General features: G+C 42.3%; 3 protein-coding genes, 1 non-coding gene and 1 pseudogene across 10 annotated transcripts; 1 reads left to right on the plus strand and 4 right to left on the minus strand.

Moving 5' to 3' along the window:
• Positions 1–27,241: 27,241 nt before the first annotated feature.
• Positions 27,242–109,304, minus strand: FYCO1 (FYVE and coiled-coil domain autophagy adaptor 1). Of its 5 annotated transcripts, none has more exons than XR_010922319.1 (21): positions 109,206–109,295; positions 108,253–108,342; positions 105,586–106,126; positions 97,060–97,243; positions 91,636–91,742; positions 90,170–90,295; positions 88,073–88,179; positions 86,537–86,680; positions 85,883–85,976; positions 81,772–84,402; positions 79,913–80,005; positions 79,023–79,141; positions 76,476–76,643; positions 72,370–72,519; positions 70,283–70,488; positions 69,757–69,901; positions 43,346–43,441; positions 41,199–41,409; positions 36,321–36,430; positions 30,656–32,390; positions 27,242–30,083 (listed from the first exon to the last, which is right to left on the minus strand). XR_010922319.1 is itself a non-coding variant. In XM_067561743.1 (21 exons), exons 4-20 carry the CDS (start codon positions 97,112–97,114, stop codon positions 32,475–32,477), a joined length of 4,617 nt encoding a protein of 1,538 aa, XP_067417844.1. In that variant the 5' UTR covers positions 97,115–97,243; positions 105,586–106,126; positions 108,253–108,342; positions 109,206–109,296; the 3' UTR covers positions 32,326–32,390. The 5 variants fall into 5 exon arrangements, 4 of the variants coding, with proteins under 4 accessions (XP_067417845.1, XP_067417843.1, XP_067417846.1 ...); XM_067561743.1 differs by lacking the exon at positions 27,242–30,083 and adding an exon at positions 32,475–32,529 and having other exon boundaries at positions 32,326–32,390; positions 109,206–109,296; XM_067561744.1 differs by having other exon boundaries at positions 27,242–32,390; positions 69,757–69,847; positions 109,206–109,304.
• Positions 54,748–61,562, plus strand: CXCR6 (C-X-C motif chemokine receptor 6). 3 transcript variants are annotated; one of them, XM_067561746.1, is made up of 3 exons: positions 54,748–54,790; positions 58,135–58,210; positions 60,056–61,562. In XM_067561746.1, the coding sequence occupies exon 3, from the start codon at positions 60,079–60,081 to the stop codon at positions 61,108–61,110; it is 1,032 nt and encodes a 343-aa protein (XP_067417847.1). In that variant the 5' UTR covers positions 54,748–54,790; positions 58,135–58,210; positions 60,056–60,078; the 3' UTR covers positions 61,111–61,562. The 3 variants fall into 3 exon arrangements, with proteins under 3 accessions (XP_067417847.1, XP_067417849.1, XP_067417848.1); XM_067561748.1 differs by having other exon boundaries at positions 54,751–54,790; positions 58,135–58,169; XM_067561747.1 differs by lacking the exon at positions 54,748–54,790 and adding an exon at positions 54,921–54,953.
• A 5,925-nt stretch (positions 109,305–115,229) lies between the features above and the next one.
• Positions 115,230–116,629, minus strand: XCR1 (X-C motif chemokine receptor 1). Its single transcript, XM_067561607.1, has one exon. It carries the CDS (start codon positions 116,614–116,616, stop codon positions 115,591–115,593), a length of 1,026 nt encoding a protein of 341 aa, XP_067417708.1. The 5' UTR covers positions 116,617–116,629; the 3' UTR covers positions 115,230–115,590.
• Positions 116,630–121,517: 4,888 nt separating this feature from the next.
• LOC137162040 (TCF3 fusion partner pseudogene) lies at positions 121,518–122,280 on the minus strand (annotated as a pseudogene).
• Positions 122,281–128,459: 6,179 nt separating this feature from the next.
• TRNAS-GCU (transfer RNA serine (anticodon GCU)) lies at positions 128,460–128,534 on the minus strand. Its single transcript has one exon. It is a non-coding gene; the product is annotated as a tRNA-Ser (tRNA).
• Between the last annotated feature and the right edge of the window lie 15,645 nt (positions 128,535–144,179).

Genomic DNA, 144,179 nt, shown 5'->3' on the forward strand with positions numbered 1-144,179 from the left:
ATTATCTGTCAGTACTTTGTTTACTTCAACTATAAAGAAAACTTCAGGCCTGATCCCTTTTATCTCAGGTCTGCTTAAACTTTGCCAGGGAAAGTCTAAGCCTCAAGATTGAGGTCTCCATGTTTACTCTGGATTTACCCTGGAATTCTCAAGGAAGAATTTGAACAAACTCTGCGCCTGGACTGCCTATTGGACTATAACCTTTTAAATTGATTCCAGAAAGACTTTTTTTAAAACAAATGAACAGCCTCACCATCTCTGCTATGAAACTGACCTAAGGACTTTATACACATTTGTATGTATACAGATCTCTTAACAATATATAGCTTATTCTTTTCTCTTATATAAATAAATCTTAGATTTAGTTAATAAGGATTGGCTGTAAGCTTGTATTTGGATGAGATCTGAAATATTCATTGACCTGGTGGGCAACCGTCTTTGGGATTGGTAGACCTTTAAGTATGGTTGTAAAGGATCCCCTGTTGTGGGCAGCGCTGGTGGCTCTCCCTCGCTGTCTATCTCCAAGGGAGGCCACACCTCCCGGCGCCTGTGCCGTGCAGGGAGTCCAAAATCAAGGGCCTTGGTTTCAGGTCCCACCCCTGTGGGGGGCAGGGCAAACCTTGGTGTCGGACGGACGGACAAGTCAGACAAATGGGTTAGTAGTCTCTAGCCCTTTAATAGGGCGAGCACACAGTTCAGGGCTCTGACCCTTAGGCAGGGCTGGCCAGTAAAGGGGAACAGTCTCGAGCCCTGCGTAGGGTGAGTAGACAGTTATGATGCCCTGGCCCTGAGGCAGGGCGGGGCGGGCATCACCACGGGAACAGTCTCCAGCCCTCACAGGGCAAGCAAACAGTCTATGACCTGACCCTCAGCAGGACGGGCAAGCAGTGGGAAATAGCCTTCAGCAGGGCGAGGCAATAGTCTCAGGCCTAGCCCTGGCAGGGCAGGCTAGCAATGGGGGGGGGGAGGAAAACAGTCTCTAGCCCCCAGAGGAGCGAGGAAATAGTCTCAGGCTTAGCTCTCCGGCAGGGCAAGCTGGCAGCAGGGAACAGGCTCTGGCCCTCAGCGGGCAATCACTCCTAGGTCAGAGTAGGAAGCGGGGAGGGGGATGCAGGCCCATCATCTCCACTGCGTCCCAGCCTAGGGCCCTGTCAGTGATGGGGTGTCCTGTCACTGAGTCAGTGGGGCTCCAGCCGAAACACACTGCCTCAGAGCAAGCGCAAGCTCAGCTGGACTGTAGTTGGCTCCCCACGCTACTTCCTCCCACCCTTTCCCTAGAGTACCTGGTCTCCTGGGCTGTACCCTGCTTCCTTGGGGTGCTCTGCCCAAGGGAAGTTCCAGAAACCCTTGGCCTTGTCGCTAGATGGCAGGTCCGGGAACTGTTTGGAGTCATCTGCAGAGGGCAGCACCTCTAGGTCACAGGGTCCTGGGGTCCCCTCTGACTCTCCGGAGGTCAGCAGCTTGGGTAACTCCTCCAGGTCCTCAGGACCCCAGGCAGTAGGCAGCTCTGGCAGCCTCTTTTCCAGGTCGTACAATCCAGGGGTCTCCTCTGGCTAATCAGGTTCAGGTAGCTCCTCCAGACCTCTGGGCCCCACGCTGTGAGTAGCTCTGGCAGCCTCTCCTTCATGGAGCAGTTGGGTGTTGCCGTAGGCTCCGGCACCAAGGAAGAGACATCCTTCTCCCTTAGCCGCCTTCCTCTGACTGAGCAGGCAGGCCTGGCTTTTATACTTCTAGCCCCGCCTACCTGCTTCCAGTCAGGTGGTGTGCTCCTGGGCTCCAATCCCCAGAGGAGGTTTGGCTCTCCCTCACTGTCTATCTCCGAGGAAGGCCACACCTCCCAGCTACAATGGTGAATGAAGTTTTCAGGACCCCTCACTATATTAGACTTGGCTGTCTGGGTGGGAGACAAAGGCTGGTTTGCCTAAAGGTGAGCGTATCTGACATCTGGTTAACTAGTGTGGTATTACAGAAGTTATTTTGTTACTGGTTTGGTGAATCTAGTTATAGAATAAATCACCAGTCTTGGGGATTGTCTATCCTAAATCTTGCAGTCTGCCCTAAGTTGGCATTCTCAGCATGGCCTATCCAGGCACCACGGTCACACCAGTATTCCAATTTATTGCCTTCAAGACAAAGTTATATCTATGAGTTAAAACACCCCAGGATGCTCACTCTCAGAAATACCATTTATATTTAATTCCTGAGTAAAAAAAAAAAAAAAAAAAAAAAGCATCAAGAAACATTCCGGTACAAAAAAGCATCAAGAAACATTCAAGTTTAAATGTACAGACTTCAATATTCCAGAAAGCTTTATTCCTCTGTGAAAGTTGAGTTGAAGTGGCTGCAAATCCACTGTGCAATTTTTTGGCAGTTATAACCAAAAGATGTTTCTGAACAAGTTACAGTAGGTTTGATTGAGGATTATTAAATTCCTAGTGTAATTTCAATTTTGAAACAAAATGGAGTAAACCCATGTATTGAAGTTCTATCTTCGAGTGATTGCTCATATCCATTCCATTATAGGTGTGTGCGCGCCCCGTGCACAGATTCCCGGAACTTTTTTCCCCTTAGCAGGCACCATAGGGTCGGCTCAGGCGCCCCCTGGAGTACCGCGCTCATGCCGTGGTACATAGGGTGCTGCCGACCCCGCGGGCCCTCAGTTCCTTCTTTCCGCCCGTTGACGGTTGCTGGAACATTGCCTCTTGCTTTGCAAGTCGCAGCCCCTTAGTACTTAGTTTGTTTAACAAAGCTTCAATAGTTAGATAGTTAGGAAACCCTCAGGGGTTTTTTTCCTCGTGTTGGGCCATGCCTGGCTCAACGGGTTTCAAGCCCTGCACCGAGTGTGCTAAGCCTGTCCCTGTGAGTGATCCTCACTCTCGCTGCCTCCGATGCCTCGGAGAGCAGCACTGCAGGGACAAATGTAAAATCTGTAGAGCCTTCAAGCCACGCACCCAAAAGGAGAGAGAAGCGTGGCTGAAGGCTATCGTGATGGAGTCCGCCCTCCGTCCGGACTCCGAACTGGCGCAATCACCTGTGGCACCGAGCGTCTCCTTGGTGCGGAGCGTTCCACCGGTACCGGCATCGTTGACCAAGGGCCCGGCACTGAAGCGCTGCAAGTACTCCGTGCACCGAGACGCCCCAGCACCGACCCGACCCCGGGGGAGTCAGGAGATGCCCCAGCCACGTGCCGTCGAGATTACTCCGGCACCGGCATCTCCACGCGGGGAGCCTTCCCTGACTCCGCGGAGTGGGGCAGAGCCCTTGCAAGGACCATCGACGCCGGAGGTATTCGCCGCGGCACGCGCCCTCATGGGCCTGCCCACACCTCCGTCCCCCCCTCGGCCGAGGGCTAGTGGACCTGCGTCTCGGGGTAAACTCGCGCTGGGTGGCCCCAGTGGGTGGTTGAGACAGGAGTCCAAGTCTCCCCACGGACGGCCAAGGAGGGTGGAGAGTACGGGCTCCCTTCCCAGCTCCGGTAGCGAGTCCAGCTCCTCAACACCGCGGCACCGAGGGAGGTTGAGGAGTTCACGAAGGACTACCTCTCAGTCCTCCGTGGAGAGCCCAGCTCGGCACCGCAGCACACGGCACCTGTCCCAATCCCCGGCACCCAGCCCGGCGTGGATCCCGGGGCCCTACATGGCGGCACCACCACTGGCACCGCCATCGGCTCCGGCACCCACACCGGTACCAACACTGCTGCCTCTGGCACAGCAGCCTCCGGCACTGACGCCACCGGCACCGATGCCACCGGCACCAGAACGCACGCCATCCTATGGTCGGTCCCACTTGTCGCGGTCCCGCTCTTCTGGTTGGCGCCGATCATCGCGGTCCCGATCCTCCCACCGGCACCGACGGCACCGCTCCCGATCTCCGGGGGGCAAACGCCGATGCAAGTCATCGAGAGGGAGGAGACGCTCGGGCTCCAGCAGCTCCTCTCCGCGCCGGCACCGCTCCCGACGGCACCGACGCTCACCGTCGACCTCGTCCTCCAGGAGCCACTCTCCCAAAAAAGGGAGTAAGCGGAGATCCAGCAGCTCTGGCTCCAGATCTCGGCACCGGGTTTCCCAGTCGGCACCGGTACCAGCCCCAGCATGGCCTCAAGGGCCTTGGCAGTGGCCATATTGGGGCCCCTGGGGTACACAGGTGGGCCAGGCTACCGCCTCGCTCCTCTCTTCTGCGGCCCCACCACCACCTCCTCCTGTAATCCAGCAGGATAAGGAGCATCCCTCCGTCGGTTCACACCTTTACGTCCCACTACGCCATTGTACAACAGGCGAGAGAAGACGCGGGGTTCAGCAGAGCCGTCCTGGCAAGGGTGGCGCAACGCTAACTCCTACCCACCTCCAAGGTATGGCTTTTTAATCACCTATAATGGAACGGATATGAGCAATCACTCGAAGATAGAAAACAGGGTTACTTACCAGTAACTGTTGTTCTTCGAGATGTGCTGCTCATATCCATTCCAAACCCACCCTCCGTCCCCACTGTCGGAGTCGGCAGAAAGAAGGGACTGAGGGCCCGCGGAGTCAGCAGCACCCTATGTACCACGGCATGGGTGCGGTACTCCAGGGGGTGCCTGAGCCGACCCTACGGGGCCTGCTAAGGGGAAAAGAGTTCCAGGAATCTGTGCACGGGGCGCGCACACGCCTATAATGGAATGGATATGAGCAACACATCTCGAAGAACAACAGTTACTGGTAAGTAACCCTGTTTTTCACAACTTCATCATTTTACAAAGCTGTAAATTCTTATGCAATGTCAGCAAGTTTTCATCAACCAATTTTCAGTAACATTTTTAGAAATTTAAAGGGACACCATCAAGTTTTGAAGAAAAAAAAAAAAAGAAAAACTATTTTAATTCCATCCCATGCGTACCTTCTTTGTAACAAAAAGTACCACTCACTTTTAATTTAATTTCATTACAGATTAAAACATGTCTTTTCTCTTATTTCCATTGCTGCTGATGGTCAGTTCTTAAAGGACCAATGTCAGCAAAGCACTTGAGCATGTGCTTAACTTTAAATACATGAGCTATCCCATTAAATTAAATGGAATTACTCATGTGCTTGAAGTTAAGCAGGTGCATAAGTACTTTGTTGACACTTGAATGACACTTGAATGATGGCTGCTCCTGTAACATCCTTCTCGACTATTTGTTTTGTGTTTGCTCTATTTTCCATTATGGGCTGCTTTGCCTCCATTTGTTAATGTACAAATGGAAAACCAGTTAGGTTAGCAGGTTATCACTATCCTCTGCACAGCACTATGGCCTGATATGTACCAACACTCCAGTCTTTTGGATTACATAGTTGGATTCCTGTTCAGTTTAAACTGCACCATAAACATTAATAAGGAATAATTCATTACACTTTAACAGCATACATCTCCTTTTTCTAAATAACTTATTTGTAAAACCCTCTATTGGCTTGAAAATAACTTTTTTTAAAATAATGGACCTGAGCCCCCTTTTTTAGCCTCTCTGCAATACTCCAGAGATCAAAAGGGCTACAAAGCTGCCCTAATGGAGCAGCTGGGGATTGCCCAAGTGGTTGTTGTAGAGCTGCCACCGCCACTTACACATCTCCATTTGACATAGGAGGGGTGGTGTACGCTGGTGATATGGCCCAGTAGGGCCGTCGCGACCCTTCCTCAGGCCCAGGCTCTGAGGAAGGCCACAGTGCCTTGCTCTATGGGAAAAGCTAGCGGGTTATGAGTCTTTAGCCCCGGTCCCCCAGACAGGGCCAGCTGTCAATGCGGTCTGTAGCCCCCAGCCGGGTGGGGCAGGCAAAGTAGTCTGTAGCCCCTGGCCTTCGAGTGGGTGGGGCAGGTAAAGTCTGTAACCCCTGGGCCCAAGCAGGGTGGGTTGGCAAAATAGTCTATAGCCCCTGGCGTTTGGGCAGGCAGGGCTGTTAACACTCGGTATCCTCTGGCAGGCAGGTTCAGAGGAGCCCAGCACTCCCAGGGTGGCTAGGGAAGAGGGGAGAGGGACGCAGGCCCACCCAACTCCACTGCATCCCAGCCAAGGACCCTATCAGCAGCAAAGATGTTTGCCACGGAGTCAGCAGGGCTCCAGCCGCAACACGCTGACTGGTTCAACCACAGACTCAGCCAAACTATAGTTGGCTGCCCCGGGGCTACTTCCTCCCACCCTGAACCCAGGTACCTGGAGCCAGGGATCTTCCTCCAAGTCACTGGGGTAGACAGCTAGTGGGAGTACCATTCATCCCTCACTGTCAGCCGGCGGCAGGTGCAGGATCTCCTCGGGGTTGTCAGTGGATGGCAGCTCCTCCAGGCAGGTCCTGGTGGGTCCTCCGGCACACAGGGATCAGCCAGCTCCAGTGGGTCCCCAGCTCCTCTAAGCCAGGGCCAGCCTCGGGGACTTTCTCCCAATCAGCGATCTCTGGTAGCTCTTCCCAGCTGCTAGGGCCTGGCGGCCCTATCCTGTCGCTAGGGCCTAGCAGCCTGGGCAGGCCTTGGAGGCTCCGATCAGTGGGGTGTTTGCTCTGCACAGCTGCAGGGCCTGGGTCAAGCCAAGACCGCAGCCTCAGGGAAGACACGTCCTTCTCCAGCAGCAGCTTCCCCCTGATTGAGCTGCTAGGCTGGCCTTTTGTACTTCCCCTTACTACAGGTGGTCGGAGCACAGGGCATAACCCAATGATCCCCAGTCAGCATAAATGGTTACAAGCTAAAGTAATTTAGAAGAGCCCAGAGTCTATTCTAAATTATACCAAGGGGCGAACCAGCCCCTGGTAGCATGGAGCACTGGTGCAGCTGAAGCTCTGGGATATTGGCTTTTTTCAGTTGGAAAACACTTTTTAAAAAAAACCAAACCCAACACCCTGCATTTCTGATGTAGTCCAATTGCTACATTTATTACCTCATTTGTGTACCAGCGGTATTGATAACAAAACTGACCACATCAGCACAGCTCTGATAATAAGAGTTCTGTTATTAAACTTACACTTTTGATGCTGGAAGTGTTGCCAGCATTGCAGTTTTTAGTGTTTTTTTAAAGCCCCAGTTGCTGGAGTCATGGTTTTACAAGAGATCTCAGCTTTCCTGTTTTTTTAAAAACCAAGTTTCTACCCATCATGCTTGCAGAGAAAAGTGTGAAAAGATGAATTAAGTGCATCCTAAAGGCCGAAAAGCGAAAAGGTACATAAAAAGCTCAACATTTCTTTTTCTTTTCTTTCTTTTTTTTTTTAAACTCATGATTTCTAAGTCAACCTCATGATTTTGAGGTGGGCAGCTTCATGGTTTTGAATGTTTGAGGATAGCAACACTGGTTATTGCAGCGGCAGAGCTAGTTGAGGCCCTACATAATCAGCACGTTTTAAAAATATTTTGCAACAGAGTGGTAGATTTAAAAAAAGAGACAAAAAAAGAGAAAATCCAGAGGCCACCCTCTATCACATTATTCGTAACATATTATAGATCATAATTCGGCCTAACATTTGACAGTGTCCTGTCGCTTTAATTTAGGTTTGGCATTTTAAGAAAAATATTTTAATAAAATTAGTGTTCTAGCTAAATAGTAGCAAAATTCTTTTAAAATCACACCTAAAATTTTAAGGAAAACTGCAGTACACTTCAGTTAAACATCCATTATATTGCATAGTTTAAGGTACATAGTATTCCACTTTTAAATATTAAATAAACTCTTGTTGCCTAAATAAGAATAAAACATAAGCTCTGCACTGAAAAATATACACACCCATTTGAACCTCAATCCTTCCCCCAAACTGAACTGAACCTTTGATAAAGAGCCCTCCTAACCCACATCCGATGCTCTTTTGTACTCAAATTTGTCTACCCCATATCCTCTCCCCAAGTACCAGAAAACTTGTAAAAAAATTATTTTTTTCCCATTGAAAAACAGTTTTGATTGAAAACTTTTAACTAGCCCTGCTCACAAGTGCATGAAATTTTAATAGAGGAGCCACCCTGGGCCCAGCAGACTGAAAGCCACTGGTGTCTGCTGGGGAGATGAAGTTGGGGGTGAAGAGATGAAGAAAGTGAAGTATGAGGGCTGGGTAGACAACAGCGAAGGGTAATATGAGTCACCAGGTTTGGCCAGGAAATGGGGAGGAAACAATCTGTACTTGGAGGGAAGGAGCAGGGGAGCAGGTAGGCTGAAGTTGAGGAAGCGGGGATAAGGGGAAGGACAAAGGAAAGTGATCTGACTGAGTTGGGAACCAGGAGAGAGAAGGATAGGAGAACAGGGGAGAAGAGCGAGACCCTCACTAGGTTTGGATATGCATCTAGTTTTGGGTGGACTTATCTAGAGTGGCTCAAACCTTATGAGGCTCACCGACTGCTACCTTCACTCAGTCTATAAAAAGGAATCATTCTCATTATTTAATCCTTAGAGTTTTTATTTTTGTATGAATGCTCTGGTTTAAAAGGAGCCAAAGCAGAAAAAAGAAACATGCCAGTTTTCTCTTCTTTAGTGTCACACACTAGAACCACTGATTTATTCTGCCAATTATACACCTTGAAAGATACCTGACTGCAAGAATTCCCATTGATTTTAATGGATCTACTTAAAGAAAGGAGAGATCAAGAGTGGAAGAAATAATTCTTCATTTTATAGCTGTAGCAGTATTTTTTTGTAATTGGCATTGAATGTCAGAGCATTTTTTAAAACCTAGTTAGACATTTTAAACCTAAACAGAATACCTAAAAAGTATATTTGTTGCTTATAAATCTTAAAAAAAGATAAGAATGATCCTTTAGCAAGACATAGCTGTAATGTCTGGAGTATTGCATAGTTTCATTTCCTTATAAATATGAGCTGGTCAGAAAATGTGTTTTTCTCTGCTGAAAATTTGGAGTTTTTATTTTCATTTTTATGGGAAAAAATCTAGACTTTTCAACAACAAGAAGAAAATCATTTCAGTTTTCAGCCAATTCAATTTTTGGGTTTTTTTGTTTTTTTTTAACAAAAACATCAGATTTTAATTTTGTCAAAACCCCAATTTTCACTGAAAAAAAAAATTGATGGAAAGTTTTTGACCAGTCCTATAGAACAACATGGCGTTTGAGCAATCTCTGTGCGGTACTGAACCATTAGTATTCCTGTGAATGGTTTCTTTCCAGTCTTTATAAAGTACTGTAAGTACTTAGTTTTATAACTATCGCATAGCTTTAATGGGTGTTCAAAAATGGTATTTTTAGTGCTTTCATATACATATGAATAATAGTGTTTCTTTACATTATAATTAAAAAATTTCAGCATATATTCAAAGCTATGGAAAAACACTTCTATCATAGATCACAGGTCATTCAACAATCAAGTGATAAAATACTCTTTTTGCTAGAGACCTGTACAAAAATAAATAAACAACAGAAGATCATGTTAGTCTAACTCAGCTAAAAGTCAGACCATAATAGTTGGTCAAATCCTGAAATCTTTACTCAAGCAAAACATCTATTGGATTTTGGGAAGGTTTGCCTGAGTTAGGACTGCAGGACTGGATGAAGTAGATGCATTAACTCCAAGAAGACAATCCTGTTTGAATTGGCTGAAAATAATCATGCAGTAAATTCTGTTGTTTACTATCTCAATCAGAGCATCAACGGATGGAATGATATTACAGAATCACAGAAAACTATTATTAACAAAATCTGAAACTCAGGCCATTGAACCAATTTGAACCCCGTTTGTCTTAATAGCCAGTCTAACAAAGTCTACAAGTGATGAAAGACTGCTTATTTCAATCTCTACATTCAAACTCTACCTACCTAAAGAAGATGTCAGTATGCAGATACCACAGTTTCTGACTTTCTCCTGCCTTCTGATAGTTTCCTCATGAGAGTTGCAGCAGGTCATAGGAATAAGTACCTGGATTGAAAAATCAAAACAGAACTTGATTTCAAAGCTCTAGCTCTACTCTACCTTTGGAAGACATATTTGCACGTTTTTGTATTTCAAACTAGTTACTGTTGTACTTCAATCATCGGAGAATTTTAACTCTCCTAGCAGGAAACCATTGAGATGTTCCAATTATCCCTCTCACCATGTAATGGAAGATGGATTTGTACTTATAACTGATTTTTGAAAATTCTGGTGTGAGAACATTTCATGTATAAGCTGAATGATAGTTTAAATCTGTAGATTTCTTACACCACCAACTGTGAAGTAACGCCTAGAACAAGCTTTATGGCCCGATTCAGCAATGCACTTAAGCACATGTTTAACTTCAATGACATTCAGCATGTGCTTCAGTGTTTTGCTGAATGGTGCCTACATTTTTTCATCACTGACGTATCCTTATCCCCAGCTGTGTATTAAACAAAAAGAATGCACAAATAATCTTAGGAAAAAAGCAAGCTTCACTGGCTGTCCCTCAGACACCACAGCTTATGCTCTGAAAAGAAAGTCCGGGATATGCACCTTAGCACACTCAAAACCACCTTCACCAAACAAGGATGCTCTGCCTGAGAAACAGATCACATCATGGAATGGGCCACCCAAATACCCTGAGAGAACCTGCTTCAATACAGAAATAAAACCTGCTCAGACCACACACCTTAGTTATCACCTCACACTGGAATCCGAACGGAGTATCATCAAAAAACTACAACCCATACTAAAGGGGGACCCAATCCTGAAAGAAATCTTTCCCAAACCCCTTCTTCTGGCCTTCAAACAAACCCCTAACCTCTCCAAGCCCATCAAGAAAAGCAGCTCCCCACAAATCAGAACACACTAATTCAAAGCAACACCAGACTCTGCCAGAACAACAGATGCGAACCTGCAGACATATTTCCACTGCTACAAAGAGCAACACCCCCCAGAACACACCTTTCAAGATCCCTGCGTCCTACACGTCTATCACATCACGTGGTGTACCTCACCCATTGCACTAAAAGCCCCAGCAACAACTGTATAGGTGAAACAAACCAATCACTACACTCTTGTATGAACTCACACAGGAAAATGATAAAAGACAAAAACACCCTTTTCACAGTCATCAGTCTATAACTGACCTTCCAGTCCCCATCCTCAAAGGAAACCTGCACCACATTTTCAAAAGAGAAGCCTGGGAACTTAAATTTGTAACTTTGCTAGACATTGCAAATCATGGTCTTAATACAGAAACTGTATTTTATAGTTTATTACAACAATCTGTAACCCACTTAACTCCCCTTTTTGTTCTATGACTACAGGGGTGTTAATGAGCCTTGAATGGTCCCTTAGCATATGTGCTAATTATTTATGCTAAACAATCTGTTCCATTTTCTATTTAGCTGCGAGACACTTTTAGGACCTTTCCCAGACCTGAAGAAGAGCTCTGTGTAAGCTTGAAAGCATGTCTCTCTCACCAGCAGAAGTTGGTCCAGTAAAAAATATCTCACCCACCTTATCACTTAAGTTACTTTTTACCATACTAACATCATTCATGCTGAGCAATGGATTTTTAGGAAAAAGGATTTATAGAGCTAGTGAACATGAGCAGTTGTTCTACTAAATGTTACATTGTGCTCTGTCCTGAAGCTTATGTTGAGTTCATATAACCAAGATGAACATTTGGCATTAATTCTTTAAACCAGGTAGTAATTAAACTGTTCTGCTTACATCAGTTCTCCTGACTTCAGCAAACATATCTCAGCATTGTGGGCCACTTGCTATTCTTCTGTGTCCTCAAAGGTCAAAGAATCACATGTGCTGTGTCTATGGCAAGGAGGAAGAAAACTGTTATTAAATATTCTTTGAACAGCACAGAACAGAGACAAGTAATCACAGTCATACCCCTTGCACTCTTGCCTCCCACAGTAGATTAATTTCAGTTACTGTGGGCCAAACTTGAATATCTTTGCTATTTGTAACACACTACAACCTAGAGGCCCTGACCAAGACTGCAGCCCCATTGTGCTGGCCATTGTACATACATACAGTAAGGGACAGTTCCCACCCCAAAGAGCTTGCAGTGCAAATAGGGAAGATAGGCAAAAGATAGGAGAAAGGAATCATTACTATCTCCATTTTTACAGATGAGGCACAGATAAATTTAAGTGGTTTGCCAGGAAGTCTGGACAGATCCAGGAATCAATCTCAGATCTCTGTCCCAATCCAATGCCTTACTTCCAAGACCTACTTTCCCTAAGTAAAAGTGAGGAAATTCACAGTAAGGGTAAAATAAGGAACTGTATTGTAGGGATCAGATTCTTCTCTGAATGGTGGTAACGTGTAATCAAGTTCAGGTTGGGTGACAAGAGAATCCAGCCCATTGTCTGCAAACCCCTAGACAAGTCTGAGCACAACAACAAAGTGGATAAGGTCTCTAGGATACATAGATATTTAGTGGAGGACATAGCATTTCCCAGTAGACAGGTAAGTCTATACTGATACCCACTTCACTCACCTGGATGTTCCTACACCACAGCTCTTCTCTCCTCTCCCTACTAAGCACATGGACATGAAAACATTCTAATGTCCAGTTCAATTTCACATACTGGCGTAGCCTATAAAATATAGAGTTGGGGGCTGCAGAGAGGCAGGGGGAAAAGAGTCTGAAAAACAGCCTGGCTGCAGCATGTTCCCTATTGAAAGTCATGGAACACACATGGACAGTTCCCATGTAAATTAATGCTACTCTAACCTGTATTTACATTGCCTACGTACTCCAATGCCTCCATCAGAAGTGTTACAGGAGCCAAAAGTAATGTGCCAACTGAGCCAGTTATGCTGCCAGTCTTATGGGAGAGTCCTATAGATTTTAATTTGTATGAAGCTGACAGGGTTCTGTAGAAATTTCTGCAAATACCTAAAAAATTAAATAGGGCACGATTTTCTATACCACCCTACAGAATTGTATAGCCAGGATATCATTCTCTAATATAGACCAGTTCCAAACAGCTACAGAAAAGTTCATTTTCTATTCAATTCTATAGAGCCTTACTATACGTGGGATGGTGGGGTTAAAAGGCTAGCAGCAATGCAGAGAAAGCAGCTACGTGCAACAACTCCCACCACGTCATCAGCAGGGTTTAAACAGATCACCTTCAGCAACGCACAAACATCCACCACTTTCAAAAGAGGTACCTCCATTAGTGGGAAGCAGTTGTAGGCTGTTACCCTTGCTGTAGATTAAACATTAGAGCAGCAACACTGTGAGGAAACTCAGCTGGCACTGGGCATGGTCACCTAGCAAACCAGTGGGCTTGGATGGGCTTAATGAACCCTCACCAAGTGGCTGTGCTCCCTGATTGGACAGAGGAGCCAACAGATCCCTATTTAAGCTTGGTAGTAGCTGCACAGTGGCTGCTCAGTGTGTTCTATGCCTGCAGCCATGCCAGACTTGCTTCCTGTACCAGCCCTTGCTCCAATCCCTGCCTGTTCCTGCCTAGTCCCTGCCTTCCTCAGATCTCCTGGCTCCAAGCACTGGCTAGTCAGACCATGACACTAGCTTTGCCCTTTGGTTCTGTTTTGGCTCCTGACTCCTATCTCCAGCCATTGGCTTGTTCCCTGACCACACCTCTGTTTCTGCCTTTTGATTCTGCTCTGACCACTAGGCCAGACACTTGTTCTGAATACTAGTTTTCACTGCCTACACCTCAGTGTATGACATTTTGACCAGCCCAGTAGAAGACCGGAGGGGCCTTTGCCCCATGTCATGGAGCTCTCCTACAGATGGGCCTCAGCAGGAGTCCAACACACCTTCTCAGATGTTGTTGGGGTCCTGCAGGAACTGTGCATTAAGTGACCAGAATGTGGCCCTCCAGGCCCCGGTACAAGACAGGGCATCTTCTTTTGTCCCTGAAACTCTCACATCCATTTTTCTCAAAGACCAAGTTGCCCCAACCCGATAAGTTCAACAGCTATTGTGCCAAGCTTCACAGGTTCCTCAACTAATGTCATCCCCAGTTCTGGTAAAAGGACACCCATGGGCCAGAGTGCTTCTGTCTCCTGGGGCCCTCAGTGTCCCTCCAGCCTCTGAACCGATGCAAGTCGACCTGCCTCGCCCCACCTCTCTGCCAATGAGAAGAATCATTGCCAGGCATTGGGGTTGTGCCTATATTGAGGGGTGACCCAGTCACGTTGCAGCAAGGTGCCTAGCTAAAGACCGGCCCACTTCCGGATCAGGAAAAGACTGAGCCAAGCCCAAGTAAGGGGTCTAGGGTTGGGTTGGCACTCCACTCCTTGCCATAGTGAATTGCACTGCTGCCTGTCCACCAGAATCTTGGCATCCCCTAACCGGACATACAAGTCAAGTGGGCTGGCAGAAGGAAGACATTGCAACAGCTTGGACTCCCTCAAGACCCTGACTCAGCTAACCTCCCCGCCTGGCCTTTAGTCTGTACAGTAGATCTCCCATGGAAGGACAAAACAGGGCCTCCCTCAGAGGAGGCAGTATGTGCTCCCATGTACTCCAACCCAGCTGAGTAGAGAGGTCAGGACTATAGCTGCAACTTCTCTCCCTTTGCTTGGGTTCAGTTGTTCTCACCAATGCACTAGAAGAGCACAATCATGGCCCTGGGCATTTCTGGTTCACCCTGCATTAGCTTCGTTGTGGGAAGACTAGATACTAACAGTCAGATAGACATTTAAACAGGCTCCAACTGCATGGGATCCAACTACTCACTGCAGGGCGGGGGGACGACGGGACTCAGAAAGTCGTTGTGCAGCATGAAAAAAACAATCTGGGTGTGGCTTACAAGAAGTCCAGGTTAGGAGAGGGTTGGTTTACCTCATTTGTCAAGTTGCACCCAACCCAACCACAGATAAAGCTGCCGCAGATTCACTTAAATCTAAATCCTGGAGTGACCCGCCCTCCAAAAGCCTCACTTAACACCAAACACTTTCCATGAATTGTTAAATGCCCTAGGAGCCACACGTTCACCTGGGGCCACCAATGCAGTGAGTGACAGACTGACTCAATAAGGAGCTACAGCCACTGGTAAGTGCCCAGTTCTCCCCTATCCTCTCCCTGCCATTAGAGTTAAGTTTTGCTGTTTATTTTCCACATGCTGCTGCAGTGGTGACAAATCTCTGTTACACACCACCTTTTCTTGGGAGCAGTATGTTCAGCATTTAACTCATCCTTTTATGATGACTTTTTACTGTTTACTTTAAAAATTTACTGTTAGAAGTAATTGTTGGGGTGCCTAAGGTTGCTGCAGTCATCCCAGCCAAGATACTTCTGTGCGTCCCAAAGGCATTTACAGTAACATTTTGGAAATCGGTAACAAGGCAATCACTAGCTAAATGACTCCACTGTGATGGCTGCATTTTTCTCACAATTATTTCTGGTGCAAATCACTTCCAGTGTGATTACTAGTACGAATCATCCCCAGTGTGACTGAAGTTAGAACTTGGCCTTCAGAAAATAATTTTGTCAGTTATAGCTCACTGGGGAGATTCCCACTTGCTTAGAAGATTTTGAACACAGAAAACGCAGCAGGGAGAGCCCACATTGTTTAATTTTGATTCAGGTAATGACAAATAGTAACTGAAAAGGGTCAGATCACACTTTTGATTGACAGGCTTCTCACTACTTGTATTTTCCTTCAAACTGCATCATTGCAGAAAAGCATCCGAAAGGGGATCAAATTGATTATGATGAATTATTTGGCTCTGGTTGGCTTAATTGTCATCCTGCTACTTGTCACCTCTCAGGCTCGGGATTTGCTTCAGGAAAATGAGTCAGTATCTTCTTCAATATCTAAAGTATCTTTAAACATTTGAAATGAAATAGTAAAATACAAAAAAACGTGGGAACGATGTTGTGTCTAAAGTTATACACACTCAGTTCAGGATGTTTTCGTGAAGCCGTTTTGTGCTTCTCAATTATGCCAGCATAAATCCAGATAATTTGACTGGAGCCAATAGAGTTATCAGAATTTAGAATGGTGCATCCCACAACTGTAAAATAGCATTCCATTCACGCTTACTACTTTTATATGACATGCTCTCATGTTAATATTTATGCCTTAGCATTTAGATGTAGTCTAACTGATTTATGATTTTTGTGGGGACGGGGACTTTCAATCTGCCTGCTTTTACTAGTGTAAAATTCCCATCCACATGATGGCATTAATGTAGTTTAGGCATTTATTTCCATATTTTTATTAATAAAAAAAAGAAAAAGTTAATGTATACAATGTGAGCCTCGCCTATGTGCGGGACCACAAATTCAACTAAATATACCACAGCATATATATAATCATAAAAAATAATCTACTGAAGGTATTTCAATGTATAGAATTCCAGGGAACTTCATAATGCTGAATGCCTCTGTCGCTACGTTTAAAAATGAATAGAGAACATATTTTTCATTACTTTTAATTTTGTTATTTTTAATCGATTTTTTTCACCTGATCTTGTCAAAACTCATGCCTGGTATTGAGAAGGATATACATGCAAAGACTCCATTTTACAAACCTTATTTAAGACGTAACAAATACTCACATAAGTAGCCCCATGATGACAAAAGATGGTCGGATTAGTCCCGAAGTCAGCACTTTTAGAACAAAATCATTTTCATTTGGGTGAAAAAAGTATCCAAATAATGCATGAAAGAAATGTTGCTTTTTGACCCATGGCTAAAGACAAAATGGCTAAGTAGATTTTTCTTCAAATCTCCACTTTTGAGTTGAGGGTACGAATAAGACATTTTTAGACCAAAGGTAATGGAAATATATATAAAAGAATGAGATTGTCGTCTCAATTAGTACAGTACATGGACCGAATGATGGATTACCACCCACAACTAATAAGATCAGAAGAGGTTTTATTAGTCAGCACACATGAGAAACATGAGGGGTTTTTTCTTTATTTTTTGTGGGAAATAAGCATTTGAACGTTGGTTACTTCCCCTTGGGAAAAGCACTACTTAATATAACTTTGCTGTTGTGGTAATTGGTTTTACTCGTCAGTTCTGGCTACACAGTGAAATCTGTTTCTAGTGTGACCTATTTTCAAAGATGTGGGAACAAGTGAACCTCTGAACGTCCTGAGCTATTTCCACTGAACTCCAGACATTTAGTTGTACAGATCCAGTGAGTGTGCTGTAACTTGCTTAGTTGGCTAATAATATTGATGGGAAAAACTGTAGGTCTTTTCAACTGATGTATCGCTGCACTGCTGCAAACCTCAACTGTAGGCAAAGAAAGCCATGATTTGCACTAGCTTATTTTACCCCTGTTTGAATGTAGAATTGCTCAATTGGTGCAAATCACAGGTTTCCTTGGGCCCGTTCCTGTGCACCCTTGAGTTTTACATGGTTCCTGCCCATCGATGGCTGAAATTGAAACTAATTCCAAGTAGAGACTGATAGAAAAAGACACATCATGGAGGGAACAAAAAGTGTCTGATAATCAGTCATTGCAGAAAATGGAGGTGTTATTAAACTACAGGCTGGTAGTGAAAGCAGGTGGATTTCCTTGTTAATTTCTACGCATAATTTGAGATATATTTTTTCCACTTTCAGGAGCTTTTGGATAGCCAGAATAGTTTCAGTTTCTCTTCTTAAAAAAGTATGATCCCAGGGACTGTACAGATTATTAAAAATGAAATAGAAGCCATCCTAGCCAGTAATTAAGTTTAACCTGCATAGAGCAATTGAAGAACTGCAGACAGTATGCTGTTAAAGGCAAATCATAATGTGTTATCAAAATGAATCTGTAAACATAAGTCAAAATTACAAGGCCAAATCCTGCTCATCTTACTCACCCACACAACCCCCTTGACTTCAAAGGGATGACTCATGTGAGGAAGGTGAGTAGGACCTGGCTCATAGGCTCATTTAGGAAGGTGTTCTGTGAATATTCCTGGACTTTTCCGCTCATCTCAGTCCTATCTCAAGTCTTGGTTTTTTTATGTTAACTCAGCTACCGCATTCTCTCTCAAGTTCATAGTGTTTTTCCTAAGACTGAAGAAAGATCTCCCTGCAGACGGTGTTTACAAGCATGGTGAGTATAAATCTAGTACTGCCGTGTAATCTCTCGCTCTTCCCCACCCTTTCAGTTTCCGGCCTGGGCAATAACATCATTCCCTGAACGTATTATAGAATGGTGTCCCGCAACATAACAAGCTAGCAATTGATGTCTCTTCAGTCATGGCTGCCCCCACTCTACCAAACAACTGTGCTCATGCAAACTTGTAGTCTGGTTCTGCCAAAAGATGCTGAGTTTGCCTACTGAGCTGAGAATGTAGCTGTACTTTGCACTCCCATGGGATCTTCCAACTGAGGATCTAAAAGCACTTTACCATGAAACACCTTTGTGAGCTAAGTATTATTTGCTGTAGTTTATAGCTGGGGACCCACATCTGCAGCAGATGTAAATGGGCAGATATGTTAATTTCCTCCTGCTGAGGTTGCTGCCTGGAGAGTTAGAAGCCTAGATAACTTCACTGATTTGCCTAAATACACACACAGCAAGAGCTGGGAATAGACCTGAGATACCCAACTCCCATAACTATAATTTAACTGCAGGATAATGCCTTTGCCCCACAGATGGGCAAGCACCAGAAGATTCAGGTTCTCACTGAAATAACCTGTTCTTGCAAGACTTCTAGATACCCTGGTTTTTTATTTTTAGAGATTAAATGATTATATACATAATATGTAAGAAAGAGATGGCCTGATTCTGATGACAAACCTGTTTACACAGATATGACTCCACTCTCCGCTGGGCCAGAGTCTGATCTCTGTCACACTGGTGTAAACCTGCAGTAGCTCCACTGCTGCAACACCAGTCCCAGTGAAGTTAGAAAATGGCTCATAGATTCCAGTGCAGTTATTCTATATTTACACACTTTGAGCAAGAGGAGTCTCAGGCCCAGCGTTTCCTCTTTTGTGTAAAAGTTCTAATACAGCAAGAAGGTCACAAGTGTGAGGCGTCTGCCATGAAATTTTAGCCTTGTGTCTGTTTTCCATGCAATCCATTGGTGTGGTTCTTTGTTGTTCTCATTTTCCTCTGGGCACAGCACAGAGAGGGAAGCCACAAAGTTGTCTGATAGAGGTGCCTGATTATGGGGCTGGTTCTACCCTGGGCCCATCCCTGTCCGCTGTAAGCTACACTGGCTGGCTATGGGATCATCTGTATTGCCAGGCTGCAATGCACGCCAGCTATAGCCCTTCCTTGCACCTCCACACCCGGGCACACCAGCTACGCTGGGGGACTGTGGGGAGAAGACATACTGGCTCTACATCCTTGGGGGAAGCCCCAGTCGGACTGTTTTTGACAGGCAGAAATCTGTCATTCTAAATTGAAGGTGAAAACATTTCTTGTGGGTGAAAGGTAGATGTCTGAATCTGGATTCCAGGCAGTGAGTTAAGGAAGTAGCACAGCTCAGGGCATTCATTACCAAGGGTCTGAGCCAATACCCATTGACATCAGTGGAAAGGCTCCCACAGGTGCTGGAACAAGCCCTAGCTGAGAATTCCGCAATGGTAATAAAGGGGCACCAGCCTTATTTACTTCGTTGTGTTAATGGCATTATGCCTCTAAATCCTATGTGGGACAAATCCGCTGCTGGTGTAAATGGACACAACTCTGGTGAAGTCAGTAGAGCTGTACTCATTTACACCAGAAGGAAATTTGGGTCTGTTCCCCCTCAGCGACAGAGTAAGATTGGGTTTCTGCTTCTGTGTGGTTTCCTGATGGTGAAATGTTTAGACTTTGAGCATAGGCACATTTCAACAATTTAGATACTAAAGACTCCACAGTTTCACAGGTGGCCCTTGCTCTTCGCTGTCTGAACTCAAATGTATTTGGGTTATTGGGCAACACTCTGAGTGACAGCCAATGGAGGGTATGAAATTCCCAATTTCCAGTGGTGGAAAATTTGCCCAGGTCATTTGAAAAAAACTCCCGAAACCCCACCTTTGCTGTTTCTTATGTAATGATTTTGTCAGCGTAAAACTAACCTGATGTTCCACTACAGGCCACCCAGAATGACTTGGCTAACCTGGATTATTATATGGATTCTAGTTCCGTGTTGCCTCCGTACAACGACTCGTTTAACCACACAGAGATCATCTGTGGAAGCAGTTACATCCGGCAATTTGCTAAAAATTACCTGCCAGCATTTTTTTGGACTGTGTTCTCCGTGGGCACAGTGGGTAATACCTTAGTCATCCTCGTCTACTGGAAATACAGATACATGAAGAGCATCACTGACAGATATCTGCTGCACCTGGCCATTGCTGATCTGCTCCTCCTTTTCACTCTCCCTTTCTGGGCAAAAGCAGCTTCAGATGGCTGGATCTTTAAGAATGTCATGTGTAAAATTGTCAATAGCATGTATAAGATCAACTTCTACAGCTGTATGTTGTTTCTAATGTGCATTAGTTTTGACAGGTACATTACAATTGTCCAGGCAATGAAAGCAAAGAACTCTAAACGAAAAAGACTTTTGCGCAGTAAACTATTTTGCTTCGGTGTTTGGCTGATTGCGCTAGCGTTGTGCATTCCAGAAATAGTGTACAGTGAATCTAAGCGAGCTCGTGATATATTTACTTGCAAAATGGTATACCCTGCCACAGTTACCCGAACCATCAAAGCTGTTGTCCTGTCTTTGAAAATCATAATAGGATTCCTCCTTCCTCTCTTGGTCATGGTTATTTGTTATGCTTTTATAATCCATACCCTTCTTCAAGCCAAACGATCCCAAAAGCACAAATCATTAAAGATCATCATCACCATCATCACAGCTTTCCTCCTCTCCCAGTTGCCCTACAATAGCATTTTGCTGGTCAAAACCACCGTCACCTACACCATGGTCAGGTATGACTGCCAAACCTCTGACCTCATTGACATGGGATTCCAGATAACTCAGCTCATCGCCTTCCTTCATAGCTGCCTGAACCCCTTCCTCTATGTGTTTGCTGGGGAAAGATTCCGTAAAACCCTCCTTGGAATTTTGAAAGATGCCATTCACTGCACTGGTAATGGCCAAGAACCGGGCTCTTCCATGTACGATAGCCAAGAAGGGAGCTCAAAGGTGTCCTCTGCATTGCTTGGGCGTCCAAAAATCAGGGGCCCTCTCATTTTGAGCACTCACCCCAGTTCCTCAATCACACCCAACAGCTGCCAAGCGACTGTTGAAATTAATGGGAGTGTGGCCGGAGCTAGGAGTACTGAATCTGTAAGTGCTCTGTAAGTGATTCTTCCACTATGAGAGAAAAAGAAAGATCCTGCTCAACCAAGTGACTTAGCATCCTCATGAATGGCTCAGTCCTGCAAAGCGCTGAGCAGCCTCAACTTCTGCTAAAGTCAGCGATTATGATGGTTTCTTGTCAGTCTTTTTATTGCAAAGGGGGTCCTTATGGAAATGGATTGATTTATATTCTTTTTTTAGAGTCTGATTTTTAAGTTGAAATTGTGCATGGTTTGTACCACACCACATGTAATGCTTTGATATTAGACACTTGCGCTATATATCCGTAAATAAACTTTACATCGTACAGCATGATTTTAGAGGTCACATTTGTATTTTCTATCAATATGGGATTTGCCTTTCAACTTGTATAGCTTTGGTAAAGCTGGACATGGCAAACAAGCTGATGCTTGAAAGAACCATGAGTTATAAACTGATCTATATGCTGAGCATAATAAACTGGTTCAGAAAAAGTATCCAGCCTGAGGCCTGTAAGGCGGAAAGAGTGGAACCTAAGGGTCAGGAACGTTTTAGAGACTTTCCCACTCTGATCACTGGAAATGGGACTGTCTCACCTGTTATGCTATTATTATATCCTGCACTTCTGTAGCTGCTCAGCCATGTCAAAACACCTCACAGGCATGAATGAATTTAGCCTCTTAACATCTAAATTGCACATGACTGCGGCAGAGTCAGAAAGAGAATCCAGGTCAAGGTCTCCTGTCACACCATTCTGTGCCATAAACACAAAATCATCCTCCTGACTGACAAGGTCTGGGCATAAGAGGTCCACAGCTCTGTTGTCTGCTCTCTCCTGCTTTCTAACATGCACTAGACTGTATGGCCCGTGGCAGCTATTTTAGTTTCAGCAAGCACCCGTGGAAGGAGCTCTTTCAGTGTGAGAATGGCTCCAGGCAGAGTGCAAAAGGCACACAGAGGGTTGGGATTAAAGACCGTGTTCCTATCCAGCCTACATTCTGAGCAAAATTTTCACACCAACCCATCTGCATATACAAAGCCTAATAAGGCAGTTAGACATACAATGACCCAAGCTGCAAATGGCAAATGGACATGCACTGGTAGTTTTGAGAGTGCAAGTTTTGAGAATGCTTTGGAAAACGTGGTCCTAAAAAGATAACACTTTTAAAGGAAATGGGAAATAAAAGCCCTAACGGGAAAGCTTAGGCTGGGCTTAGGCATAGAAGACTTCAATAGCAAAGCCCCAAATTGCAAGTAGAAGCAACAAAATTGCCATTTGTCTAAACAACATAGGATCTATTATCTATTGAGGGCTTGGCCTTACAAGGCGCTGAGCATTCATAGGAGAGTCTGAGTGCCCTCAACTATCACAGACTTCAGTGTGCGTTGATGGTGCTCAGCACCACGCAGGAGTGCTCAGCGTTTCGCAGGATGGCGCTCCAGCAGGGGGAGAAACAGCATGAAAAGAACATTAATAACCTGATTGCTTTTAGTACATGAGAGAGCAAAGCGTGTTATGGAAAATAAAGCCTGAGCTCCTGTCTGTTTGAGAGATGATTTCTGCATTAGGGCAGAGAATAAAACCAATAGACACATTTATGAACCATACAGCACTTTGTGAAGCTTTATATATTAAAGTAGTTCTATATCATATCATTCTAATCAAAGTTTTACTTCCCCTGCAAGCTGCCTACTTAATCCTTAGCCCTGAATAGTAAATGAGCAAACCTTAGCCACTGATGCAGTCCCAGACAAATGGCCTTCTCTGACATGGATTCCAGCTCCAACTCCAGCCAGCAGCTCATAGGACTCACTTTGTGAGCAGAGTACTGCTTGCCCTGCCTTTTTAGTTCATCTGTGAGAACCACACTGAGTTCAGGCTTTGGTTAAAACAGGGGAATCATTACATATGAATAGTCAGACAGTGCACACACATCTCAAACAGCAACAAAACCACATCAACATCTGGCAATAGAAAAAATCTTCACCAGCAGAAGAAACTATGTAGATAATTATCCATTAGGCATAGATTATCTCTTTACCACTGTTCTTCATATATCCCTCTGGCTTCTTTACTGTGTGGTGTTTGGTGAACCATGTGACACGCTGGCTGGATCAGGGGGACCTTTATGATACTATTTAACATCAATATTTCAAAATTACAATATTCATATGAGACATGCCATGTCAGGTACCGTTAAAAAGTCTATAATTTGCTAAGTATGATGATATTGATTATGCGCATGTGTCATATTTGTATTGGAAGTTATGGCTATGTTCGTATCTGTATTTCAACTTGTGCTGTTTCTGGGCGACACTCCAGACAGGATGACTGCAGCACTAGCCTGCTTAATGGCCATTAAGGAAACACAGGTACAATGGGCCCAGGGGGAGAAGCCAGGGATACACCTGATGAGTCACCAGGACTTATTCATGTGACCTTGGACTCCATCTTATTCCTGTAAATTTCCACAAGCAGCATGGCAAAGGCCAAGAGACATAAAAGGCAGTTGCTGCACCACTTCACATCCATTTTGTCTTCAGTCCTCAGTTGTCATCAGTCTTCACCTACCTCTGGATCCACTCATCTACAGCTGTAGTTTCCACTTCATGCATCTGACGAAGTGGGTTTCTGCCCACGAAAGCTTATGCCCAAATAAATTTGTTAGTTTTGAAGGTGCCACAGGACTCTTGCTGTTCGTCTACAACTGAAGCTGTGAATCAAAGGACTAAGACCCATCCAGGTACTGGATGTACACCAGAGGGACTATACAAGCCTGCAAACTAACAATTCTACTGGAAACCTGATATATATGGACTTTCCATCATTTGTATGTGTGTGATTGCTGTAATCCTTTAACATTTCTCTTACAGTTTGTTTCTTTCCTTTTATAATTAACCTTTAGTTTTAGTTACTAAAGGATTGGCTGGCAGCATGGTATTTTGGGTAAGATCCAAATTTATATTGATCTAGTATGTGGCTGACCCTTTGAGGTCAGGAGAACCCCTTTTTGGTAAATAGCATAGAGTTTTAAATAACTGATCTCTTTACTGGACCTAGTGGCTGACTGGGAGCCAGAGACTGAAATGCCGTAAAGGGGGCTGTGTATATTTTTATTTTGGCTTCTTGATAACCAGTGTGGGGAATCAGAAGCATTGTTTGTGGCTGGTTGGGAAATCTGACTTCAGTGTCACCCACTGGGAGAATCTGCTCTCCTTTTACAGCCTGCCCTGATCTTGGCGTTTTCAGGTGGTCTACTGCAGGCACAGACGGGTCACACCATGAGTTAATTGATACTTGAAGCTTTTTGAGTGTTCTGAAACTAATCTGAATTTTCTCCTGGTTTCTCATTCAGAGAGGTTGCGACCTGGTCAGGCTACTTTGCCTATGAGTCACTTATTGAATCTCTTTGTTTTGTCATCAGAAGATTTTTGAAACTATGATGGTTTAATGTGCTATACAGAAATAGAACAACTAGATTCCAGAGTATGTCGTTTTGCCATAATTTAGACACAAAGGCTTAGAAAAACTTCCCTGCTTTGGAACCTATCCAGCACATTTTATAACTGTGCCATATGTCCAAGTCTTACTCAGCCGGACTTCTTAATTGATTTTATTGGGATTTTTGCCTGAATAAAGACTGGTAAGAACAATGAGCTAGATTCTTTCAGTTACAGCAAAATAAATCTGGTGTATAATATACACTAGTATATTACACTAGTGTAATGCAGCAGAACAAAACTGAATAGGATTTTGTGCACTGAATTTTGAGGAAACAGACTGGGAAAGAGAATAAAAAAAGCTATAGGAAATGAGCTGCTTAAAAATTGGTGTTAGAGAAAGAAACATTTCCATCTGATGGGCCAAATACAGCACCATTCACACGGTGCCCAGTGAGTTGTGTACACATATCTGAGGGCAGAATTTAGCCAATATCATGGATACACTTGGTGTTATAGTCTCAGCTCTTTGCATCATGACTGTTGTTTGCTTCTCTCAGGAGCTTCACTGGGCTTCACCCAACATCTAGGCTACTTCCTGTGTAGTTTTAGTAGGTGCTCGATTCTAAAGGACTGACACAGCACAGAAAAAATTAAAAGAACAAGTGGCCTAATGGTTTGAAATGGTCTGAAGTAAATATTGAATTTCATCCTAAGGACAAATGCAAAGTACTCCACTTACAAAGGAACAATCAATTGCACACATACAAAATGAGAAATGACTCCCTAGGAAAGAATCGCAGAAAGTAATCTGGAGGTCATAGTGGATCACAATCTAAATATGAGTCAACAATGTAACACTGTGGCAAGAAAAGCAAACATCATTCTGGGATGTATTAGCAGGAATGTTGTAAGCAAGACACAAGAAGTAATTCTTCCATTCTACTCCACGCTGATTAGGCTTCAACTGGAGTATTGTGTCCAGCTCTGGGTGCCACATTTCAGGAAAGATGAGGACAGATTGGAGAAAGTCCAGAGAAAAGCAACAAAAAATGACTAAAGGTCTAGAAAACATGAGCTATGAGGGAAGATTGAAAGAACTGTATTTGTTTAGTTTGGAGAAGAGAAGACTGAAGAGGGAACATGATAACAGTTTTCAAGTACATAAAAGATTGTTACAAGGAGAAGGAAGAAAAATTGTTCTCAAACTCTGATAGGTCAAGACGCAATGGTCTTAAATTACAGCAAGGGCTGTTTAGGTTGGACATTAGGAAAAACTATGTCTCAGGGTAGTTAAGCACTGGAATAAATTGCCTAAGGACATTGTGGACATGTGCCTAAGGACATTCTCCATCATTGGAGATTTTTAAGAACAGGTTAAACAAACACCTGTCAAGGATGGTCTAGATAATGACTGGTCTTGCCATAAATTCAGGGGACTGGATTAAATGACCTCATTAGGTCCCTTCCAGTCCTACCATTCTATAATAATTTGGCACAGACTGACCTATCACAGACAGGTTTGCTGGCTCACTCTCCTGTAACACCAGTCCCACAAGATTCCTTAGAGGAAGTGGGAGAATCTCTGAGGATCTCCCCAGTTGTTTTCCATCCCATATATAGTCCTTCAGTCATGTACTGCTATCTGTGGTGATGCTATTCTCTCTCACCCATTTGAACACAGACTTGTGCCATGCAAATTGATGCCCCTCCCCCCCATACCATAGTCATCCCCTCCATTATTTCACTGTAGGAGAAAGCCAAAATTGTCAACTTTGGGTGCCTGAAGTTAGGCTCCTACTGGCACCTATATATGTGGCCTGATTTTCAAAAGCTTCTGTGAAAGCTGCTGGGTGCACAGCACTTTTGAAATTAATACACTTAATGTAGGTGCCTAAATGTGCTTTTAAGGGTACGTCTACACAGTCAGCAGCAGGGAGCCTCTAAACCTGGGTCAACAGACTTGGGCTCACATTCAATAGCTGTGTAGCAGCACTTTGAAGTTGTGGCCTTCAGAGTCTGAGCTCCTGCCCAAACTACCATGTCTACATTGCTATTTTTAGCACAGTGGCATGAGCCCTGCAAGCCCGTCTGTCAACCGAGGCTCAGAGGTTCATTTCCACGGGCTGTGTAGACTTACCCTAAGAGGCTAACTTTAGGCACCCAGGTTTCAAAATCATGGCCTATGGCACTTTTCTCTTACTTCTGATCACCAAAGACAAAAGGGTAAATTAAAAACAATGGGTCAAAATACTTAACTCAATGGAGAAATACCAGAGAGGAACTTGGTTCAGTGGGCCAGATTCTGATTTCGATTACACCTATGTGTTTTCCATTGACTAGGTTTGTCCAGGTGTCAATGAATGCTGATTATAGCCCAGGGGCTTTTAGTCTATTCATTGATCTAACAAAGAAAAGTAAAACCCCAATAATTTGCTCATGACAAATTTGACTTCCGTTTTCTTACTGTAATTACTCTGAATTCAATGCAACTCATTATGGGTGAAATTCACCCAGTGCAAAGAGCCAGCACAACATCTATGCACCACTTAAGCATCCGCACAGGGGGTGAATATCACCCAGTTACTTTATTGGCATAATATAAGCACACCTTCAGATTTTTTCTTGCTTAAAAACAGATTGCGCAGTGTTCCAATTTCTCATCTTCAAGACAATGTAATATCTATGAGATAAAAAACCAAGGACGCTTACTCTAAATGATATAGAATTTTATTTATTGAATTCCTGAGTAAAAATAAAAGCATCAAGAAACATTCCAATACAAAGCTGTCTACATCCCATAAATATACAGACTTCAATATTCAAAAAAGCTTTATTCCTCTGTGAGAGTTAAGTTGAAATTGGTGCAAATTCATTGTGCAATTCTTTGGCATTTGTGTTACAGTAGATTTGATTGAGGATTATTAAAATTTTAGTGCAATTTCAGTTTTAAAACAAAACGGAGCCAAGTCATGCATTGCAGCTTTACAACTTCATCATTTTACAAAGCTGTAAGCTCTTTATGCAATACATGTCAGCAAGTTTTCTTTAACCAATTATCAGTAACACTTACAGAAATTTAAAGGAACACTGTCAAGCTATGAAAAAACAAAAACAAACAAAAAACAATAACATTCTACTCTATGCAGAGTAAACTCTGATTGGAGAGAATCATTAACCTCTTCCTCAGACTCCCAGCAAACACAACTGATTGCACATTACTATTACTGCTACCTAAATATGTATAAATCTTTATTCCTAGTAACCTCCATTATGTTGTTAAGTAACTGACTTACGCTGTGCTATACTATATACCCTCTTTGTAACAAAAGTAACACACACCTTTTAATTTAATTTCATTACAGTTTAAAATGTGTTTTTTCTCCTATTTCCATTGCTGTTGATGGTCAGTTCTTAAAAGACCAACTTCAGCAAAGCACATTAGCATGTTCTTCACTTTAAGTATAGGAGTCATCCCAATAACTTCGAAGTTAAGCATGTGCGTAAGTATTTTGTTGAATTGCAGCTTATGACACTCGAATGATGGCTGTTCCTGTAACGTCCTTCTCAAATATTTGTTTTGTGTTTGCTGTATTTTCCATTATGGGCTGCTTTGCCTCCATTTATTAGTGTACGCATGGAAAACCAGCTAGGTTAACAGGTTATCCGTCTGCAAAGCACTATGACCTGATATGTACCAACACTCCAGTCTTTTGGATTACATAGCTGGATTCCTGTTCAGTTTAAACCGCACCATAAACATTAATAAAGAATTCCAGAGGGGTAGCCGTATTAGTCTGTTTTCAGCAAAACAATGAGAGTCCTGTGGCACCTTAAAGACTAACAAATTTATTTGGGCATAAGCTTTCATGGGCAGAAACCCACTTGCATCTGACAAAGTGGATTTCTGCCCACGATAGCTTATGCCCAAATAAATCTGTTAGTCTTTAAGGTACCACAGAACTCTCATTGTTTTATTAATAAAGAATATTTCATTACACTTTAACAGCATAAATCTCCTTTTTCTAAATAAAACTTATTTGTAAAACTGTCTATTGGCTTGAAAATAACTTTTTTTAAAACAATGGACCTGAGCCCCCTTTTTTGCATCTCTGCAATACTCCAAAGATCAAAGAGGCTACAAAGCCGCCCTAATGGAGCAGCTGGGGATTGCCCAGGTGGTTGTTGTGGAGCTGCCACCCCCACTTCTCCATTTGATGTAAGGAGTGTGGTCAGAGCACAGAGCACCTGTTCAACATAAACCGCCCACTAAGGGCTGTCAAAAACCAAGAGTAATTTATATATGCCAGAGGTTATTTTAAATTATATTAGGGGCCAAACCAGTCTCTGGTAGCATGGAGTGCTGGTGCAGCTGAGTCTCTGGGTTTTTTCAGTGGAAAACACTTTTTAAAAAAAAATCCCTGCATTGCTGACGTAGTCCAATTGCTACATTTATGACTTCATTTGTGCATCAGCTGTATTGATAACGTAACTGACCACATCAGAACAGCTCTGATAATAAGAGTTCTGTTAATAATCTCGTGCTTTTGATGCTGGAGGGCTGTTTCTCAGTGTTGGCAACACTTGCAATTTTTAGTATTTCTCTTACAGCCCCAGCTGCTGGAATCATGGTTTTGCAGGAGAATCTCAGTGTTTTTTCGTAATAAATTAGTTTGAAATTTGAAGCAAACGCACCCTAAATATAAATAAATAAAGGTAAATAAAAAACCTAACATTTATTATTTTTTAAAAAGCCTCATGATTTCTAAGTCAATCTCATGATTTTGGTGGGGGGATTCATATTTTTGAATATTTGAGGCTAGCAATACTGTTTTTTGCAGTAACTGAGCTATTCTAGGCCCTATATTTAAAAAAACTTTGCAACGGAGTGATAGATTTAAAAAAGAGACAGAGAGAAAAAGTAAATCCAGAGGCCACTCTCTACCAGATTATTTATAATATATTATAGATCACAGTTTGGCCTAAAATTTGACAGTGTCCCTTTAACTCATGTTTGGCATTTAAGAAAAATATCTTAGTGAAATCAGTATTCTAGCTAAACAGTAGCAAAATACTTTTAAAATCACACCTGAAAGTTTAAGGAAAATTGCAGCAGACTTTAGTTAAACATCCATTATATTGCATAGTTTATGATACATAGTATTTCATTTTTAAACATTAAATAAACTCTCGTTGCCTAAATAAGAATAAAACTTAACCTCAGCACTAAAATAATACGCTCGTAAATTATGAAATTGCCAGTGCATAATTTGTTTATTGCTTGTGTGCTACTCACTTTAATCTCATTTCCATCTTGATAAGAATCTTTTAAATGTAATCGTATTTTCAGCAGCACAGAGCTCAGCTGTGACAGTCTTTGATCTCTCTGTTCCTACAAAGAAAAGGAGTTTGCATCTTTCTTCGATGCATCTTTCAATGGCATTTTACACTTAGCACCGATCTGGTAGAAAAGAATAACTGGATTGTAAACTGAATGGAATGTTGCGAGATGAGTCAGGAACCTAGCAGGCTAATGCAGGGCCCAGTTGAAAACCTGTTGAAATCAATGAAAGGACTCCCATTTATTTCAGTAGTCTTTGGATTGGGGCCGTAGAGAGGGAATTTGTCGTCTAAAAATACCCTGTATAAACCAATTAAAAAATGCATTGCCATAAACAACAATCCATCCTTCCTTCCCTTTCATTTCAGTTTACAATAGCAATAATGGCCTCAGCAATAGGGATTACCAGCCTGTAGCTGTACATTCGGCCATGGATTCCTCTCCTTTTATATGGGGAACTGGAGCAGAAAAATATACACACCCATTTGAACCCTCAATCCTTCTCCCAAACTGAACTGAACCTTTGATAAAGAGCCCTCCCATCTCGTATCCAATGCTTTTTTGTCTATCCCTCTCCTCCCTCCAAGTACTTTACAGCCAACCAGCCAGATCCTTCAGCCTAGACTTGAAACTCCACTGTTTTCTGTTCCCTCCCCCAGGTTTCTTTTCCCTCCTCTAACTCACAACAGGGTCTCCTGAATCAGCTGCTATTCCCACCAGGCAGCTGCAAGATTCCTGGCAGGCTCTGCTGGGCTTCCACCAATTGCTGCATTCAAATCTCTTACCTTCCTAGGCCTCCCTGGGTGAGAAATATCCAGTCCATTCAGAGATGCCTCCGACCCATGAGGAGATCTGGCTGGAAAATGTCCATTCCCTCCACCTCCCCTGCAAAATTCAACTTTTTGTTGCTAAACTGAGAACTTTTCAACTGGAAACTAAAAATCTTTTAATTTTTTCAGTTTTGTCAAAAACAAAACAAAACCCAACCTGAAATTTTCTGCAGAAAGCAGACACTTTCTATGGAGATTTTTGTTTAATCAGAAAACCAATTTTCCATCAAAAACCAGTTTCGACTGAAAACTTCTAACAAGCCCTGCCCTGAGTGCATGAGATTTGAATAGAGGAGTCACCCTGGGCCCAGCAGAGACTGAAAGCCACAAGTGTGTACTAAGGAGATGAATTTGGGGGTGAAAAGATGGAGAAAGAAGTGAAGCATGAGGGCGGGGTGGACAATGGAGAACAATAATAGGTGTCACCAGATCTGGCCAGGAAATGGGGAGGAAATCATCTGTACTTGGAGGGAAGGAACATGGAAGCAGGCAGGCTGAGTTTGAGGAAGCAGGGATAAGGAGAAGGACAAAGGAAAGTGATCTGACTGAGTTAGTAATCAGAAGAAAGACAGGATGGGAGAAATGCAAGAACCTTACTAGGTTTGGATATGCATCCAGGTTTGGGTGGACTTATCTAGACTGACTCAAATCTTATGAGGCTCACCGACTGCTACCTTCACTCAGTCTATAGAAAAGAATAATTTTTGTCATTTAAAACCTTAGAGTTTTTATTTTCATGTGAACACTGTGATTTAAAAGAAGCCAAAGCAGAAAAAAGAAACATGCCAGTTTCCTTTTCTTTAGTGTCACACACTAAAACTGTGATTTATTCTGCCAATTATATACCTGATTCTGTCACTGTAAGTTACTTTGAGATACCTGACTCTGCAAGAATTCCCATTGATTTCAGTGGATCTATTTAAAGAGAAGAGCTATCAAGAATGGAAGAAATAATTCTTCATTTTACAACTGTTGCAGCCTTATTTTGTAATTGGCATTAAATGTCCAAGCATTTTTTAAAACCCAGTTAGACATTTTAAACTTAAACTGAATATGTAAAAAGCATATTTGTTGCTTATAAGTCTTAAAAAAAGATAAGAATGATCCTTTAATGATGCATATCTAACGTCTGGAGTACTGCATAGTTATAATTTTTTATAATTATGAGCTGGTCAGAAACTGTTTTTCCCTCAACTGAAAATTTTGATGATTTTTTATTTCCATTTTTATCAAAATTTCCAAGGAAAAGAAATATAAGCTTTTCAACAACAATATTTTTGTTTTCATCCAATTAATTTTTGGTTTTTTGACAAAAACATCAAAAATATTAATGTTGGCAAAACCCCAATTTTCATTTAAAAAATGTTGATGGAAAGTTTTTGACCAGTCCTATAGAACAATATGGCTTTTGAGCAATCTCTGTGCAGTACTGAACCATTAGTGTTCCTGTGAAGGGTTTCTTTCTTTTGTGTAAACACACTTTAAGTGCTTCGTTTTGCAACTACTGCATAGCTTTAGCAGGTATTCAAACTGTGATATTTTTAGTGCTTACATATATATAAATAATAGTGTTCCTTAAAAATATAATTTAAAAATAACACCATATATTCAAGGCTATGGAAAATCACTTCCATCATAGATCACAGGGTGTCCCACAGTCAAGTGATAAAATACTCTTTTCGAGATAAACCTGTACAAAAGAAACAGAAGATCATATTAGTCTAATTCAGGTAAAGTCAGACCATAATAGCTGGTCAAATCCTGCAGTCCTTACTCAGGCAAAACATCCACTGGACTTTGAGAAGACGACAATCCAGACTCTGAATTGGCTGAAAATAATCATGAAATAAGTTACTGTTGTTTACCGTCTCAGAGATCAAGAGAATCAAAGGATGGAATGCTGTTTCAGAATCACAGGAAACTATCATTAACAAAATCTGAAACTCAGGCCACTGAAAAAACGGTTACCTACCTTTTTGTAACTATTGTTCGAGATGTGTCGCTCCTGTCCATTCCAAGTAGGTACGTGCATGCCGCATGCACAGTTGTCGGAAGGTTTCTTCCCTAGCGGTACCTGTCGTGTTGGCTCAGGTGCCCTCTGGAGGCACATCACTATGGCGTCATACATAGGATCCTGCCAACCCGCTGCCTCTTTGGTTCCTTCTTGCCAGCTAGCTCCGACAGAGGGGGAAGGCGAGTGGGTCTTGGTAAGGACATGAGCAACACATCCTGAAGAACAACAGTTATGAAAAGGTAGGTAACCGTTTTTTCTTCTTCAAGTGCTTGCTCATGTTGATTCCAAGTCGTGACTCCTAAGCTGATCATAGGAGAGGGGTCGGAGCTCACGGAATCACTGACTGAAGCACTGCTCTGCCAAATGCTGGTAAGAACTTTGCCTGGTAAGAACTTGGGGGGCTGCTGACAGCCTGAAAGGGAGGACTGTAAATTGATAAGTGATGTGGCCTACCATGAATCTGAGGAATCTTCTATGGGATGGGATTATTGATATATGAAAGTAAACGTCCTTCAGGTCGAAGGTGGCATACCAGTCCCTTGGATCCAGGGAAGGAACGAAGGCAGACAAGAATACCATGCAAGATTTCAGTTTCTTCATGAAACTGTTGAGGTTTTGCAGCTCAAGAATAGGTCTGAGGCCCCCTCTGGCCTTTGGGGTTAGGAAATAACGGGAGTAGATCCCCTTTCCACTTAACTCCTGAGGAACCACCTTTACAGCTCCTGCCCTTAGGAACACTTGTACATACTGTATAAGAAGTTGTTCGTGAGAGGGGTCGCTGAAGAGGGACGGAGACAGGGGATGGGAGGAAGGGGAGGGAACAGAACTGGAGAGAATATCCCAGTTCTACCGTGCACAGCATCCATTGGTCTGAGGTTATCTGGGCCCACACCTGATAGAAATGGGATAGATGGTTCAAGAAACAAGAGTAAGGATCCAGAATCTGGCCTGGTGTGTCGCCCTCAGGCGCACCCTCAAAATGGTTGCTTGGGTCTGGAGGACTACCTCACCAAACCATGGCCCTGGTTGGAAGGGGGCTGAGGTATCCTACACCTGTTATTCTTCTCCTGCTTCCTGGAGTAGTCCTGTCTAGGCTGCATAGGGTAAAACCGTTGGGGAGGCTGGGCCTTAAAGTGCTTCTTTGAGAGGCTGGCATACGCAGGCCCAAGGACTTCAACTAGAATCTTTGAGGCTGTGGAGCTTGAAGTCCATCTACTCTGAAAATAACCCTGAGCCCTCAAAAGGCAAGTCTTGTATTGTTTTTTGGACCTCTGAGGGAAGGCCCGACACCTGCAGCCATGAACTCCTCTTCTTGGCAATTGCAGAGGACATTGTCTGAGTGACTGAGCCTGCCGCATCCAGGGTGGCCTGCAGCGAGGTCCTTGCCACTGCCTTGTCCTCTTCTATGACCGCTGCGAGCTCCCAGCTAGTCAGCTGAGAGTAGCTCCTTGAACTACGACATGGTGTCCCATGAGTTGAAGTTATAGCAGCTCATGATCGCTTGCTGGTTCGCAATCTGAAGCTGGATCCCCCCGGTAGAATAGACCTTCCTGTCGAAGAGGTCCAGCTTCTTTGAGTACTTGGATTTAGGTGAAGGACCCTGCTGCCCCTGCCTCTCTTTCTCATTTGCGGCCGCCACCACCAGCAAACCCAGATGCGGATGAGTGAGGAAGTGCACTTGACCTTTTGAGAGAGCAAAGTATTTTCTTTCTATCCCCTTATCTGTAGGGGGGATAAAGGCAGGTGTCTACCACAGAGTTTTGGTAGTTACTTGGATGGTCCTTATGAAAGGCAACACCACTCATGAGGGGCCTTATGGTGTCAAAATGTCCACCATGGGGTCTACCAACTCCATCACCTCCTCCACTGGGAGCCCTAGGTTCTGGGCCACCTTCTGTAACAACTCCTGGTGGATCCTGTTGTCCATTGGGGATGGAGCGAATGAAGTTCCTGCCAGCCACTGCCTTGTTGGGAGACAATGACGAGGACGCTCTGGGCAGGCCAGGCCCTCCTGATCCACAGTGTCGCGAGGGGTTTTCCTGCATCAAGATCTTGTGTTTGGCACCAGGGTTGTCCCCAGTGCTGATCCCCGCATCCCTCTCTGTGCCTGCCTCGGTGCTGCCCTCGGTGCCTGCTTTGGTGCTGCGTGGTGACAAATGGTCTCCGGGAGATGGTGGAACCCGGCCTTCTGAGGTGAGTGACTGGGGGCCTCAAGAGTAGGACCCCTGGGCCTGGTGGTGTACCCATGGGGTCCAAAAGGGCCACTGCACAGGCATTTTCCACTGTGCTGGCCACAGGCCCATGAAAGGGACTTGTCCTGCCTCCTCTCTATACTGGCACCGCTTTGGCCAGTGACGGACACATCAGGAGATGTACGACTCCGCCTCTGGGTCTGATGACTGCAACTCCGAACACGGGGACCACAGTGGTGCCAAGTGAGACAGTGCCAGCGAGTGGTGCCATGGAGAAGGTGACCGGTGCCACATCCTGGCCAGTTTGCCTTGCTGTGGTGCCGGAGGTCTTACATGCAGTGCTCTCTCTGGCCTGGCGGGAGACTGGTATGCCATCATGGCTAGCAGGTCTCCAGCTACCTCAAACGTGTCCAGAGTGCAAGGGAGATCCAATTCTTCCCCCTGGCTCTCCATTACTGGGGAGCCCACTGGCACCACCCTCGATGGATCCCTCTGTGGCCCTAGAGTCGATGGTGCCACGTCTGATTGCACTGGAGTGTGCACCGTTACTCTCTCTCCCTGCTGTTCTCACCATGGGTGAGCGCTCTCTGTCAGTTTTCTTGTGTCTCTTGCGTGGCATTGGTGAGTGGGAGGGGTGCTGGGCTGGCTTTGGTGCCAATGAGAGACAGTGCCTAGAGTCCCTGGGTGCCGAGTCCTTCCTCAGTGCTGCAGGCTCCCTAACTGAGACCAGCAAACTCCGCACTGAGGTGCCCAGGTCCAACTGGCCTGGTGGTTGGGGATGAAGAGGAGGTGTTTCAGCCTGACCTTCCTTTCTTGGTCCATGCACGGAATTCCTTGCAAATCCTACAACAATCTGTCTGGTGGGATTCACCCAGGCACTTCAAGCAGGATTCCTAGGGCTTTTCCTTTGGCATAGGCTTATGGCAAATCTCACATGGGTTAAAACCTTGGGATTGAAGCATGCACCGATTCACTGGTGGGGGGGGGGACCTATTGAGCGGGGAGGGGAACCCCCAAACAGAAGCTTAACTAAGAACTAACAACTAAAACTAATCTAACTATTTTACAGGTTTCAATGTTTGAGACCACTAGGGAAATGCTTGCCAAATCAAGAGAGAGACAGGTAGCTCCAACGACCATCACGGGCTGAAGAGGTGGCAGGTCAGCAGGGCCCTATATACGACACCATAGTGGCGTGACTACAGTGGGCACCTGAGCCGACCTGACAAGTACCGCTAGAGGAAAAGCCTTCCAATGACTGTGCACGCGGCACACACACACCTAATTGGAATCGATATGAGGAAGCACTCGAAGAAGAATTAATTTTAACCCCTTTTTCTTAATAGCCAGCCTAATAAAGTCTACAAGTGATAAAAATTGCTTATGTCAATCTCTACACTCAGACTCTACCTACCTAGAGAAGGTGTTGTCAAATATCAGTATGTAGATACCACAGTTTCTGACTTTCACTTGCCCTCTGATCGTTTCCTTATGAGAGTTGCAGCGGGTCATAGGAATAAGTACCTGGAATTGAAAAAAATCAAAACAGAACTTGGTTTCAAAGCTCTATCTTTGGAAAAGATATTTAGACTTACACTTTCCTGGGAGCAACAAGAGTGCCGCTTTGTGGGTAGGTATTTCTCTTGGCTTGCATTATCTATTCATGTGAGTGGATGTCGGGTCATACTTAACCTGTCTCCCTGTGACAACCTTCTTCTAAGATCTACATTTGGAGTACGTCTACACTGCACACCAGTGATGGTGGTGGCGTGTAGGGCATGTGTAGCTATACACTGCAGTGAAAAGCAGGCTGTGTCCATGCTACAGTGTACACGCAGCAGTGAAAGGCTCTGGTAGTGGGGAAGCAGTGGGACACTTCACTGCTTAAAACTGCAGTGTACACAAGGGAGGCATGTAGAGAGCCGTGTAGGGTATATGCCCAAAGGTTCTGGAGTGTCTGTACTCTACTTATCTAAGTAGTTCCTCAAAATATACACTAGTGTTTATATCCGTGCTAGGAGGGCATGCAGTGTATGTACTCTACACACCTTTGTAAGGAGTGTGCAGTGTAGACATACCCTTGGTCATAAGCTTCCAATGATCAAATCCTGATGTCACTTATGCTGGTGCAAATCCAGAGTGACTCCACCAAGTTATTCTGACTTAATTACTGTGAAACTGAGAGCAGAACTTTATACACCCTTTCATACTAACTATGTATTGTAACTGAGCTTTCCTAGTGAATCTTAATTTATGATTATATGGTATGTAACTCAACAGAGTTTTATTTTAGGTAATGAGAAGTGCTTCTAGTTAATATTCGAGTAAAAATATACACTGCTTGCCAAAGGTCATGGCTTCTGGTGGTCTGAGCACAGGACTGGGTGCTAGTTCTAGAACCACTTTATGGCAATTCATATAACCTCTGCCTCAGCTTCCTCATGGTGGTACATGAAACTGGGGTAACAGTCCTTAAATTACCAATCATACCAGAGTATTTTTATGGATGAATTCATATTTCTAAAACACTTCAAAGACACATAAGTGCTATTAATTAATATTACTGTAATTTAAAAACAAAACACATAAAAAAACAGTCAAGCCATATAAACAGCTGTGGCCTGATTCTCCTTTCCCATACAACAGGTTTACACTGATATAGTCCCATTGATTTCCATGCTCCCAATCTGCACTGGTGAGAGGAGAAGAAACTGGGGGTTACAGTGGATAAGAAACTGGATATGAGTCAACTGTGTTCCCTTATTGCCAAGAAGGCTAACAGTATATTGGGCTGAATTAGTAGAAGCATTGCCAGCAGATTGAGGGAAGTGATGATTCCCCTCTATTCGGCATTGGTGAGGCCCCATTTGGAGTACTGTGTCCAGTTTTGGGCCCCCCACTACAGGAAGGATGTGGACAAATTGGAAAGAGTCCAGAGGAGGGCAACAAAAATGATTAGGGGGCTGGAGCACATGACCTATGAGGAGAGGCTGAGGGAACTAGGCTCATTTAGTCTACTGAAGGGAAGAATGAGGGGGGATCTGATAGCAGCCTTTAACTATCTGAATGGGGGTTCCAAGAAGGATGGAGCTAGGCTGTTCTCAGTGGTAGTAGATGACAGAACTAGGACCAATGGTCTCAAGTTGCAGTGCGGGAGGTCTAGGTTGGATATTAGGAAAATCTTTTTCACTAGGAGGGTGGTGAAGCACTGGAATGGGTTACCTATAGAGGTGGTGGAATCTCCATCTTTAGAGGTTTTTAAGGCCCAGCTTGACAAAGCTCTCGTTGGAATGATTTAGTTGGGGTTGGTTCTGCTTTGAGCAGGGGGTTGGACTAGATGTCCTCCCGAGCTACCTTTCAACCCTAATCTTCTATGATTCTGTGTCTGTGGAAAAGAGTTAGACATTTGTTCCCATTCAGCAAAACACAGATAGGGCTGACCGGACCTTTCCCTCCTGTATTCAAAGCTCCTATGCGTGGATTGGTGAAATCAAGATTGTAAGGGGCACTAAATTAGTCCCAACAATGTCTTGTTTAGTTTGGCCTTTTAAATTACTACACATTTAATGCGGCATTAGCTGAATGTTTTATTTGTATTTCATCAAAAAATTTGCCCATTTTTGTTCAGTGGAACATACTGAATAGGGGGAAAAAAAAAAAACCAAAACCCAAAACAAAGCACCCCCCCATAAAAATATATTTAAAATTGAAGGTTTTCCTTACGAAAAGTTGGCATTTCTGAGCCTTTGCTGGGTTTGCCATGCTACTGAAAAGGGAGAACATTTCTGTAGACAATACTCTGGGAAGCCTAATACGTCAAACTAGCCAAGCTTGATCATTAGGAGAACTTTAACTCTCCAAGCAAGAAAATGCTGAGATGTTCCATTTACATCTCTCACCACATAATGGAAGATGACACATAATGGCCTGATTCAGCAATGCACTTAAGCACGTTTAATGTCAGTGGAATTTCAATGACATTGAAACATGTGCGTCAGTATTTTGCTGAATGGTGCCTACGTTTTTTCACCACTGCCATATCCTTATCCCCAGTTGTGTATTAAAAAAAAAGAATGATCCAAATTAACTTAAGAACAAAGCAAGCTTCACTGCCTGGCTCAGGAAATTGGTAATACACTACAGATCCTTTCAGCTGAACAATAGCTCTCTAGATTAGTTCTGTTATGATTATTGCTAGCCTGTTTGATGGTCTTCATGAAATGCATTGTTGGTCTCAGATCACTTCCTAATGGCTAGTTCTCAACATCATAAAAGCCATTGTTACAAACAAGCGCCCTTTTTCAGCCATCGTAAGCATGGACTACACTACAAACTTATGGAAAACCCAAACCCCTGAGCAATGCAGTTATACTGACCGAATTCCCAATGCAGACAGCACTATGTCAATGGAAGGATTTCTCTGTCAACATAGCTACCGTCTTTAGGGAACGTGGAGTATGTACGCTGATGGGAGAAGCTCTCCTGTAAGTGTAGACAAGCCCTTAATGAAGAGGCCTTGCCTGGAAGAGCAAGGAGACCAGCTATCTTTCCTATCACCCTCCACAGCAGGGAGGCATAACAGCAGTTTATAAAGTAATTTTTTTTTTCCTCACTCTTTCTTCTCTTCATGTTTGTGCTCTGTTTATCTGGTAAGGGAGAGTATACAAGTAATGTAAGAAGTACAAAATAGGGCTCTGGCCCTGCAACTACTACCTGTGCTAGCGACCCCTTTGAAGGCAATGGGACAATTAGTGGACATGTCTTAGCTAGAAAAAAGGCGTATTTTAACCTGTGTTAAAATCCTCAAGACAAGACAGTTGTAGTTTTAATCAGTTTTAGCTGGTCATGGGAAATCCCTAGCTCTCTCCATTAACATGGGTTAAAACTACCACTGTTTTGTCTTCCCTACAATATTAACATAAGTTAGTTAACATAGGTTAGCTTAACAAGGGTTAACACCACACCTTTTTTCCTAGTGAAGACACAGGCAGTGTGAATCAGGAATGGAGTGTGGGCTCTTTGTGCTGATCCTGCAAGATGTTGAGCACTTGGGGTCCTATCCAGCAAAGCACTGAAGCATGTGCTTCATTTTAAGTCTGTGAATAGCCCCATTGACTACTTGATCTTTCAACAGATGGTTTGTGTTTAAGAACCTTGCAGGATTGAGCCCTATGTTATTTACAAATAATTTTAATACAAAAGACAAATATTTAAGGAAAAAAATTAAACAAAACAGAGATTTTGCAGGTTTGAGCTGAAGGAGCTGATTGTTTAGCTTAGTGACAGTGATTTAACTTTAAATACAAACACCAGAAGCTAAAGTGCCATTCAGTACGTCACCCTATTTCCCCAGGCAACACTAAATAATTAAAGGTGCACTTCTTCATAGAATCATAGAAGAGTAGGGTTGGAAGACTGTTAGAAGTCTTTGGAGTCTCATAAGATCATACTATAGCAATAGAATGTACCAGGGTGGAATACTTTAAAATTACTGTGGTGGTTCTTTGCAGATAAAACACACATCTCTCAATAAACTGAGTTTAGACATGAAATCCATACAAAAATATCCATGCTTTGAAAAACTGCACAATAAAATCCTAACAGCAAGCAATACGCTAGAAATGGACACAATTCTGTCCATCTGTTATCATTGGTCTGATACCTGGAATGCAAACTCTTCAGGGCAGGGACCATCTCTTTGTTACATGTTTGTGCAGTGCCACGTACAATAGGATCCTGCCTTTAAAATGCCACTACAATAAAAATTGTAAATAATAATACCCACCATCATCATCTTTGGTGCATGGCACAAATAGAAGAATTGATTTAGAATAATAGCATCATAGAAGATTAGGGATGGAAGGGACCCCAGGAGGTCACCTAGACCAACCCCCTGCTCAAGGCAGGACCAACCCCAACTAAAACATCCCAGCCAGGGATTTGTCAAGCCTAACCTTACAGAACTCTAAGGATGGAGATTCCACCACCTCCCTGGGTAACCCATTCCAGTGCTTCATCACCCTCTTAGTGAAAAACTTTTTCCTAATGTCCAATCTAAACCTCCCCCACTGCAACTTGAGACCCTTGCTCTTAGTTCTCTTCTCTTGCTAAGACATTTTGACACTTTTATATTTGTTACTATAGTGATGCAATTTCAAGTGACATTTGTTGGGGCAATGATAAGTAAGTTTGCTGGTTCCTCAAGTCAAACTACTTCACCTCATGTGGTGAAAACAATTCCTGAGGTAGCTCAGTGAGGGAAAAAAATCCCATCCTGAAATAATTGCCTTACTTTGCACTGATCCAGTGTCGCTTCTTCTGATTCTTGGTAGACAACGCTGAATGCTATGCTCTTTGGATCTGATGAAAACACCCAGCTGATTGTAAGGCCAGACTCTGTCACAGTGATGGGGATGATGCTGTAGGTGCTGGACTTAATAAACAGCTCCCTGTTGCTGTCCCCAAAATTTAAAATATCTTCAACTGTCAGGGGTAATTTTATCCTAAAAGACAAACGTAACCATTGGAGAGGATCAAATTAGATTGTGAACACATCTGAACAGTGGACATTGATATTTTATTTTCCTTTGTCTGACCCACTCCATGCAGATTCCTCAGTGACTTTGGGGTAAGTCTAGAAGATGCATCTATGCAACCTTGGATGAATGCAAAAACCAGCTGATCACAGCCTAGTACTTTCTACTGCTGCTGGCACTCAGGGACTTCACTCATTAATTTATTCAAGTGTAGTAAAAAGGTGTCATGTTGAGTGTAGTACAGATACTTGACTTCAGTGTTACTTAACACTGTAGTTTCTCTTAATCAACGAGAGTACAACCTAATGTTTGTAATACAAGATGGCATGAGAAAGACTGCTGCCCTCTGCTGTCTCCTTTATATGTAAACGGACGTAATTTACCATACGAACATCATTCATACTGAGAAATGGATGTTTAGGGGAAAAAAGATTTAAAGAGCGAGTGAACATGAGCAGCCATTCTACTAAATGTCACATTGTGTTCTGTCCTGGGGCTTATGGGGCAATTGACACTGAAGCTCACATTGTCAGTGAACAAGCAAACTATGTAAGTGCCAATTTTGGGAATCTACGATTAAACTGAATTCTCTCCAGAACGTTGGGAGGTTCAGCTCTTTAACACTTGGTCAGACCACCTCACTATAGTGGTATATTTCACAACTATATCATTAGATCCTCAGCTCATTATCTTCAATGCAGTTTCACCAATTAATACCGGCTGAAGAGGATTAATTCCACAGTATCTCCATTGGTGGTACTCTGATACATCATTGTTTAGAATCAAGAAAAATCAACCCAGCAAAGAGCTAACTGTGAGCTCTGGTATTATGATACACTGTAATAAAGTCATTGTCTGCCATCAAAAGTCAACTCTTGCCAGCAGATACCTCACAATTCCCATAGTTACTTCCTACTCTAATTATGGGGATGACAATGGTGTCTCAGCCATCTCTTTGGTAACAGATGGCAAATGCTGAGTTTTAATGATAACTACTGCATCCAGGCCAAGGAGAAATGCTTAGCTATATTCATAATGTTAGTTCTGACCTTAGAATATGAAACAACTACTGAACTTTCTCGGATACGCTCAATTTGAGTAGCTGATGACATTCCCCCTCCCCACCCCATTGGTTGGGTGTGCATTTTGTTACTGCTGCCTTTGCTTGGACTTTCAGAACAACAGCAACAAAATCCCAGCATTGACCAAATCACCTTACTGTAGTCAAAGTAGAAAACTTTCCCACAGCTGAGCCAAATTTTCAAAAAGTGTCTATGGGTGAGGACAAAAATGATGGACAATGCTATTAGCTGCTGTGCAATTGACACTCTATTGCCTGTGCGTGTAAGTGTTAGCACTCAAGTTGTGTGTGCACACAAGTGAAGGCTGGGTGGGGCTCTTTTGAAGATTTATTCATATTGGGGCATATATAAGTTACTCATCAGGACAGAAGCTATGGACAGCACTAGCTGTGCCAGAATCATTTTGGGTAGGGGTGAGTGGCTGATGGGAAATATGCCCCTTCCCCAAAGGTCATAAACGCCCCACCCACCAAACATGCAATTTGTTCCTCCAGCTACTGAAGCACTAAAGACCTCTCTCCAGGATTTCTGTTCACAGTGTCTCAGTTCCCCCTATGCTGCAGCAACAGTGGGAGGAAAGATTTCCTGGCCCCAAATGGATGGGCAGGCAGGAGGGCAAGCAGATGCTCTACTTATCTACCTCCCATACACACTATTTAACTGAGGTATATCCCCATGACACTGCTCTGAGGGCCAAATCCTGTCCTCAGATGCATATGGCCTGCTCCCACTGAGGTCAATGAGAGTTGTGCTCATGTATCCAAAATGCACATTTGGCATTTATCATTTAAACCAGGTAGTCGTGAAGCTGTTCTGCTTACATCAGTTCTCCTGACTTCAGCAAACATATCTCAGCATCTTGGGCCACTTGCAATTCTTCTGAGTCATCAAAGGTCGAAGAATCACACGTGCTGTTCCTATCGCAAGAAGAGAGAAAGCTGTTATTAAATATTCCCTGAAACAGAACAGCACAGAGACAAGTAATCACAGTCATACCCCTTGCACTCTTGCCTCCCTCAGGAGATTCATTTCAATTACTAAGGGCCAAACTTGATTATCTTTGCTACTGTATTTGTAACATACTACCACCTAGAGGCTCTGACCAAGACTGCAGCCCCATTGTGGTGGCCACTGTACATACATACAGTAAAAGTAAGGGACAGTTCCCACCCCCAAAGAGCTTGCAGTGCAAATAGGGAAGATAGGCAAAGATAGGAGAAAGGAATCATTGCTATCTCCATTTTTACATATGAGGCACAGAGAAATTTAAGTGGTTTGCCAGGAAGTCTGGGCAGATCCAGGAATTAATCTCAGATCTCTGTCCCAATCCAATGCCTTACTTCCAAGACCTGCTTTCCCTGAGTAAGAGTGAGGAAATTCACAGTGAGGGTAAAATAATTAACAGTATTGTATGGGTCAAATGTGAAACCAGAGATGACTCCACTGAGGTCAATCAAGTTACAGCTGAGTGAGAGGAGAATCCAGCCCATTGTCTGGACAGGATATAACACAACAACAAAGCAGACAAGGTCTCCAAGATACATAGATATTTAGTGGCATTTCCCAGTAGACAGGTAAGTCTATACTGATACCAGCTTCACTCATCTTGATGTTCCTGCACCACAGCTGTCTTCTTCTCTCCCTACTAAGCACGTGGTCATGAAAACATTCTAATGTCCAGTTACTCAGCTAATGTTTGTACTGGGCTTTGAAGATGTAGGATTAAAACCTGCCCGGGCCAGAAGCCAGCTTGTCCCCATGTATAAAGACCCTGAGATAGAAAGTCTGCTGGGGTAGGGTGGCAGGGCGGAGATTGTGGTGACGACAAACTCCCCACTTCAGGGGGCCAGGACAGCCTCAAAAGTGGTTGCCACTGGCCGAAGAGTGGGTAAGGCCAGGATAGTTTGGGAATACGCAGATTGATTGCATCACCTCAGCAGCATATTGCATGGGTTTCCTGTGGAGATGCTGGCAGATTTCAAAACTGCCTTCTAACCCTGATGGAGGGCAGACAGCAGCAACCTGGTTCGATTTTCCCCTCCAGCACCAGGGGGTAGCCATCTGATAGACGGAAGTCAGATTTATACTGGATCTGGCCTGCAAAGTGTTCTCTGAGCGTGTTGTTATTCTGATGAGGTCACTCAAAATGCTGCTCCACCTTGCAATATGTTTACAAGACATATCTTCATGATAAAAAATTAAATCTTCTGCACCTATTGGAAATAATGGGTGAACCAGGAACAGAAATATATTGAACTTCAGCGTATCATAGAATCAATGCTTCTCTCCATTACATGCTGCAATGAGTGGAGTGGAAGGCCTCATATTTTGTGGCAAAAGTGGTGCATGCAAGGGAAAAATAGGCTCTGCATCAATTTCACATACTGGTGTAGCCTATGAAATACAGGGTTGGGGGCTGCAGAGAGGCAGGGGAAACGGAGTCTGAAAAACAGCTTGTCTGCAGCATGTTCCCTATTGAAAGTGATGAAACACACATGGACATTACTTATTTACTGTATTTACTTTGCCTACGTACTCCAATGCCTCCATCAGAAGTGTTACAGGAGCCAAAAGTAACGTGCCAACTGCGCCATCTAGGCTGCCAGTCTTATGGGAGAATCCTACAGATTTTAATATGTATGAAACTAACAGGATTCTATAGAAATTTCTGCAAAAACCTAAAAAATGTAATAGAGCAGGTAGCTGTGATTTTCTGAATCAGCCTAGAGAATTGTATAGCCAGGATATCATTCTCTAATATAGACCAGTTCCAAACAGCTATCGAGAAGTTCATTTTCTATTATATTCTATAGAACTTTACTATAAGTGGGATGACGGGGTTAGAAGGCTAGCAGCAAAGCGGAGAAAGCGCCTAAGCGCAACAACTCCCACCACACGTCATCAGCAGGGTTTGAACGTATCACCTTCAGCAACGCACAGACATCCACCACTTCAAAGAAGTAGTAGTAGTCTTTTATCATCACGATGGATTAAACTAAGAGGGGCAACACTGTCAGGAACTCAGCTGGCTCCTGGCACAGTCACCTAGCAACTCAATGAGCTTGGCTAGACCCAATAAACCCTCACCAAGTGACGGTGCTCGCTGATTGGACAGAAGGGCCAACGGATTCCTATTTAAGCCTGGTAGCAACAGCAACACAGTGACTGTCCCATGCATTCATGTCTGCAGCTGCATCAGACTTGCTTCCTGTACCAGCCTTTGCTCCAACCCCTGCCTGTTGCTGCCGTAGTCACTGCCTTCCTCAGTACTCCTGATTCCTGGCTCTGACCACTGGCTTGTTCCCTGTCCACCTCTCTGGTTCTGCCCTCTGATTCTGCTCTGACCATGAGGCCAGACTCCTGTTCCAACCACTAGGCCGCACCACCCACACCCTAGTGTGTTACAAACAACACACGTTATACAAGCAAGTTACATAAACTCATAATGACTTGTCTTCTGTAGAACTATGGTTCACCTATAGGTCCTTGGCCAACTCCTGTCCTCACCAAAGCTGTGCCAATATGACTCAAAGTAATTAGATATGGAAAAGATCTACTAGGTCATCTAGTCCAGCTCTCAGCCAATGTAACACTTCCACTACGGTATATTCCATAGTACTTTGCCCAGTCTAGTTTTGACGAGCTCAAAAAATGGGGCTTCTACCACCTCCCTTCAGGGCTATTTTCCATTATACTCAGCCTAAGTTTTCCTTCACTCAGTTTCCTCCCGTTACTTCTAGTTTTATTGCATGGATATCCGTAAACAATTTGCCACAGCAAAAATCATTCTTCTGGCTTTGCTGTAAGTGGCTCAGATTCTGCTGTCATGATATGTACCATTATATTAAAGTTCCTTAATTAATCCATTAATCCCACACTCTTTACTGGCCCCTTGGACTATAAATTAAACCACAGGGGCAACACGTGGAGCCATGTTCCATCCCTTGATCAAGCAGGTATTCCGTTGAGGTCCCTGCTACTTGTGGCTGCTAGTCTTGTGCATTCTCTCACTTGGTCCCTCTCCTCAACTTGCTATGCAATTTAACTGATAAGAGCAACTAATTCTGCCCACCCACTGAGCACCAGATCAGTGCAAAATACACCACTTTGCCACGTTTACTCATTTCGTGACAAGATTACACCTCACTTGACATCTTTCCCACTATCTTTGTCACAGCACAATTTGATTCGTGGGCCAAATTCTCATCTCAGTTACTGGGAGGCTACTACACTGAAGTCAATGGTACAAATTCATCCCTGGTAGCTCTCCACTGAGAACACAAGAGTTATACCAGAGAAGAATGTGGCCCATAGATGTCAGTGGTGTTCCATTAATGTATAGGAAAATTTAGCCCTGTATACTTATCTAACCTCACTAGGTGGCAGTCCATCACTCATCAAGATTGTTCCTATGGTTTGCATGATGTACACATTTCTTTCTCAACCACGTCAGCGCGTTCAGGTTATTTTGCTTCCCTTTCTTTTAAAAGCAGAATGGACCACATGACATAAAGAACTAAAGAATTGAAAATATTTTTCACATACACACACACACACCCTGAAATTAATCTAGAAATATTATGATAATCTATTACGATAGTATTTTGAGTGAGGATAAATGCTCCAGTAGAACAAAATAGGAAACAGCCGAGCTTTTGCTAATTTCAGAAGCCAAAGTTGAATAAAACTTGCTTGTTTAACTTTCCTGCCATCATTTTCCATTTTCACAAGAATCTGAGCTTCCATCGGGAAGCAGAAGTTATGAAATACTGCCAATCAGATTCCTCACAGAATTTCTTGTTGAATTTCTCGTCCAAAGAGAATTTACCTGACATGATTATTATTAGTAAGGCCCTATTCAAATTGTGGGATGATCTTCAAATAATTGTGGCTGAGTTGCAGACAAGACATGGAAAATCACGGAAAAGTAAGAATGGACCTTTATTAATAGAGATAATTTGGAAAAGCCAGAGTAGACCTATTTGTTTAAGAAAAATTTGCTGGAATAATATAAATAAGGATACGATTCTGTCACGGAGGTCACAGATTCCATGACTTTCTGGGACCTCCATGCCTTCTTCTGGGGCAGGGATGGAGCAGCTGTCAGCTCTGGGCCGGCCATCTAACAGCTGACTGGTGGCTAGTCCCAGGGCTGAGGAAGAGCTGATCGGCAGCCATCCCCATGCCACCAAACAGCTGACCAGCATCCAGGCTTGGGGTTGCTGGAGCAGTGGCTGGAGCGGGGACAGGCCCGCCTGGGGCTGGAGCAGCAACCATCAGCCACTGTCACAGAAGCAGCGGTGGGACTGGAGCAGCTGCAAGCCCCAGCAAGCACTCTGTTTGTTCCCCTTCTCCCAGAGCATTTTTAGTAAAAGTGAGGGACAGGTTGTGGTCTTCCATAAATTTTTGTTTATTGCCCGCGACCTGTCCCTGACTTTTACTAAAAATACCTGTGACAGCATCTTAACCTCAGATATAATCACACAAGTATTACATTATGCCTGCTAACTTTTTTTGATAACCAGACATTTTGCTGCAACTATATTACATTCATTAAAAAAAAAAAAAATGACTGGTACAATATAAATTTCAGAAGACTAAAAGTCTTAACACAACTGCTGCAGAAATCAAATCCAGTCACTTTAGCCTTTTACATTTTACAAGCATTGACTGTTAGTGCAGTACTAACTGCATACTCAAAATGTATGCAACACTGTTGACTGTGCAAAGTAAGCTAATTAAAATCAAAATTGTGGTGGAAGCCTAATATTGTGGGAGCCACAATTTTTGCAATATTACAAATATCACAAATGAAGTAGGGCCTTAATTATTAGTATGCAGTAGTGCCTGGGTGCTCAAGTCATGGACCAGGACACCAGTGTGCTAGGCGCTGTACAGACGCAGAACAAAAAGATGGTTCCTGCCCCAAGAAGTTTACAATCAAAGTATAAGATAAGAGGCAGGAAGTGAATATAGATGGGGAAGCACAAACTAGAACTAGAGAGCAAGATAGGCAGTGGTCTTAGCATACCAGCTGCCTAAACATTGTCAAGTTTTTTGTAGGCACCATGGCAAAGGAGAGTTTTAAGGAAAAATTTGAAGGAGGAAGAGAGCCTGTCCAAGCTTCATTTCCAGCCAAACACTGTGGGCTGGGAAAGGTTCAGGGAAGCAGTGAAGAGTTCCAGATAAACAACTTTTGGGTTCTAGTCTGAACTCAGACTCTGCACTGTGCATTGAAGATGCAGGATTAAATCTTGCCCAGGCCAGAAGTCAGTTTGTTCCCATGAATAAAGCCCCTGAGACAGAATGTCTGCTGTGGGAGGGCAGACTGTGATGATGACAAACTCCCCACCTTCAGGGGGCCAGTACAACCTAAAAAGTGGTTGCCACTGGCCAGAAAGTGGGTGAGGCCAGGGCAGTCGGGGAATAAACAGATTCAGTACACCTTCTGAACAGTCTTTGGCGCATGGGTTTCCTGTGGAGACGCTGGCAGATTTCAAAGCTGCCCTTTAACCCTGAAACCCTGATGGAGGGCAGACAGCAGCAATACGGTCTGAAGTCCCCCTCCAGCACGTGGGGCCAGCCTGGCACAGGGAGATGAAATTTATACTGGATCTGGCTTGTGAAGTGTTCTGTAAATGTAATGTATGGTTCATTATTCTGATGATGGGCAGTAATGGAAAGTGGATTTTGTGGGGTAGAAGGCAATGCTACAAAATGTAGGCTCGTAAGACACAGGGCCTTGCTGACGGTTCAGGACATCTGTTATTATGGTCTATGCAGTGAGCAATAGGCCAATAGGAAGATCCTTGTGTTCGATTGGGTCCACTGGAGAAGAATTAGAGATGTCAGCTTCTAGCAGCATTAACGCTTTCTCCCATAGGTCATGAAATCATTGTAGAGTAAGGAACTCGCAGGAAGGGATTTGATGCCTCTGGGAGCAGCAGCCAGTGTGCAACCATCGCTATATGCTGCCAACATGGACAGTGGCTTCGAGGCACAATCCTTCATGAAGCTGCATGTTTGTTCATTCAACAAAGAGCGCAATTCATAACATGAAGGTAATGACAACGGGAAGATTAAACATCCTCTGACTTGATCAATCCTATTGTAACAATTAATTTAACATTAACGTTTTTCTTATTTGGAAGAGTTTCACGGAACACACACCTGATTTTCAGTGGAGGTCCTGAGATTCAGCAGCCATTCAGTCACACTTCAGTACCCATACAGACAAACCATACAGAGAACAATCAATATAATAGAGCAGATAACACTGAGCTGTCAACAATTTCCATGCTGAGAATGCTGCTTAGAGTAGAACATCAAAGGTGATTTATGGAAATGTGAGTCATGAGTCAAAGGAGGAAACCGATTAGAATCATGGTTCAGCTACAAAGTTCCTGAAACTGTGCAGAGCGGTGAATTTCCTTGGTCCTGATAGAACAGTAGATGTTCTGATATTGTTAATAGAGTATTTTGCCACTTGATTTATCAAAAGTCACACAGGAATGGGCTACCTGAGGAATCCCAGAAGTGCGGTACTCCATACATGAAATAGGGCTTATAGGGATATGGGAGGAATATTTCCTCTCAGGGGAAGGATACCCCCACACGAGGTCTGAGGGAGAGAGATCTTTGGCTGTTCAATAGCAAGCAGGTTTCAGACACGGTTTGAATCAGATTAATTGGCCTTACCATGTAGCTAAATTGATAAAGTAGCTTGAACGATCTTTCCACAGATGTCCCACTGAGCAATTATTGTTTTAAAAAATTGTTTTCTGCTTTCTTTGCTGTACCTTCAAATAAACACACAATTTGTTTTATCTAATCCTAACTAGATCTGACTGTTACTATTTTTTTCATTAATACCAAATGTATTTGAGCTTCAAAATGCAACTATTTGTACCAGAAACCTGACTCTAAGATTTGTGTGTATTCACCAATCTTTGGGGCCTTGTAGAATGGCTTCCATTAGGAGGATAAATTGATTAAACAACTTGTGAAGAATATGAGAGATGCCTGTATTATTTTTATGAATATTATGTGATTATGTATTTGTTTGATCGTTAGCATGTTGCTTGCATAGGGTTAACCTTGGAGAGCATTGGAGAGTGTTGCGGACAACTTCCTGGTGCAAGTGCTGGAGGAACCAACTAGGGGCCGTGCTCTTCTTGACCTGCAGCTCATGGAAGAATTGGTCGAGAAACTAGAAGTGGGTGGCACCTGGGCAGCAGTGACGATGAGTTGGTAGAGTTCAGGATCCTGACAAAAGGAAGAAGCAGAATACAGACGGACCCTGGACTTCAGAAAAAGCAGACTTTGACTCCCTCAGGGTAGGATCCCCTGGAAGGCTAATATGGGGAGAAAGGAGTTCAAGAGAGCTGGTTGTATTTTAAAGAAACCTTATTGAGGGTGCAGGAACAAACCATCCCAATGTGCAGTAAGAATAGCAAATATGGCAGGAGACCAGTTTGGCTTAACAAAGAAGTCTTTGGTGAGTTTAAACCCGAAGGGAGCTTACAAAAGGTAGAAGCTTGGTCAGATGAATAGGGAGGAGTATAAATATACTGCTCAAGCATGCAGGAGTGAAATCAGGAAGGCCAAAGTACAATTGGAGTTGCAGTTAGCCAGGGACGTGAAGGGTAACAAGAAGGGTTTCTATAAGTATGTTAGCAACAATAAGGTGGTCAGGGAAAGTATGGGCCCCTTACTGAATGGGGAGGCAACCTAGTGACAGATGATGTGGAAAAAGCTGAAATACTCAATACTTTTTTTGTCTCTGTCTTCACAGACAAGTTCAGCTCCCAGACTACTGCACTAGGCAGCACAGAATGGGGAGGAGGTGAGCAGCCCTCAAAGATGAAAGAACAGATTCAGGACTAAAAGCTGTACATGCACAAGTCCACAGAGCTGGACGTAACGCATCCGAGGGTGCTGAGGGAATTGGTTGATATGATTGCAGAGCCATTGGCCATTATCTTTGAAAACTTGTGGTGATTGGGAAAGATCCCTGATGATTGGAAAAAGGCAAATATAGTGCCCACCTTCAAAAAAGGGAAGGAGGAGGATCCGGGGAAACAACAGACCAGTCAGCCTCACCTCAATCCCCAGAAAAATCATGGAGCAGGTCCTCAAGGAATCCATTTTGAGGCACTTGGAAAAGAGGAAGGTGATCAGTAACATTCAGCATGGATTCACCAAGGGCAAGTCATGCCTGACCTACCTGATTGCCTTCTATGACGAGATGACTGGCTATCTGGATGTGGATAAAGTGGTGGATGTGATATATCTTGACTTTAGCAAAGCTTTTGGTATGGTCTCCCACTGTATTCTGCCAGCAAGTTAAAGAGGTATGGGTTGGATGAATGAACAATAAGTTGGATAGAAAGCTGGCTAGATCATCGGGCTCAATGGTTAGTGATCAATGGCTTGATGTCTAGTTGGCAACCAGTAACAAGCAGAATGCCCCAGAGGTTGGTTCTGGGGCTGGTTTTGCGTTTTGTCAACGTCTTCATTAATGATCTGGAGGATGGGGTGGGTTGCACCCTCAGCAGGTTTGCAGATAACACTAAGCTGGTGGGAATGGTAGATACACACTGGAGGGTAGAGATAGGATACAGAGTGACCTAGACAAATTGGAGGACTGGGCCAAAAGAAATCTGATGAGTTTCAACAAGGACAAGTGAAGAGTCCTGCATTTAGGACGGAAGAAACCCATGCATTGTTACAGACTGGGGACCAACTGGCTAGGCAGCAGTTCTGCAGAAAAGGACCTAGGGGTTACAGTGGACAAGAAGCTGGATATGAGTCAACAGTGTGTCCTTATTGCCAAGAAGCCTAAGGGCATATTGGGCTGCATTAGTAGGAGCATTGTCAGCAGATCAAGGGAAGTGTTTATTCACCTCTGTTTGGCATTGGTGAGGCCACATTTGCAGTACTGTGTCCAGTTTTGGGGCACCCAGTACAGAAAGAATGTGGACAAGTTGGAGAGAGTCTGGCAGAGGACAAGAAAAATGATTAGGGGGCTGGAGCACATGACCTATGAGGAGAGACTGAGGGAACGGGGCTTGTTTAGTCTGCAGAAGAGAAGAGTGAGGGGGGGGAACTGATAGTGGCTTTCAACTACCTGAATGGGGGTTCCAGGGAGGATGGAGCTGGGCTGTAGATGACAGAACTAGGAGCAATGGTCTCAAGTTACAGTGGCGGAGGTCAAGGTTGGATATTAGGAAAAACTTTTTCACTAAGAGGGTAGTGAAGCACTGAAATGGGTTACCCAGAGAGGTGGTGCAATCTCCATCCTTAGAAGTTTTTAAGGGCCAGCTTGACAAAGCCCTGACTGGGATGATTTAGTTGGGGTTGGGTCCTGCTTCGGGCAGGGGGTTGGACTAGATGTCCTGCTCAGGTCCCTTCCAACCCTAATATTCTATGATTTTATGACTCCAAGGGATTCAAACAATTTTAGGTGATTTTGGCGTATCTGCAGAACCAAAGTCAAATGGTTTAGATAGCCCAATCACTGGTGCTCAACTGACAGTACAGCAGTTAAAGCCTTTGAAGTGTGGTCTCTAGAAGAGCACAACAATCTTCCAGTTTGGGAGAGGGAAGGAAAATCTTGAAGAACTTGAGAACTGTTTAAAGAACATCCCCAGAAGCAGAGAAAGAGAGGTAGGGTCTGCACATAAGCAGATGGAAACCTGAAGCAAGGGGGTACATGAGATAAGTGAGACCTACCTACCTCTTGAGGAAAATGCTTAGTTTAAGGGAAGACAATATGCATGTAGAACTTTTGTTGTTTTAACCCTTTTTCTCTGATTGCTATGCTCCTAGGAAAAATAAATAATGTTTTGTTTTGAGGAAGCTGTTCTGAATCACTGCATTTTCATACTGAACTCATCTCCTAAAGGGAAGTCTCGAACAGGTGCCAAACCCAGTTGGTCCTGCTAAGGAAACATAATAGTTAAACAAGGATGCTGCAAAGTCTGAAAGTGGGTTGAATTGTGGGATTTGACCCGGAAAGAAGTGCGGGTCCTGGGACTGTCACTTGAAATGGTACTCAGGGAGAGACAGAGAGAAAGAAGTCAAAGGTACAGCTCACACTGAACTGACACAAGTCTGATATACTCTTGGTGTAACCTTGGTTATTTATGAAGAATGTACACAAAGTCCTATTTCTCTGAACACAGCAGAAAAACAGCAGCAGGCAGTTTTCTTGCTAAAAAATCCCAGGTGTGCTACTCCAATGAGCAATGTGCCCCAAGAGGTTCAATTTATCTGCTTCCTCTCAGAGTGCTGCTCATAGCAGCTTCTCTCAGCTTTCCCAAATACAGACTGCAAACCCAAACTTCCAGTTCCTATCTTTATAATTAGGGAAACTCCTCAGCGTACATGGTTTATTTCTGTCCTGCCATGTGCCTTGGGTAGTTCTTCCATTTTTTCTGGATGTCTTTACTACATAAAGGGGGCTTAATGGTTCCTTCCACTGGGTCTGAAAAAGGGCTTGGCACACATTGACTTTCACAAGGTCAGGATCAAAGACTCACTTGCAGTCATTAGCAACTTCCTGCATAACACTATTATAGCATTTTCTATATTGCCCATTAGAACTGGTCAAAAAACGGGATGAAATTGTCATGGAAGATTTCACTGAAAAATTGTGTCTCTTTCCCTTGCTGTATCTGAATTTTGATGAAAATCTGGAAAAATTAGAAAAAATTATTTTTTAACCAGTTGTAATGTCCATCAACATGGTATTTAAATGTTTCAATTAGGAACAGAAACACTCCCCTGTGATCTGCATGTCCCATCAAAACTAATCAACACAGATAAAATTTGGAATATTGAGTACTCATGATTAACAGCCATGAACTATCTACAGGTGACGGAAACTGGTAACTGGTAAAAATGGGAGAAACTGTCTTGCAAATAATTTTTAAAATGTTCAATATGCAAGAATCCTTGGTCTTCAGTGGAACTAGCATTTGTAGCCCAGAAGGTCACAAATATTTTCAGCAAGTCTCTTTAGATTTACTGTATAGTCTCCTTTGGCCATATTATGTACCTGAAAAAGATTTACATGAAAATAGAGATGTCATTTCAACAAAAGTGACATAACTGCTATTTTTGGTTTAAAAAAAAAACCCCAAAACACCAATAGGAAATATCACAGGCGGAAAAAAACGATAAATATACAGAGACACTGTCGTCTTCAGACTTCCTTTGAAACGTAGGCGACAACGCTCTCCACCACCCAAAACCAGCTTCTCGTAAGTGACTATTTTTTCTTACTTCAAACTGGAGGAAGAATGTAAACTGAGGGTAGAACAAAATATAGGTCACCTTACATCTTTTAAAAATGCACCTGTTTGAAAGATTCTATTACTTCCGGAGATATCCCCTCTCTCTAAAATGGGAATTCTATCAGAACAGGTAAATTCCTTCAAACCTGTGGACTTTATTATCTTTTTAATATATTCTAATTTTTTTTTAAATAACACCTTGAATCAAACAAATGTTTTGGATACAGATGTTTGAAGGCATTTTTAATAACATCATTCTAAACAGCCTATCTTTTTCAGCTAGGGCTTGCTCAGAAACAAAAGAAGGATGTAAAATAATTTCACTTTTATCTGATCATAACATGCACAGTAATAGTTCAGATCTCAAAAGCCCCTGTTAGTAAAGACAACGATTTTAAAGCCACAGAAATCACAGGGTATCAGAAAAAGCAATATTGAGTCATTTAGTGCTTATAATAGGGGCAAATAATTTTGTTTATTTAAAATATGTATTTAAATCTATCACATAACAGGTGGTCAGTTTTTTATTTTTATTTTGTTGGTGTTTTTTTGTATGCTGAATGATGCACAATTTAGTCTCACTCTGCTGGGAAACCTGTATTGATCAGCACATCCCAAAAAGTGGGTGAGAATAACCAACCAGACCAGGTCACCAAGGCACTCAGAGGATGTGCTAATGCAGTAATTCACCCCCAGCAGGCTCTGGCTGCAGTTTAAAGCTGCCTTGCCCTAGAGTCACATGGATGGTGACAGACCAAACACAGCCTGTTCTCTCCTTGGGATGTATCCCCTTAGGACAAAGCTAATCCATCACTGATACCAGTGAATTCAATTGCATCCCTATATGCCAAGAGGTCAACTGAGTTCAGAGTATTACTGGCCAGAAAAATCATTGGGCATTTTCTGCTTCAAGGTCAGAACTATTCAAATAGAAAGATGGTGTTATTGTTCTTGGATCCCTGATAAGGAGGAACTGGTCAACTGGCCAGATGTATTATGGCTCCCTACACCCCACTTCTTTTGCTGAGGCAGGATAGCAGACTAGAAAAATAAAAGTTAGAGATCAGACTTCCCCATTCATGGATCTTCACGGGGTCCTAGATGGCGGAGAGAAGTGGGGGTAATGGAGATGACTGGCCCTGTTTTCTTGGTAGGAGGGGTGTGATCCATGTACAGAGTGATATGATCTGGCCCTGCATTATTTCCTCCCATTCCCAGATCCCTCCATTGCTGCAGTAGGCCTACACTGCCATCCATCACTTAAAGATTACAGTATTTAAATCATTAAATCAGTTCATATCATTGTTCATATTCAAGCCAATTTGAATTCAAGTTTTAAGTAAACTTCGACTTTTAAAATCCAAATGTGTTACATGCAGTCATTTTGTAAGTCTGTCCCAAAAAACAATCACATTAATTCATAAACCTCCATTGTTTACTGCTCATGAACAGTTCCATTATCCTCCAGATGTTCAGTAACTCCCCATGGCCCCCCTTAATATTTCTTCCATTATTTCACCAAGAATAAATGTTACACTTGACAGGATGGTTACTGCCAGGAGCACAAGTCTTTCTTTTTTTGAAAACTGATACAGCTGGATCTGATAAAAGGTAGCAATACCAATGCTTGAGACTATGTGCATTGCAGGTAATAGCTTAATTGAATAAAAAGTACTGTTTTTTGTTTGTTTTTTGTTTTTTTTAAAGTATATGCAACATAGGAGCTATTGGTTAAAATTATATCAAATATATTTGTGAAAATATATAAAGAATAAATCATAGCTTTCTTTTTAATCATGAAGTATTTATCCTTTTTCCTTTTACAAGTTGCCACCACATGGGAAAAGAAAGAACCACTGACTTGTCTGGGTTTTAGTGGCTTGAACTGGCCAGATCCCCAGCTGGCATTAATCCTCATAGCTCTGCTGACTTCAGAGGAGCTATGCCAACTTACACCAGTCAAGGATTTGGCCCAATATCTTTCATTTCGATAACAGCTAGTCTTCATGGCTTATATATACTTCCATCACTTTTTCAATAGCATAGGTTGGAAATATTTTGAAATATTTCATGAATGGTTCACTTTTGTAATGATGATGAAGTATTAACCTTTAAAACACCTACCTTTAATAATTTAATATTGCGTCACCAGCAGGTAGGAAACACATTAGTTAAGATTAGAAGTGATTTCTTTTTTTCACTTCCCTTTTTCAGTAGTTCACAAGTTCCTTGCAAAAAGTGATTTGGGCCTGACATTTTCTATGCTTGATCTCAGCCCAAAGATCAATGTTCAGTTTTGTCAGATCAGCATATTCTCATGCATGTGGGCTCTTTTTTGTGATTGTCAGAGTCATCTGAGTCTGGTTTCTCTCTGGGTAAAAACAAGCAGGAAGAAATGAGCCCCTTCTCAAAAAAAAAAAAAAAAGACATCAAGAACAAGAACAAAAAAAAACCAAAACCTTTTAGGTCTTCTTTCGACATTAAAAAAAAAGTCAAAATCACCAATTTAAAAAAAATTATTTAAAGGTCACTTTTGACAACCTCAGTTAATCCTTTCTTATCTGATTGATGATGTTAATTATCCGATTTATATGCAGAATCATGACTGATACTCAGTAAAACTAACTAACTAGGGAAATGCAAGAATTTATGGCCTATTCTAAGGGCCAAACGCAACTCTCAGATCTTCTTAAAATCTCTTTTCTAATATTCTGTTCTCCCTATATGGGCAAATTACAGATGTCAATGGTAATCCAGTACATGGAGGAAAGCAAGAATAATTTGAGCCAAGATCTGTCAGATGTATATGAGAAATTATGCCCTAATTCATATTTTTTACTATATTATTAGACCAGATTTTGAAACTCTGAGATATACAAGTGTGTGTTTCAAAATTTAGTCTAACTCTTCTTCCTGTGAAATCACTAGTAAAACTCCCATTGATTTACGTGGGAGCAGAATGGGGCCAGTGCAGAGTGCTTTTGACTATCCTACCAAAAAACACTAAGTCATCAGAAAAAAGAAAAATACAGCTTAGTTTGCAGAAAAGAGTTTTTAGACATTAAATATTTTAGGCTATAAAGAGGTTCAGTGCTCTCTCTACCTTATGGCATGTATAGGAAGAACATTCTTTAACTTAAAAATAATGCTTCTGATCCTTCAAAAGCAGACAGTTGAGTTGAAAAATAATCAAACGAGACACTTTCTTTAGCTACATTAGGGCACTGTAATATTTTTAATGTGGCTACCTACTATAATGTTATGTTGTCACATTATATATAACTGAAAATGTATAAATTATTTTGTTTCAGTTCACAGGAAAAAAAAACCCTTCTTCCTTGAGAGGGTATTGAAACATCAGCTGCTTGATGTTATGTGCCTGGAACAGTATGTAAAATAAGGCTCATCAGTTTGTTTCAATATATGTTGTCTTGGTTTTGTTGACCATGATTTATTTTGCTGATTATTGTCCCCCTTATTCTTCCAACATATCTGGTTATGTATCAACTCTTCTATGAAAGGGATTATTATTTAAAAAAAATTTAAAATGTCTTTTGAAAGGATAACAAAAACCATTGTATAAAAAGCCAATAACTCTTCAAGAAGTCATAAGAGAATTCCCCAGACTTCTCTGATGGCTGAAGACATTTTTGACTTTACCTTCTGGCCTCAAAACACATCCTAAGCTTATTGGTATCACCAGTTAATCCCTGTGTGTTATTACTTAAATAATAGATGCCTTTGAATCAATCCAGGAGATCAAATAATTCAGGGTTGAATTCTGCTAATCTTACTTACGTTAAGTAATACCTTGCTGCATGTGTAATTTCACTGAAATCTCCCATTTGAGTTTCAAGAGGGACATCTGGCAATGGCTTTGCAATTGACTTGAAAAAGTTTTAGTCATCCACTCAGGAAGAAGAAACAATGTCAAGTGACGTAGGTGACCAATTGAATGGCAGGAATAACTGAAGTGAACTGTTTACAAACAGCAAATTGTTTGGCCAAACTTTCTACCGTGCACTGATGAACAATGAATACATTTGCAGAAAATCAGTCACAAATGCTTCCTGAACAGAGAAAAGAGATAAATTCACACTGCATATTGCTCTCAATGGAGGCCAGATTCTTCTACTGTTAGTCATGTTGAGCAGTATCTCACTTACTGAGTAATTCCGCTGTTCATGGTGTGTGATTGGTCACCAAAACCACATAGTATTATTTTTGTTTTGTAAGTGGACAGCTAAAGCTTTTGATTAGGGGAAAAACAAATAGCAAATAATGAATAATGCAGTTCTGGGATGAAAAAAATATTCATTTTAAAATCTCCGAAACTTTCAGAATTTGCACACACCTGAATATTCACAAATAATTAATAATATGATCCCATGAAAAATGGCAGCCGAGTTTATTCAGGCTATTTTTTATATGTGAATCTGTTTTTTTGTTTTTTTGTTGTTATTTTTATTCATTATTTATATTCTGGTTTTGGCCACAAAGTGCCATGTCCACAAATATAGCAAGACAGACTGCCTGCCTTGTAGAGTTCACAGTCTAACCAGCTCTGGAGGAAGTGATCCCTGTAGCATGGTCTAGGTGTGGCTGGGATTTGATTGACAAGTGGCCATTTATGTGAACACAGTGGATATGTTTGAAAATTGTACATTAAAATCTGGATAAGGAAGAGATGTCCGCCATCAAAGCTCAAATGGTAGATGGGAGTGGTTTTCTTTCCCTGAATTCAAGAAAGTACAGTCCATTGTCAGAATCAGTGTTGGGGGGGACAGAGGAAGGGGAATCTGAGTGACACTTTGACAGAGGTTGACATTCCTGTGCCAACGTATGTTATCATCAAACTCATTACGACTTAAACCTTAATTTTAAAGATGAGCCTACACCAAAGGCTTGATTCAAATGACTCTGAAATTTCAAGCATTTGAAATGTTAAACCTCTCAGCCCCAGTCAGTGTCTATGATATAAAATGATGAAGCTACTTTCAGGACATACAGGTTCACTAGTTGTTCTGTCTGGAGTAAACAGTGTTCAGATTATACCACACAGCAAAGATAATCTGGTTTCTATCAGACAAATAAAAATATGTTGGTTTTTACCACAACAATTATCTCTTCACTTTTAGATAATAGTTTAATAGCATTGTGCCCGTCCGCTGGACATGTTATAATAATTGTTTTACTTGTTGAGAAAATAATTTCAGATATGTGTGATTACAGGTAGCCTTTAAGAAGACGACAACATGGACATTCCAGACTATTATCATCCAGACCTTAACCTCACATGCAACGATTACAATGAGAATGATAATTTTCTCAGGGCCAGCAAAATCTTTCTGCCCTTTATGTATGCACTAACTTTTGCCTTTGGGCTGATAGGTAATTCTTTGGTTCTTTTCATATACATTTTCTGTGATAAACTGAAGACACTGACAGATGTATTTTTGGTGAGCTTGGCTACAGCCGACTTGCTTTTTCTTTCCACCTTGCCGTTCTGGGCATATTCTGCTGCTCACGAGTGGATTTTTGGCTCTGTGATGTGTAAAATTATACGGGGCCTGTACACTTTGAATCTGTACACGTCAATGTTAACCCTCACTTGTATAACAATTGACAGGTTTATTGCTATTGCCCAAGCCACCAAAGCCCATGTGTGTCAAGCCAAAAGAATGGTTTGGGGTAAAGTGATCTGCATTTTAGTCTGGGTGATTTCACTAGCATTTGCAATACCACAGTTTAAATATAGTACACAATCTGATTACGATAAATCAATTTGTCATGCAATGTATCCTTCGCATCTCATAGAGTTGGTTTTTAAAGTACTTCAAATGACCCTAGGTTTCTTTATCCCCATGCTAACCATGATTATCTGCTACTCAATAATTATCAAAACTTTACTTCATGCCAGGAGTTTCCAAAAGCACAAATCCTTAAAAATAATATTTTCTGTAGTAGCGGTGTTCATTCTTACTCAGTTACCTTACAATTTATTGATACTCTTACGCAACATACACTTGGAATTCTATCTGGACTACGATTTCGACTATGCAGTGGTCATAACAGAAGCAATTGCTTATCTCCATAGTTGTCTCAACCCTGTTCTGTATTTCTTCATTGGGGTAAAGTTCAGGAAGAACTTCCGGAAAATAATAAAGAAGATCAGGTGTACTAAGCGCCAAGGTATCGTGAAACAATGGCAAACTATGGAAGAGGAGGGCTCAAAAACTTCTCCTGCCTCACACAATGTAGAAGCAACAAGCATGTATCCATTATAAAAACTGCATAGAGGGTCTCAGTCAACTATTTTCAGCTTTGTTAATTTTTAAAAAATGTACTCACATTCATGAAAGTGAAGGACTCGTGTAACAGCTGCATGAGACTGATATAATACAAGCAGGCTTTGTTCAAGCTTTCCAACACATCCAATGCATCTCAGTCCTGACATTGTAGCACTTCTACTATTCCTGAGCAAAGACTGGTAATTGAGCAAAACTCTGCAGTAGTTTTATGATAGGCATAGATAAAGATTTAAGGATGAGATCATCAAACTCTTTCACGTGTGTTTTAAGGCTGGGTTTGAACTCAGGGTTGCAGCAATGGAAAGCTAGTGTATCAACCCTCTGGATGAGTTTGTTTCCCAGGAAGGATGCTTGTAAGCAGAAAAGACATTAAAGAACTTTGTTTTAAAGATGTTAACAAAATTGTTGTAGTTTGTTGTCACATTTAACCTGAATTTTTATATTAAAAATGTAATTTGTTTAAATGCTCATTCCTCCCGTGGTAGTTTCACGTGCTTCTTTTTTGGTCTTGTCTGTGTTTTCCCTTTCCTTGTTCCCTCCGAGTCCCTGTCTGCCTTCAGAGGCAGAGTGAAGTTTCTGTAGTCACAGCAGAATATTAATATGTCTTCAAAGAAATACCAAGTCTCTCTAAGAAAAAAACCCAAACACACAAAACATCTGATTCTGTCACACACAACAGTACATATACCACCCCATAACCGTGCCTAGCCAGTTTGGCTGGTCCCACTTCCTATACAGAAATATAGTACTCAACATACTGGATCAGACCCATGGTCCATCTAGTTGACTATCCTGTCTCCAACAGGGGCTGGTTCCAGAGGAAGGCCCAATAAACCCTAAAGTGGGCAGATGTGGGGTAATCTGTCCTCATGAAGATCTCATCCGTCTATTACAATTGCTTTACACTGTGAAGCACGTGGTTTTATATCCCTTCCAATACTGTTTTATCATTAACTGTTGTAACTCTGGATAGTCTCGCAGTCCATATAAGCATCCAATCCTTCCTCCTAACTCACTGTGCCTGCCAGAATGCATTTCCCTACACGCTATTGATGCCCCACTTTGTGCACGTACCTAAGGCACTCTTTTCCCTATGAGACAGCTGCTTAGGTTTTTCCAGAATACAATGAGTGATAAAACAGTGATGCTGCTGTGTGGGCACAAGTCAGTCATGTTTGTTGTAATCAGGTTAGGAAAAAGTGTCATGATCTGGTTAAAAAGAAGTTATAATGGTGGGTCAATGTGGCCTTCCAAGGATCTCTGTCTTAACCACAAACACCAGCGTCAAGAGGGTGCTAACAAAGAATAGGTTTGTATGTTTCATGGTCTGTTTCTCAGCGGCTTTTACAGGATGTTTGTTATTTAGTCCTTCAGCCCTACCAACAACCTTTCTAAAAGAAAATAGTTCAAGTAGAAAAATAAAACCATAAATAAAGATGCACAACAAATTGTTAAATTATAACATATGCCTGGAGTGCTTAAAAATATAATCCCTGACTAATTTTAACGTGGTTACAAACTCTCTAAATTGAACAATCAACAGCTCATCTTATGATGAATAGCTTATAATAGTTTCACAGACAGAACAATATCTAAAGATGCAAGGCCTCACTTTGCTCCCATTTACCCCAGCTTTACACTGACTTAATTCTTGGTTTATACCACGAACAAAATCAAGCCTTTCAAAAGTGTCACTCCAGTTCTGTCAACAATGAAGTCTGCCTCCTTTTTTTATTGAATTACAAAAAGGCATCTGCTGAAGGTAATATTGGGGGAAAAAGTCTACATGGTTTTGATTACACAATGAAAATTGCTAAGCAATTTTCTACAGTGATGTAGCTTCCCTGATGCTATCAATGTGAGAAGGTGACAAACTGTTTTTAACCACTAGATTGCCTAACCCCTGCCTGACCCTAGCACAGCAGTAATTTATTTACTCCATGTATATGATATCTACCGTATGCTAAAAGGAAAATCAAAACGAACACAAGGTGTGTCCTAGTTGACTCTGATATACTGTTAAACTCTACCCCAGCCTCAATATTCTAATGTGGGCAACCCTTCACATATCAAAAAAAACCCAAATGAACAAAACCTGAGTTGGCTAGGTTTAGACAGAATATTATGCTTATGATGATTTCTCATTTAAGATTTCAGTGGACTTACTCCAGATTCACAATCAAAACAGAACTGGACACCAATAGAGTGGTCCTCACTACTAATTACAACTACGAAGTTGCATCATGTTTGCATCAAGTTGCAATGGCACAACACGTAGCTTATCTTTTGAAATATGTCTGGAAATCATTACAAAGCATGATTTATATTAGATGCTGAATCTGATCTGGATCAACAGGCACTGTGAGAAAGAAGGTCTCACCGTATTATGAAATAGCACTGACAATTATGTCACATCATTTTAAAGAGAGAGCTGCGGAGGCAGGGTCAATGGGACTATGAGGAAGAGTGGAAAACAAATATCAGCTGGAAGATTCACAACAGACAGGCAGGCAGAGAAAATACAAAGGGACAGATGAAAACAAATAAGCCACAATTTTTTCTCTATACTGCTTCAAGAGGCAACAGGCTAGATTCACCTCTCTGGGCACAACTTGCATGTCCAGCATCCAACAGGGCAGTTGCACCAGAGTGGTGGATTCACACCCAGTGTAAGGCTGTGGCAGTTATCACCGCTCCCATCCTCCCTTGGGTGCTCTGCGGGAGTAAGGCAGCTTTAAAATGTAGCCTGGTTTCCACACAGCATTGCCTGCAGAGACTACCTAGGAAAGGTGCTGAAGCAGCATCTCTCACGGCCAACCTGGCTCAGCCTCCCCACCCCCCATCTCCTGGAGCTGCACTGGCTAGTTCCAGGGTGCTGGCAGAACAGGGGTTACGACTGGGCTTGGATTGTTTCCAGCAGGAACCCGGAACATAATTTTGGCCCAGTATTTTATTTATTTGGACGTGACGATTGGACCAAACACCCAAACAAACATGAAGATGAATGGAAACACAGTCCTGGAGCATTAACATCTTGCCTGCCCTTGTGGGGGCAGGGTGAATTCTAGTGAATGATACTTCACACATATATGATGACGATAAAACTATTTGTTTTGCAGTAGCAGAGATCAGGCCCCACTGCTGTAGGCACTATACACACATATTATTAAAAGACAGCCCCTGTCTGAGAATGATTACAATCTAAGGGCCTGATCCTGCAACTAGATGCATGGGAGTGGACCCTTGCATCCTGCAGAACTCCACTGACTTTGCAAGGGTCGGTGTGCATATGTCAATTAGGACTGAGGCCTGAATACCTGTCTTTCACATGACAGGAAAGATTTTTGGGCACCCATCCATTGTCCAGGAGAAAGCTCTTACTCAAATACAGACATCTTGCATGATAGCAAAGAAAATATATAAAGCTACTGGTTGAGCAAATTATTTTTTGTCTGTATGCTTTGGTATTTCCAGTGTGAAAACACATTTCTAAAGCTACTTGCAACACTGCCCAATGCTATCAGGTCTCACGCCATACTAGAGAAGAGGCATATAAACCCATAGGACCAGTAAAATATTAAGGATCTGATTTTCCACTGTTACACTGGTTTTACACCACTGTGATTCCCTAGAGGAAAGTGAAATCACACCAGTGTAACACTGTGTAATGAAGTAGAGAATCAGGCCCTTATTTGTTTTTCTATTTTAAATTAAATCTCCTTGAAGTAAATCCAGCCCTGGTGTGGGTTGGTGCCAACTCCACTGGTTTCAATGGAGTCTCACTAGGGATGAATTTGGCCTTTGTTTTCTTTGGGTAAAACAGTGTGTTCATCTTTTAGGACTGTGCAAACACTTAGGGTTTGCCTGCACTAGGGTTTTTAATCTCAAGATAACTGATTGCCCATAAAGTTTAGGAGGCTAACACATTGGTAAAGGCTACTGCGGACCCTCCACAAATGCCTATGCCAGGACACAAGATTTTGTGGTCCACTTTAGGCTGAGCTCAGTTCTGGACCAAACATTTAAGGAATGTCCACACCAGCTTTTACAAATGTGTTAGCCACCTTTAGTTAACTGGCAATTAATTAACTCAAGATAAAAATATTCTAGTGTGGATCCACCCCTACATGCATGCTTAACTTTATACATGTGAGGAGTCCCTCTGAACTCAGTTGGAGCGGGGCCTTAGATTATAAACTCTTCTGAGCAGGAACTGTCTTCATTCCTTGTATTGTGCAGCACCACGCACAGTGTGAAACAAATGACAAATATCACTGTGAAACAAATAATAAAAAATAATGGGGATTGTTCATTTGAGGAACAGAGCTTTTAACTGATGATAACATATTGATGATATCAGAATTAATTATTTTCGGGGATCCCTGCAGAATCTCACCATAATGAGACAATGTGTGACATATATGTAAGTTTCCAAGACATTGTATGGGACAGTATTCCACTGGCTACTGTTTCAATCCGTTTTAAAATGTCACTAATGTTTCACCTCATTGTCACTGTTCTTTTTTAGGATTGCTGCAATGATATAACACTTGTAAGTAGTTAAAAATGAAAATCTTTGGTATATTATTTCTGCTCTTTCCTTTCTGGCAGTGTGATGATAAACAGCTTGGGCCAGATTGCCAGCTGGAGTAAATCAATGCAGCTCTACTGAAGTGAATAAAGCGGTGCAGGTCTACACCAGCTAAAGATTTGGCCTGTCCTGCCCCCAAACCCCAGTATTTATTTGCTATGTGGATTTATGTTTGCTGAGCTGAGCTGCAAAGGCCTGAGTGTGGCACCTACATTTCTGGTGCACGCATCTCACTGCCCACAGAAGTAGCTGTGAAATCTCTAGTGCTGTAAAAGGCATTGCTGCCTGTGCATGTATTAACAAGAGTGTACCACACAACATTTTGAATTGCATATAAATTCTAATATCTTTTCAGAACATGAAACCACAGAATAATTCACAAATCACACACAGGAAGCAAAGTTATATCTGACTAACATTCAGCATGTCGTCGTAGGCAATACATAGATGGAACTGATCAGCAGATCTTTTTTATATATATATACACACACACACACATATATATTATATATATATATATATATATATATATATATAAAAAGAAGTAGAGCTAATCCTGGGGACCCACAAAACCCACAGCCAAGGAGGACGTCCAGTCTGTAGGAGACCCCAAATTCACATGGGACCATGTGGTCTATAAATGCCTGCGTATGCTGATCTGTGCTAAAAGCAGGTTGAAGAGATGCATGGTTTCTGCTAGTTTATACCGGAAAATGGCCCATCAGTCAGGTTCTCTCTCAATACCTCTGTGAAGGAAAGTGACAAAGGAACATGTCTCTCTCTCTTTACCCCAGTTACATGTAGGAGGGGAGATCTGCCATCCTCTTCTGTTGACCACGTAAGGGGTGACAAAGCAGAGGTAAGAGGCTAGAGTAAAAGGAGAGACTGAAACAGTCCTGAGACCAAAGGATAACCAACCTGGGGCCCTTTAAGATCATGATATAAAAGAATGAAGGGCAATGCATAAGAAATGGCTCTGAATAGCCTATGGAAAGCAATGAAGTCAAAGACTATTTTCCAGTTTTCTTATTTATAGATTGTGGAAAATGGGGATAGTGTAAAAACACTGCCACAGCGTAATGCAGAATGCTAATGATTTGGTACCAGATGCCTTCAAAGTGGCTTACAGTTTTGGTGGCTTCCTCAGCAAGAGGCTGACTGCAAGATGAACAGAGAGCCTGGTCCTAGCCTCAGAGCTCACCTGCTCTCCCTCAGGCTATGTTTACACTGGCGGCGGCAAATTCGCCACCGCCAGATCGATCTTTCATGATCAATTGAGCCGTCAGTGAGACCCGCTCAATCGATGAGGGAGTCGACTGAATAAGTCCACCCCCTCAACTAGCGTAGCGCTGAGCCGATGGGCACATGTGAACTCTGCGTGGTTTGCATAACTCCCGTCGACTGCTGCCGAATTTCCGGGTAAGTGTGAACAAGCCCTCAGTGTTGTGTTCCCAAGGGCTGACTCACATTTTGCTTCGCTGGCCTCCCTCTGCCAACAGGAGAGAAATCTCCTGGGTTCCTCATCCAAGATGCCTTACCATCTTGTTTTGCTGAATCATGATGAAGATCATCAGATGACTTTGGGAAAACTTTTCTCACCTCACTTTCCCCAGCTATAAAATGATGACAATGCTAAATGCCCAGGTGAGTTACAAGGCTAAATTCACTCATACCTGTAAATGCTTCAAGATCCTTTGAAGCATTACAGGCACCTAGATTTTTTTGCCAGTGGGTGCTCCTTTACGCCCCCTCCCCCAAAGAGCCCCTCTCACCCGCTCTTTTATGCCCCCTCTGCCTTAAGGGCGAGTGATGGGGGGGCAACAGGGAGTGGAGAGGAGTGAGTGATGGGGGGGCCTTGGGAGAAGGGGAGGAGTGAGAGCAGGAAGAGGTGAAGCAAGAGCGGGGTCTCAGAGGGAAGAGGCTGAGTGGGAGCGAGGCTCAGGATGGAGCATGGCGGGACCAGTTTGGGTGTCGGTGGCCCCCCACTTTTCCGGAGTTTTTGGTGGCGACGGTTCCAAAGCCAGCAGGCTGGCGTGCCTCCAAAAGGGAGGTGCGCCACATCTGGCATTTCTTGCCCCAATTTTGGGAGGCTTAGCCTCCCCAAACCTCTTATATCCGCTGCCTATGCTGTGGCGCGGGGATTTTTTTTGGTGGGTGCTTGATCCCAGAGCACCCATGGAGTCGGCACCTATGCCTATACGCTGTGGCGGTGGGTAATTAACAAAATAACATAGATACAATATACAAAGTATATCAGCTGAGAAATAAAAGTCAGAATTTAAACATATTTTGTTCCAGCTAAGCAAGTATAGTCTACCTTAGACACAAATAGCAAGTCAGTGTGGTTTATACAGGAACTAGTCATACAAGGGACAAAACAATCTAGCTCTGGCTTTTTAACTACAGACTTGATAGTTTGAGGTTGCTTTTAACCTGACATTCAGAAGGTTTGTCACCACAATTTTTCTTCCCTGGTACCAATGAACAACATGTGGGTAGAGGATTTCTGCAACGTATTTTTTTTTCTTTTGACATATATAAAAATAAAAATTATACTTCAAAATTTTGCCAGGAACTAATATTAGCGAAGAGACAGCCTATACCATTGTATACCTTTATTTTGGAGGTAGAATATATTTTACTTTGGATATTGTTTTTATATTCAAATGATTAAAACACAATGAAAATTGAAACTTTTAATTAATATAGAGATATACATAAAATATATTAATGCAACATTAAGTTTGCAAATTTAAACAGAGAATCTATCAATTCTTTCCTATTGCTGATATATGCTGACGTAGATGGAACAAGTGACTGAAATCTACACTATGATATGCATGCTTCCACTTTCTCTGGGGAAAAGAAAAGGTGTGGTGGATTTAGCTATATAACTGTTGTTCCTTTGTTTTCTGTGTTGTATCTTTATATAACTATTTAAATAATAGCATAGAGAGTACACTTATTAAGTTTGCGGATAATACCAAGCTGTGAGGGGTTGCAAGTGCTTTGGAGGATAGGATTATAATTCAGAATGATCTGGACAAACCGGAGAATTGGTCTGAGGTAAATAGAATAAAATTCAATAAGGACAAATGCAAAGTACTCCACTTAGGAAGGAACAATCAGTTGCACACATACAAAATGGGAAATGACTGACTGCCTAGGAAGGAGTACTGCGGAAAGGGATCTGGGGTTCATAGTGGATCACAAACTAAATATGAGACAACAGTGTAATGCTGTTGCAAAAAAAGCAAACATGATTCTGGGATGTATTAGCAGGAGTGTTGTAAGTAAGACATGAGTAGTAATTCTTCCGCTCTACTCCGCGCTGATTAGGCCTTAACTGGAGTATTGTGTCCAGTTCTGGGCACCAGATTTCAGGAAAGATGTGGACAAATTGGAGAAAGTCCAGAGAAGAGCAACAAAAGGTCTAGAAAACATGACCTATGAGGCAAGACTGAAAGAACTGGGTTTGTTTAGCCTGGAGAAGAGAAGACTCAGAGGGGACATGATAACAGCTTTCAAGTACATAAAAGGTTGTTACAAGGAGGAGGGAGAAAAATTGTTCTTCTTGGCCTCTGAGGACAGGACAAGAAGCAATGGGCTTAAACTGCAGCAAGGGAGGTTTAGGTTGGACATTAGGAAAAACTTCCTAACTGTCAGGGTGGTTAATCACTGGAATAAATTGCCCAACGAGGTTGTGGAATCTCCATCATTGGAGATTTTTAAAAGCAGGTTAGACAAACACCTGTCAGGGATGGTCCAGATATTACTTAGTCCTGCCATGAGTGCAGGGAACTGGACTAGATGATCTCTCGAGGTCCCTTCCAGCCCTATGATTTTATGTTCAGTTCAATAAAGATTGTCATAAGAGAAACATTGGACTTTACTTTGGGTATTTCCCTGAATTGTTGTTCTCTTAATCTAAAATAAAGTTTAATCTGACGGAGAGTGTCTGTTTTCTCTTTATGGACAGAAAAAAACACAACATGAGGCTCCAGTTTAAAATTAAACAGTGTTTTACTCACAGATCTGTCACACTCTGGTCCAAAGACTCTACTTCAGCTTGATTTTCATTATGGATAGAGTCAGATTCCTGCACTTGGCACAGTTCCTCATCTGTGATTATATCAAACACGACATCATCTGGTGGTGTGGAGGTTTCATTTGTAACTGTGCCATAAAAGTACATCAAAAGAAACGCAGTCATAACATTACAGGAAGGATCAGTGGTCTTGTTTTATAAGAAGCGCTTTTATGTGTGGGCCATTATTCTGCATACACGGTAGTTTAGCATACTGCAAGTGCTAGAGGGTCTCTCCTGGGTGACTCATCTGCACTAAAATATAAATGGGAATTTGTAACAACCTATCAGTATTAATATATACTAACAAGCTCCACAACTGCTGTGGGACAAATTCTGCCTTGACTTACACCACATTAATATTATTGGGGTTGCAGAGAGTGTAAATCAGGCAGGATTTGACCATATGAGACCTAGCAGGAAGCCCAATAATCTCATTTATCTCACATTTGCACATGAAAAGGACTAACCTGTCACTCCCTGGGTCGGACACACTGGTGAATTTAGCAGAGCCGGTGGTTCTTCTTGGCTGGAATGGGATCCAGAGTCATCCGTGTAATCCACAATCACCCTCGGTTTATTAAAGCAAGCTCTACAGCACCGCTCCTTCTTGCCGCTGTGTTTGGTCATCATGTAGTTGTTACAGCAGTAGTAGCAGAAAATGCGACCGCACAGTCTAGAAATTAAAAACAACAAATGCAGAGGCATGAGAACATTATACCTATTGCTAGGGCCCTACTAAATTCACTGTCCATTTTGGTAAATTTTACAGTCGTAGCATTTTAAAATCTTGAATTTCATGGTTACAGATATTTAAATCTTAAATTCTACAGTGTTGTCATAAACCATAAATACATATTTAAAAATATAAACATGTAAAGCCCTTAAGTCAGCGTTTCAAACTGGGGATATGACCTAAAAGGGGATCACAAGGCTATTGTAGGTGGGGGTGTGTGATGTTGCCACCCTTACTTCTTTGTTGCTACTAGTGGTGGTACAGACAGGTGGCAATACCATACCATGCCACGTTCACTTCTGTGCTGGGCTCCTGGCCAGCAGCTGCCACTTTTTGGCTGCCCAGCTCTGAAGGCAGCACAGAAATAAGGGTGGCAATGCCAGAACCACCCCTACAATAGCCAGATTTCATGGGGGAGAACAGATTTCACGGTCAGTGATGTGTTTTTTGTGGCAGTGAATTGGGTATGGCCCAGCTATTGCTTAAAAATAGAATGATCTAAGATGTACATTGACGGTGCTTGGGGACCTGGTCAGAAAAGTCATGTATCCTGAGACAGCAGGAATGTTTTGTAGGTTACATGGAAAAATTCACAAGAAGGACAATTCTGCCTTTGAAGGTTAAGCAAGACTTCTTGGACTGTGAATGTCCAGAGGGGCATATTTTTTTTATAGTCTCAATAAAAACAAATTACACTGGAACAGAAGTTTCCAGATGGAAAAAAACAAACAAACAATTAAAAATACAATATACAAACGTAAGTACAAGAAGTAAAGAAGACATATTTAATTATTTTTGATGGGCCAGATCTTGCTATTGAAGTCAATGGCAAGACACCCATTGATTTTAATGGAAGAAAGAACAGGCCAGGTATCTATCCATCCCTAACCTAAATCCTTCCTCACCTAAGCTGCACAGCCTCCAAAAAAGGGGAGAAGAAGCAATATAAAATATTGGCTCCTGTGCAGTCAGAAAGACAGACAGACAGACAGACAGACACGGATATTTAGTCATTATTAGAACTGGTCAAATATTTTTTTAATTGATTTGTTAACAGTTTTTTGATTAAAAGAACCCAGTTCAGTTTGCTGCCATACATTAGGTGTTAATACTAGATGTTTTTCATAAGTATTCAGACAACCACTGGATATTGGTGAAAATTTTGCAAGTTTCACAAATGTCAGTAGAAATCATTCTTCACCTGAAAAAATCATACTGAAAGTGAGTGATTAGCTATTAACTAATCATCACACAGTATTCTCTACTTTAAAAGGTAATTGATTCAGAGAACAGTTCCATGTGACTTAAGTGATTATTTGCACATCTTGAATAAAGAGTCAACAGTCACATGCCACCCCACTGCCTGAAATTTGTTCATCCAAACACTGTAAGTATATCTAGAGAAATCATGAACATGTAACTATTAATTCCCAAACAGAAAAGGGTTAAAATTTGCAGCAAATAATTCAATCAGCTCTCAGATTTTTTGAACAGACTACATCAAAATCAAATCTTGCTATTTAGAGTAATCATTTCTCACCATATCTTTTGGTAATGAAAGTTATGCTTGTATAGAACTTAATTCAATGGGGCATCAATCCTGATTGGGTCAATACCGTAATAAAATAATAACAGTACCATCTTACTTAACAATTTTTAAAGCATTTATACCATGTTCAGACAGCGTATAACATATTATACATACTATAACAATGTATGCCTGGGGACACTGTAAAATACTGAAACGCTGAATATTTTCCATGTAACCTATCATATTTACTTCCATGTTTTTAACAATATGTCATAGCTCAACAAACTGACCTGCAGTGGTGTCGGCGCATCATCCAACTAAACTCTCTCTGACAGCCCAGGCAACGATTTACTTCTGTATCACCAAGCCATCTTTGCTCTTCACTGAGCTTCTGCTGAAATTCCAGAGCATCTGATTTCTGCCAAAGGGCATCCTTATCCCTATGGAGACAAGTTTAAAGAAAAGCAATACATTTTAGAAATGTCTCTGTTTGTTTTTAACTAATCTCAAATCTGCCTCAGAAGAAAACACTACAATTTAAAGTGTTGTTGTTTAACTCTGAATTACACAAATCTGAAATAGCCCACTCCCAGCACTTTTAACTAAGTTACACTGGAATTTACAAATGTATATCCACCATCAAAAGGTCTGAGTGGCGTTTGCAGACAGAATCTCAGAATGTAAGAATTGCCATACTGGATCAGTACCATGGCCCCAGTTCAGGAAAGCATCCCTAATTAGGAAAGCACTTAAGCATGTACTTAAAATTAATGAATTAATGAATCAAGACCCAGGTTGCAATCAATGAGCAATGCCTAGAAAGCTTCTGATGAAGGCACAATATTCTCCTTACTGCATCCAGTTCTATTGTAGGCCTGGGACTTAACTCACCCCCATATTAAACCAGCCTTGGATGAAACTCAGGGATTTCACCACTAAAATTAAGGAAAAAAATGCTCCACTGATGGTAAAGCACCTCCACCTCAGGAATGCCCCTATCAAGATTATAACAGGTTGTAAAGTAGAGACACCCAGGCACTGGGAAGTTTAGGGAAAAACCCAGTAAATGGTAAAATAGATAACATGAGCACTGACCAGTGAATTTATGCTGACCATCTGCGAAAACAAAGAGGATCATAAATAAGTTACAATTTGGGCATAAGAAATACAATGGAAAAAAGACTTGAGCAGGGAGGAGAAAACATAGGTGCCAGTACACGATTGGTAAACTTTTGTTACCTAGGGGTACTGAATAATGGGATAGGTTTAGTACATTTAAAGAAGATAGCTAGTTTTACCTATATAATGTAAATGGAAAACAATGGGAACCATCGCTGGACTGCAGTTCAAACTCTAGCTGCTAGAACTCTAGCTGTCTTCACGACCATGACGTGCAGAGGCATCACTGGCAACCCCAGACGAGTGGATCCTGACTGGCCATCGGGCGAAGTTTGTCTGTATATTGGGAGTGGTGAGCGTGACAGAGTTGCTTGGCATAGGTATTCTGTGTGTGTAGCTAATAAATAGATGTTTAGAGCATGGTTGTGCAAGGCTCTTTCACTGGGAAAAAATCCTGCAGAGCCGTAGAGCGTTGAGCCCTGTGGGTACAGGTTTGGCCAGGTTTTTCCCTGAGCCCCATGGGCATGGGTAGGTGCCTTACACCCCGAGCCCTCGGTAGGGAAAGGCTGGGGAACCTAAATTAACTGAATCGTGCCTGGAGCCCTCAGTAGGGTATAGGCGGGGTGCCCTAAATTTTTTCAGGTAACACTATCAAAGATATCCCAGAAATGCATTTGGATCAGATTGCCGCTTTAAGCCACGGCTTGCTCTGCGGGAGAGTGAAGAGAGCTGCACTGCAGAGGACCCACCGAGAATTCCACCTGGGGCTCCAGCTGGGTGGGGTGCATGTTACTGGAAGTGTTCTGTCAGCTTTTGAAAAGATATGGTGTAGACTCCCTCTTGCATTCGTGTACATTAGTGCATAGTACATTGCATTAGTGTTGCAAAGATCAGTGTACAAGAGGGTGGAATTTAGGCTCTTGAGGGTGGAGGTGCATCAACAGCAAAAAAAAAAGTTTTGCAGCATTTGTGGTTAATTGTTAAGTGAGACCTCAAACCACAAAGGCTAACAATGCAGAGATAACTGTCCCATGTCACACAGCTCAACTTTGCATCTAGGCTTAGGAGCAGAATCTTCTGCCCTAGTTACAAGGGAGGTTGCACTATATATTTGACAAAGTGAAGGACTGGGAGTTAGGAGTTATAGTCTCAGCTCTGGCATTAACTTGATCTGAGGTCTTGGTCATGTCATTTAATCTCTGTTTCTTAGTCTACCTATCTGTAAAATAGACATGATAATACTTAACTACCTCACAGGGTTTATGAGGATTGATTAGTTAATGGCTACACAACTCTTTGAAAATGTTAAGTGATATCAAGGACTAAGTATGTGAGCCAAACTTTGCTCTCGATGACATCTTCTTCCAGCTCCTCAGGGTATAAGGTACACCAGCTTAGACTCTTACACACTTGTCAGTTGCTGTACTGAGATCAAAGGGATTCTAAATTAGCATAAGGGAGACTTCACTTATGCATCACCTGTGAATCTGACCTCTGGAAAGAATCAAGAAGTGAGAAAGAAATGCTACCTATCTTGACCCTACTATATATTTAGTCACCAAGACCACCCGGTGCAGGAAAGGTAATAAAAAAAGGGCTCCATCTTTTTCAGCGACTTCACAGGTTTCTGTCTTCTTGGTCACCAAAAACAGATGTCAGCTAAGATCACAACTCCTTGGAAAGGCCAAGAAAACAGACATTAATAAGAAACCCCACATTTTCTTGTCTGACTGAACAATATCAAAAGCTTGTGTGAGTCCTGACCAGAAGAATGTGCTAGTGCTCTGGATGTGCATTATGAGCTAATAAACCATTGAGAGTTTTGACAGTATTTGGAAGAGAAATACCTGATGCAGGTTTCTCAGATTAAAAGGAGGCAGGAACTACAGTATTAGCTCCTACTCCTGAACCAGACTCAGGTAGGTAGATGACTCAGGAAAGGAATGACACAGTAAAAGGAACAATCCTCTGAGGAACAGTTGAAGTCTAAAGCTGCACTGGGTTTTCACTCTTCATCTACTAAAGGTGGAGAGGTTTTTGTGGTGCATACAAGCTTTTGTGCAAAGAGAAGAATATGCAGACATAATGTAAAGAAGTGAGAAACCACTATGAGTACCTCGTTTCTGTTTAACAAATTGTTTGGATTACGTACAGGCAACATAATTTAACACCTTTAACTGAATTTCCTGCATGTCTGCAAGTTATACAAGATCCAAGACTCAGATTGCTGAAAGACAAACCTTCAATTTTTTAACATAAGCGACAAACTGTATTTTTTCTTGTTCGCTCCAGTAGTGTTATGATACACATAGGCAGTCTACAGAAGTGTTCCTTCAAGAGACAGGAGAGCTGGATTCAGTTTACAGCTCTACTCCAAACTGCATGTGTAACCGTGGGCATGCCACTTGGGGCCAGATTTTCTTTAGTAGTTTAATCAGAACTAGATTTCCAAATGGGACGCATCCAGCAGCTCCCATTGTGACACTCGTAACCAGATTTTCAAGAGAGGTCAGCACCCATTAACTTCAATGAATCTGCACCAATTTACACCAGCATAGAGTTTGCCTGTTAAGTTTGCTATCTGGAGGCTGGTCACACTGGGCTCAATCGTGTGCCAGCCTACAGGCCAGGACAGAGGACTAAGAGGAGTGGGAGTGGGATGACTCCTTGCTCCCCAGTGTGGGCTACCCACATTATGGCTCAGGATGTAGGTGGGACAGCAGTCACTGCTGACCCATTACCCCCGCACCCATGAGGGTGAATGGGGCATGGGTGAGCAATGAGTGGAACCCTGAACGTATTTTTCACCCTTCATTTCCCCACAATGCACTGGTCAGCATAATAATTTGGTCCTTGCCCAGCCCCTTCTCCAGGGCAGACTGCAAAGTGCTCTCTGTAAGTGATGGATGCTGGAGAGAAGTATTTGCTAGAAAAAATACTGAAACGTTTTTGGTGGGGCAGGAGGAAGAACATATGCCATGCATAGAATGACATGGACTTTGCAAAAGAGATGCAAGCAGAGAAAAAGCTAGATCACATGTTGGCTATTTTACTTTCCATAATGTGCCTTAAGCAACAAACCCAACTGCCAATGTTGTTTCACAGAATGTGGCTATTATACATTTATTTTCTCTTCAGGAATAAAAATTAATTCCTTCCTACAGGATCATTTAAAATCCTCCCCATTGGACTGTTATAAATCATTTTTTTAATACCAACCTGAGAAGTTCTATCAAATGTTCTTCAAGGAATTGCTTTGTTCTAGTTTAATACCAACCTGAGAAGTTCTATCAAACGTTCTTCAAGGAATTGTTTTGTTCTAGTTAGATCATCTAGTTCTGCCAACAACTTCTGGTCATTGCTCTCTCTGTCTGCTCTTGCCTTGTTGACTATGTCACCATACTCTTTGACTTGCTCTTTCACTTTGTCAGCTTCCTCTTGGGTCCTGTTTAAATGCAAATTAAGTGTTGTTCTTAAAGAAGCCCCTTCTGCCATTGATCTTGATGAAATGTGTAGTTTTAATGAACTCTCTTTCTCAGTGTGAACACAATATTGCAATTTAACAACCCTTTTTAGTTTTTTGACATCTTTGAAGCGGTACAGAGATACCTTATCTGTGGGCACCTTTGACAATCAGTAACTTCTGGGGATCAGGGTCCTATTTCCTGCTCCCTTTTCATAGCTGTGTTTGTGATGGCTGCCCTCTTGGCTGAATACCAGGGATTGAACCAGGTAGCACAAGCGGCTATAGCTTAAGCTAAGAGCCAAGGCTCTCTAGGTGGGTCTGCAAAGACTAATATCCCCTGTAGACAGGTCACAGAGGAAGAGCCACAGCACACATTTATCAGTGGGTTACATGTCCTCAGAATATCTACTAAGCATGCTATTAATTATTGGCAGTACCACCAAACAAAAAACATCTGCAAAAGAGCTAAAAACCATTTACCACTGAGTACAAGAAATAATGACAAGCTCTGCTAATTAGGACATCACTTGAGCATCTCATCCAGACAAATTTGCCTGATTTCAGGTGGACAGAGTGAAAGACTTAATCAGGTTTGATTTGATTTCTAGTGTATTAATTTCAGTCAGCAGAGCAACTTAAAACTAGAGAGTTACTCACAGTCTCAATGGTAAAACAAACAAACAAACAAACAAACAAACTTGACAGTCTTCAGACGAATAAACTTAATCAGTAGACTTCCAGTTGGCATACGGGATGACCTCTCAGGATCAGACACTTGGTTTGTGTAAATTAGTGTCCACTGATTTCAATGAAGCTACTTCTGTTTACTCCAGATGAGCATCTGGCCCACAGTGTTGACAAGATGGATCACCAAGGCATTGTCTTTAGTTTCTTTAGCTCTAACCCAGTGCGCACTGCGTTGTAAGAAGCTAGTGTGGATATAAACAGAAATCTGAAAAAGCAATTAAGGGCCCTGATTCTGAAGTCCTCGTTCAGGCCTACATTCCAACCCTCTTTTACATGACAGCAAGATGAGTGTTCGCTCCTCACTTCCAGGTAACAGCTCTACACAGTGAAAATCTGCTCCATGACCAGAGCTCATCAAGTTGCCGAGGGGCAGAGTTTCCATGTAAAGGTGGTCTCTAAGATTACACATCTATACAGCAAGCAGAAACCCACGGCAACGGGTCCCAGAGCCAGGGCCTACGTACTCGGGCTTGCGGGGCTAGCACGAGAGCACTAAGAATAGCTAAGAATAGCCCGCCCCGCCCCCCAGGCTTCAGAGCCCAAGCTCCAGCCTGACCCCAAACATCTACACAGCTATTTTTAGTGCCACAGTGCAAGCCCAAGTCTGCAGACCCAGGCTCTGAGAGTTGCTGTTTCTGTTGCTCCTAATGGAGCAACGCTGATCAATACTAGCCGAGCATATGGCCCAATGTCTGTACTTTTGTTGGGGACGTGACGCATCATGGGGAGTGCTGTCTCCTCCCACTCCGACCTGCGGTCTTCATGGAGGGAAAACTGCCCTGATGGACGCTGTGACGCTCCAGATGACAGCTCCATTATGTAGCTGACAGCTGACTATCCTCTGGACTCATCTAGTTGATTGATAACCAGGGGGACCTGCCCTCCCACATCTGCAGTCACCTCCCGGAGCCCAATGAGACAGAGTCACAGACTCCTGTCTCCAGGCATGGAGCAGAGTCTGGTGGCGATGTAGGTGTTATGCAGCCATCCCTGAAAGGATTCCCCCCACTTCTTGATCTAAGGAGAGGTCCACAGCCCTGGAGTCAGGCCAGGAGGCACTGGTCTTACCAGCTCCATGCTGCAAAACCATTTAGTGCTAGTATTTGTCACCAAGTCCTTACTCAAGCAAAATTCCCATTGAAGTCAATAGACGATCTGCCTGAGCAAGAGCTGTACGATTTGTCCCCTTCAAAAGCAATTCTTACTTTACTCTTGAGACACCACAGAGGGAAGAAAATCAAACATACCCTTGACATAAAATGCAGTGCACATTTTTTCAATCCTCTTTTCAAAGATCAATCAACACTTTTGTAATCTGAATGTTGCATCTGACCCACAATACAAAGCCTAACACCTCACAGAATAGTTTCACGAAGGCAATGAGAAATGCGATGAAAACAGACGATCAGCTAAGTGAACAAAGGGAAGCTGTATTCTAGGGTAATTTCTATGTTTTTCATCTGAACTGCCTCTCTAAGCTTCCTATTCAATGTTTATGTATTATTTCCCTTGCCTCATATATTGTACACAGCAATATTTTGTACATTATGGTGACTTATCGCCTGCTTGGCTTCTTACAAATAGTATAAGTGAAATAACCAAAGTGCTAACCTCCCCAAGTGTTTTTGCAGCGATATCACCTCCTCCTCTTTTTTTAGCCTGATGGATTCATATTCAGTCAATTGCTCTGTTGCACGCTCCAGTTTGTTAGACAGATCTGTGTTTATAGCCTAGCAAAATAATAAAATATTTCTGTTTCACATACAAAAACATCACTATATCAACTGTAATTTAGTTACTGTGTCACCCAAACAATACTTTGAAAGGGGAGTTTAAGAAGTCAAACCATTAATTAAAACATCTTATTGTAAAATCAGATACTAATTAGTTGTGTACTGGGGATTGATTACTTATGTCACATTGAATAAGAGATCAGTTGTAAAGTAACAGAGCATTAAACCATGCCAATAATTCTTATTAGCCACTGCATACAGGCTTTGAATGGCTTTTGTCTCATTATCAAAGAATAAAGTCCCAAAGACGATGATGAAGAATAAGTATTCACATCAATATTTAAAACTATTTCACAATCTGAAATAAGTGCTTCAATAGGAAAACTTTGGGGGAAAATGTCAAGTTTATGGCTTCTTCTTTTAAAACAAAGTTAAATGTGAAAGGAAGTGAGAAAGCACCTTTTATATCTAAACTTAGAGGTAACATTTTCAAACTTGGGCACACCTCTACATCTGTATTTAGGTATCTAAGTAAAAGTTAGCTGGTTTAGGGGGTGAGCATGTAGGTTCTTAACTGCTGTTTGTGCCTTCAAAAATCTCCCCCTAGTTTGAGAATTTTGGTCTGCACGTCTTTTATTTATTCAAATGCATTCTCAGGCTCCCAACCAGCTGCCAGACAAGCTGTCTGCCTTGTAAATTCTAACACAAGTGACTACTGATGCAAATACTTTCGCACATTTCCTTGTTTTAATCAGATTAAACACCTACTTGAAGCTCTGCATTCTCTTCCTTTGCAATACACAGCTGGCATTTCTGCTCTTCGAGCTGCTCTTTTATTTTCTCACAGTGTTCACTGACAGCCTGGGGTAGTCAATAAAGCACTTGTTAGAGTTCATGTAAAAGTCATCACCCAGTTTTAAAGTTTCCTGCTGATGCAGCATGGACAATTAAAATATGCTGGGCCAAATGAATCCATTAGTTATAATGGAGTTATAACAGGGATAAATTTGGCCCTCTGAGTGGCTGATGGCAGACCAATTCAAATGAGCATCCCAGGAAACTTTGGGCTTAAGTCATGAAAAAGTCCCCCATTATGGTAGCTAGATGATGTTTTTCCTGCAATTATGATGAGCCATAAGAAAATGGTCTAATTTGCTAAACATGTGAATGCTGTGTTGAAAGTCATGCTGGGAACTAGGAGATGCTCTGTGGGCAAAGAAAGTAGAAAGTAAGCACGTGAAACTTTTTGACATTAGAAGAATCTCAGCGTATACAGAAGTGTGTACGTCGAATCAAACTAGAAGCCTTCACCTCAGAGCTGCAGCAACAGACCCATGGTTCTTTATTCTTAAGGAATTTCTCCCCACATGACCAGGAGTTGAATCAGGGTGGCTTGTGACTGCTTCCTGACACTAGACTTTCCTCTTAGTGGCTGGATCTTGTACAGTAAAAATACCGCTGAGGGTGGGATTTCTAACTTTGTTCTCATTGAAATCAACACAGACTGCAATAGGAGCGAAGTTAGGCCCACACCACACTTCTGAAAATCCCACCATAGGTCTCTAGCTCTTATGTTCAAACAGATAAACTTCAAGGTGTGGACTCAGTGTAACCTGTGCTGTGATACGTGTCAGAGTCTGCAGACTGCCTGAAGCAGTTCCTCTAAGAGGGGGGTGAGTTGCCCTTATTCATATCAACAGATGTTGAAACTTAATGCCTAAAGACTATGTAAACGTTACAAATATTAACTATTTCACTGCTGACCATAGCACACACGGAAAGAGAAGCATGGTCATATTATCAGAGCTGCACAATCTACTGTGAGCATCTTATTTTAGTTTCTGGAGTCGGTGGATGTTGGGTTGTAACTGGATTTTGGGGAGTACCAGTAGGGGTGTTACTGTTATCAGGGAATCAATGGGAACTGAAGGCACTCAGCCCTGTGCAGGAGGTATGCTGCACCTTGCAGGATTGGATTACAGGTACTTTTAAAGAATGGCAAATTGTAGGTTGAAATATTCATAGTTATTTGATTAATAATATTCATGGAAGTCAAGCAATCACTGGGTCTGAAAACCCACATGTTCAATGTTCTGTGGAAAAAGAGGATCCAAACATCCATAGCCGTGTTCCGCTGAACCAGTGTAGTAAAAAGGCTGCAACTGGTTCAGTGTTAGCAGTCAACGGGAATCTACGTTGCTTAGCACAGTGCAGAGCCAAGCTCACAGGGTGTTAGGAACTAAACCAGGGGGTTCTCTAACTTTTTTTGCTGGGACCCACTTTGAAAATATTTCAGGCTGTGATGACACCCCCTTCCCCCCCCCAAAAAAAATGATGGCCCCCTCCCATGCCATGCCATCCTTATCAGCATGCATGGGAGCTGACAGCTTGTGACGATCACTCCCCATAATAACCTCATGACCACCCCAGGGGTCATGACCCCCCATCTGAGAATCCCTGGACTAAACCCTCTGCACTGGTTAAAGCCAGAAGGCCTGTTGCAATCATCTGACCTGCATAACATAGGCCCTTTCACCCAATAATTCCTGCTGTGGAGGGAATTATTCCTATCTACCACGTCAGTGAACACTGTCAAGCACAGTATGTAGAATGTTATATTAACTTACCTTGAATTTTGTCTGATAATTTATAATCTCTGTGCTCATTTGAAATTTTATTGCAGACAGCTCTTCTTTGCTGGTCTCTTGGAAGCTTTGTGCCTGTTTCTCTGCCACTTCCAGCTGTGTTTGTAGGCTGGGAACAGCTGCAGCACATACTTGAGACTCCTTTAGTTTCTTCCTCAGGCCTTCGTTGTCCTGCCTGAGCATGGAGATGTCAAGTTGCAGCCTCTCCTGCTCCTTTGCTGCCTGCTCACCCAGTTCCCTGAGACTCTCAGTGACCTGGGCCAGCTTCTTTTCTGCATCCTCCTTCTCAGAAGTCAAGGTACAGATCTGAATACCAAGTTCAGCCATATCAGTGTTGGTTCTGTGGAGAAGGTCATTGGTTTCTACATTTTCCATTTTAACAGTTTCCAAATATTGCTTAACCTTGGACAGCTCTTCCCTGAGACTCAGCATGTTCTTCTCCAGATCAGCCTTTTGATGGGCTTCCCTGTCCCGCTCTTTTTTCAGAGCTTCCTCTCTTTCTTTACACTTTATCAGCTCTTGCACATGGTTTCTGTTGAGGGACTCATTCTGCTCTTTCAGCTGCTGGATCACTGTCTTTTGTTCACTCAGAACAGTCTTCGTGACGTCCAGCTTGCTTTGCGTCCTCTCCCCCTCCTCAGTTGTCTGCTGACACTTGGCTCGAAGGTCAATCACCTCTGCCTGCAACCTGGACACTTCACTTTGGTTGATGTGCAGTTGCTTTTCGGACACAGCTAGCCTGGAAGCCAGATCTTGTACCTCTTTCTCCTGACATGCTGCCTGCTCCAGCTGGGCCTTCTCCACTGAATCCTTCTCTCCAGTAAGGGATTCAATCAATTTTACTTGGTGAAGGCATGTTTTTTCCATATTTTGCTTTTCCACCTCGAGAGACTCTGTTTTTTCTCGGTACCTCTCATTCTCTGCCTGTAGCTGCTTGCATTGGCTCTCTATGCTTTGCAGTGCCACATCTTTCTCTGTAACCTGTGACCTAAGAGACTCTTCACACTCCTTCAAGGAAAACAGAATTTTTTCCATCTGTAAACCATGCTGTTTGGCACTCTTGTGCTCTGTTTGCAACACAGCTAATGACTCCTTGATGGCATCTTCTCTTTGCCTCAGGTTTTGGTATTCAGAATGCAGAGCCTGTAGCCTCTCTTCCAGGATTTGATTTTGCCTTGTGACGTTCTGCAAGTCTTCATCCAACTGTTTGTTCTGCTCCCGGAGCTTTTTCTCTTTTTCATCCACTGACACCATGGAATCATCAATCTGACTCTGGAGCTGTTTCTCTGATGCTCTCAGCCTGGCCACCTCAGATTCCAAAGAGGCTTTAGATGCTTCCAAGTTTTTCTGCTTCTCTTTCATCTTCTCCTTGGTTTGCTGCAGATCTGCATTCTCAGATTTCAGCTTCTTGCTTTCTTCACCACTTTCGTTCAGTGCCGAGCTTTGCTGCTCGGCGAGCTCCTCCATGTCCTTTATCTTCTGGAAGAGATGATCATTGCTTGAGAGGAGTTTTTGTTTTTGCTCCTCAAGGCTGTGCACGTCCTGACTCAGCTTTGATAAATGACCCTCTAGCAGCGCAAGTTGCTCTGCCAAGGTTTTGGCTTCCTGCTTCAGTGCACCTTCCCTGCAGCGGCACTCTTCCTGGAGTTTCTCTTTTTCTCTTCTTGTCTCTTCAAGATTTTTTTCCAGCGACACCACACGAGCCAGTGAGCCCTTCAGCTGGATCTGGAGTTCAGCCACCTCCTTTCCTTTCCCAGTCAGTGCCTTCTGAAAAGTATCCATTTCTTTTGCCATCATTTCCAGACTCATGAGCAATTTTTCACTCTCCTTTTTGGAGTCAGTGGTGAGGCAATTAAATCTGGATTCCAGTTCTTTCTGTGCCCCCTCTTTCAGCTCCAATTCCGTTCTTGCTGTCGTTAGCTGAGACAGAAGTTCGTTATTTAGTTTCTGGATGTCAGCCTTTTCCTTTTCAGCCTGGTGAAGTTTCTCTAGTAATTCCTGGATCTTTAGGGCAGAATCATAGTGGGTGGTGGTTTGTTGTCCTTTTTCATCCAACATGGCATCAACCTTTGCAATGAGCTCTAGGTTTTTCTGCTCTGTTGAATTTAGCTTGGTCTGGAGCTCACTGATGCAGAGCTCCTTCATGTTGACTGAAGCCCTGGTGGTTCCCAGCTCCTGATTCAAGAGCTGCAATTCTGAGGCATAGTCCTTCTTACTGGACTCCAGTTGCTCAAGCCGTGTGTGGTATTCCTTCTGCTGTTCAGCTGCATTCACTTCTAATACCTGCAAGCATTTCTGTAGGTCATGAACAGTGCTCTGAGCAGAGTGGGAAATCTCACACTGTTTCTGTAACTCCGCTATCATCTTCGTCAGTCTGGAGTTCTCCTCGCTGAAGTTGCTGCTCTTTTCCTTTTCTACTTGCACTTGTTCTTTCTGAAGACGGATGGCTGCCTGTAGTTCCTGGTTCTCCTTCTCTAGCTGATTAATCCAGTCCTGCAGCTCCCTCTGCCTCAGCTCTCCCTGGTCAAGTTCTACAGGTATCTCTTCAAAGCCCTCCAGGTGTTCAGCATTTAATGAGTTATTTGTATCAGGGCTACATGGAAACTCTTGTGTCTAAGATGGGGTGGAAAGGGAAGAATAGAACATTTAAATTGGAAGCAGTTACATTTTTATACATTAAAGATTATGAGTGTACCAGGACTCCATGATAGCTTAATTGTTTTTACTGATTAATATCTGGGGGTGGTGATAATACCACTATTTAAGGGATGCTGTCAAGATAAAAGTCAATATTTTAAAAATCCTAATCCCTGTTACTGATAACCCCTTTGATTATTAATTACTTTTATTTATTTATAAGCATTTCTATAGGGCTCAGCACCCCAGTGTCTGAGGACTTAAAACAAAATACAATTCTAATTTATTTCTATTAATTATTTATTTACTCTTTGTATATTATGCAGCTTAGCCGGTGAAGTTAGACCAGTCTATATTCAGGCACCGATTCAGCAAAGCATTGAAGCAGATGCTTATATCCCATTGACTTTAACATATAGTTAACATTTAACATATAAATGCTGTGCTAGCATTTGAGAACCAGAAAGTGAAGTTATCCAAAGTACCCAATTCAGCAAAGGACTTTAACAGTTAAAGTGCTTTGCTGAGTTGGTAACTTTGGATAACTTCACTTTCTGGTTCTCAAATGCTAGCACAGCACTGTTGGGTGCAAAACTGCAAAGGGAAAGCTTAAAGGAAAGAGGATGGTTTTCATGGATACTAATGAAAACCCTTCTATTCACGAGAGTTTGTAAGCTTTGGGTTTTTTGTTTTTTTAAAGAGGGCTTAAATGTTAAGTTTAATCAATTTGAAAAAAAAGTCCTCTTAGGTTTTTCTTCCAGATGATGGAAGACCCTGGCCACATCCAGTTATCTATCACTGGGTGGTTTACACACAGGCCCCAGTTTCCCAGTCCTTGCGAAGCCGGACCCCCACCCTTTGTAGGCCTTCTTAAGTCTCCTCTGATGGAGGATATAAAAGGAAAATTAAGTGTCTCAGCATCCTGAGAGTAAGTTCTTCCCTTGTCCAGTTGAAAGGGAAAGAGGCCAAGAGTACCTGCTTGCTTCAGTGCTACCTGTGTAGCAGCTTTCGAGGAGTCCTGCTCCTTGAGCTACTGAATCGGGCTCACTCTGTCAGGCCTACACTGGGAGTTTGCTGCACTGCCCACATGGTCGGAGCTGGAGATCTCCTGGATGGGAGCTCCCCTTCTGGGTGTCAGCAGTTTCCTGTTCCGGGTGATCTCTCCTGCCCACTGCCTGCAGTTTCCTCCTTTTTAAAGGCTTCCACCCTACCATCCATGACTGAGAGGGGTGGAGGGACTAGCCCTGTACACAAGGCCTTTCTGGCATCTTCCTCATCTGTGTGCAATCTAGACACCCCATCACACAGCTATTTGACAATTTTCCTTTATGCTTATTGTAGGTTTTTTGATGTTTCCAACTCAAGTCACAAGCATTATACAGCTCCCAGGCCTAAAGACCTTTGGTATGAAGGAAACGCGAAGTATGCCGCATGCATTTCTTTGTCATTCAATTACCTGCAAATAGTTGCTCACTAAACTACTTATGCTTGAACTGCGACTTGGAGGCTTCCACAAATATGCTGAAGAGCCAAGTGAGGACAATGTCCTCCTGTAAACCACAAGAAAAAAAAACAAAACGTCTTTTAATAAAGGCTAAGCATGCGCACACGTGTAATTGGCTGCTCTTACTCTATGGAATCTTTTAGTTATAACCACCATATATGTACTTCTGGCTACTGTGCATGGGGCCTCATAGACTATAAGATCAGAAGGGACCATCACCGTCATCATCTCGTCTGATCTCCTGCACAAAGCAGGCCACAGAACCTCACCCACCCGCTCCTGTAATAGACCCTTAACCTATGACTGCATTACTGAAGTCCTCAAATAATGGTTTAAAGACTTCAAGTACAGAGAATCCACCAGCAAGTGACCCATGCCCCATGCTGCAGAGGAAGGACTCTCAGACTTGAATAAGGATCACATCAGGCCCTTTGTGTTCAGCACAGTAATGACCATGAAGTCCAGGTTGGCCACCAATACGTTACAAGGAGAAGGCGTATGCCTCCTTTCTACACTTAAACAGAAAAGTTGCAGAAGCTTTTGCAAGTCACAGAATCTGTGTTATAGCTAACTGTATCCAAAACAATAATTTTAATACATTATTACCTGGCAAATGTTGGCCAAGCAGCATCTAAGTCATACCCTCTTGACGCCAGGTCAAACTGAACCTCAGTTAGCTCATAGAGTTGACCCACAATGTCAGAACTCATTTTAGACTTCAGAAATGGACTTCTTGCATAGTACCAGTCACTAAAAGAAGAATCAAATGGCACTGAGTAATAAATAAAAGAGGAGCACCTGCAACACTCTCACAAAAAAGAGACAACATAATTATTTGTGACTTCCCAGAAAAGTTACAAGGATCCATTGCAATGCAATCGACATAAATCAGATCCATTGCCCCACATGCAATCTCCTTGCTGGGAGTGAGGGTGGCTCACGGTGGCAGCAGGAGATAAAGAAGCTTATGGATTCCCCCATGGAGAAAACCTGCACAAAACATTTTTACTCTTGGCTCGGGCAGGCAACTAGAGATGGTGAAGCATTTGCCGTATAATGGATAATCACATTGATGTTCTACAAACATTTTTATTCTGGATGTGAGTAAATTGAATGCTGACGACAACGGATGACTGGTAGCTGCAGCCAGAATTAGAAACATTGAAAAGGAAGATAAAAACTGAAAGCTTTCCCACGAAAGCTCTGTGAATGTCCATCCTGATTTGCTAAACTCTTGCTATTCCAGTCTTTGGTTTTTCTTGACCAGAAAGAAAACATGTTAAATTGTACCACACTGGGTGATACTTAGTGGTGTACATAATTATCATTTAGGGCTCTGTGCACCACCCTCTAATTCGTCTCCACATATGAACCCAGATGTCCAGCACTTGTAAAGACTGAAACATTTAAGGTGTGTAAGTACAATGCACAAAACACCATATAGTTTTTAAATGTTCCAGACACAAAGCACTCTGCTACAAAAATCAGTTTGTAAGGCTCCCCAAGTTATAGATGCTAAACACGGATGTTTATTATTACTTTGCTCTGACCAACAAGTATAGAAAAGCAAAAAACTTGAACAAAAGAACAAGTCCTAGTGCAAGTGGTTGTGTTTTAAATTTCAACCAATTTCTTTCTTTTATAAAGGTGCCATATTGACAGCCTTGAAGACTACAGTACTTGGTCTTCAGAAATCATAAGAAGGGACAACAGCAAAGCAAGCTTCCACACAACCCTGCTAATTTGCCTCAACCCTCACTCCTCTGAAAGATGAAAGGGTAGTTTAGTTTCAATTCCCATTCGCTCCTGGACCCCTCTACGTAGAGTGCTAACAAAGGTGCAGACTAGGGCCAGTTGGAATGGTAGTTTGCAATATTGACCCTGATCAAAGAGGAACTGAGCTAGAACCAGTAACTCATTTCATATAGGCCACTGAACAGCTGAAATAATATTTACTGACCTAAGATGGGTATGAAACAGTGACCTAAATTATACAGGCTATATATCCTATTATCAACCCTCTGAGCCAAACACATGAAAGGTTTTCCATTTATTTCACAGGGCACTGAATCAGTCCCATGTTTCATTGTTTGTTTGTCTCCAGATATCTCCCATGCATCACAACGGTACCTATGTATTTACCTTGTTACTTTGGTATTCATAAAACATTGTTGCAAGGTGTCTGCCAGCCTTTGGTGTACTAAAGAGTAACGTATAAATGCTCTTCCTTTACCAAGAGATGTTCTCAGCTGGGAAAAACAAGCCACATGAAAATAACTTTAGACACCAATTATAAACATATATAAGTGGCACACTGATAAGCTAGATGTTAATGTTTCTGTGTACATATGCAGAGTACACGTATAGCAATTGGGCTGTTAGAAATGATATTAGGGGTAAACCTGAGAGACACCCTCCCCAAATATCTTAATAAGGGACTCCTCTGACTTCTGCTGTTTCATTTAAAAAACAGAACACCTGACAAACATGTTACCTAAAACAGCTGACTGATTTTTTTTTTTTAAATCAAACTGCAAGTCAACAAAATGATTTAAAAAAAATTATTCCACTTGCAAACCTTTGTGGCTACATAGAAATTGAAACAGGAAATGTCTTATACAGTCAAACCATAAAAAATACATAAAGCTACATTTACTATGAAATTAAAAAACATAAAACATATTTTTGAATGCTGAAACTTAAGGACATCTTACACAGATTAAAAAAAAAAAAGCACAGAAATCTTAAGGCAGATAAGGAAGAGATTGGTATCAGTTGGACAGAGAGGTGACAGAATTTATAACTAGTTATGTCTCTGTTGTCAAACCAAAGTTCAAGTACAAGTACCACAGGAATGGAAAAAGCAATGCACCAAATGAGTTCACCGGAGGAAGTTCTTGTCTGGCTGTACAAGTGGAGGTTGAAGGTTTCTGGTGTCTCTACCCCTCTCACCTGTGCAGCCAAACAAGATGCATCAGAATCTGGTGTTCAGCTAGTTGTACAATACAAATACACTGGAGTTTTCATTTAAAGGACCAAAGGGAAGAAGGTGAATTGTGAGCTGAAAGAGGAGATTGGAGAAAGAGGGGTTGAAGAAATGTTTCATACCCCAAAGCCAAAAGAGAAAGCTGGGTGGGAAGAGGAGGTTCCCCTGAAACCAAATGGAAGACTGAAGGAAGGGGATGAGGAGAAGGAAGTGGGACGGGGAACACAGGGCTAGTTGGCTAGTGGCAGTCATGCTAGCTTCATGGCTGGCTCTCTGATCATGCAGGGAAGCTGCATGATAATAGCAGCCAAAGCTGCTGTCAGGAAGTCCTGACAGAATAGATGAAAACTTCTTTATCAACAAGTGCAGCCTGTGAATAAAATAACCTGGGAGTCATCAAAACCAGATATCAGGACAACAATCAGCATAGCCAACAACAGTGCTCCACTTACCCACACAAAATCCTAGTCAAGTGATTTAAATTTACTCTAATGACTCAGAAAGGCTCAACATTAAAAACTGCTTGCAGTACTTACCTCACTGACTAACAGATTTAGAGATTAAGGTTTGCTACTCTGCTGATATTGGATTTAGGTTTTATTACTGTGTTACTTACTAACATGTTCTTTGCTTTAGCCCAATCAGAACCATTTCACTGTATGTCCTTCCATGTCCGCTCACCTCAGGCGATAATCATCATAATCCTCCACAGTCATATGATATTTTATATCTCCAAGCATTAACTGAGTAGAGACCTGAGACCAAATTCTGTGCTCAGCGACCCCCCATTCAAGCCCACTGACCAATCGGAAAGTGACAAGAACGGTAGAACTTGGCTCTTTTTTCCTTTTGCATTGGATCAAATCTCTCCAAACAAAGACCCTCCCAACTATTCATCAAATGTTTTCTTCTTCTTCTTCTTTTTTTTTTTTTTTTTTTTTAAGTGTAACTGATAACCCAATGTGTTTTAAAATAATTCAGGGCTAGACTGAGGTCCATGGGACTACATCTGTGAGGAAGAGCACACCAGCACGAGTAAGGATTGTGCAATCTAGCTCTAAGAAATGTGATGAACAACAGACATCACTTACCTTTTGGTTTTACATTCTGCAAAGAGGAAAAAGTCCCATTCCTTCCCCTAAGTTCAAGAAGAGGCATCACAGAACTTTTCTTTTGAGTTCTGTAGCTCTCCCAATGGACGTGCCAAAACATGAACTGCCTATCATGATGACTGATCAATGTCATTTACTTACCTCTGAAATAGACTTGACAAAGCGGATCCCATCATTAGCTCCTTTGACTTTAGCCAGACAGTCGCAGAAGTAATCCCAGTAGTCTTTTCTGTTTCCCAGCAGTGTGGTCTTTTCTTTCTGGTCAAACTTCAAAAGGAATGAACACTTAGAAAAATGTAAGACAATGAAACATATACAAAGATTCTATGTTTCTCTCCCATTGATATTCACATTTGCAGCTATTCATTTTAAAATTAACAGGAGATGTTCATGTGCATCAACAAAGGGAACAGACATTATATTATATCAATACAATTTGACGGATTTAAATGCTAGTCTACTGTTCAAAAGAGAAATGTAAACCATCAGCTTAATTAAAGAATAGCCATTCAAATCTATTCAGAACGGTGTAAACTGATCACTGGAATTCACAGCACTTCCAATACGAATACACTGCACTCACATAGGACAAGACACTAAAGATATGGTACTGAAAAATAGGTACATAAATCCACGCAGCTCACAATAAACTCAACATGAATCTCAAACTGCTTTACAAAGATGGGTATGCACTATTATCACCATTTTACAGACCAACCGAGGCACAGACTGGTTAAGTGACTTTTCCAGAGTCACAAGCTGAGCCATTGGCAGACTCATGAAATGAATTCATGGAGCAGAGAACTGTGGAGCCAATGACTCAGAACATGACTAAGCAGACTTAAGTATAGCTGTAGCCTCCCTGGTCCTAGGAAATTAGAGAGACAAGCTGGGTGAGGTAATAGCTTTTATTGGACCAACTTCTGTTGGTGAGAGAGACAAGCTTTTGAGCCACACAGAGCTCTTCAGCATGTCTCTCTCACTAACAGAAGTTGGTCCAATCAGAGATATTACCTCACCCACCCTGTCTCTCTAAGCAAACTGAAGGTACTCACAGCAAAGTAACTTTTTCTTTTTTCTTGATTTTTGATATAGGAAAAAACCCAAACTTTTCAATTAAAAAACCCCTACTTTTTGTATTATATTTTCAATGTTATAAAACTATTTTTCACAGCAAAGTCATGTCCAGAAAAAAACTATATATTATACAGGTAATTACATTTATGAAATAATTATTTTTCCCTTAAAACATGTCATCATTTTTATTACCAGAGCGTCTATGATAATGTAAAATGGAATGTTTCAAAGTCAAATTATAAAAGCTCCTCCATACAATGCAAAATTCCTTGCATTCTCAGAAGCAACCTACTAGTTATGATACACTGCATTTTCATATAAACATATAAACTTTATTTTGCAATAGGTGTAATACATATTGACACACATGTGAGCCCAATAACTAAAAGGAAAGAGGTCTTGTACGGTAGTCATTTCAATACATTCTGATTTTTTTTTATTAATAGCTAGATTAAATAATGAACCTTAAAGAGACGAGAACAATAGGGATGAAGGAAAGTCCAGCTCTCACATATGTTTGTGACACTTACCTGTAAAAGGTATTCAAGCTTGTAAGAAAACTTTTGCAAGCTGATGCTGTCGTCTGTGATTGGTTCCCCTCCCTCTTTAAATTCTTTGTTTAACTCTGTCACAGCATCTTTAAAACAAGACACTAGAATAAGTAACTAAAGACAGACAATGTTTGAGGTTGAATACACAAACATTTTGAAATAAATAAATGGCCTGTCTCTTTATTTTGTGTGTGTATTCACTTTTTCAGCCAGTGTTTTAATGACAGTGCAGGATCTTGCTGATAGGCTCATTGTACCAGGCTGTGCAAAAGAAAACCTACAGTTTAAGTTGTATCAATCGTTCTATTTTTTTCTACCCTGTTAAAAATAATTATATTGTAAACCCGGCTCCCTAGAAACCCATAGCACTGGAGCAAACCAACTGTGAAATGTTGAAGAGCCCCATCAATTGCTTTTATTAGAGAAAAGAGAAAAATATTTTTTCAATTTGCATATATACCTCCATGCACAGGGCAATGAGAATTCTGATGGAAAGGCTGGAGAGTGTAAGTTGCTGAAGAGGATCAGTAACATAAGAACAGTTCTTCGATCGGCATGTTTATTCTGGAAGTTTCAGAGTGTATTTAGTTTACAATACAAAAATGCAAATAAATAGACTAATCCTGTAATAATTAGGTGTGGGACTCTGCGGTCTCCAAGGGGACTCTGCCATCTCAAAGGCCTACTCTTCTGACTAGAACGATAAGTTGCTGATTTTATAGTTTTATAGTTTTCTGTATTCCCTCTGAGTGCCTGATTGGGCTTTAGGTCTCCATCTCTCCTTCATTACTAGAGCTGAACAAATACTTGATTTGTTGGTTTGGGGCCAAACCAAAACAATAATTTAAAAATTCAGTTTGTTCTGAACCCAACTGGTAGTTTTTAGATTTTCTTCACCAAAACGAAAAATTAAAAAAAAAAAATTGTTTTAGATAAAAATCGAATAAAATGAAAAACCAGAATGTAACAATTTGTTTTTTTGGTTTTTTGTTTCATTCTGTTTTGGGGGTGTTTTTTGATCCAAAACGTAATTTATTCAGTATTCTGTTTGGGGCAGTTTTTATCCTTTTTTATTGTTTTTTTTTTTAAATAAATATAGCTAAATTTCAAAATGTAATGTTTCAAAATGAAAAGTTAAAATATTTATTTTCAAAATGGATTTTTTAAAAAAATATTCCATTTTTTTGAGCTGAAACTATTTGCCAAATTCATAGCTTGTGAATAGTTTCAGAGCCCTGGTAAATATATTATTTGTTGAAAATTTTTTGTCCTTGGTAAATATATTATTTGTTGAAAATTTTTTTGCCCTTGGTAAATATATTATTTGTTGAAAAATTTTTGCCCAGCTTTATTCATTACTACATAAAATCCATGGAGGGAACAAAATCCCTTCTTACTGGAAATCAGGTGGGGTCTCTATGCTATGCCAGAGAGAGAGTTAGAGTTCTAGCTCTGGCATACAGTACAGCTTTTCCATTTATTTCATATGAGACATGAACCCAAAGCCTGGACCTTTTGTGCTCATTAAAGATCCCTCACACTTTTCTCAAGTGAGATAATCATAGAAATGAAGGGCTGGAAGGGATCCTGAGAGGTCATCAAGTTCAACCTTCTGAGGGGACCAAGTAAACCTAGATTATCCCCGACAGGTGTTTGTCCAACCTGTTCTTATAACAATGGAGATTCCACAACCTCTCTTGGAAGCCTATTCTGGAGCTTAACTCCCCTTATACCTAGAGAGTTTTTCCTAATATCTAACCTAAATCTAACCTAAATCTCCCTTGCTGCAGATAACAGCCTTTAACTATTTAAAGACTGGTATCAGGTCCCCCTCAATCTTTTCTCAAAACTAAACATGACCATTTTTTTTAACCTTTCCTCATAGAGCAGGTTTTCTAAACCTTTTTTCATTTTTGTTGCTCTCTTTGGACTTTCTCCAATTTGTCCACATCTTTCCTAAAGTGTGGTGCCCAGAACTGGACATAGTACCCCAGCTGAGATCTTATCAGTGTCAAGTAGAACAGGACAATTACCTCCTGAGTCTTAAATACAACATTTATGTTAATACACCCCAGAATGAGATTAATCATTTTTGCAGCTGCATCACATTGTTGACTCTTACTCAATTTGTGATCCACTATAACCCCCAAATCCTTTTCAGCAGTACTACCATCTAGCCAGTTATTCTCTATTTTGTAGTTGTGCATTTGATTTTTCCTTCTTAAGTGAAGTACTCTGCACTTGTCTTTATTTTGAATACTAATTATATCCTCCAAAGTGCTTGTAATCTCACCCAATTTGGTGCTCACCTGCAGATTTTACAAGCATACCCTCCACTCTAATAACCAAGTCATTAATGAAACTATTGAATGGTATTGGACCCAGGACTGACCCCTGCAGGACCCACTAGATATACTCTCCCAGTTTAACAGCGAACCATGGATAATTACTACTCTTTGAGTACAGTCTTTCAACCAGTTGTGCACCCACCGTATAATGATTTCATCTAGACTGCATTTCCATAGTTTGTTTATGAGAATAATCTGTGGGACTTTGTCAAAAGCCTTACTAAAATCAAATTTATCACATCTACAGCTTCGTCCCTATCCACTAAGCCCGTAACACTGTCAAAGACTGAGCCCATAACACTGTTTGGAATGATTTGTTCTTAACAAATCCATGCTAGCTAGTCCTTATAAACCTATTATCCTCCAGATGCTTACGAACTGATTGTTTACTAATTTGTTCCAGTATTTTTCCAGTTATTGAAGTTAGGCTGATTGTTCTATAATTCCCAGGTCCTCTTTGTTCCCCTGTTTAATGATCGGTACTATGATTGCCCTTCTTCAGTCTTCTGGACCATCAGACTTCCAAAATTTCAAGAAGATAATGGCTAACAACTCCAACATTGCTTCAGCTAGTTCCTTAGATACCCTAGGATGAATTTCATCAGGCCCTGCAGACTTGAATACATCTAGCTTAACTAAATATTCTTTAACCTGTTCTTCCCCTATTTTGGCTTGCATTCCTTCCCCCTTGTTAATATTAATTGCATTTAGTATCTGATCATCATTAACCTTTCTAGTGAAGGCTGAAGGAAGATAGGTATTAAACATCTCAGCTTTCTTGATGTCATCAGTTAGTGTCTCGTACTCCCCACTAAGCAGAGGAACTACATTTGCCTTTGTCTTTCTCTTGCTCCTAATATACTTATAGAACCATTTCTTATTGCCTTTTCTGTCCCTTACTAGGTGTAAATCATTTTGTGCCTTAGTCTTTCTGATTTTGTTCCTACACCTGAGTGCTATTCTTTTATACTCCTTAGCAATTTGTCCAGGTTTCCACATTTTATAGGATTCCTTTTTTATTTTCAGGACATTTAAGAGCTCCTGATGAAGCCATGCTGGCTTCCTACTATTCTTACTATCTTTCAGGATAGTTTACACTTGTGCCTTGAATACTGTCTCCTTGAGAAACCATCAGCTCTTCTGAACTCCTCATTCCCTTAGAGCTTCTTCCCATGGGACCTTACCTATCAGTTCTCTGAGTTTGTTAAAGTCTGCTTTTTTGAAGTCCACTGTCTTTATTCTGCTGCTTTCACTCCTTTTCCTCAGAATCATGAAATCAATCATTTCATGATCACTTTCACCCAAATTGCCTTCCACCTTCAGATTCACTACCAATTCAGAATCAATTTAAAATGGCTGTACCCCTGGTCAGGGCCGGTGCAATCGCTAGGCAAACTAGGCAGTTGCTTAGAGTGGCAAAATTTGGGGAGTGGCAAAAAACTGAACAAACTATTCATGAAACTACATAAGTAAACAAACAGGCTTCAGCTTTGGGAATGAAAGGTCAATGGGAATGTACAATCAGTATCATAATATTCTCTCTTTTTCCATGTAAAATAAATCTGTAATTATAAATGCAGAATTTTTATTCATACTAATGCACAATATTCATTTTAGAAAGTTAATTTGGGGAGGAAGGGGGGTAGGAGTGCAAGGCTGAAGGTTTGCCTAGGGCGCCTAATACTCTTGCACTGGCTCTGCCCCTGGTTACTTCCTCTACTTCCTGAAGCAAAAAGTTGTCCCCCAGTACATTTCAAGAACTCGAATGTCCAGATTGATTAATGCCATCTTTCCTAGCTAAATCTCCTCCTGTAGTTTCTTAAATTTGTCAAAGATTTTGCCTTTCTTCCTTCACCAATTAAATATTTACCTTTTTAATCTGAAAAAGAAGGGGGGAGGGAAAAAGGACTTTTGGAGAAGGAAGCAATGACGGGGAAAGGAACAGTTCTAATATATCAGAAACTGGAACCCATCTGTTCCATCATCTTGTCCTGTTCCCCTTGAGATGTCAAAAACAACAGTGGCTGGAGATGCTTCTTTTAATTACAGAAATAAATAAAACAAACATTAAATTTCACCTCAGTTGCAGCTGTTGACCATTTCAACAGTCACAGAAACAAAAAGCAATACGGTTCTTTGCACTTTCTGTTTTAGGAGCCAATCTGCTGGATGAACATTAGTGAATTAAGGCTTGACAACATCTGTGAGGCACGTGACTGTCCTCATTTTCAGATGAGGAAACCGAGAGACAGGAATACTGGCCACTGATTTAAGGTGCTTCAGTTTTTGGAAGCCACACTTGGGCTTGTCGTGGGTCCTTGGTACTTATGAAAATTAAGCCCGTAGGTGGGCATACAAAACCACTGACCAGTTTTGAACATTTTGGCCTAAGTATCTTGCTCAATTCTACACAGGAAATCTGTGGCAAAACTGGAAAAAGAACAATTGTCTCCTCACTGATCTGTGCCTTATCCATAAGACCATATTTCCTGGATCTTCCTCCTCATGCCCATGTTTGATCACCAAGGAAAAATCCCCACTCATCTTCCTTCCTGTTCTTCCCCCCCCCATGGAGACCTATCAGCACTGTTTGCAGTACAGTACTGTGAACAAGATATTTGTCTTAGCGAATAATAACCCATCTCGTACATTAAAAAAAGAAAAAAAAGGGTAAAAAGAAATCAGACCTGATCTTCCCGTCACTCTCACACTCCACTTATTTACAGCAGTATAGCTCTGATGACTTCAGTGGAGTTACTCCGGACTAGTGAGTGAGAGACGAACCCAACCCGCTGTTTACAGAGAGAGTAGATCCTAACCAGAGAGAGTTTTTCCTTCTTTGTAAAATAGATATAACTTAAGATCCTACAAAAAGGTTCAGCAAATTGTATGTAACATTTGAAATCAGGGTCACATCCATACAGAACAGTACACAATGTCCTGTTACAAATGCCATACACAAATATCAGACAACACTCTGCCCGCCTCCACTTCAATTAAAGCATGAGGAATGCAGCCCCAGCCTACAGAATGAATCTGCCAATGGGCACCATACCTTGCAAATCTCTGATAATCCTCTGTAGCTGGCCTTCTCCGCTGGTTGCTGCCATCACGAAAACCAAAGGAGGTGCAAGACTGCACTGTTAAACTTTTCGCCCCACTAGAAAAAAGAGCAGAGTTCACATCCTTGACGACCATTCAGTTGGTGGTGATTAGTCTCCTTTGTGGCATCTGGAATTCTGAAAGAAGAAAATCTATTTACACATAATCTGGTACAAACAGAGTGCACACACACATACTTTACTGTGGTGTTTTGGATTTTTAAATCACATTTCATACTGTTTTCACAGTGAAGGGTTTTTGTTTTTCTAGTAACCCTGGCCTACTATTTTCTTTTAGATTTAACCTTCCCTGTGTTGTCCCCCCCTGGCATTTTCATATTTAGCAAATCGATTTTGACAAATTTTCATTCCCCCGTTGGAGCCACGACACAAGCTAGTGTCACTATCCAGTCCAAGCTAGGATTCTATATAGCTAATCCTCTGCTCCAGCATGAAGTTCCGATAACACGAGTGTCCCGACAGCTCTATGCCACACCTTTTCTATATGTAATACAGAACAAGCAAAGCAAATTTCCTTCACTCCAGAAAGCAGCAGACTTACTAGCCAGAACACCAAGAACGACCCTTAGTGTCCTAGAATGAATACGGTCTGATTCTCTACTCTGGGATTGGCAAATATTTCCATTCTGATATGGTCAATTCTTTGATTTACTTGAGTCCCAAACCTCCAGATTGTTTTTAAAACAACCTGGTCTCCTCCCCCTCTTCTTCTTAACTCACAGTTTCCAATACCACATTATTTTAAGGTATGTTACAGCATCCCTGGCTAGTACACTAAAGTTTGGGCATTTTGACTGTTCCTATTCAGGTTTCTGCCCCAGTCACAATGGCAATTCATAATAAATAATAAAAACAACAACAACCTTTGAGCAGCACTTTTCATCCACAGATTTCAAAATACTCGATAAAGGTGGACAAACATTCAGAGCCAAATTTTCAAGTGCTTGGTGTTTACAAATGGGGGCAAATTTTCAAAAGAGTTCAGCTCCCATCAAGACACCTAATCAGGACAAGATTTTCAAAAGCTCTGGGCACCCAGCAGCTCCCGTTGTGACACTTATTGCCACATTTCAAAAGAGCTCAGCACCAAAATGCTGAGTCTGTTGAAAATTCAGCCCCACTTGTATGTGTTTTAATATATATAAACCTGTTGGGTTATTTTATTGTAACTGCGATGATCACAGGCACTAGCTTGAGAATATTAAATAACTGCACACTTCCATGCTTTAAATAACTACATAGACACACTCCAGGGGGTTTTGGGGTGAGACTGGATGAGTCATGGAGGAGATATTTTAAATCTTGTGTGTCCATGTGCTGCTTGGTTGAGTGCCTGTCATGACCACATCGTTGGTCGTTTTGACACAATTAAAATAAACCTTAACAAACAGACTGACAGACAAATAAATAAAAGCTAAAATTGCTCTCTCAAGTGCACTACTCTTAATACCCAAATTTAGTCCATGTGCTGTTGTCCACTGCCATGCTCTGATGTCTATTAGTCGTGTTATTAGGCTCTACTAGATTTCCCTGTCCCAAGGAACACACTTGTTGTTGTGAAGTCCCCAGCACACACATGCTGCTATATAAATAATTCAATAACAATTATATTCAGAGTACACATATACCATGGCAATTTAAAAGCAGCCCTTATTCTCAAGGCAACACACTGGCTGCAATGCCAACAATAAAAAAATAGAGCTGGATCTTCAGCGGGTGTAAACAGGAATAGTTGCACTTATGGAGCCAACTTACACCTGTTGAGATTCTGGAACTCTGGTGGCAATCAGGAGTAACAACCTTGAATTCACCAGAGTTATGCCAGCAAAAGTTAATGTAAGTCTGAACAGAACCAGCTCCTCCTTTCTTTTGATATGGTCAAAAAGAGAATAACCCTTATCTTTAGCCTCAGATCGTAATGATTCCTACCCTAATTATGCCTAGGGGCTGCATACTCTGCATCGCAGTGTGTCTTGGTCACACGTTGAGTTTGGTTACGGTCAACAAGATGATAAAGCCTCTTGTTCTAGAGATGCTATCCCATATCCTATAACAAACACCCTCGTCACCAGGTGGGGATTATGGTTGTGCTGCTGGGGTGGAAGGTGCTGCTGTGGGTAGTCAGTGCCCCCTCAGCAGCGTACTATAGTGCACCCATTGAATTGGGAGGCTACATCCACCCCATGCACTGAGCACCCTTCCCGGTTTCCCAGGACAGCCTCCTCAAAAAAGGGACGATCCTGGGAAAACCTGAACAGGTGGCAGCCCTAGTCCACTCTCCTGTCCCTACGCCAGAGTCAGGCTTAATCACAACTCTGGTCTCCGAAAGCATGAAGGCCCTATGAGACCATCATCCACAGCAGCACAAACCTCTCCAAAGACGGTGCAGAACAGAGGGTTTGCATTATGACCCTGCACCCGCTACTCTGCAACAGCCTAGCAGAGGACAGTGCAATCTGTAATAGGATAGCATCGTGGCTGCATTCAGTTGCGCTAAGTGGGGCTCCAGGAGGCACTGTGCCTATAAGACTCCTGGCTCAGAGAGGCTTCTGCAGGGTCGAAGGAAGATGTTGTGGAGTTGTAGTTCATCCCCACCTATGCTTTGCCCACTCCAGAGATATATTTGGTTTTGGGTCTCTTCTGCTCACAGAAGCAGAGGGGATGATTCAATCCTGGCATATTTTGCAAGGAAAGATTATATTTAAATTGCTTCTGCCTAGTTCCCTATCTATAAAATGAGGATAATAGTACTTCCCTTCCACAGTGGGGTGTTGTGCGAATAAATACACTAAAGAATGTGAAACACCCAGGTGCCAAGGGGCCATCAAAGCAACTACAATAGATTTTAAGGTCAGAAGGACTTTTACGATCATCTAATCTGATCTTCTGCATTACACAGGCTATAGTATTTCATCCAGATTCTCACATCCTGTTGTTTAGGATACAACCCACCCATACCTCACCCCTGTCTTGTTGCAGAAGTGTACAATTATCTGAAATGGGCAGCAATTGTGGGATCAGTGAAATATTAATAGTTAATAACTATTAATGACCTGCACAACCTGCTTTGGTCACTTCAGCATGTACGCAAAACTCTGAGCTAGCTCCTAGCTAACAACACTGACGTTAATAGAAACAATGGAACTAAACTCATTTGTACCATCTGAAAATCTGGCATGTGATTTTCAAAGACGGATGTAAAGAACCTCATTGCTCTCTCCATACACTCACGCGGCTGTGCCCACTGAGTGTGGGAGGAGGTCACATTTCTTCTCATCCCTTTTTAAGTACAAGTACAAGTGGGTGATTAAATCTACTTTGTAGGGGAAAAGAGCCGTGAGATTAAACGAGGAAAAAGATGGGCATCAGTCCAGACTTGTCTACTGGAGAGAAAAAGATTTACCCCAAAGGGAAATTAAACAAAATAATAAAGAAGAGCAATGATTACAGGTCATTTAGAGTTTAGTTACACTGTAGCTATGGAAATTCACAGTATATTTTTATGGCAAAACCATGCTCTGAAGACAGCACCTTTATTCTCCTTCTCCCCAAATACCTCCTGCAAAAGATCAATGACATGATAGATAGCTACATAAATTATGCAGGATGGACTGCTTTCATTACACAATGTTGTTAAACCCCTTGGACAAAATGCATTGCTAGTGTATCCACTGAAGTATCCTAAGCCAACATTATTACATAGTCTATGCTTTGGCCATAGAGCAGCACAGGAGCAGGGGTACCTCACCACACATTCCTTGCCAATATTACAAAACCTTTAAGTATTCAACACTTACAATTCAACATCAGGTTATGACAGCACCCCGTATGGGAATAACAGGCTCCTGAAGATATTCTAGGGCCCAATGCTACTCCCCCTACTCCTGCAGTCCCATTGATTTTTAAAGGTCCTACTCCCTTGAATAAAATGAGCAATATTTGTCCCATAATAGAAGACAGTGACCACTAATTGCTAAATGCACTTTTGGAGGGTGACAAAAGAAACCTAGAGACTGCTGCATAAACAAACTAACAGCAGGTATACATGAGTAAACTACTAGAAATGCAGAAGAGTCACTGAACAGAAATCCCAGCTGCTATGTAGATATACCCAAGGCCAGAATATATATGTATATATATACATATACACAGATATATATATATATACACACCCCAAGGCTCCACGTTCCTGGAGCTATTTTAGAGATGGAGGTCAGGCTATAAAGATACCTAGCTAGAAAGATAAAATATATGGCCCACATTTTTAAGTGCCTAGTGATTTGGGATGCCCAACCTGAAACACCTTATAGGGGCTTGATTTTCAAAGTCTGGGTGCTCGGCCCCTTCTGAAAATCAGGCCCCTTTCAGATGTCTAAAGTTGGGCTCCAAAAAATTGAGGCACCCAAAATCATTAGTCACTTTTGAGATTCTGGGCTTATTCCCTTGTGCCTGACTGCGAGGAACCTCGCGTACTTTGGGATATTTTAAAACAACAGAATGAGCACTAATAAATATTAATAACCATTGTCTCTGTTTAGGAAAACTGTCCTTATTATGATTTTTACTGAAATATTTCCTCTTTCCATACTCTGGGCCTCCAAAAATCCCTTATGATCCAATGAATTTCAATGGTGCTGAAAGGGAGGGCTCCTTATTTATAGTTTTCAAATATTGGCAGATGGGCTCTTAGAACTATCTGTATGTAGCGTTACATCACCTATATCATCAGGATGATGGCAGCGGGCAGGACATTATGGGCCCTAGCCCTTACTCCTGATGTTATACAGAACACCCAATGAAATCAGTACCAAATGACTGTGAAAAGATTACAGATTTGGGCCCTGCACGTGTAAACCCATCCCAGACTGTGAGTGTGGCTGGTAGAAGGCAGTAGAATTAAATCAAGAATGGACAGATATGCAGAGAAATCCAGAGCTGTTCGCACTGAGTGAGTCATGCCATCACAAGGGCTAGGAGATGAGCACCCCTCATGTTCCTCTTTCCTCCCTCCACAGCTCCATAAGTTTGTGGTGCCGTCCCAGGAAGTACTGACTGAGTGATCCCACAGTACCCTGTTTTACAGTAGAGGGCCTGTTTTGGCCCTCCATTTTGTTTGTTTGGGTTGCAAAATGAGTAACTTAAAAAGTAATTTGGATATGGAATATCTACAAGCACGATATAAAACTGGTTACCACTTAATCCTTTTTTGAACAGACTGACACAGAGATGTGAGCCTGTATTAAGCCAGCCTGATCCTGTTGTTCATTGTGATACTGATTCAGTTTGTCAGCTGTCAAAGGGAAAGTTGCTTTTGATAAACTAAGCAGGTTCTGCTGCTGCCGCTCATCATTACATATCCCTTGCACTTTGCAGCAATAAGTGACCTTACCCTGGTGCCTATATACTGCGGTGACTGGCATTCTATTTAGATTAGACAAACAGATGGCAACCACAGCATACTGCGATGACTAAAAAGATAAAAATCAAAGAGAAGAATATAAGATGTAGGTAAGATTGTGTGTGTAGCAAAAGTCTGTAAAAGTTCCAGCTGAACAAATCATATTAGATACCCTCGTTTAGCAACCAAATTTTAGATCGTGTAAACATCTCCCCATGCCTGAGTTTTGCAGAACCTAATTAATTATTTCATGGAAACTATCATCTTTTTTGGGTTATATTTTGAAAAAGTTGTTGTGATATAAATTATTCATCTGCAGTTTTTGCAACCTAAAAACCAGCTGAGTTAGTGCAGCAGATTCTAAAAATGAAATTGACTAGTAACAAAAGTGGAACTGCAAGAACTGATCTATTTTCATGGTCCAAGAAACCAGAAATGTAAATAGTAAATAATAGTGAAAATTACACTGGATTTGAAAAATTCTCTCCATTTTAATCAACTAAGGAGTATGAGCAATAAGGCTGGGAGGTTCATAAATTTTTACCCAACAGTGTTCCCTTAAAAAAATGCTGTCCACTTAAAAATCTAATAAATAAATAAAAAAGAAATTAAAAAAAGAAGTTAAAAGTAGTTTTAGGTACTACCTTGCCCTGGAGTATCCCTACCAAATTCTGTACTTTTACAATAACATTTACTTGCATTTTTAATAGACTTCTCTCCTGAGTTGTTGTGTTAGGCCCTGATCCTGAAAAAGATTTCTTTATGTGAGTAAGACTTTGCACCATAGGCCAGATTCCCATTTACACTAAGGTGCCTTACACTGCCTGTGAGGTGTACAAAATGTACTGCACCCACTTTAAGGCTGCTTTACATTGTCAGAGTTGTATATAAAGAGGCATCTGTATAAATAAAATTTAGGTTTCATGGCTGACTATAAAGAAGAAAATGTGAAACTGACGATACACACAGCACTCTCAAGTGCATAAAGTAAACAAACTGAAACATGAAAATTTACTTTTTCTCTAATCTTTTTTCAGTCAGAGTAATCTTAGGTGTTTCTGTTGTTAAAAGTAAGTAATGTTTTCCCTAGCAGAACTATGATTTTTAAAGGTGTCCCTTTAAGGATTTCTGGAAAACTGCAAGGATATCTTGCACATAGTAATACATTTGTGTAATTAAACATTTTTCTTAAATCTGTTCACTTTGAAACTACAAATGCCCCTACAAGAGAGATGATCTTCTCTACAGCATAGTCTGCTTATGTATATTCAGAACTAAAGAACACACTTACAGTACAATTCACTGGGAGCTGAGATGTTATACTGACAATATAAATTCAATTTTTGTGCACTAAAAGTTAATCACAATCTATTGCCAATACATGCTCTAGAATCGAAACGGTGGGTCTGATACTTCAGATTTATACCAGTGTGAGAGGAGTAACTTAAGATAGTCAATGGACTGACATGGCTGTTAAAACAGCATGAGAGGAGAATCAGGCACTGATTTCCCAATATATTCTTCAAAGTGCAATGAATTCACCAGCCCTTTCTTCTTTTTAACATACAGCATAACTCCACCACATGCCAGCTGGCCACAATAAGGTGTCTCTAGTCAAGAGGAATGCAAAGTGCATGCCAATAAAAACAGATAATTTCATAAAAGTATCACTTTTTTATTCCTGCCTATACCTTTTTATACCAGGGCCCAGCCCAGGCTGCAACCTGCATTACGGGAAGGGGCCCGTGTTAAAAGTTTGTACTGGGCCCGAAAAAATTATGCTTGGGCCCTGTGTGCAACAGAAGTAAACAACAGTGGGAGTGATGCAATTTAACCTCCTGACATTCTGGAGGGAGACCACACTGTCCTTGTGCAGACAGAACTTTCACTGTTGCTCACAGATTTGCCCACAAAGGGACCAGGCTGAATATTTTACATGTCAGCATTTTATAAATCTAGGGTGGGGGAGGATTGGTGTGCACATTTTCTACAAATGTTCACACAACTTTGCTCCTTCGGGCAATTTGCAAAACTGTCATCTGAGAAGATCATGGACAACTGAAGCCAAGTTTAGACTTTTGGAAAAACACAGAACTTTTTCTCTTTGGGCGAAAGATCGATACTGTTATTATTTCTGCTTTCACGGGCATGTGAAAAACTTCCCTGCCCTAAAGATCTTCCAATCCAAATATCGGCATAAGTATTTTACTGCTACCGAGAGGGCATCACAGGCGACAAAAAGGGAGCAAGACTCATCAGTGTGAACAAGGGGACAGAGAGGGTGGCAGAAGAGTTGGCAGTGATAGAAAAGCGACGAGGGCAGGAAGGCAGTTGAAAGCAGGGGCGCTTTGACGCGGCACCCTGCACCTTGCATGACAAGTGAGTGGGTGACACAGCTGCGAGCTCGTTCCTTCGGCTTCCCGAAAAGGGTTTTAAAGCCGGGCCGCGTGGAGAAGCGACGGCTTGTTGTCAGCTGCTCCGCCAGATCAGCCGTGTGTTGGTGGCTGGCCGGGCAGAACGGAACCCCAACCTGTTGTTACAGGGCGCAGCTGCGGAGACTTGCCGGGGAAGAAGACGATCCCGCCCCGCCCCCCGGCCAACTTGGGAAAGTTACAAACAGGGAGAAAAACCAGGGAGCCGCCCGGCCCGGCCCGGCCCGGCCCTTTGCTGCAGCTGACACAGGAGCGGGGCAGAGCGAGGGCAGCCGACGGCCCCGTGATCGTGTTGCAAAAATTAAGGCATTTCTTTCACAAGCCATGGGGGGGAGGGGCTCTCTGGGCACTTGCAGGTCGGCCGGCAATAGGCGACGGCGACCCCTCCCCCAGCGCAGTTAGCCAAGACACCCCCAGCCGCCTCGGCAGCAAGTCGAAATGAAACAAAGTTTCTCCGTCTGCAGCGTCCCGGCCCGTCCCGCACAGAGCGGAGCCGCCCGGCCCCCGCGCGCGCGCCCCTCTGCTGCCTCGCGCAGCCCTCAGCCAGGCCACTACTCGGTGGGGGAGGGGAAGGGGGATAATAAGTACATTCCACGGGGGGTGGGGGGGGGGGGGGAGAAGTACATTACCTCCGCCTAGGCAGCCATTACGTAGGGATACCTGATTGAGGCCAGGTTTTTACTACAGCTCCCAGGATTCCTCTGGCCTACAACTCCCAGCATTCTCTTGTCCCGGCGGCTCTTTAACCCTTTCCTATCGCCTGGCCGCAGGCAGTGGCCGCATTGATGCTAAGCCCCGCCCACCCCCAGCTCTGCCCGAAGCACTTTACAACGTGGGGTGAACACCATTCCCCCCTCCCCCCATTGAAAGCAGATGGGGCCTGAGGAGGCGAAGGGACTTGTCACCCAGCCGGTCAGTGGCAAAGCTGGGAATAGATCTGTGCTCTAGCCACTGGACCGCACTGTCTTCTTTACGGCCAGCCTTCATGAGCTCCATGTCTCTGTCTTTCCTCTCTCCTGTTAAATGTCCTGTGATTATAATGATTATTTAGTAGTATCACTATAGCACCTAGACACCGTGGCCATGGACCAGAGCTCCTTTGTGTTAAGTGTGGCGCAGACAGAGCCAGACCAAGGTCTCCCTCCGCAAAGAGTTCACAGCTTGCAGTGCCTGCAGAGAGAGAATGAGAAAATGCTACTGAGGTCGTATATAAAACAAGGCCAGCAAAGATGACTGTCATGATAGATGTGACCAAATAGTCCCTTCTAGCCTTAAACTCTATCAATGAACACTCTAGATAAGTCAAAAAGTGAAATGAACAAGTCTAACATGTCTTATGTAGGTGATAGATCAATAAATCTTGAGGATTAGCCTTCTTACCTAAGCTGAATTGAAGTTTATTTTTATCTCAAGAAAATGGTATTGAGTTAATGCATGCTTTCCCCCCCCCCCCCCCCCATTCCAGAGGACAAAGCAGACTCTGAATGGCCTTTAACTTGCCTTGTTGCTTAATAGACACAGCTGAGTTCCCTTACCACCGAGAAGTAAAAGGTATTTCCATAATACGGACTTCTGCACGTTATTACATATCACTGAGTTTTAAGGGAAATGTGTTGGAGTAAATTGACTTACACATAAAGAAAGCGCATATACTTATTTAGAAAACACTAGATTTTTGATTATGGTTTCTTCAGCAAAGGATTAGTATGTGTGACTGGAATATTTGCTTGAAAATTGATTAAATCAGATATGTAAAGAACAGGCAGCTTCATATTGAAACTTACACTTAGCAAGTGCCTGGAAAGGTTGAAAGGGGACTTTCAGAATGGGGAAAACTTTAATAATAATAACAAGTTCCAGGGGGGTAGCCATGTTAGTCTGTTTTCAGCACAACAAGGAGAGTTCTGTGGCACCTACAAATTTCGGAAGTGGGTTTCTGCCCATGAAAGCTTATGCCCAAATAAATTTGTTAGTCTTTAAGGTGCCATAGAACTTTCGTTGTTTTAATAATAATTGCTATTTAAGTTATTTGTATTACTGCAGCTCCTAGAGATCTTAGCCAAGATCATCGACCCATTGTGCTTGGAACTGTAGGTAGAAATGATTTAAAAATCCACTTTTTAAGGATTTTTCATAATTTCTCTTAAAGTATCTGTATCCAGATACTTCACTTCCTAAATCAGGTACCACTCCCACTGAAGTCAAAGAAAGTTTTGTCAGAGTAAGGACCACAATTTTTGGCCTTGACTTTGCTAATTACCTAAATTATTTGCATTTAAAACAAAGATTTGTTCATTATGAATGACATTCAGCCTCATTCAGAAAATCAGCACAAGATCTATATATTAGTTAAATGCTACATAAGCCCTATTTTGAAGGCTTAAGTGGGAAGGAAGTGATACATAGGTCTTGTTCTGCACAGGAGTGAATTTCATCCTCTGAACTCACCAACTCCTCCAATTTGATCCTACAATGAAGGCAATACTGAATCTGTTACCTCAGAATCATTATCAAGCTAATAGATGGTGAATAGGGCTGGTCGAAAAATTTTTGTTGAACCTTTTTTGATGGAAAATGGCACTTGGACTACATGGACATTTGTGCAGGAAAAGCTGAGGAAGAATCCAAACACCAAAATATTTTTGTTTTTAAAACAAATTTTAAATTGAAAAATTTCTTTGATTTTTTTTTTTTTTTTAAACATGAAAACACCTAGTTAGCAAAGACATAGGGAAACTTTCCCATAGACCCAGCATTTCCAAAGCATTTTTCCTTTGTAGATTTATACTGCTTTTGTGTTAAGAATTGCCTTAATCTATTTTCACATACAGCCAATGAAGCCCTTTTTTCATAGCTGCTGACTTTTGATTTTGCCAGGGGGTGCCCTACACTGCACCTCAAAGCCCCTCCTCTGCTCCACCCCCAAGGCCCCACCCATGATGAGGCTGCGCTCCTGCTTCGCCCCCGAGGCCCTGCCCCTACTCCACACTAACACTGCATCATGTAGCTACCATCCCCATTTAATGGGCAGGGAAACTGAGGCACAGATAGCAGAAGGTACTTGAATTCCCTCCCCACAAGACTATACCCTGCATCCATGGCAGAGCAGGGAATAAAGCCCAGGAGTCCTGCCTCCCAGCCCCCTTGCTCTAACCATTAGACACCACTCCCCACCCAGAGCAGCAAATAGAACCCAGGAGTCCAGAACCCCAGCCCCATACTTTACTCCATTCCTTGGCCCCTCCCTCCTCCTCCTCCTCTCTTAACCCCAAGAGCCAAGCTGGGGCCCGTCTCACCTGACAGAGCTTCCAATATTTGGGGACTTTCATGGCGGGTGGCAGTGGTTAAGGAGTGGAGGGATCCCAAGCGGGAGGTCTGTGACACAGCTGTGAGGAGGATGGAATGCAGTGTGGGAAGACAAAAGTGATGAGGGACCTACAGAATAGAGTGAAATCAATCACCCCCCAGGTCCCAGTCGCATCTAGTGGCATTTGCCTCACGTTCCCAGGCCAAAGCTGCTTCCAAATCCCAGGTGAGTTCAGGGTGTGAACCACCCATCAACCCCAGAGACGGCCCAGTGGGCTTGGTCCTGTTGTCATGACCCTGATGCTAGTGAAGTCACTCCTGATTTATATCAGGCTGAGCGAGTGGGGAATCAGCCCCAGTGGCACGAGTGGAGTCACTCCTGATTTACACCAGGCAGGAGCAAGATCAGAATTATCATGCTGGGTTCTGGATTAATCCCTGCCTTGAGTGTGTATTGGGGTCCTCCTGCACCCTGGCAGGGGCATGTACATGCCAAAACAAGGCCCAGGGCAGCAGAGAAGCAGTCCCCACAAACCCAGGCTGTGGCCGGGTCAGGACTCCAGGGTTCTGTTCCTGAGCTGTTGGGCAGGGAGTGGGGTCTAATGGGTTAGAATGGATGGGGAGGGCTGCCTGCCTGCCTGCAGGTCAGGACTCCTGGGTTCTGTCCCCAGGCTGGGAGGGGGAGTGAAGTGTAATGGGCTAGAGCAGGAGGACTGAGGAGTTTAGAATAGTTGGGCTGGATAAATGGAGGAGGACAGGGTGTAGCAGAGGCTGGCTCAGGAGCACCCCCTCTCCCACTAGGGCTGTGCCCAGCTGGTGCAGCCTGAATTGCCCTGCCAGGCTTCTGTTGGAGCCAGATGTCCTCTCTGGTCTTGGCATCCCACACGGCTTCCCCAGGCAGGGGCAGCTGGACCTCCAGGACTTATGCTCTCCCACACCTAACCTGGTTCTGCTGGGGCCCAGTGGAGTTGGGTCAACTCCATGCAGGCAGGACTGAGCTAAATGCAACAACAATTAAGAGAGTTAAGCTGCTCCTAATCCTGTTTGGTAACCCCGGAGCCTTCTGATCTGCTGCGCTGTGCAGAGCCGGGGGTGGGAAAGACGATATCAGGATGTCCCTCTCTCCTCGCCTGTGCACCCACCAGCCTCTGGCTCAGGCTTGATTGTTGCCAGCTGCTGTCTAAATGATGAGTTTCAGGATGGTGAGTGCTCTGGTTAAAGAGACGGCGTGCCAATACACTCAGTCTACTCAGTGCTACTTGAAAAAGTGATTGAAAATGTGTTACTTTTTGGGCACATGCAGGAATCAGTCCAAGGTTCATAGCAGTGTGCAAACAAACAATGCCAGGGCTGAGCACACTACAGCAACACATGTTTGTGGCCGAATGTTAAGGATCCATGCTTTCCTGAAGAGCAGTGCAGATCCCTCCTGCCTCCCCAGCCAGTCCATGGCATTGGGGCTTCCCCCCCAACTTTCCCCATGTGGCCAGGGGTGGAGGGGCGGGCTCTTCCCCACCTGGTGCTTCTACCTGGCCAGGGCCACCACTACACCTCACCCACCCTACCTGGCTCTGCTGCTGGGAGTCGGAAAAATTAGAACACCCCATCTCAGCCACCAGGGCCAGTGCTTCTGTCACACACACCCCCCTCAAGGCTTTTTTTTGTTGTTGCTGCTGCTAACAAAAGGAAGGTGGGTGGCTGGCCCGCCCTCCTTGTTAGCACCTGAATGAAGCCCCCCTGACTGCTGCTGCAGCAGCCCTAACCAGGGCTGATGTCTGATTCAATTCAGCCCTTGCAGAGCAGGGGCGGTGCGGTCCAGAACAGTGGTTAGCTAAGCTGATGGGCCGGCAGGGCAGAAGGCTGAGTGAGCCAGCTGTTCCTTGCAGCAGCTGTTTGGGGGAAAGGGAAAAAGGCAGATAGGAGAATGCCAACAGCTAATTACCCCAGTGGGTGCAGAGCATCCATAATTTTTTTTCAGGGGAGGGGGGTTAATGAGTTCCCTCAACACTCATGGAGTTGGCACCTCTGCCCTTTTTACCCTCATGCTACTCTCCAGATTGCTTGAGTATCAGTGGCACAACTCTCAGGTATCATTCACTACACCCATGTGAGTCACTGCTCACACAAATGAATAGAGGGAAATCCGAGTGTGGCTTCAAGGCCTTTGGCCCTGCCTATTATCTCAAAGAGTTTTCATTTTGCATTTCTGGTTTATAAAACTACTGGTGAAGACTAATAAAGTAATTTAGCCAATTATATGCAAATTACCAATGGAAATGCAGCTGTAGCACTTACCTCACCAATCTACACTTAGCAGTGCATACCTTTGCTCAGATGGGTAGCACTTCTTTGGATCTATCATGAATTTGTACTTTCTTGTGGAGATAAGATTCCTCCGAGCTTTGATACAGTTGTCCAGGTGATGCCTCTCCATGTCCTGGTACAATGATATAAAAATGTCTCTTGTCTACCATCTTTCCTTCCTCTCTCTAATAGTGCACAAGAATGTTTATTTCCTGGCTTATCACTTCTACTTTCATACTGCAGCATTCTTAGCTATGAACATTCTATATGAAAAGCACCACAACCTCAAGTATAGCTATATGGTATGAATGTGGCTAAATATGAAAGAGTATTTTATTGGAATGAACAAGCTCTATATTTACAATAGAAATACATTAAGTAAACTTTTACACAATTGTATGTAATTTAGAATTATCAGTAAATTTCTAGGATACAATATAGCTTTTAGGCCCTTGAAGCAATCACAGCTGTTCATTAGGGTTGCTAAGGTTTATGTTCCTCTTATTTTCATATGTAGCTATTTTTAAGTGCAATATAAAATCCCCTCTAGTACTTCCTATGGGCTGTTCTCACATTAACTGATAGCTTATCTATATTAGATATACAAGGTGGGTGCGGTAATATCTTTTATTGGATCAACTTCTGCTGGTGAGAGAGACAAGCTTTCGAGCTTACACAGAACTCTTCCTCTTCTCTATGTGGTATTCTACTATCTGTTTACACAGAGAAGTTGGAATATTTTATATTTATATCTTTCTGAAATGTTGCAATGTAACACTGTTTCTTAAAATTCAGAACCCTAACACAAAAAACCCCCACCAAAACAGAGAGAGACAAAGCAGGCTGCTCCCTAAAGCACGGCGCTACAACTCAACCCACCTTGCTTTAGGCTGGCTGGCTGCAGACCGATTACTCAAACAAGGCCCAGATAGCACACTTGCCTTCTTGACCCCCTAGCCTGCAAGCAGGATGAGGAAACCCTTACATACTTAAAGTGATAGTTTCTAATTTAACACAGTTTTCAATATACTGCAGTATGCCCTTCCATTTTGTCTCTTGCGTGTGTTGTGATCCTTCAGGTTGCACCTATCAGGTTACATTCGTTTTCAGATATTCTGAACCAAATTCAGCAATGGTCAATGGAATTCTGCCTACTTCACACCAGGCTCTCTTTCTTCAATAGTCCATAAGTAAGAAATTTCTTATGAGGCAACTTAGGTGCTTATTTAAAAATAAGTAGAAGAGAGGAAAAACCTAAGTGTGGGGTTGGGGCATGATATGCATTGTTATTCCTGATTTTAACTATTTTGGTTTTGGTTTCAAACTGCTAAGGACTGTATTATGGAGTCCCATCTTTCCAATCTTACAAAAATTTTCAAGATTTTGAAAATTTTCCCATCCTGATTCAGGATGAAAAGTCAAAATCTCAAGAATATTCATTTACATAAAATCTGGGGAAAAAATTGCATCAGGTCAATTGAAGTGTTTCATTTTGATAATTTCAATATCTTTTGTTTCAATTTTAACTTTTTTTTTACATTTTTAAAACTATATATTAACTTAAACTATTAACCAAAAAAATTGCTTCAAAATCAAAAAATGGAACTTTTCATTTAGAAAAATGACAGCACTGAACTTCTCAAAATTCTTTTCTTCAAAGTTTTTTCAAAATGGAAAATTAGTCAAAGCCAATCCTTCTTTTCCCACACATAGCTTTGATTTTAACAATCAACATTTTCTAACAAAGTTTCATTGAAAAATTCCTGATCAGCTCTACTCAATGTTACTTTTCAGATAAAGATACGTGTGACAGATACAGGACAACGCCTCCAACTGTGGAACCCTGCTGCAGTCAAAGTTCGACACATAGAGCAGCTTCTGGATCAAGTGCCTCTGTGGTAACTTGACAACGTATCAGACATCATGACAAAAAGTGCATATTTCAAATCACAGGATATGACCCATCCATCTAAGTTTTTTGCAGATAATCTACCTTCATTGTCTCTAAACACTGCTATTTTATTTGTTGCCTGGATTGCCTATGTTTCAAGTTTGAAAACTGACCCTTGAACATAAACAATGGGCCTAACCTTGCTCCCGCTGAAGTCAGTAGCAAAACTACCATTGACTGCAAATAGAGAACAAGCAGGCCCCAAAACTCAGCACTGTACTATACTTTGCAAAATGAAGACTAACAGCAGTAGGAAGCTAAACTATGTACAATGGTTTTATAGGCCATATTCTTCTTATTATTTATAATACATTTATGTATAGGAAGGCAGTGTGGCCTAGTGGATAGTGCACTGGACTGGGATTCAGGAGAGCTCTGTTCAAGTCCTGGCTCTGTCATTAATCTGTGGGGGTGACGTTGGGCAAGTCATGTCCCCACTCTGTGCCTCAGTTTCTCCATCTATACAATGGGGGTAATGATACTAACCTCCTTGTAAAGCATTTTGCAAAAAGTGTTATATAAGAGCTAGATATTTTATATTATTGTAGCACCTAAGAACTCCAGTTGCAAATCAGGGCCCCAATGAGGTTGCTTGCTGTACAGTCAAGTAACAAAAAAGAGAGCTCCTGCCCAAGAGAGCTCCCAATCCCATGACAAACTGCAAATATTTCAGATTCAATTTTAATAGGAATTAATCAAAAATAGTGAACAAGAAATGTAATATGTTAGTCTACATTTGCAAGATTTTTTTTTTTTTTTTTTTTTTACATACTCCACTTTCAGACATACAGATATCCTCATCAAAACACACTCAGGTTAAAATCAAAACAAATTTAACTAAACTGTTTAAAACAAAACACACAAATAAAAATACCCCAATAAAAATACCAAAACCCCCCAAATCAACCCACATGGTTAATCTTAGCCCTTTATTATATTGCTCGACCTTATACAGGATATGAAATAAAACTAGAAGAAGAATTATAGAGGCTGTCTCATAGAACCTGTGATAGTTAAGTATTCTAAACCTTTGAACAATGCAGATACACAGGACCTTATTTTACTTTTGTTTACATTGCTGTAGCTTTGTTGAAGTCAATGGAGGTATTCCCGGGGGTACTCCTGAACCAGTCCCATTGTCCTTTGGGTAGTTTTCATCTTCATAGCTGAAGGAATTTTTGCTCTGATCTAAAGTCTATTGAAGTCAGTGGAAAGAGTCCCATTGATTTTAGTGTTTTTTTAATGAGTCCTTGTGGCTGAAATCCTCCACCACAAGCCAAGATACCTCAGCTCAAGACAACTGAAAGGCTTATCGTCCCCAAACTGTTAGCTGTACTGAAAGGTAAACTCACTCATGTTTAATGGGATGAGTGGATTCCCCCAAAGTAGCTCAAATCAGGGGTGGAAAGATTGAGAATTTAGTTCTGGTATCTGAATTCAAGCATAGACTAAAAAGGTACAGTGAAACTTTTCTTAAAACAAACACCCAAGGGACCAGCAGAATCTGTTGCCTACTAAAGGTCAATTTTAACTGCAGATCAGACTAAATTTTACACAAGGGAGCACTCTAAAGTGGTTGTCTAGGAAAGAGGGCTGCAAATGAAATCAAGAACTAGTTCAGGGTCCGTTGCAAAAAACTACATTAGTTCAACATTATGTTTGAGATTCAACACTAAGATTAAGAAATTGCAAGCACTTGTTTCCAGAGCATCTGTAATGCAGTTACATCGTGAATAGGCAGCAAATATAACACTCATTGCTTGGAGGAAAACTACAGGCCAAAAATGTGGCAGAGTGTCAGTTCTTGTGAAAATCTTTAGTTAATATTTCCTGACCTATGTGTTTAACATCTCCGTAATTCCATTGCAATAATATATAGTTTTGTATTGAATTCCCTCAGTTCAATTTTATTACGAGACTGTATTTTAACAATTTAAACAAATTTAACATTGGTTTATTTAACAATTTAAAAATACACTTGTATTTAAAATGGTTGTTGCAGGAGGCCAGACTAGATGATTACGGTGGTCCCTTCTGGCCTTAAAGTCTATGAATCTTTGAGTCACACCTTTAAGAGCTAGACGGTCAAAAGCTGTATGCATGTAAGTGTTTGCATACGCCTAAATGCTGCATGTAACTATCAAAAAGCTCACATGCAAATCAGGTATTTGTACACACAGTTAGGTGCCTGGGTTGGGCAGATAAAGATGCAAATACCCAAGATGCATAGGCACATCTCATATTTGTATACATAAGTTAGGCATAGTCAAAGATATGTGCATGCCTAACTTTGGAAATCAGGCCCAGTCAGAGATTCAAACACTTAGGTTCATAGATGAAGTATTTTAAAAATCAGCTGGAACTGCAAAACAAGCATTTACGTTAAAACCTACTGTTCTAGATTTCTGAAGAAAAACATTTATTTTGCAAGTAAAGGAAACAATACCTATTTAGATATCACTATCAAAACAAGAAATGAAGCAGACTGGTTCAGAGCAACTTTTCGCTCTGTGCTATGAGTTTACAAGAATTAAGAAAGTATTAACATGCTCATTAACTTAATTCCTTTTACCACATATCAACCAACAAAACTTTCTATTGAAGATCAGAAGATGGGTTTGTGTTAAGCTTATAATATGAATAGCTTTTTACACAGCAACAGTGAAAAGTTTACCTTGAAAACATCAGATATTCTGAGTTCTGTAGCTTCTGTCAAACTAATAAAACCTGGCTTAATCCCAGGTAGACACAGTGGTGAGCGCCGCTCTCATTTACTCTGCTGCAATACTATTGGTTACGATGGAATCACAGGAATGTAAGTGAAAGCAGAATTTGGCCCCTGGATTAGAAAAGCCTAGAGGTGATATTTACAAATAAAACAGATGGTTACCCCCTTCCCATGGAAGTGCCACAGATCTCTTGTTGTTTATACTTTCTATTATTTTCCATATTTTCCATATTCCCAAAGAATAAGAAATGTTGTGTCTTTCAGGTGAATGCCTGTAAAATAACTATTATTAATGGCTTTTTAAATTTGAATATTTCACTCAGGCTTAGCACTGCAGAGCAGCCTTCAGTAAATGGAAGCATCTTCATAGTGGAATTTGCCATGAGAATAAATCCTGGGACTGGAGATTTGTCCATTGTTGCATGGCCAGAGGTAACTGCACAGGTGCATCAGATGCCTTCTGAATTTGACCCCGACAAATACATAGAGCACAGGGTTGAGGCAACAGTGGGAAAAGGCAATTTTGCGACTGATGTAGAAGGCATATGTAATGTTCTTTTGGATCTCACAGTTGAGAGGGATGTACTGAGCTGGAAGAGACTGCAGGAAACAGAGTATATTATAAGGTGCCCAACTCAGGAAAAAAGCTACCACAATGGTAAAAATGAGTCTCACAGTTCTGTGCTTCCTATGAGATCTTGATCGGAGAAGAATTTTCAATATCTTGATGTAACAAAATAGAATAACAGCAAAGGAAAAGAGAAAGAAGATATTTTGCTGATAAATTTCTACCGTTTTCCAGCGGGAGTCAGTGTAATCACAGCTACTGGAACCATCCAGATTAATTTGCACTTGAGTGAAAATCATCTCAGGAACCACGACTAATATGCTAGCCGCCCAAGTAGCCAAGCTCACCTGAATGCCACACTGGCGTGTCTGAGTACTCAAGGTTGACAAGGGATTCACCACTGCCAGGTACCGGAGAACAGTCATTATGGTCAAAAAAAGGATACCACTGTAGTAGCTGATGGAGAAAACAGCGTTCACAGCCTTGCAGAGGAAATCACCAAAAATCCACCCATGTAAATGATACATGATCCAGAAGGGCAGTATGCAAGAGAAGACAAGGTCGGAGATGCAAAGGTTCATGATGAAAATGTTTGTTAAAGACACCAGGTTTTCATATTTCATTAGAATCCATAACACCAGACTGTTTCCTAGCAGGCTTAGAACAAAAACCAGAGAGTACAGGATGATGGTGAGATGGACACCAAATGTGTGGAGGTCATCCATTTCACACAAATTACCAGAAATATTAGGGCTCCAATAATCATAGTAAGTTGAGTTGACGTCAAAGTCTGATTCATCCATTTGGATGTGTGAACCAAATGGCACAAATAGAACTTTCACAGCAACTGGTAGAGAAACCTCCAAAGTATGATATTGCCTGACTAGTAGGGTGTTCTCTCTTTTAAATCAAAAACTTTCACTGCATGCCACAAATTAAACAGTGAAACTTAATTCCTTCCGTTTTTATTGTGGGCGGTGGTTTTAATTTTACGTCTTTACTCTAAGGAGCTGGAACATGGTCACAAATAGAATTTTACATTAATAGAACATTAGGCACAGGCTTTGAATTTCAACTAATTAAAAAATGCAAAAATTAAAGTCTCAAAAGCAAGTTAATCAGTGTGCACATGATAGCTGCCAACAGCTGAATATTTTACATGGGATAATTCCAGCTAGAATTGTGAGCACACTGATGTATTCATATTTAAGAACAGATATCACTACCTCAGAATCCAGTCCAGTTTTTAGGCTGTTCTTTAAAGATATTTAAATTCCACATAAAATTCCACTGAATTCTACACTCTTTACCCCACACGTGATCCTATTTGATGATTCAATTTTGCAGAAACTTATAAAACCAGGTAACATTCCAGTGCCAGTATAACAAAATATAAATAGATAAACATTCATAATGAGAGATTTTCCAAAGCTTCAGAGTTCAAACTGGTATTCTAACAGATGCAATGGGGCTTGATCCTGCTCCCATTGAAGCTAGTGGAAATTTAGTCACTGATCTCAATAGGAGTAGAAGCCTGCTCATGACGTTACTGCATTTCCCTCTTCTCTATCTCCCTCTCCTGAACTTTTCCCCTCGAGTCCTTCCTTGTGTTGTCCACTTTGACTCACCCTCTGCCGCCTTTACAGTAATGCAAATCTGAAGGAAAAAGCTCATCGATCAATTACGGGCATTCCTTATTTACATGAATAGTTCCATTTGTTGCAGGAGTGCTCTGTCCTGTGTTTATGTAAGTAATTAATAGACAAAGTGTTAGTGGGTGGCGCTCAGAAATATGGCGCATAGTTCCTAGGTTTTGTGGGACCAGTAAAATTTGTTGTGTATTGCCAATGGCTTCCTCTGTGCAGATGTTTAAAAGGCACTCTTACGACCAGTGACTTCAGCAGAAACCTCACATGAGGCAAACAGGAATTGGCCCAGAGTTTATTGCTTGAAAACTAACTTTGCAAAAGTGGCCTCTGATTTTGGCAGCTTCAGTTGTGGTGAGCCCAATTTAGGATACCTATGGCCTGATTCTTCCTGAAGTGTTAAATGCCCAGAGCTTTAGTTGATCTGCAGGTAATCAGCACTTCTGAATACCAGGTCTATGAAGTTTTAAGCAGGACAGCCAACAATTGAGGAATCTGTTAAAAATGGCCACTTTTACTACTGCTGGCCCCTGTGAGTGATGCCAACATTCTTTTTCCTCTGACACATTGATTCATGGGAAGGGCAAGGTAATTTTTCTTTTTAATTTATTATGAAACTGGGATCTTTTACTGGTAGCATCCAAATAAAATGGAAGTCAAGATATATGAGACAGATGAATGCTAGAACCGTACAGCTCCTGATTTTGATTAAGAACTAAAATGAAAGGGCAAAATTCTGCCCTGATGTACCCCTCATACACTGACCTAGTTGCTGCTGTTGGGAGGTAACAGGTCTGAGGGGAATTGGTATCAGTAGCTCTCAGAGCATACCCCAAACAATAATGCCATCTGTCATTGGCAGATTCCCTGTCAGCCTCCCCACTCAGGTAGCCTATGGCTCAGTGACCCACTATAAGAACCTGCAGGGCTAGAACCAGGGAGTTCTAGGCCACTGACACCTCAGTATCACCACAGGAAGATTATGCTAGACTCCCACGGGAGGACCCTGTGAGGGTAGGACCAGCAGGAAGCACCACCCCACAGGATATTAGTAGTGGCAGCTCCTTGCAGCCCACTGATTGGCTGGCACTAGTACTTAAGCCAGGAAGCTATAACAGGGAGTCGTATGAGCAACGATCCAGACCGCCTGCCCATTTTGCTTCACACCCTCCATGTGAGAGATCCCAGACTCCAGCTTCTGACCCTGCCTGACACCTGGTCTACCTTCTGGCCTGTCTTGTACTCTGACCTCCCAGTACCTGGCCAAGCCTGCCTGCTGATGCCTGACTCCTGGTTTTCCCTCTTGCCTGTCTCAGGCTCTGATCCTCTGGTACCTGACTCGGCCTGACTCCTGACTTCCACTCTGACCCCTAGGTCTGACCACCCAAGACCTGGTTGTGACACCCCCTGGACTATGGTAGCCACTCACTCAAATTTGATCAGATAGGCCTCTGGACTTAGACAGGATGGAGCTGGAACCGCTACTTGGAGCAGCCACCTAGTCCACTGTGATGTGCCCCTGACATAATAGCTTCTAGCACTGCTCTTGCTGCTGTTGTGCTCTTATGTGGGCCTGCTGCTGACATACTAACCATTTCAGGAGGGCTTGAAACCCAGACTGATACAAGGTTGGCAATAGTCTCTAGCTGTACTCCTCCTTTGCTAATAAAACAGCATTAAACTAAAATATACAAAACCAAAAAATATAAGCTCTCCAGAGTAATGCCTAAGTTTCTCCAGAGCTCCCTACCTTGGATTCTGGTTAGCTGTTCTAGAGGAGAGAACTGCTCCACCCTCATTAACCCCCCTTAGGATATCAGCAAGGCTTCTAGGCTCCCTCCAAGAGTCACCCAAAAACTTGTGCACTCTTGGCCTACACAAAAACGGGAATTGGAAAGCAACAAGGAGATGACTGGGATGGGCCTGCGGAGTTGAGAGAGAATGTCATTGTAAAAACATTTTAAAATAATCTTACAGCAGGTCCTAAACCTATGACCAAAGAATTCATGAGAAATAGTCCTCTATGAAAACTAACTTGTTCCTGCTCTAGCCTAACAAACATCAAACAAGCAGAACTGAAAATCCCTCACAAACCAGCTTCTCACTTTCTTTCTGAAAGTGAATCTTTGGTGAGAGGCACAGGTACTTGCTACTTAATAAAATGCTAGTTAGGTGCCTAGGAATCTAGTGGGATTTTCAGAAGTGCCTATTTGCATCTTTAGGCATCTTTAGCTTTGAGGGCCAGATTTTCAGTCCTTCTTGCTTTTACATTCAATGTCAGATTCCCAGGATCAAACCCCAAGTCTGCCTCCACTTTGCTCTTTATTCATAAGAACACACTACTGCACATGGTATGTTAGTTAAAATCCATATGGAGCAGGCAAACACTGGGGGTGATTGAAACTTCAGGGCCCAATGCATGTTAGACTTAGCAGCTAAATGCAGATAAGACCTCTATTGGCAGTGAAGTTACTCAGGATTTACACTCATATAACCAAAGAGAATTTGACTCTGAAGGTGGAATTTTCCATAATCTTTCTCATGAGGACACATATGAAGAGAACAAAAGTACATTGTTCCAATTAAAATAATTCCTACCATTGTTGCACACTTTAGGAATATTGTTTTGATTGTACACAGACTGAAACATTACCTTCAGCTGTTAATCCAAAAAAACAAACACACTTCTGCTTTTTCGTACATTTGCTGTTCTCAGTGGTTATATTGTTTTGCTCTGAACTTCTTTTTTCCTTCAAAATACCTTCTGGTAATTTCACAGATAAGGAAATATGACTTTCGCGAATATATGGAGCTGTTAAAAAAATCACATTTATTATACCTGTTTCGTTCATACTTTCAAAACTACATGAACTACGTGTGTTAAAGGAAATGTTGATAAATTTAAATGTCAGGATTTTTCAGTACAATACACATTGAGTGATATATAACAACAATGTGGTTGTATAATAAACAGCATCTTACAAGACACAGCTATAGGCATTTTTAAGCTTTAAACTGCCAGCTGTAGGTTGGTTTTGTTTGTTTTAAAAACTTCAGGAGCAAATGAACAGCTACAGTAAGCTCATTGAAGCCAGTGGAGTTACATACAGGACTTATGTGGCCCATTCTATCAAGTATAATTCAGGGGCCACATATTAGTTTGCCAACTCGATCCTAAATAATGATTAACAGGGACAGAAAGTGAACATTTACGTGATGATACTTGTACTTAGTAGGGCTGGCTGAAAAACGTCTCTCAAAACCCAAATTTAGTTTTTGATTACATTAAAGTATTTACAGAAAGTGTCTGCTTTCCTTTTAAACTTTTCATCTGGGGAGGAGACAGAACTTTTCTGGTTTTTGGCCAGAAACTAAATAGGGTTTTTGGACAAAGAGTCAAAATTTTCAGCAAAGAAACCACTTTCCAGTTATATCTAGTGCTCAGAAAAGAAGCTAAAATTCACACCCAGTCTAATAGTTTTATACCTAGGAGAGGCAGTCTACTATTTAAGGCAGAGGGATGAGCAGCAGGACTCTTGGGTTTCTTTTCTCATCTCTACCAGTGATAGTGAGTATGATTTATGCAAGTCATTTCACTCTTCTGCACCTCATGTTCTCCATCTGTAATACTCACCCCAGAGATTCTGGGAAGTTTAATTAATTTGTAAAGCATTGTGAGATTGCCTGACATAAAGGTGTTTTTTGTTTTGTTTTTTTGTGCACCATGGCCCACATCCAGCTTCTCTTTGTTACCCCCTCGCATAAACGGTTCAGCGGCTCCCTGCTCCGCAGGGCTTTTAAGCCTGAAATATTCCAGCCACCCGGCAGCTACGACAGGAGTTTTATATATATATATACCCACACAAGGAAACCCCCTTCTTCCAGGTGGCTGGGGGCTGCTGGTCTCCACCCCATGCCTAGCTGTCAGTCCTGCAGCACAGGGACTTGTGTAAAAGAGGTTAACCCCTCCCTCCCCCAGTCCACAGGGAGGGGCCTGCACCCTTTCTGGTTTAACCCCTCCAGGGCTGGGGTGCAGGGCCTGGTCAGTTGCGGGAGGCTCAGTCGAATTCGGCACAGGCCCTGGGGCTGGAGAACTTGGGTAATGGAGGAGCTTATCACGGTGCTGGGGCGGGGTCCAGATGGGGCCCAGCACAGCATCCTGGTCACAGGGGAACTCGTCCTCACCTTTGATCTGTGCAGGAAAGTCATCTATGGGGAGAAGGGCAGAAGCCGGCCGCCTGCCCCTCTGCTCCTTGTCCTCCCGCCCGTGCCGGCACCGCTTCTTCCTGCTGGGGATCTCCACCTGGGAGGAGCACTTGGGCTCTGGGCCAGCCGATGGGGGCCCAGGAAAGTTCCGGGGGGTCTCCTTTTCTGGAGGCTCGTTCTCTGTGTTGCCGGGGGGGTGGGGGGGGGCGGCTTCCGTGCTGGGGCTGCCTTCGTCCTCTAGGACAATGGTGAGTTGGCTCCGTCTATAGTCATCCCCATGGGAATCCAGGACCCTTATGAGGAACTTTCTCTCCTGTTCGAGCTGCCGTGTGATCTTCTGCACCTGGTGGAGTCTGTTCAACATCCGCTCGTTGACCTGCTCAATCTCCTTGCAGCATCAGCCCAGCGCCTGGATCTTCCGGTGGCCCAACTCACATTGCCGCTGCTGGCTCTCCTACTCCTCCTCCTCCTGCTGGTTGTCCCCACTCAGCCCCCCATCCACGAACTCCACCTCCGTTTCCAGCTCGCTCTCCAGGATGTTCCCCCCAAAGAGTGAGGCAGCGTCAGCTCTGAACCTGGGGGCACCGAGAACTCCTTGAAGTCCACCCCAGCCATGGTGCCTGGTACTTGGCCCCGGACGGGTCTGTGGATGGGCTCAGGGGCACAGTTCCCGTAACATGACCTGCCGGTCCCATTCCCAGACAGTGCTTTGTCCTCCTTTTCCCATTCCCTACTGGGCTCACTTCTTACCTGCCAACTATTTGTGCTGCTTAATGTTGAATTTTTGTTTAAAACACATGCAGCAAAAATAAGTGACTAAACGAGTTGTTAGTAGTGAAAGGAAAAGTTGCTTGGATGTGTTAGGCCTGAGGCAATTTTCAGCTAGGCCGAAACCCAATGATTCTAATAAGCAGGCATACCAGAGCCTCAAGGACAATGGCATATATAAATACCTGATAACTCAGAAGGCCAGATGTCCACTCAGTGATTCAGCCTCACAGTGAGAACAGCACATTCCTTACAAGCCCTCCTATCTGTAAGGATTCTCCCTCTCCACCCATTCACCCCCTCCGAAATATAGTCAGATCCTTTAATGTAATTAGAGTGTCTCTGCACGTATGTTCTGTATCTGTCATTATTACTCATGTTCTTTCTGGGTGAAACAATGTCTGTATTCATAAGTGAATAGATAGAAGAAATGTAAATAGATTGTTTAAGTGATAAAAACCGTATATAAGTGTCTCCTGTAACAACATAAATTCGAAGCTGTTTAAGGCAGTCTTCCTGGTGCCATGAATAAACCCCTTCAGTATTATTTGTGCTGCCTGATTCTTGGGGAAAGAATCCTTTTTGCTTCACAGATGTAAAATGAAATAACACTGCAGACTTTTTCTTTAGTAGTACAAGAGATGTATACAGTGTACAGTCTGTGGTAGCAGTTTCATCCCTTTAATTTGATTGTTTAACTTCATCACCCTGTAACTACTCTTGAAGTTTGGTAAATGTCTAATCACTTCTCATCCTTGTTACCTTGCCATAGACAGATGGTCTAGATTGGAGGCAACAGGTACCTTAAATAACCATCTACACATAAAATTGCACTAGTTTAACTAGAAGTGTTTTGGGTTTTTTTTAAACTGATTTGGCTACAGCAATGCAAGTTTGGATGTAGACAAAGCCTAACTAAATGTATATTAGCTAGGCCAAGTCTGCACACAGATTTTGTGCCAGTACAGCTATTTTGGGTAGGGTATGATTTTTTTCTTTTTAAACCCAGAACAGTTATACCAGTACAACCCACTGGTGTGAACACAGTTATAGTGGCAAAAAGGTGCCTTACAGCAATAAAGCTGTTTACACATCCAGGAAGAGGAAATACAACTCTCACTGTTAAAGGGAGGTAACACTGAGGGGTGCTTAAAACACAGGACTGGGGCCTGGTTTACTCTAGGAAGTTTTACTGGCAAAAAACTTTCCTTCTGTCAGAACAGCCTTGTGTTCATTTATGCTCAGTTTTTTGTTCTGCTGACAAAATCCTCATTCTTTTCTGGCAATGTTAAGCCAGTTCTCTGAGCAACATAAGCCCTGTGCTGGTATAGTTCAAGAGGCACACTGCCCGTGTGGGTGCAGAAGTGCCTGAACTGGTATAGGCAGTCCTCCAGCAACAAGCCTACAATGCAAGTGTCCTTTCCACAGTGACTACTCCAACTGAAGTTTTACGCTCTGCTGCCCAATAGTAACAGTGACCAGCAGCCTGCCTCTCATTTAAAGCCCCCAGAGTGTTTTCTTTCCCTGCCATCTCTACAAGCATGGCTCCTGCTTGCCCTTGTGCTGCTGCCTGGTTCAGGAAAGGGGTCCCAAATTTCCTCAGCCCCTGGGGGGAAGGCTCGTGTGCAGGCACAGCTTTGGCATTCCCCCAAGAACAAAGATGTGTATGGTGAAATTGCAAAGGGCTTGAAGAATCTGGGGTACAGATACAAAGGTCAATGCTAGGCACCGGGGAAGGAGCTGCAGAAGGCTTCCAGTAGACACAGATCAGCCTCAAGGCTGGTGCTGCTCCCAGGACTGCCCCCGTTATGAACAGCTGTATGCCACACTAAGCCAGGGCCCAGACCTTCCTGCTAAGAACTGTGGGCACCTACCCTAGAACTGGCAACTGAGGAGATGACAGATAGTAGGGACACAGACTGCACCAGACTGACCAACAGAACTACAGACTGTGCCAGACAGACCGAGCCGGACTCATAAAGCCAATTCATCTGTAAGGAAGGGGATGCAGGTAGGTGTCACTTAGTAGGACTGGCCCATTAATGCAGGCCATTTAGTTTATTTTCTCTGAGGCCCCTGCAACATCACCCATGTCTCAAAATGGTGGTTGATTGCTTCCAGTGACAAAAGCATTCTCTTTTCAAACTCCAGCCAGCGTTCCCAATAATACAGTCTTCTCCAGCACATGCACTGTGAATGGATTTCATGCAGCTTTTTTGAGACCCATACAGCAAGTACACATTACTTGCAAACTGGGGTTAGAGTCAGGAAAGAAGAAGCCATATGCGGTAAATTATGACTCAGCGCACATCCCTAACTCTCAGGTACACAAACCCTCGGCTGCTTGCAGAGAAGGCCTTAGCACGCACAGCTCTGCAATCTTGTGGCACAATTTCACAGGCCTTTTTCAACAAGTATCATTTGCCCAGACATTTCTAGGCACAGCTGCCTTGTTTTTCCCCACCGCAGTAGGGCACTCTCCCACAGCACTCTGTAAGGACTGATTGATGGATCTTCCCTGTGAAGAGTCCAGCAACCGAGGGCCCTGGTTGACCACCAGTCCTCTCCAGCAGCTCTCTGCTTTGGCTCTTTGAGACCCTGAGAAGGGATATAGTATTGCCTGTAATTTAACAGTCTCTACTACACCACCCTGAAAGTTACCCACACCCTCCATCCCCAGCCCCCATCCTTCTGACTAAAGAGGTTAAACATACAGCATATACTCACCATGCTCTATGCTGTAAGACACTCATGAAACAATGGCGATTGCGAACTTTAAAAAAAAAAAAAAAAAAAGAACTAAGATGGGAAAACAGAATTATAGCAGTTATTCCCCACACAAACAACTAATAATGGCTCTCTCTCTATTCATGAACGTGGCAGGGGTAGCCTTGAGGCACATCCCTTCTACACGGGCGGAGCAATTCAGCATGATGAGGAGGAAACTGACAAGAGAAGACATTTTCTAAACTGGTCCAGACCATCCAGTCCACAGCCCAAGACTCTGGCCTGGCAGGACTGTATGCACAAGGAGAGAAAGACTGAGGTCTGGTTTACACTAGAAAATTAGCTTGATTTAACTTTTTCAGTCATGGGTGTGAAAAATCCACACCTCTTGAGCAGCATACTTAAGCCAACGCTCTCCCATTGACATAGCTTACGCTTCTCATTCTGGTGGAGTACCAGAGTCAATGGAGACATGCTTGGCAATCGATTGAACGTGTTTTCACCAGACCCGCTCAGTCGATGCTGCTGCATCGATGGCTGTGGCAGCAGAGGAGGAACCTAGTGAACCTTTGTCTTACGGAGGTGGAAATCTCCCAAAGCAATAGCCTCACTCCCCATAAAAAGTGACTGAAAGCCAGCTAATGACAGTCTGTGCACTAACACAAAGGGACACATTGTCTGGCTACTGCACACTGCCCTAAACGTGCTCTTAAAGCTTCCCTCACCTGCATAACTCCTGTTGTAACTCTAGTAACCAGCCTTGTCTTGGACTGCTAAAATCAGCAAACACCCTGCTACTCTGGCAGTAGCATTTCTCCTGGGCCTGTCAGATGATTAGGCCCCCAACAGCAATTCTGAGCCCCAGGGCAGAACAGTCAATGGCCCCCCTAGAAAGGGATGGCTGGAGGTCCAAGTGGGCTTCTGCCAGAAGTTTTTACTTATTTATTATGTGTCATGCAGGTTGTGGGGCGGCTGAGGCTGTGGTATCTGCTACTCAGCTTCCTGGGTCCCTTGGACTCCCCAAGGAGATTACTCATGAACCCGGGAAGCTGAGTAGCAGATACCGTCTCCTCAGCCACCCGGGAACCTGCATGGTGCATAATAAATAAACTCTGCTTAGGGGAGGGGCAGAGAGCACAAGCGGTTGTGGGGACAGGGGGATGGAAGTGCGTGAAAGAGAGGAGGATCCGTATCTATCCTCCCATCCATCCAGGCCCTTGGGCAATTGCCTGCCTGCCTGCCCCCCACCCCCATCAGCAGGCCATCAGCAGGGCAGTCTGGATCCCTGAAAAAAACAAACCACAATTGTCATTGCAACCCCACTAATGTCAATAGGGCAATCCAGGAAAATGTTCCTACTTTCTACTTATAAAAAAGTCTTGTATGCTTATAGATACAAGCATCATGGACCTTTACTGGCTGGCCAACAATAATGTCAGTAAGTCATCCACCAAACACTTGCATAACCATGGAGAAGTACCCCTTTCTGTTTACGTATTCAGAAGCATGGCAGAAGGAAGGGAGGGCCAGAATTGGGATGTCCCCCCCATTTATCACCTCACCACAATTAGAGAAGCCCATGTCACCAAATAGTTCTGTTATTTCTTTGACATTGCCCAGCATGACAATTCCATGGAGCAGGATATGCTTATTTGTCTTGCATACCTGGATGATGACCACTACCCAGGTAGATTTTCCAACCCCAAATTAATTGCCCACTGATTAAAGTAAATGGGAGCTTTAAAAAGGCCCTTTAAAAAAATTCCACTAGGTGTCTATCTGCATCTTCAGGTGCCTAAATAGCTTTGAAAATGTATCTGTGTGATTGTGTGCAGCTAACAACTTCTCTATGCTTCAGATCCTTCCCTCCCAACCTCCCCCATGTGTAAAATAAGATTAATACTTACCTACTTCAGAGACATACTCTCAGCCTTCAATATCTGTCAGATGTTTTCCTTTTCTGGTTGGATGGCTATTGAAGGGCAAAATACTATCTGCTCAAAGTTTAGAGAAGAACAAAGATTCAGTCTCCACTTAGAAAAACAGCTGGAAAGCACATCAATTTAATAAAAACAACATGATTAAAAAAATACTGACTAGGTTAAATTCAGTCAGTACGAAGAGATTGAGGGAATATCTTTTATTGGACCAACTTCTGTTGATGAAAGAGACACATTTTCAAGTTTACACAGAGCTCTTCTTGAGGTGCAGGTGCCCTTCTTTAAAGCAATTGGGAGGCAGCTAATGAGGCAAAGGTGCACTGACCCTATTCCCTCTTAAAAAGCCAGTGTCACCCTGTGACACATTCTTGGGTCTTTGCAGGATGAGGGTCTTAGATTGAATGTAAGTTTTCAGTCTTAGCTACAGTGCTATGTGCTGTCAGCACAATGTTACTATAGCAGTTATTCAGTACAATAGGTTTGTTAACAAGATATTGAAAGGGCAAAATTAGGGAGAAGATGACATTTGATATAATGAGGAAGAAGATGTGGAATTGTATTTTTCCATCCCCTGGCTTCTCTTTTCGGAAGGTTACAAACACTTCATTGTGTTTTGATCTAGTTTCATAAAAGCTTCCCCTTTTCTGGGCTTAAAAAATAAATCCAGAATTTAGAGTTTTGTTTTTCTGTGATTATTATATTTATTGCTCTTCTACACATACCTTTACTTCTGGGTATAAAGAGCAGCAGGGAACTAATGACATCTGTAAAGCATTCCCATGTCACATCAGAGCTGCCATCACACAGCTCATCTTTCCTAGGCTTCTTCTAGAATTAACAGAATGAGCTTGCATTCTGCAAACCTACCCTGAAGAATGGTGAAGGACCCTCTCCCATCCAAGAAGCCATTTGGGGCATAGACATCATTGCATTTTGCTTCTAAGTAGCAGTGTCTTCATGGATCTGTTCATCGATGATGTTTTGTTGTGCAGTGAACTGCACATGGTCATGTACCTGTTTGCCTGATGCAGACTAATGCGGTAGCCAGCTTTCAAGGGTGGTAGAGGATGTATTGATTCGTGGGAGTTGGTATTGTTATGTTTTCAAGGTGTTGATGGCTGCTCTCAGATGGACCTTTGCTCCAAAGATAATTACAGACCTTGTTAAAGTCCAGGAGCATGGCAAACTCTCTTTTAGACTCAATGGAAGGAGCAATTAAGACTCCTTATGTAACTGAGGGTATTGTAAGACTCCCAGCCAGGAGGAGAGATTTGTGCTAGGAAGGTTTAGAATTATAGGGATTGCAAGGGTCAGCTAGTTTAATGCCCAAAATTGCATTCGCTTTAATAAATTTCCCCAAGGGAGCAGCACCTGGATTTGAACCAAGGGCCACTTGAGCAGCAGTCAAAGGCTCTACCACTGAGCTACACTCCCTGACATGCTAGAAGGGGAGGGAGAATTGGATTTGGTATCATATAGGATATGGTCGCTTATATTTCTTTACATTGCAATTCTCAGACCACACACATTACACACAGGGTGCACCCAGAATCTGATTAGCCCCTTTAGATACCACAGTATACCCCCTTTTTAGGTCAAAAGATGAACTGCAGCATCCCAGAGGCCAGTGTGTAGCAACTGTAGACTTTTAAGGTGGGACTCTGCAAATCATATCCCTATTTATGCTGTGCCATATTGTGCACACACGGCTTTTCAGTTGCTGCTCTTGAGAGCTTACGATCTGTCACCTTTCATTTAATTTTTCGGACCAACAAGAGGATCCAGATGGTCAACAATTAACAATAAAATATAGTGGAAGAGATCACGTTAGCAAACCAAATTAAAAAAAAAAATACCAACAAAAAGACACCCACCCCCACCACAACTCCTTCCAGTCTGGTAGACACCCACAAACAAATGCCCTACTCCATCCAGAAACCAAGATTCCCAACTGCTTTCAGACTGTATAAAGTGTTGGCTTCCTTCTGCAGCTGTTCCCAGTAATTTTGGATTTGAAGAGGAGGAAGGGAAGCAGAATGGTAATCAGAATGAACTGATTTTAGGGTCCAACAAGTGGATGAAAGCCTTCAAACTAGTTGGTGTATAACCGGATGACGTTTCAAATGAGAATCTACAAATGCTGATATACAAATTATACAAAAAGATTCTGCATTTTAAATTGAAGGCAGAATTGAAGAGTTTGATTTGCCTTGGATGTTTCCAGAACCAAGTAGTTCTTTCTCAACTACCTGTAAGTTAAATTGAAGGGTTAAAACCAAATCGATGATATTAAACACCAATACCATTCAAGGCCTTGTTTGTGTTAGTAACATGGCTAGTAACTTATATCAGAAAATTCTACCATAGCTGCAAAACAAGAACGCTCACTCTCTTTATTGCACCATATCAACCACAACTTTCTCAACAATAGAAGTTCCTTATCAAATAGTGTGATTAGTAACCACCGTTTCCTATACTAGATGATATGATATTTTTCATTTGAGTACTTTGACAAGATTGTGAAACCATGATTTCAGAATGTCAGATTTCTCCTAGGCCTTTACCCTGCACTAAGGCCTGTACAGGTCTGTGCCATTATACAGCTCCATTGATTTCACTTGGGCCCCATCCAGGCGTACAGGCCCACAGATGCAGCGCTCATGATAGGATTGTTGCTTTACTTACCAAGTAGCCACCCCATGCTCTGTAGACAGTGGTTCAGTAAAACCCTTTTAGCAGACTCTTCAAAGAGGAAGTCCTTCCCTATGAAGCCACAATAGTTTGCAAAAACATATGTAATTATACAACTCGCATTACAAGCAGTTTACATATGGATATTACCAAACTAGAGTTATCACCAGGCCAGTATTTGACTGGCCTCGCTGGGTTTTTTATGGATTTGCCAGCTGCCAAAAAAATAATTTAATCTGCTGTTTTGTTTTTTAACATGGGTCTACAGATCTGCATTATTATCACAATACACCGGGATAGCTAATGTTAAAAGTTTCTCTGTCCAGCTAAAGATGCTGTAGTGTTCCCACTTCCACAGTTTAAGCAATAACAGATCAAAACTGTTGAAAATACAGCAGCTATCTGCCCACCAACATGCAAGCCCATCACGTGTGTGTGTATGAGAGGGTTCAAGTCACTATAAGTGGCTGTTGAAAGGGGTAGTGGTAGCAGAGGTGCCTTCTGGTTGGGATTGTGGTGGGTTTGCCTTGTGTGCTGGTTTTTCTACATTTCAAAGGTGGTAACTCTATAGCAGACACATGTTTACAACACAGCAGACCAAGCACACTATTAACAATCCAAAGCCCACTGGTGTTACCAACACACTAGGCACCCACCTTCTCTCAGTCCATAGGGCTCTAGATATAACCAGGTTAATTTAGGCAGTCCCACCCTTTCCCAGTCAGTAGGGCTCTGGTGAAAGGCATCTACCCTTACCCAATTCACACTCTAGGGCTCAGGATCACCTATACCCAATTCGTAGGGTTTGGGATGAAACTTACCTGGTTAATATAAGTACCCACACCCTTTCCCAAATTTGTAGGGTGCTGGGTGTAAACTACTGTGGGTTTGCAGGATCTTTTACCAGAGAGAGCATCTTACACAGTAATAACCGTAACCTCTATTTATTAACAATTGCCAAACATAGTACACATGCTAAGTATACAATGCTATCTCACCAATCCTGATCAGGCAGGCGGACTTTCCCTGTTAGCCAGGCAAGGTCAGTCTCATGTGTATTCTGGTTGCTGCATGTCACGGTCATGCAGAGGATTCTAGCAGCTCTGATCTTGGGTGGTGTCTTGGAAGTGGATTCTTCTTCCTTCAGGTCTTTCCTTCTTATTCTTCTTGTTCCCCTTTTCTTCTTCTAGCTGGTCTCCTTCCTGGATCCCAGTTTTTATAAAGAAACCTGAATCCTGCATAGCTATACCTTAACCAATTATATTGCAAAATAATTTTCTAACCAATCATACCTGACCACCTTAATTGATCACACTTAGTTATGCAACAGACAGAAACAATCAAAGAACCCAACCAGACAGAAATCATTCAGATAAAGAAGAGAGAAGTGGGTACCATAAAAGACAAAACAATAAGAAGTGTAGATTTTACAACCATAACTGTTGATAAGTGATTCCTTTCCAGACAGAATGCTATCAAACAAAGTTTTCTTTAAGCATCTTAAGATCTGTTTCTTTATCTGGTGGTGATAGATACTATTAGGAGAGTATCACCTTCTTAACAGCCCGATATTACATGGTCTTGAAGTAATTTCAGGAATGTGAAGATGTGACTACATGTTACTTAGCTTATGGCTGCTGTCTCTCTTAATGTGGCTGCTATTGCTTAGCCCAAGAACAAGGCCTCAGACCTTACACTGGAGAAACCAGCTATTTGCTAAAAAGGCTACTTTCCCTTTTAGTAAGCCACATTCAGGATTGAGCATGGACTGAGATAGACACCACCCACCACTCTTTAGTGAGATCCTATGTCATGTACAGAAAAGGCAGCCAGAACCTTATGCAGGCCAGAGATTGCACACCATTCCCCAAAACTACTCTCTTGCTTTCAGTAGACAGTAGATGACAGAGTTCTAAAATAGCTCGCCTGTCCTATCCAAGCAAAACTTCTCAATGCACTGCCCATCTGTCCTGTCCAGGACATACAGCCGAGCTCTATAAATCCTCTCTTAGCTGCCCAACATTCTCTTTATCTGCTGCTCTTTTAATACTGCTGGCTGGGAGACACCATTTTATATCAAGATCTAGAAAGATAAAGAACTGGCGTTGCCAGTAAAGCTCAGCAGTCCCCCGCCCCTTTCCCCCAAAAAAGAACACTGAGCAGAAAAATCAAGAGGTTGCTATTAATAATGACTGAATCAGATGTCTCTTAGTATCAGTCTCAAAACATTTACAAACACTAAGACAATCAGGAATCTTTTTCTCCCTCCTAACTACCCCATTTCATTTTCAAGTTCCTGCTTACCCAAATCAGTTCTTAAATATACATGGGTAGATGGTAATCAGGATGCAATTTCAAGCTAATTTTCTTTGGAGGCCTTAGAGGATGAGCACCAAGGGCAGGATCCACAAAAGGACTTAGGTGTTGTGACACTGAGTGTCACAGAACCTAACCTTTAGGCACCTAGAAAATCACAAGATCCACTGTGATCTACACAAAACAAAGTGGTTTCAGTTTGTCAAAAATTAAAAAAAAAAATAGTTCCAGGTCAATTTGAAGCTATTCTTTCCCAAGTTTTCCTTATAGCCAGTGAACCAAAAAACCATTTATTCACCCAGCTATATTCCCCCCCTTATTATGGAGGCAGCAGTACTTTTCACTTTAACTATGGAGGGGCTACTGCCACTCTGTAATAATTTGGGCTCAGATCCTGTAAGATATTTAGGCACCTAACTCTTATAGATTTCAATTGGAGTTAGGCACCTAAATTTCTATAAGGATCTGGGCCTTGGTGAATTCAAACCATGCTCTGAAAGCGTGAAACAGCATAACCAGAGAATTTGCATTTATCCACAACTCTGTATCATTAAAACATTCTGTAACCTTACCTGGCCATTGCCAACACTGTCTGATTTTAGCCACCACAACCTCCTGTCAAAAGAAACCGATCTTCCTGAAATGTCAGGTCCTGCATCTCATCCCAGTGTAGAGAATTCTTCTGGGAAGCTTGATAAAAATGACAAGCTGGGTTTCAGCGTTATGATGTTTTGAAACTATACTTGACATATGCTTTTAAACATTTTCCTACGGCTTTTTTGGGTTCATCATACCTCCAAAATGGCTGGAAACATTTGTTTTGTTTTGTTTGCCATGATGACGTTAAATGGCTTTCAGCCCTTTTGAAGGGACTGGAGCTTGTGAAAAAGATAGGAAGAGCAGTTTTAAGTGTATATATAAAGAGCAGTAGTTTTATCATTTATCATATAAAGTATCATTATTAGAAATAATAATAAATCTAAAAATGACTTTCTTCTGATTCAGTTTTTGCTGCATCTACTGGCCTGATCCAGAAATGTATGGCGAAGGGTGGAGGTTAATTAACCATGGTGAAATGTGGCATGCCAGGAGCCTGGGAGTGGGTCTTGGAACATGGAGAAAGAAGGGTGAGGAGCTGGTAGGGACATCAGCTGGTGCCATGGAGTCACACTCCCCAGGCACTGAAGGGCGGAGATCTGTGGGAGGCAGTGGCATAACTACAATGATGCAAGTGGTACAGTCATGCCAGGGCCCATGGGGTTATAGGGGCTCAAGCAGTGGAAGCTGCTCTACCATTATAGTTACACCACAGTCTACCTGTAGCCTGCTGGGGCTCTGAGGCCCAGAAAGAAAGTGCTCCCTCCCCTGGCACGGGTAAGATTGCAGCTGGGGCCTAGGCATTGAGTGGCTTGGAGCTGCTCCTCACAGCACTGCCAGGCTTTGTCCCACGAACACAGTGACCTGTTCAGCTCCATGTCGGTGCCCAGCCTGCACCTGTTGCTTTGCACCAGGCCACTGTGGGCCTTGCGACCCAGGCAGTCCTAAGCCCTTGTCCTGGCTGCCACCTTGGACTCGCACTGCAGCTGCTGCTACAACAGCAAGGAGCGCATCCTGAAAGGTATAAGAGGTGGACTGGGAGGTGCAGAGGTTTCTGGTGTCCAGGTGGGGGGTATGGGTTGGGTTGGGGGTGCAAAGTGTGCAGGACCTGGCGGGAGTGCCCAGGTCCTGTTGTGGTTGAGCTAAATGGCTCCAGGAGAAGGGTGGCAGGGTCCCCATGCCCAAGAGGTGAAGAAAGAGGAGGCCAGGGGAAGATTGCAGGGGGTGGCAGGGTTGATGGGGAGTAGGTCCCTGGAGCTGGAGTTAGGTGGAGGAGGCTGGGGGAGGCTTGCAGAGGGTAGATGGGGAGTTGCCCCTGATCAGAATTAATCTCTTTTTACTCTGTTAGAATGTGTTTCTCTGAAGCAGGCTAGATTCACTGGTGTTTTCTAGCTCCCAAGCAGCATTTTGCAGTGGCAAACCACTGTCAACCTGGTCAGAACAGCCAGTTAAACTGGGTTTATGGACTGGCCCAGTAGTAGCTGGAGCACACCAGTGAACCTTGCCCCATGTGAGGTAGGTTCAAACCCAATGTGAAAAGCGTGTGTATCTCAGAGGTAATGAGATGTTACTGACGGTGGTAGGGACTGCCATTTTGATCTAGATCAGCTAACTTCTATGATATGGAAGAAGACATACCATAAGGGCATGCATGACTTACATAGTAATGTAAAATGGACCTGGTATCATGATCTTTGAATAGGGCTGAGAAAGTATTTGTTTTAATAGTGTTTTGTTTTGTTTTGTTTTGTTTTGTTTTTTAACTGCATGGCAGTCTGGAGCCTTGTATCTTCTGTGCCACAGAGACCAACCACATTTTCAAGTGTGATCTGTGTGTTTGTGACAACATTTGTTCTCATTTGGTGCCTATCCACATGATTGGTGAATGCAAAGCAAATCCTGTTTGTGCTCAAATTGCAAATTTTTCCATGGGCAAAACTGTGGGTTCAGTTATAAAGATTTGGGGCTTTTTTTTTTTTTGTTTTAACACCTTTTTTACAGCAGTGTAACTCCATTCACTGAGCTCCAGCAGAGTTGCACCAACTTGAAACTGGAGTAAAACAATAGTGACTCAAGTATTTGGGCTTTTTGACTGACTTCATGTGCGTTTTGGATATGCCTTGCTACTTAGTGTCTGGATTGACATAATAATGCTGGGTTATTTGTATTTGTTTGTATTGCTAGAAATTTATGCACTGTTAATAAAAAAATGTCTAAACAACTGAGTGGATCTACTAAGTGCAAGAAACTCAAAGGAGACTAATAAGCAAATTGCAAAGCTGCCAAAAATTGATGGTTTTCTTAACACTGTCACTTCAGCAGATGTGCCCAAAACAGCTTCAGCTACCAGAGACACAGTCATGGAACAATTTGGCAGTGACTATAATGAAATGTTTTTAATTCTGATCGCCCCAAAATATTTGAACTTGATAGCCCTCCAGGAGCAGACTCCGTTCAGAATAAAAACATTAATACACCTGCAGCAATCCATGATATCTTAATGACCAATTCCAGTGAAGTTCAAACCTTGTTTTTAGAATAAAAGCACACTGAGAAGTCAAAATTTAGTTCAGAGACTAAAGTTCAGAACAGAAACATTTTTTTGTAAAACACGGCCCATTCCCATGTGACTCTAAGACAAACAGATGCCTTCCAGCATCTTCTTATGAAACTGTGACTAAAGCAAGTAAGAAGGTTATCAAGACTAGCAGTTTTTTCAGTAGAAAAATAAAAGAGTTGGTACTTCAAAATCAACTGATATGTTTGCTGACCAAACGTCTAGAAAATAAAGATTTTTGTTAAATGTTGTATAAATGTGTAAATAGAACTTTTCTGTGTGAAGATAGCCTGCAAAAATGTATAGACATAACCTGGGTATTGTGTTGGCGTATTTATGGATAAGATGGCTATGTTCTGATTTTCCAAGATGGCAAATGTAAGCAAAATTTTACATTTTGGAATCAGGAAGGGGGTCCCTAACCTATTCTTGCACCAGGGCTCTCAGTGGCTTTACTACAATCCTGGTGGGAGGAGGTTGGATCTTTTGTGAGTTATGGAATAAGGGCAGGGGAGAAAAGGAAGGGAGTCACAGGGGTCGGAGGATGGGTGGAGTGTATCGGTTAGATGCGTGGAAAGGGTATATGGGACAGGAGAGTGTGGAAGGGGAGGGGACTGGGGTGCATATAGGAGACATGGACAGAGGACAGAGAGGTGGGTAGGAGTGGTGATAGGAGGGCATGGAAGGGAGATGCAGGGGATGGGGCAGGCATTGAAATCAATGGGACTACTCATGGGCATAGGTATTTGCAGGATGATAGCCTAAATTAGACTGAACACAGCATGGGTTGGGGAGAGGGAAGGAAATGGGCAAGTAAGGGTTACAGAGACATTTCAGTGGAACTAAACACATCTGTAATGGCCTTGCCCTCTGGCAGAGGCTGGGTTCCAGGTTGTAGGTGGATGTGGTTCAAGAGAAAGGCTGAGACATGGCAATTGAAACCTAATTTTCTTGTAGGGGGTGGTGCCACCTGGTGCCAGCTCTAGGGGAGGCTTGTGCTGCATGGACAGGGCTCTGGCAGCATTAAAGTGTGTTAGATTTTATACAATGTGGCCTCCTCTCCTTCCTTCAGCTACCCCTGATGTTATATCACTGTGATATCACTGCAGAAGACGCAGCACCACTGAAAGACACTAACAGGCTGAAATAACTGATTGCATTTGCAGCCCTAGTTCTTGGAGGTAACTCAGAAAGCCTTCTGTCAGTCTTCTATAGGACATCAGTCACCGCAGCTGCCTGTCCTTTGCACAACACATGCTTCTTAGTTAAGCAAAGCCAAGAACTTTTATGGAGTCAGCCAGCAGTGGGAGCCCAGGCAATTTGCACACCCTGTAATACCAGCAGATGGCATACTCGTCAGAGTCTTGGAGTTCATTGAACAACAAACTAGTGAATGAGAAAGCTAAAACATTTACACATGTAACCCTTCTGTCAGGTGCAGTCAGCAGCAACAAAGGCCAGGTTCAATATTTAGGGGTTTGTCTTAACAACACAAAACAGAACTGGCTCAAGCTCCTTAGCCAGTAATCCTGAAAGAAATATTACTTCCTCTCTTGCAAGCACTGATTCTGTGTATAACAAAAGAGAACTGTTAATAAAAGGAAAAGGGAACCAAGGGTTAGTCTTGCAAAACATCAAAATCACAGTCAAAAGAACTCAACCATGAGCAAACCTGACCCTGCAGTGTATTGGACAGTGTCCTTTGCCTCAGTTTCCCACCTTGCAGTAGGAAAGTCCAACAAATGAATGTCTATTTAACACATCACTCCCTTCTCCTTCCTCTGCACCCCACTGTGGAAGGAACAGTTTTATATACTTTATTTTTGGTATTCTACTTTTATACCTAGTTATATATTCTATTTTGTATTAAGCTTTTAAGACTCCATCTTGTATACTAAAGATTCCATCTTGGATTTTTAGTAGCTTTCTCAGCCTTGAAACAGGTACATTTTGCAGATGTTGCAGGTTTTTGCAGCTGTCAGTAGATAATGGGACATTGCTAGCTAGCTTCAAAAGATAGTTGTTATGGCAATCAGGGGCCCTGTTCAATTAGCAATATGGAGGAATTTCTTAGTATATCTTAGTGTAGAAAAGGTTGAGCTAATAGAAATGTACTGCAATACGTCATCTTTTTCTTCGTTCTCTTTGTCTGAATACTGTATAAAACTTAGTGATGTGCGTCTGTAAGGTAGAAGTCCTCGGGAGCCTTAGGGTGTCTGACACTTCTCTGAGCTGCTCGTAATAAACTGCCTCAAAGAACTATGCACTCAAGTCTTTATTTAGGGGGGCCCTGAGCTCTCCTATGACACCACTTACAGTTGGCTGTCCCTGGTTAGCAAGGACTCAGAGGTGTGTCCACAGGGCTTCACCTCCCAGTCCAGGAAGAGCAGAGGGCATCAAGGAAAGTCTCTACGGTCACGGTGCACCTTTTCAACTGGCTGTTCTCTGCTGATCATGTGCTGCCACTCTTGGACACTCAGTGCCACTTTTGTGATGCCATGTTCTGATGTTCCATCACTTAACCCAGCTCTTTAGTGATTTCACTGGATAGCAGGGAGTCTCACTGCCAGGACAGCCTCTGCATTAGCTTTCCTTTCACCGCTGTCCCTCCACCAGGTCTAAGGCATAGCTCCTGACCCGCTTATCAGCAATTCAGCTCTGGTAATCACAATCAGAAACAATGACTCTCAACTGAGTCTAATTAAATGTGTTGGCAGAGAATGTCAAACAACATCTAGGAGTCTTTGGGCAGAGTCCACACCACCATGTAGGGACACCTGTCTGCATCTCTTCTTTTTCACTAGCATTCGGCATTTCTACCCCTTGCTTAATGAGTAAGTTTCAGCTTAGGATGACCCCCTCATTCAGGCAGACTAAATACAGTTCTGCTGCCCTTTACTCATACAATAAGGATAACAACATTTCATTAACTTGGCACGCAATACTAAAGTGATTTGTTACGCAACACCAGCCAAAAGTGATCGCTTTGGCAAAGCAGCTCCATCCTGCAGCGTACCTATGCAGAGTAGGCCTGTGCATATGAACACAATCTGTTCCTGAAATCTTTTCCCCCTGCTCATCACTAGATGTCAGGAGAGAGCTCATTCAGTCCCTACTTACACTAACAAACTAGACAGGGTCTTTGATGAACTGTTGTGCACAGCTAATCTTTGTTCTCAACCTCCTTTCTTCCAGGGTTTGTCTCAAAATGTCTATGTTCATAAAAGTGTCCCTGATGAGGGAGCCTTTCTAAATTATAAACTTTCACAAACATATCTCTACATCTTCCCTCCTAAAAAAGCCCAATTAGTTCTCATATACACATATAAACAGCTACCAACTATCTAATAATACATACATCAGAGTCTCAACCCAACTAGTACATTTCCATAAAGTATAATCCATAATCCAGCATGTCAACTACCTAGAGAGGAGAGGTTACCAGCACATCACTCTGGAGCGAGTCTTTTATCCCTCACTTTCCTCAACTACCCCTTCTCCAGGCATGTTAGCAAGTCTCTATGAGTCTTTCAGGACATTTGATCTCTCTCTCTCTGGTCGTCTCAGTATAAGCCTTTCATTAGAGTCTGAGTAGCTCTCTGGTTGCTTGCCAGTTTCTCCTTTGTCCATTGATGATAAACCGTCAGTTGGTTGGTAAATACCAGAGTCCACAGCTTCTGTCAATATTTTGGGGAGTCTTTTGGGATTACTCTTACAGCCCTTTGATTATGCCAAAATGTGTCTTCCTAGGCTTGGTCTATACTGCTGGCGGATTTCAGCGGCGGTCAACAGGAGATACGCAAGCTACATCGAGTAGCTTGCGTATCTCCCGTCGACTTCCTAACCTCTACTTAGTGCGGCGTCCCCACTGTGCTGCGCCAACGGGAAATGCCCTCTGGTCGACTCAGCATTACTCTTTTTGTGGGGGTGGATTAACGGTGTCGACTTCCAGGTTTGATTGAGTGGGTCTCCACTGCCATTCAATCGATCTCATAGAATCAATCCTACACTGCCAACAATGTTGCCGGCAGTGGAGACATACTCTTAGTCTGTCTGGGCTACATAAACCTTGGATGCAGCTGTTCTTTAATGGTAAGTCTTTGGCTCAAGTATTGTGATTCCTCAGGCACACTCTATCACCTGGGTTAAGAGAGAGATGATCATGGGCCCTTTTTTCAACATCATTTTTCTGTTTCCACATCTGATTTTCTTTCATCTTCCATGTAGTTTCATTATCATGAGATTTCAGCAAGTTATCAGTGACTGGGAAATTAAATTTGACCCTCCCTCCCATTAAAAGTTGAACTGGAGAAAAGCCGTTCTCCAGAGGTGTACTTCAGTTAAGCTTTATGCAAATCACCCCCACTGCTGAAAGTCTTTTTCATCAGGTTCTTTACCATCCACATAGATCTTTCCACCTGTCCAGACTATTGGGATGTTACTTAGATTTCATATTTTGTGACAAAAAATCCCAATCTATGGCTAATTGCCTAAAATCTGTGACCCATTATCATTAAAGACTTCACCTGGAATTCCATCCCTTCATGCTGGTCTATCACTGACTTACTACTAGTTCTGTGCAGTATGCTAATTTCTGGATACAGAGAATAATAATCTGTGACTATTAAATAATCCTTTGATTGTCAGGTAAATAAATCAGTGCCAACCTTCTCATAAAGCCTTTTTGGAACTGGGTGAGGTCTCAGAGGCTTTGCCTGTTGGCATGGTTTGTGTTTCAAGTATGAAAAGCAGTTTCCTACTGCATTAGTAATGTTGAGATTGATTCAAGGCCAATACATCTTGTGCTCGTGATTTGCACTTCTCAATTCTTTTTTCTGCCCTTAAAAAATCACCCTGTCTACCACAGTAAGTTCATGTCTGCAGTTTTAGCAGTCTCTTATACCTGGTCAGCAACCGCTTATTTCGTCAGGCCAAACTTTAATGATCACTTCTTTAAGGAGCCCCAATGATTGGTCTTTCTCCATTTCCCCTTTTATTTGTTGTAGTTTTTTGTTAGCGACAGGAATTGGCTTTGCACTCAAATCTATGTTGGTTTGCATTTCTGTCTCTGAGGTCTCCTCTGATTTGTAGTGGGAGACTCTGCTCTAAAAAGTAGATCCACACTAAACATGAATTTAGTGGGCACATAGGTCACAATCAAATCATACTTTTGCAGCTTGATCCCCATTCTTTGAATCCTGAAGGTACAGTCATTTATCAGTTTGCCAGATAATACTATCGGGGCTTGTAGTCTATTTCAACATCCACAGTCTGGCCGTAAATATATTGATTGAATCTCTCACAGGCAAACAATAATCTTAAAAGCTCCTTCTCAGTCTGTTCATATCTGGTTTTCACATCAGTAAGTGATTTGGATGCATATGCCACTGATTGCAACAATCATCATGTTTCTGTAAAATCACTGTACCTACCCCAGGCGGTGAAGCATCTGCTGAAACTTTAATAGGCCTGCCTGCTGCCTAGAACTTCAGCATTGGCTCTTGCATCTGTTGTTGTTTCAAACCTTCTCATGATTCCTTCTGTTCTACATCCCAGTACCATTCATTTTAATTTTTTTTAGGAGTTTCCTCAAAGCCATGCTTCTGTAGATAGATTGGGTATGAATTTTCCAAGATAACCTTTCCCAGGAACCACTGGATATCTTCTTTAACTGGGGATGTGGCATCATTTCAGTGGCTGAAGCCTTCCTCTTAACAAGTTTTACACCTTCATTGGAAACAATATCTCCTACGAAAGTCAGTTCTGTAACCCCTAAAACACATTTTTCCCTATTTAGTTTCAAGTCTGCAGCTCTAGTTGCATCTAAGATTTCCCAAAATCAAAATCATGCTCCTTTTTAATTGACCCCAGATGATTATGTCATCCATTCAAGTGTCAACACGGTTAATATGTTCATAAATCAAATACATGGCACTTCTGGTGCCGAAGCTATGTCACAGGGTAAGAATTTGTATCTTCCAAATGACGTATTAAATGTGCATTATTCAGCTTTCCTCAGTTAATTTTAGCTGTCAAAATCCTGAGGAGACATCCAATTTATTGAAATATTGTGCATTTGCAAATTGAGCCATACGCTCTTCTCTAGTTGGCTGTTTGAAATGTTCTATTTTTGTAGCTTTGTTGAGATCTCTCAGATCTAAGCATATGCGTAGCTGGCTGTTATTTTTCTCCACAATGACTAGGGAACTCACCCATTCCATTGGTTCCTCAATTTTTTATAATACTTTCGTTGCTTCCATCCTTGCAAGCTCAGCATTGAGTTTATCATGGAGTGAAAATGGCACTTTCCTGTGTGGATAAATAACTGAAGGGACTTGGTTCTTTACCTTGATTGTGTATATTCACCCTGCAAGAAACTCAACCCTAGAAAACAGATCATGATATTCCTGAATGAGTGCCTCATAGCCAGACCCAGTATGATCTTGCAGTGAGAGCACCCATTTTACCAGACTGAGTTTTTCAAAGGCTGCCAGACCTAAAATTGGTGTCACCTCCTTAGATACTACAATGAACGGGGAACCTATACATGATTTTTTTTTAAATATCTGAGGCTAGCAATGTACCTTCCATTCACTGGTATATTTGTTCCAAAATAACCAGTTATTTTTATTTTTGGTGGTCTCCGTTATGTTCTTATTTTCAGTCTGTCATAATCTTGTTCAGAAAGAATATTAACCTGAGTTTCTGTGTCCAGCTTGAGTGGAATTATTGTTTCATTCACTTTCATTGGCAGTTTCCAGTTCCTCCCATCAGTTTGCTTTATTCCAGCATGTCTGCATAAAACTCCTCAGCCAGGGTGTCATCAGCTGCATACACTTCACTTTTCTGCATTTGGGAGCTGCAGTATTTTGCAAAATGATTCTTTCCATATTTATGACAGAGGCAAAACACAGTTTGGGGCCATGCTGTGATCCACATAACCACCTGTACCCAATCCCTCCCAGCAGTTGCTTTGGTAGAGAGTGGTTCCATGTTTTGAACTGACCTTTGTACTTGTACTTATGTTGATAATCCCTTCTGGTGAAGTCAGCTCTTTGGCTTGTGCTTTCAGAGTTTCTGCTGTTCTGCATATCTGGAGAGCTTTTTCTAAAATTAAATCGCCTTCACAGAGCAGTCTCTGTCTTAAAGACAATGTGTTAATGCCACAAATGATTTTATCTCTGACTAGAGACTTTGTCAATTAACCAAAGTCACAGGTCTCACTGAGTCTTCTTACTTTGGTGACATATTGCTCTATGGTGTCATCAGTTTTTTACATCATGTACAAAATCTGTGTCTCTCAAAGGCCTCATTCTTTTCTGACATGCAATGTTCCTCAGATTTGGTCAGCATTTTCCTTAACTTCATGTGTTCACCATCTTCATATTTAAAGTTATTATAAAAATCCAATGTTTCTTCCCCCACAAGAAGCAAAAACATTGATTTTTATCACTTTATCATTTTTTTCCTCTGCCCCCAGGGCCGTTAAATACAATTCAAATTTAGGTCCAAATTTTTTGCAGGACTCTGCAACATTGCCTGACAGTTGCAGACTGGATGGAGGTTGCAACACAACCATTTTTTGCTTTCTTCCCTTCTGAAGTTTGTCAAGTTACTATTGTGCTCATAAACCAAGTATAAAAACCTTTGTTCTTCTTTGCTGCCGCGTATGCTCCCCTTTGCTCTGTTTTCAGTTTCATGCACAGGACTTAACCTCAAAATTATTGCAGTCTCTCTCTCATTTGGCACTTCTGGTACCATGTAATGATCTTGGGGTTCATTAATCAACAAACCAGTGAATGAGAAAAGAGTAAAACTTTCATTAACAAACTAGAGAGTGTCTGTGGTGAACTGTTATGCGCTGCTACCCTTAGTTCTCAACTGCCCTGCTTCCAGGACATGTCTCAAAATTCCTATATTCAGTCCCTTTTGAGGGAGCCTCTGTGAATTATAATCTTTCACAAACATATCTCTGCAGTACTTGAACTGGAATAACTTATTACTAATGCTCTGCTAAAGCGCTTCCTACAAAGGACACCAATAGTATCTGCTCCTTTTCATGGGGAGGGGCGTACTTGACAGAACACTAGTTCCTAAATATAAAAATGTTGGACTGAATATTTTCACACAGCTGTTTGCCTATTGAGCAACAAAGCCGCAGGCGCTAATTTTCAGAGCTGTTGAGCACCCACAACTCCAACTGAAGTTAGCAGGAGTTGGGTGTGCCGGCCTCTCTGAAAATAACATCCAGAGTTAATACATGATAGCAGGTCTGCATAAATAACCCAGGTGATGTTTCCAGATTACAACTAGAATATTTTCATTCAATCTACAAGGCCCTTTGTGGATCCAGGCTCTCTCCAAGACAAGCCTATTCCTCCACACCCCACTAACGTAACTATAGATACTAAGATAACATAGATCTGCAGCATCACTGTGAAGGTGGGAAACTGAGGCAAAGAACACTGTCCAATACACTGTGGGGTTGGGTTTTGCTTATGGCTGATTTTGGTGTTTGCCCGGACTAACCCTTGGTTCCCTTTTCCTTTTATTAACAGTTCTCTTTTGTTATACACAGAATCAGTGCTTGCGGGAGAGGAAGTAATATTTCTTTCAGGATTACTGCCTGGGGGCTCGAGCCAGTTCTGTTTTGTGTTGTTAAGACGAACCCCTAAATATTGAACCTGGCCTTTGTTGCTGCTGACTGCACCTGACAGAAGGGTTACATGCGTAAAAGTTTTAGCTTTCTCAATCACTAGTTTGCTGTTCAATGAACTCCAAGATTCTGACGAGTATGCCATCTGCTGGTATTACAAGGTGTGCACATTGCCTGGGCTCCCACTGCTGGCTGACTCCATAAAAGTTCTTGGCTTTGCTTAACTAAGGAGCATGTGTTGTGCAAGGGACAGGCAGCTGAG

This window comes from Emydura macquarii, unplaced genomic scaffold (assembly GCF_026122565.2).
Source record: "Emydura macquarii macquarii isolate MOO-44397 ecotype Brisbane River unplaced genomic scaffold, CSIRO-AGI_Emac_v2 contig_2422, whole genome shotgun sequence".
Taxonomy (NCBI): Eukaryota; Metazoa; Chordata; order Testudines; family Chelidae; genus Emydura; species Emydura macquarii.

What these genes read in the sequence shown, in the direction of transcription:
- CXCR6 (XM_067561746.1), top strand. Translation starts at nt 60,079, where the DNA reads ATGGACATTCCAGACTATTATCATCCAGACCTTAACCTCACATGCAAC.
- FYCO1 (XM_067561742.1), bottom strand. Translation starts at nt 97,114, where the DNA reads ATGGCAGCAACCAGCGGAGAAGGCCAGCTACAGAGGATTATCAGAGAT. An exon ending in CTGAAGTCAGGAGAACTGAT is followed by an intron (nt 41,410 to 43,345) that starts GTAAGCAGAACA and finishes TTTGTCTTTTAG; the next exon opens with GATAAAATTACCCCTGACAG. An exon ending in TTTGACAACACCTTCTCTAG is followed by an intron (nt 32,391 to 36,320) that starts GTAGGTAGAGTC and finishes TCTTTTGTACAG; the next exon opens with GTTTATCTCGAAAAGAGTAT.
- XCR1 (XM_067561607.1), bottom strand. Translation starts at nt 116,616, where the DNA reads ATGGATGAATCAGACTTTGACGTCAACTCAACTTACTATGATTATTGG.